The following is a 144,179-nucleotide window of genomic DNA, read 5'->3' as shown; positions in this document are numbered from 1 at the left end:
CTTGTATTATTAATTTAACATCATTGGCATTTTATGTGTTAAGAATGAAAACATCAGATATTCTTCAGAACATATAAATGTAAGACATTAGGAAACATAAGGAAGTCATAGAAGAGAATTAGTTATTACCATGCACCTAATCAAAAGAACAAGGAGCCACAGTCACGTCCTAGGGTCTAGGTGTTCACAATCACATTAGCATAGGAGAGAAAACTGCACTGATGTGCTTCAGTGACCAAACTCTTATGTGCAAACTCTCCAGCCCACAAAAGTTATTTTGTTCCATTTCAGATCATCCATGACAAAAGCAGCAATACTAGTAAAAGACTGTCCACTGAGAGGTTCACTGTCTACTACAGTATTATTCCATTATTGTTATAGTCAATTTAAATCAAATTATGCGCATAAATCTCATGATAAATTTCTTTATAGAAATATGTCTTCCGAAACAATAGAGCCTAAGAAAGAGAAGAGCAAAGTATAATCATAGTTTTCAAGTGGGTAGATATCAACTCAAAAAACAGGACTATTGTGTTTGAACTTTAAATTTTTAATCTGAAGAAACTGAAAACTTTGTGGGAAATATTGCTAATTAATCTTTTTAACTTTAGTAATCAGTTTGTGTCTATTCAAAACAGAAGAAGCTGCTTTTTTGGTGAAGCAAAACAGTCAAATTGATCATCTCCTAGTTGATTAAAAATAGATTTCATTTCATTATCCTAGAGATAGGATGTGGCTATATCTACTTGATGAAAACCATAGGTAAAAATTTTAAAAATAATCAGGCAATTGCCTACATTTTGGAAACACCTAAATTTCTGACAGAAACAATTTCTCCATAGTTCCAAATAATGATATTATCAAAAAAGTATAATAAAGATTCTATTCTTCCATAGTTAGAAATTAAAATGCTTAATCCACATTAAAGAAATTGGGGGAGGGGTAGGTACATTTTCTATTCTTTTGATGGCAACTGGATTTTTAAAAGTTTCTTTTCCCTTATTCTCCCTTATTGTAATGTATTAGATAGCATTTCAGATTCTTTAAGATTTTTTTGTTGGTTGAAGTAATCTCAAATTATCTTTAACTGAAACTTTTATTTTCATTTAATTTCACCTGTATTCTATACTTACACATTTTTCTCTATTTTCTAAGAATGTATTATACTCAGTACTATACTGTTGATAACAAGTTCAAAGAGAAGTATAAGTCAATTACAACTAGAATGTATATATTTAAAGTTCAATGCATGACTGTGAAAATATTCTATTTCTATCAAAATATAAATACATAGAATTGTTATAAATGATTGATCTAAATTGTGGAATTTAAATACATCTAACTTGCTGCGCTGCTTGTTGTTTTTCTTTTATTTTTGCTTTTGATTATTTTTGTTGTTATTGTTGATTAAGACTGTAAAGCTACTTTATATTTTTTGAAAAGAACCCTATTATAGGTTCTATTCATACATATCTCAGTGGAATTTTGATTAAAACTGGCAAAAAAAATTTTTTTTAACTTTCTGAATGTAGGTATATGAGCTACCATTCAATTCACAAATTCAGGGGAAAATATTTTATATATTTAATCAAGGTAATAATAATATAACTAATAATATTTTATTTATATTATTCTCAGCATTTTTTGGGTTGGGCCATATCTTGCAAATTAGTTTGTTATAGCAAAACGCTAAAATGGGTGTCCTTTCATGCCTGCCTTTCAACTTTTTCCTTGTCTTCTATCTTCAGCCTGCCATTGAGGTAAACACAAGGTATTCTTCTTAAATACTTATGTGAATGTTAGCAAAATGAAATAGGGCATTGCTCCAGAAAAAGGGGGAGGAGGGAGAAAGAAAAAGAAACTTCTCTATAATGCTGCTAGCAAGGCTTTATCTTTATGACACTAACGATAATCCCCTGTGTAATTAACTGTGGAGTGGTTATGCATGCAGCATGCAGCCCATGACAAGCCTCATAGAAAATACATCAGTATTAGCCACAGGTGAATTCGTTTAGAAAGATTAATGACTGCACCTGAATTTTAATGTCTGAAAAGGGATGGAACACTGAATCCTTAATTAAAAAGTTGAATGACTGGTATGGTTTGTTTAACATCACAAATTTCAACGGGAGGGTTTTGTATTCAAATGAAGTATGGAAAATGAAACTTTCCTTAGAAAGTGGTAAAGTAAGGGTGAAAAGCAAAAATGTTTTATGTGCTTTACTTTATGTAAATCGATACATGGATCAGTTGCTTTGATATGGATCAAATGTGGAGTAATTATGGCTCTTTTCTGTTTACAGAGAATGTGAAGCGAAGACATTTTAGAGAACAGGAGCCAGTATTACCCTGAAACCAAGAGAAGTTCGAGTAGGGGAGCAGTAAAACTGACGAGTGATCTTATTTTTTTCCTTAATGTGAAGCAGTTTCTTTTTCATTATTATTTTACAAAGTTTTTAATGAAGAGAAAGTAACCTTGAAAAACAACTCCCAGTAGAGTTTCAACTGCTTTGCAACTGCTTTTACTGAGTATGTTAAAGCTTGTCACAAACAGAAGATTTTCCAAGACAATTTTAGTCTCCTTTTTTAGGACCTAGAAGGGGGCAAAAGGAAAGATGACTTGGGCCTGCTTCTATCTGGAAGAGAAGGAAACAACTCAGCTTAAGTACTTATCCTTCCTTGTGGCTCAGCTGGCAAAGAATTCAACAGCCATACGGGAGACCTGGGTTCAATCCCTGGGTTGGGAAATCCCCTGGAGAAGGAAACGGTTAGTCACTCCAGTATTCTGGTCTGGAGAATTCCATGGACTGTATAGTGCATGGGGTTGCAAAGAGTTGGACACGACTGAGTGACTTTCACTTTCACTTGGTTAAAAAGAGCTAAAAGCAGAAGTCTTAAGCAAGAATGACCGAAAGTGTTATTTTGGTCATTGTGCTTACAACTTTTTAAAATTTCTTATTGTTTTTCAATTAAATAACAGAAACAGTTAATATATTCTGGAGCTTTAGCTAACTCTGATTTGGGAAAAAAAAATACCAAGAAAAGATAGGGAAAAAATGAAAAATAATAGAAAGGAGGAAAAATAGAAGAAAAAGGTATACAAGGGAAAAACTGGCATAATATCATTGACCTATCCAGAGCTGAAAATTTACATGTTTAATATAAATGCATAATTTTTTTCTAGAAACAAAGAAAATAACCAACAGTCTTTTATTGTCATGTGTCATGATGTAGGGTTTTTACAAAATGAAACCAAGATGTATTTGGTAGTTTTATACTAACATGGTTTATACAATTATCTGCATTTTCTTATTTGTTCTTTGCTTGAAATGGAAATTCCACTGGAATTTTAGTTTAGAAACTATCAAAGCACATGTAAAATTCCTTTGCCTTTTTATTTTCCAGGTCAGAATGCTGCTCACATCCATGGCAAAGTAGATTTTGATGCTCCTTAGCTTCACACATTGCCTGCTGTACCACTTTTTCTGCCAAGTAAAAGCATGGCTTTTAGTTCTGTCTGCTTTCCAAGGGAACACATTTTCAATGAAATGTTATTTAGGAGTATTTATTACTTCCTGTAAAAGGTTCTTTCATGGTTTTGTGTGTGTGTGTGAAGAAAAAAGAAATCAGCCTCTTAAAATGTTGTAACTGTCCCCAGTACTCAGAACACTGGGTGTGTATTGGGGGGTGGGGGCAGAAACTCCAGCTCTCACAGATGCATCATATGTTTTTAATAATGGATTTAAAAAGTGTGTGTTCCATGTACTGCTAGCACCTCTGAGATTATTTTAAAGCAAGTTTATCACTGCTGATCTCCGTTTCTAATGGTTACCTGTGTTGTAGTGTGAGACAACATTATCAGCACATGGACTAAAAATATTTTGCAGAGATTGGGTTTAGTTTTGAAGTAAACATTGACGTCTTAGCATAAAGCCAAAACTGAAATGTAAAGAAATGCTAATGCTTTGGCAGCTCTTGTCTGCTGAATTCAGTTAATCCTTTAGGAGTCAATCTGTGGGATAAGGTTTGAGGGGGCTTAAGGATTGGTATTGCTAATACCACTTAAAATAATTTGCAAACGTGTCCATTGAACCTGTCAACAAAGTGTTGGCGGACAAAAATAGGTTGGGTCTGGATTTGCCCGGGGTTGTTGTACAGCTAATATTGTACCTAAATTTTTTTCCAAACTTATTTAAATGCTCATCACTAAAAGTTAAGCGTAGTCTCAGTTGGTGCATAAGCATTGCTAGGAGAGTCCTTATAATTTTCTCAGACTCCAGGGGATCATGTTCACTCCTGAAAAAATTAAAGGAGAAAGAATAACCAAATTTCAAACGTAACAAAAATTAAAGGATTAAAACCAAAAGATATTTAAAGTTTTCTCTTAAGTACTTTATTGCTACTAATTTAAAATAATCATTCAAAGTGATTGCTAAAGGGGAAATTAAAGAAAAAATTATTTTTGCTAAAAAACTCTATTTGAATGAAAATATGAAATAGGACTAAAATGCATAGTCATAAATAAGCCTATATATAAAAGCCTGGAGAGATATATATATATAATATATATATATAATCCCCTAATTGTGTACTATCTTTTTATCCAAAGTAATAAATAATGATCTTGAAAGTGTCTGAAAATATATATATATAATTTATATATATAATTTCTTATCTTTAATATATATAATTTCTTCTAAAGATCTTGTCCTAAGTTAACTAGATTCTGATAACTCTAAAGGTAAAATATAATTCTCATGATTACATAGTAAAGTCTCACATCTGTGGTATCTTCCAGTGTTCATAAACCTGCCACATGTAGTGCCATGGTAAATAGAATTTGAATCACTTTCCTTGCTGAATGAAGGGATAAATAAAATGTTTCTGAGTCTTCCTTCTTATCTCTCCCCAAAGCACAATGCTAATTTATGACACTTAATATATGTACTACCTCAAACATAGTTTAGATTTCTTGTAATATTTATAGTCTAATTTGAAAGGATGTCTATATATTTTGATAAAATAATTAAACATATTTATATTTGTATTGATGCTTTTGAACTGTGGTGTTGGAGAAGACTCTTGAGAGTCCCTTGGACTGTAGGGAGATCCAACCAGTCCATTCTGAAGGAGATCAGCCCTGGGATTTCTTTGGAAGGAATGATGCTAAAGCTGAAACTCCAGTACTTTGGCCACTTCATGCGAAGAGTTGACTCATTGGAAAAGACTCTGATGCTGGGGGGGATTGGGGGCAGGAGGAGAAGGGGACGACAGAGGATGAGATGGCTGGATGGCATCACTGACTCGATGGACGTGAGTCTCAGTGAACTCCAGGAATTGGTAATAGACAGGGAGGCCTGGCATGCTGCGATTCATGGGGTCACAAAGAGTCGGACACGACTGAGCAACTGATCTGATCTGATCTGATATGACCCATATAGTTACTTATTTTTTAGAAATACAGTATAATTACAGCAAATGGCTGCTTTAATTCTCTATGAAAACAAGGAGAAAGCACTAGGAAGCAAAAACTATACAATATTGTTTATTGACTATTTATTGTGATACTATTGACTATATATGAGTCAGTCACTAGATTACAGGCTTTAAGTGTATCTCATTTTTGACCTGAAGATATCCTTGTGTTGGGTATTGTATTAAAAAATTTTGTAGATTAAAAAAAACAGATTTGATGACTATTTTAAACTTAAAGCACTAGCTATATTAAAAATACAAAGACTTTTTAAAAATTTGCCATTTCTGTGCTCACTATATTTAACTATCATTGGCTTTATTAAGAATGATGTCTTTACTCCAGAATTCTAGAATGTTTGTCTTGGAGTTTGTTTGGGGATCTGTTCTGCAATTTGTAGACAAACTTGTGGCAGCAAGTGCATACATAAGTAAGCTATTATAGAAAACTGGAACTCCTTTCTGGGCCTGATGGTGAGAGAATTGGATGTAAGGTTTGCAACACAGTACAAACCATCCTGTAAGACTGCACCTGTAAAATAACAGGGGTTGTTGGCACCGCTAATGGAAGCAAAGGCACTCAGGAAAGTAATCTGCTACCACCTATTTTAAATTTAACACACGTGAAGTTTTTCTGTTTCTTTGATTTTGGTTTGGGGTTTCTCTAAGTAGCCAGGACACACATTTCACTGTCAAGCTTTCAGTCTATTTCATTTCAAGCCTGTTTCTTACTCCTAGTCTGAAGTCCTCAGAGAACCTGGAAAAAAATATAAATGATAATTTTCTTCTTGTGGTAGGATTTCTTTTCATTACATACTTGGCATGCTAGTAAAATGAAAGTCACTTTAAGAAATAAGACACATGATTTTTCTTATGTGTGAAAAGTTTAAGATACAAGATAGTAAAACTTAATTGTAGAATCTAAGTAGTGGGTATTTGGGAATTTACAATATTTTTAACTTTTCTGTATGTTTGAAATTTTTCATATTAAAATGTTGGGTGGTGGATATACAATTAAGTTGATACATACCATTAAGTAGACTCTAGAAATTACACCTGGGTCTTCCTAGGTGGCTCAATGGTCAAGAATCCACCTGCCAATGCAGGATCTGCAGGTTCGTTCCTTGAGTCAGGAAGGTCTCCTGGAGTAGGAGATGGCAGCCCACTCCAGTATCCTTGCCTGGGAGAGCCCATGAACAGGGGAGCCTGGCAGGCTATAGCTCACTGGGTCACAAAAGACCTGACTTAGCGACTAAAGAACAACAAGAAATTACACACCAAACCACTACTAACAGTGGTTATTAGTGTGAAGAGTAGGAATTAATAAGACGCTTTACTTCCTCTAAATTATTTATACTTTGATCAAAAGCTTGAACTATCTATTAGGAAAAGTTATTTCCATCTGTATGTTAAAAAATTTGTAAAAATGTGATCAGTGAAACAAAAAATGGACTACTGTGCTGCTTTGAAATTCTTTATTCTTTTGATGCAGAGTGAAGAGAAAAAAGATGTTATTCATGTTAGAGAAGTTCTTCCATTCCATGGGTTGTGCCAGAAGAGTTACTTTTTAAATTTCAACCAAATCCAAATAATAGAAAATTCAAAGGACAATCACAAATAGGATATGTTGACACGCCATTAAATGCATTACATTTGTTGGAACCACACACACATGCATACACACACACTGTATATGTATATAAATTTTTCCATATGGTTTAGTTGGAGAGATAAAATTAGCATAATAAAAATAATTTAAAACTAAGCTCTCATTAAACAGAAATCCAGAGAAAGGGACTTGAACAGACTGATCAGGCAGAATTAATATATTTGAGGAAAATTACAAGGGAGAGTCCAGAGATTGAAAAATCCCCCCAAATATGTAAATTAATTATATATATATATAAATAGATATTTAATTACACATATACATGTATATAAGGATCACACTGCATAAGTGATTTTAACCTATATATATATATATATATATATATATATAATAACATGAGATCTTGAACATAACATTACTTATTCTTCAAGCTATGACTTTAATTGCTGCCTGGAATTCCATCATGAGTATATCTTATTTAATTTTATCAATCCTTCTTTTGCAGTGGTCATTTGGTTAACCTTTACTAGTTTTCTAAATAATTTTGAAGAATATCCCTATGTTGAATATATTGATATTTTTGTATAACCAAATACACCATTATTTTCCTTTAGTTTTGGTTCTTCCTCTACTTCTATCATTGGGGTCTGGAATGACCCATGATTTTTATATTATAAATGAGGTATAGCAACAGGTGCTCTGATTTAAAGAAAGCTCACATATGAAAATCAATTTCTACAAAAGATAAAACTGTGAAAATATTCTTCATTTTATATGAATGGCTTCGCAAAAGGTCTCTAAATACAAATGTGCTTAAAGTATAGTTATATTTATAATATTTTAACTTACATGCCTTAGCACATAAATTTCTGTTGATATATGCAATGGGTTTATTTCACTATACTTTAGATATTCTTTTAAAGATAAAATTCATTGATACAAATACATACATTTTATTTTATGTACTTTTAACCAGATTTTATTAAGGATAAACAACTTATTTTAATCATCATTACTCTGAAAATTATTTTTATACTGTCCACAAGCTAGGCTATTTGTATCAACCATATCAGTAATTCAGATACTAAGATTTTGGCAGGGGGGGATAAATGATTCTTATAAATGCAGTGCTTGAGTAAGTTTTTCCACAATGAATATGCTATATTGCCAGCATGCTTTCTGTGGTAATGTGTCTTTAGTTTCCTTTAAGGATTTAATATTTTTCCAAATGCAGCTGTGTGAAAAGCTAAAGTCCAGCACTTCCTATGAAACCATTTGTCACTGACCTTCATCTTCTGTGTTTACTATCCTCTGTGTATTGCTAAACTTCCCTTTTAACAGGAGAAAATAGGCCTTAAAGGGGAAGCAGTATTTTACTGCTGAGCAAGAAACTATTTATATTCCTTTTACAAAGCCTGCCCAGAAGCATGTAGAATGCCTCTTGACCAAAGGAGATGGGATGAATATTCATGTGTTTTATGCATCACAGAGTTGAGGCCGTGTGGTTTTCCCATTTATCAATTACTGGTTTAGGATTATCCAGCCGAAGAGTTGAACTGATTAACAACGCTCTTTTTGTTTGCTCTGTGTTGAGGTGAAACAGCCCAGTGACAACTGTGTTATTTCTTGCCTCTTCAGCTCCGCACTTGTGCAATAAGCTTAGCATCCTGTCAAGTTTTATCATGTAGCCTCTTTATTACCATGTTGTGAGAATTTGTATAGTTGTAAATCAGAATGACTTTTTAAAGTTTAATTTCTCATTGCAGTAAAGACCTCATGGTTACTATGGCTAACAAGCATAGCTAATCATGCCCATCATAAGAGAGCTCAGGTATGCTTGGCATCTGACTGGAAAATTAAAGTTTTAAAAGTTAATGCCACAAGCAGTTGAGAAAAACAGCTGCAGTGGTACAAACTGACTGTTAGAGAGAAGCTGGAATAATTCACACAAACTCACCTTGACTGACTAAGTTAGCATGTTTATTTTGGTTTTGTTTTACATTTGTTGTTGTTTTTTCATTTTCTTTTCCTCCAAACTTCTGCTTCAGTTCCTTTTTAAACTGTCACTAGGAGATTTCTTCTAGGGCTATTTTACTCTTATAAAAATTAGGAAAAACAAAACAGTGAATTCTTCAGTGGTTTGAGAACTCTGCTTTTTAGAAACTAAATTCAAAACTCTATTTGCAAAAGATGCTTGATCCTTCTTTCTTTCTCTCTCCTCTCTGTCACTCTCTCAATCCCCCAACTCCTCCTCCACCTCCTCTGTGTTTACTTTCATTAGTATGCAACCGCAGGTTTTACTGGCATGGTGTGAAAATAGCCAAAGCCTAAAGGGGCTTTCTTGAGTATATTCTCACTTTAAATGCTGAAGTAGCAATTTCTTTTTCAAGAGAACAATGAACCTGCTCATCCAGTGTTTAGCAGATTAGACTTAAATCCAAACTTTTCTTTTGGCATGGTTACATATTGATTCCCACTTTATCCCTTTTCCTGTTTCTTTGTGGCTGCCTTTGCTGTCTTTGACGAGGGTTGCCTATTTCAGTTTGTGTGTGTATCAACATCCCCATGCTTTGCTCTCTTCCCTCGTGATGGGCAGTCAGTTTCAAATCTATAGAAGACTATTTTTAATATCCATTTTGAATTATTTCTAACATTTCACTGTTATTGTGACTATGAAGGAAATCTGGCTGCCTCTACAATGTACTGAATATTCCAGTGTGGTCTGAATTAGCTGGCATTTAATCTCTCTTCATGTACACAACTTTTATTGCTAACCTACTTGAAAAGGAGCCAAGGACAAGAGAGAATTGCTCTGCACTTTAGTTGTGTGGAGCTAGTACCTTTGTCCTAGTGTGGGAGAATCTAATTTTCTCTGTGAATCCAGGGCTACACAAGAGGCAAGTTAGCACCTTGGAGCACTTAGGAATTCCTCAAACAGCTGTTGTTGACACAGTCTCTGAAGTGATTGAATCACCCTACAAAAACCAACCTGATGCATTAAAAAAAAAAAGCTCTATATATTTTACATGGATTAAAAGAAGTCTATCGTTTGGGAAAACAAATTAAACTTTTTTGGGGGGGCAGGTAGTGAATCCATTTGCATGTAGGACTCTACTACATCAAGACAGACTGTCAGTGCTGTTGAATTTCTTCCCTCAGATCCAAGCATATCACTCTATACAAAGTGCCAGGCTTTGGCTGTCTGGGATTCTGAAAATTCTGTTTGTGGAGGAATGAACAGTGTCAAATTCTTTGTTTGACATTCTGAACACCAAGTCTCACATTGTGAATTCTGTTTTTCTGGTTTCCCAACCCTGAGTGTTGCATGCAAAATACATATGGGATGGAGATTAGAAAGATTCTGGCTGTATGAGTTTTTACTCCTTTCAAAGCATATGCTTTATTTGGTGAGAGCAACTTAAGTATACCTGTGCTCCTTTTTTCTAATGAGTGAGTTACATTGCTTGATTTACATTTTATTAAATATGCTTTCAGCTTTATACACACTCTAAGGCTATAGCACTGCATTTTATTTCTGATTTAGATTTGGTGGCTGCTAAATCACTATATGGTAAAAAGAAAAGAGAGAGATTAGGTCATCACTAAGTAGTGAATAAAACATAAGATAGATTTATGAACATGTAAGAAAGAGAAAAATAACAGCTTTTGATGTTGAGTTTGTTTTTCAACAAAGTTGATCTCTCAGTTATTCGAGTGTCCTTCATCATACACTTTTCCACTCATTACTTTTCCATATTACAGTGAAGTGAAATGGAAGTCACTCAGTCATGTCAGACTCTTTGCCACCCCATGGACTATACAGTCCATGGAATTCTCCAGGCCAGAATACTGGAGTGGGTAGCTGTTCCCTTGTCCAGGGAATCTTCCCAACACAGGAATCGAACCCAGATCTCCCATATTGCAGACAGATTCTTCACCAGCTGAGCCACCAAGGAAACCCAAGAATACTGGAATAGGTAGCCTATCCCTTCTCCAGCATATCTCCCCAACCCAGGAATTGAACTGGTGTCTCCTGCATTGCAGGCAGATTCTTTACCAGCTGAGCCACCAAGGAAGCCCATCAAAAACAAGAATCTTATACCTCTACAATGCCATCTTTATAATTCAAAATCTTGCCTAAAACAGTCATTCATTCATTCAGCTGTTCAGGCCGAAGAACTATGTATAACATCCTTACAATGTTTGGCATGGTGATTACAACTCCAGAGAAAGCTGCATTCAGCAAACAACAATTGAAAACTTTGCCTTAAGGCTTTTAAATTTACTAATAAACTGCACCTTAAACAGTAAATAATAGCAAATATAAAATCAATCTGAAGCATGAAACCATAGCTTTAAAAAATATTAAATATGTTCCCTCCATTTATAGAAATGGAGTATTACTCCTCCTCACTTTTTAAATAGACTATTTTTAGAGCAGTTTTATTCTATTTAAAAAGTGGGGAGGAGTAATGCTCCATTTATATAAATGGAGGTTAGGGCTTCCCTGGTGGTTCAGATGGTAAAGGACCTGTCTGCAATTGGGAGACCTGGGTTCGATCTCTGGGCTGGAAAGATCCCCTGGAGGAGGGCAGGGCAACCCACTCCAGTATTCTTGCCTGGAGAATCCCCAGGGACACAGGAGCCTGGCGGGCTGCAGTCCATGGGGTGGCAAAGAGTCGGACATGACTGAGCGACTATGCACACAGAACAGTTTTAGGTTCACAACAAAATTGAGGAGAAAGGACAGAGAGTTCCTTTAGACCCCTACCCCCAAACACTCACAGCCTCCCCCAATGTCAACATTACACACCAGAATGGTACATTTCTTTCAATTAACTTTTTTGTTAGTGATTAGAGAGAACTGTCAAGTGTTGAATTCACTGAAACTCTGGGTTAATAAAAAAAAAAATCCTGTTTTTACTCAACTTCAAGCCTTGCTGAGGTGCATTATTCCAAGATATAAATAATGCTTTGAGTGCTACTACATTCATGATACTAAATGCATTAGAGGACATACTGTATACAGTGCATGACGCAGAAGGAAGAGGTGCTAAAAGTAACAACTTGGAGGTGTCAACAGAAGCACTAGTTGGTTTGTGGATATAAATTAACAAATGCCTCACCAGAGATTAACACTGAGGATGCAGTACAGCCCTCCATGAGACTTCACCTCCTTCTGCTATTTGCCGTTACTTCTACCTGTGGGAGGACAAAATTCCAGATGCAATCACTCAGCACCACAGCCCTGCTTCCTCAATCTACTTCTTAGTGGGACTATTAAAATTGAAGCTCTACCGAGAAATTAAAATAGCACTTGCCATAACATTTTAGGAATAAGTACACATTTAAGGCAATCAGACCCTAGTGTACAAGAGCGTGAAATCTAGAGAAAAAGACTTAAGATTGGCCTAAACAATATGAAAGAGTAGTGATTAGAAATCACACATACTTGAATAGCTGGGTTTTTTCAGGCTATTGCAATATTACAAACATGCTTTGTGAAGTCAAATGGTGGATCTTTCTAGTAGCAATTCTGGTCTGAAAACCATACCAATCCTGAGTGTTAAATATAAGCCTGTGATCAGTAAGATATCTATCTTTGGCCATACAGATTTTGAATATTAAATAGTAAAGTCTTAAAGTCCTTGGTTCTATCAGCTTTCATTATATTGGAGACAGATTTTTTTTTTTTTTTAATGAATCAGGACTATGAGTATTGATTCAATCAAAGAGTTCTGGGAACATGAACAGAAAAGAGATTCTCATGACACCATGTCCCCAACATAATGTGTGCATATAATCCATGTGGGCCATGTGTATTTTATAAAATTATTCATAAGAAAAGGGGATCCCTTTAAGTTCCTACTCTTTAAATGATGTTTCTTCACCATCTTCTTATCTTGTTGCTTTAAGACTTTTCTAAGTGCTTATTGGTTCATGTTTCTCATCAGTTTTTCCACCAGCTTTTCTCCTCTGCTTCAAAAATTGTCCTAAAGCTTGCCTTCAGTCCTTATCACAATGGCCCCTTATCAAATGACACATTTGCTTCTATATGCCTTCCCATCTTATCCTAGTTCCATAAACCATTTACAAATAATTATTGTTTAAGAATCAATTAAGCATTCACAGTGCTCCTGCTTTGCAGGAAAATTGGTAGTGAAATTAAAAAGCAGATGCCATCAACAAATTAGTATAACATTTATGAATGGAACTTTTAATTTCAAAGCAAATAACATGTAGTCAATTTTTTTCTCCTTTTTTACTTTATGAAATTACTTTGTCCCTGCTCAATATTGCAAACTAATGGTATTTAAGTCATTTCTTATAGCAATAACTTATTTCAATCCATTTTTATTTTAATGATTTTAAAAAAATTGGATAAAAGAATCTTTTTGTATCAACCCTGACTCACAAAATAAGCTCTACAGATATTTATTCTGTGAATGAATGAGAAAAAGATTGTCATTTGCCATTTGGTTTTTTTTTTCCCCACAAGTAAATTATTTAATGAAATAAGTATGGAGAAGCATTACCAAATCCACATGTATACATACCACAAAATACTTGGTCTTTTGTGGTATGTATAAATACTATTTCTTTAAGCATTAAAGGTGTTTCCCTTCTCCAGTGTTTATTAGACAATAGCAGGTCTTCTATATTGGAATAGTGTTTTCAAAGATAAAGTACTGTATATAAGAAAAGGGAGAGCTTCCCACATGGCTAAGTGGGTAAAGAATCCACCTGCAAAGCAGGTGACACAGGTCCGATCCTTTAGTCAGGAAGATTGCCTGGAGGAAGACATGGCAATCCACTCCAGTATTCTTGCCTGTAGAATTCTATGGACAGAGGAGCCTGATGACCTACAGTTCACAGAGTCACAAAAAGTTGGACACGACTCAAGTGACTGAGCATGCAGGTAATCAAAAAAGGAAGACTATTTTTCAGAGCTGTGCTCAAAAAGAAGAGATTGGTGGTTTCACTATGTGCTACATAGTTGAAGATAGGCAGTTACTTAGGGCTCATTACATGTGGTTTGAATTGCTAAGAATAGTTGTGTTCAAAGCATAGATAGTCATGTCTTAAAAGACACTCATGGGATAGACAACAGCTTCTTCTCAAGCCACTTAATATTTTCTGTCTCAAAATTATTATTTCATTATTTCCTTGGAGCACTTGACATGATGTTTGTGGTTTGAAAATATACAGAAACTACTATACAAACTAATATTAAACTGTCTTCAAAACTCATAGACAGAAGGTGCTACAACTAAATGCTTTTGCACATAGCTGAAGTAATTAACTCTTGTAGACAGATTTAATGCTATGATCATTTATTTTAAAGAAGGACAAAGGTAGAAAGGGGCAAGACAGGAGATGAAATGGATACAGTAAGAAAGTAAAAAAAAAAAAAATTAAATAAATGTCAGTGTTTCCCATCTAGGAACAGTGGCTCCCTGCTACTTTCTGAACTATCATGTTCAAAGCTGTTGATTTAGGCTCCTGCTGGTAAACATGCTTTTTTATAACCTCAACTCATCCATATTTCACACAAGGGACTTCATAAAAGAGACAGATTTATAATTTCCTGTCACTGAATTCAAGATTACCAATTATTTCTTTATTGAAATTTTTGCATCCTTTACTAGAATAGGTATTCATAGCTTTATAGACCTTTTCTTTTTTCTCAGTCACTCAATTTAGATTTATGAAGCCTGAGAGTTTTCTCCTGCAGCAACTCACAAAAACATTCTACTTCAAATTCACAGTGCCTCAATCAATGTAATTATTTCCAGGAACAAGCCACAAGTTTTAGAATTTATACGGTTTAGTAATTCTATATTTTTGGATTATGTAATGATTTTGCATGAATAGGAAGTAAGGAATTTTGAGGACAAAATATATGGCAATACTTAAAGATTCCTTTGTAGATTAATTGGACATTCATATTTTGAATTTTAACTTTCCTTTGTGTACAATCCAAGATTTTAAACTTTCCAAGTCATATCAATATCACACCTTCAGAGTTCTAATTATGTTGAAGTTTGCATAAATAGCAGAGAATTTCAACCTGAATATTTTACAGTGAGACTGCAAAAATACGGATAGGAAAGTTTCTGAAATGTGGGTTATCTTTTGAGCCTGAGAGCTGAAAGTCAGTGTCCATAAAATAATGAAGGATATGTCACCTCATCTACAGGTGTTGCGCTCTAGCCTGTTGACAGAGTTTGACTCTGGTGCAGTTCTTAGATGTGTGGAATCTGTGGAGATGTTAGAAAAATACAGTCAGGCAAATTTCCTATATTATCGTCTGAGAAATGTTTAGGACCCAGAGAAAAACTCTCTAAAATATGTCGTGAAGAATCTGGCATTTCTTACAGGGCCAAGAATCCTATTTCACTTGAAGGCAATGTGATGATCCCAAATAAAGATACATTGGGTTATCTCACACTTTGGCTTTGGAAGAATAAACAAAGGAACCCCTAGTTCCTAGCAGACACAGTACCTCCCTCCCTTCCCAGGGTATATGACCTGAGGAATAACAGAAAAGAGGCTGAATTTCATCCCTCTTGCCCCCAGGGACCTAGTATGGACATTGCACAGTCACTTTTTACATTCCATGATTAATTCCCAGGCAGTTCAACAACGACGAATGGCACAGAATGCAAGACCCGGGACCTCAACTGTCCAGACATTTCATCTGTAACCTTCCTTATGAACACCTCTACCATACCATTAATCACTCAGAATGAGAATTTTCAATACAAGTTTGCAGAATAGATAAATAAAACAGAAGTCAGTATCTATAAATGATGAGGAGTGATAGATTACGAAGAATGAAAATTTATTTGGATCTAATGCTCTATGTCTCGTTAAATACTGCTAACATAAACTATATATGCATTTTATAGTATATATAACCTTCTTTTGATCTTCTGTAAGATTAACAAATCTGTGAGATAGAGTCAAATATTTTTATCCATATTTTCACATTAAGGAATATTATTTCAGGGAGGTGAATTGGCTTGCCTAAAGCTACACAGCAAGTCAGGTAGCAACACAAGTAGAACTCATTTTCTGAGTGCAAAAAAGAGAGTAAGGACTATTTAGATTCACATGGAAGAAACAGAAGATTTGGGATTTTGAGAAGATTTTATCAAATGATTATTTACATCTTTCACTGAATATTGATGGTTAGGGGAGTCCATGGAAAATATGGTGAGATCTTCCACAGTTGTATTAGTAGTCTTTTTTCTAGCTTTATCTTTCAGGCATTTTGGGGTGGGGGGATCTTAGTTTGGGACCAGGGATTGAACCGTGCCCTCAGCAGTGAAAGTGCCAAGTCCTAATCACTGGACCACCAAGGAATTCCCAAGCATTTTTTAAATATACAATAACTCACATTAATTTTGATATTTCTCAGTTTCTTTTGTTTATGAATGTATGTGAGGGTATCTGTATAATTTGATATTAGATTCAAGAATAACTCTGACCCATTGAAGCAGGTCCAAAAGAGGATATGAAGATAAAAATTTTGTGAAAGATATTTTTGGTGAAAATTGCTAATACAGAGAATTTTAAAAAGTTTATAAATATTATAGCATCATCTTTGATTATTCTCACATATAGGTAAGTTTTCATAGGGTATTCTTCCAAAATCAAAAGAACAAGGGTATACCATGTAAATGACTCCTAGTTAAGTCATTTTGTTCTCTTGTCTTTGTCCAGAACTTTTAAATTTACACAAGAATTCCAAGTTAGGCTAGGTGGCCATTAAGCCAACATATTTTCTTAAGATGTCATGAAATTCAAATGTTAAAATTCTTGAGATTCTAGAGGTAGTATAAGAATTGTAAATATTGTTTTATGAGTGATATAAAAGTATGCTATATGTAATGTCAAACAAGTAACACTGCAAATAAGTTGAAATTGTGCAATTCTGAGTTTTTATTTATCCTCAATGGTATACTGTTTTTCTATTTTAAAAACATAAATATGACAAAGTACAGTACAGAGGCCCTTTATAGAGTCACACTTAGTGCTGTGAAGTCCAAGTTGCTATAATAATAATAATAAAAAACACAGTATAACTTGAAGATAAAAAAACAGAAAGTGAAGGCAAGGAAAAAATATGTATTTTATGTAAAATATATCAGCTTACAGTAGCCTAAATAGGCAGAAAATTGTTGAACTGTAACATTCACATATTATTTATGAACATACTAACTAACAGTAAGATCTGGGTTTCTCAAAAACCTGTCTTGCCTGTCTTGGTCTATTAACTTTTCATCAGTATTTTTGTTCTTTACTCTATCCTCTAAATAATACATTAAAAAGAGAAGTGTAATCAGTGAAATTTTCAAGATTCATTTTGATAGAAATAAAATCATATTTTCTAATGGTGAACCACACCATATTGTATCCTAGCTTTTTTTAATGCGTTGATTTTACCTTTTGTTGCTGTGACCCTTTATAAAAGGAAACCATTTTGCAAGTACTTTCAAAGTACAAAAATTTTATATCTCAATTTCCATCTGTTTTTGTGGTTTAAGAGAATGCAGCAATTTTTAAGTACTATTGAAATGAAATACATAATAACATAAAATGAACAATAAAAGAAATCTAAGTATAGTGAGTTTAAAATGTCAACAGATTCAAGAATGCCTTGGTTTTTACCAGTACATTTTCAGATTTCTTTTTGAGGAGAAATCTGCCTTTTCTTTCTTTCTTTTTTTTTTCATAAGATTTAAGAAATCCTCACAAGATTTTGCAAGCTCCTTTTGGGGGCTTTCCATAATGATGGTTATAGGCTGTGACTGTGAAATCTTTCTCATAGAAGTCAGTTGAAATTATACTTGTAGTAATCATGCTAAATATAGTGAGAATAGAGAGCAAACAGATAAATAAGTATAGGAACAATTTTTACATTCAATTAAACATTTTCATTTTACTCCAATAATTAATATGAGGATAAAAATGATCTTGGAGCACATTATGTATATTGATATAGCATGCATTACCCTACCAGGGTTAAAATATTATCATTATGCCTGTTATGCACATGTAAAAGTAGATCCTAGGAATGAAGCATTTATAGTAAACATCCATATGTTTTAGTAAACACAAGTGCACACTTTCCAGAATAAGCAAATGTGTGAATTCCTTAAATGGTACTGAAGCATTAAAATAGTCACTCTTTTTATACCCCTAAAAGAAAAAAACAAACAAACAACAACAAAAACAAACACTAAGTAGAAGTACACTAAGTATACATTGAGATTATAACAAAACAATAATGACAAAAATAGTAACAGGCATCTATTTGGCTCTATTATCCTCATACTTTGCAGAAGGCTGACCTTAGAGAGGTGTTTTAGTAATTTTCAAGTGATAACTAATCTAGTATAACTTAAGATCTACTGTTAGAAATTAGTCAATTATAATAGAGCTAACTCTTACATAGTATTTATTCATATGAAGCACTGGACAGTTTTTCTAAGTACTTTCCGTATATTGACTCATGTGCTGCTGCTCAGTTACTTCAGTCATGTCCAACTCTTTGCGACCTCATGGACTGCAGGGTTTTCCAGGCAAGAATACTCAAGTAAGTTGCCATGCCCTCCTCCAGGGGCTCTTCCCCCTCCAGGGATCGAACTCACATCTTCTGCATTGCATGTGGATTCTTTACCACTGAACCACCAGGGAAGCCCCATATTGATTCATATAATTACATTATTTGGTTGATTCAATTATGGTCTTCATTTCATTGATAAGCAAACTGAGTGATTAAATAACTTGCCAAAGGTCACATAACTAGTAAATTACAGCAGACATTTAAATATAAAGCTGTTTTAGCTCTTAGTCATGCTTTGGCTTAGATACAGTTTCATTAGCTTAAATTGTTCAAAACTGATCTGATTCTGATAATCCCCAAAGTGTTAATTTATAAATGTTTGAAAACATTAGATGTCACAGGCTCCTTTTGCTATATTTCCATCCCTATAGTAGTTCATTGGGATTTCCCATCCACAATAAGAAGGATGGCATCCCTCCCCTCTTTCATTGAGAGATTTCATTTTCATGAAACCCTCCACATTTTTAGGACTGAACGATCTCCTAATTTGGGGGAAAATGTTTGCCCTTCATTAAAAATTTACCTCTGGGGTAACTGCCTCTAAATAAGGGAATCACTTTTAGACTATCTGCTGGGTTGTCTCTTCAAGAGAGAAACCTTAGGAACCATATGGTATACTGTATACAAGAACATTACTATGAATAATGAAAGCATTTTCTATGAAAAGATCACAGGAAATAAACTTTGATTAAAGCTAGCAAAGGTCCTTCTAGACCTGTTGCACACCCTAAGCTAGGAATCAAAAGGATAAGAAATCAGGCAGAATTTCAGGAATGTACTGTTGGTTTTAGCTACAACCCTTGTCTACTCCACATGAACATCACCATCAGGATGCAGGGTGTTTTCTAACTCTTTGCCTGCTAAGGCTTAGGTTCATGGAGTGTCATGAAACCAATCTGAGCACTGCTCTGACCCATTTTCCTCAAATGTGACTACATTTCCCACAGCTGCAGAAACCAAATCTTCTCAATCTCTTACATGTTTTCTGATTCAAAGCAAAGGGTCAGAAGAAAGAAAATGTCTTTTTTACATTAGGGGCCATGTGTCTTAAACCTTACCATCAGAGCCCAATCTCTTTGTCCTTGGGCTAGGTTTCATCTACAACTTCCAGTTTATGATTTTTGGAATGCATTTTGTAACTAGCCTCGTTAAGTGTAGCCTTGGGTCTTGAGAGAATCATGTCTCAAAACCCCAAGACTACTCTTTTTCATTGAAATTTTATAATGCCTTGAGTGCCTTTTAGACTCATTAAAATAGAATATTAACTTTTTAATAGCTGTGCAATTTTCACCATCAAAGCATGATGTTTCACCAATACACAAGCCCTTATATAAGAACAGCACTATGCGGTATAGCAACAACTATTGACACAGGTGTATTCACTTGTGCACAGATTTGAGTTCACTCTGTGGATCGTATTAAAAACTTTGCCCATATTTTCAGCCTTTCTAGTTAGTACAATGACACTTAGTTATAACCACTTGTCTTTCCTATCACCATTCGAATACTATTTATAAACTGGCCTTAGTGACTAAGCCATTTGGGTGGGGCAGGGGTGGGAGTGGGGGAAGGGGAGACAGGTAGGGTGTCTGACAATCCAGGTCACAGAATAAGAGTAAATAATGTTAGGAAAAAAGCCATGGTTCAGGGACTTTCCTGGTGGTCCAGCAGCTAAGACTCTGAGCTCCCAATGCAGAGAGCCTGGGTTCAATTCCTGGTCAGGAACTAGATCCCACATGCTGCAAATAAGATCTGAAACAACCAAAAACATAAATATTTTTTTAAAAGTAATAGAGAAAGACATGGTCCAATTGCCTTTCTAAGAGTAATTAGTGGGGCTGTGAGGCTGGGAGAAAACTGTACCCAACAATGAGGGTCTAAGCCCTGACATGCTGTTTCCTTCTTTGACCTCTTCCTCATCTTTTCCTTCATGGTCCCAATTTAAAATTCATTGCTATGTTATAAGTACTTAATAACATATGAAAGTATATGCAAATGCTAATAGTCATCTTTTACATGAGGACTTGGTGGTGGTGGTGAAGTCACTAAGACATGTCTGACTCTTGAGACCCCATGGACTGTAGCCTGCCCAGCTCCTCTGTCCATAGTATTCTCCATGCAAGAATACTGGAATGGGTTGTCGTTTCCATCAGGGCTTTGGAGAAAACAATCTCCATTCTCATTTCTTTGTACGCGGGTTAGCAGACCAACCTCTACCTGGCCAGGAAATTCTTTCACCTAGGCCCTGTATTTCTTCACTGATCTGTTACTTACCTTCCTGAGTTGATCCCCAATAAGGCGCCTTCTTCCCACTGTCATTTATGCCAATAGAACAAGATAAAGTTTGGTTCAGAAGCAAAGGAGAGCTTCATTCTTTCATCAAAAAGGGAGAGGCGCAATCTCTGAAGTACACCCTTCCTTGACAGGCGGTGGGCAGGGCTGGTTTAACGGTTTCTCATCAGCGTGGCTTCCCTGGCGGCTCAGCGAGTAAAGCATCTGCCTGCAATGTGGGAAACCCAGGTTCGATCCCCAGGTTGGGAAGATCCCCTGGAGAAGGAAATGGCAAGCCACTCCAGTACTCTTGCTTGGAAAATTCCATGGATGGAGGAGCCTGGTAAGCTACAGTCATGGGATTACAGAGTCGCACACAACTGAGCTACTTCTCTTCATCAGTGGGGGAGGGGTGGAGTTCTCGTGGGTCTGGTGCAGGTAGGCTACCTGAGCTCCAGCCTGCTGTGCTGGGTGCAGGCGCAGAGTCGGTACATATGGTGTACCACCGCCATCTTGGATTGAGGTTTATTTAGTGATGCTTCTACACACAGCCCTCCAACCTGACGTGTGGCTGCAGCTGTTTCACACAAGGAACTCTGGTCTGAAGAGCCAAGTTCAAGGCCTCTGCATGAAATACCCTTTGTGACAGAGAAACTAAATACAAAGGAAAAATATGTTGGACTTTATTACCTAGATTCTCTATTTTTATTCCTCAGGAATAGTTTATGGGCTTTGCTGGAGACAGTCCTCTTATTGGAGTGAAAATTGGTTTTCAGATTATTGCCACAGACTCTTTAGCGGCCTGGTTTGGACTTCCCTTATGGCTCAGCTGGTAAAGAATCTGCCTGCAATGCAGGAGACCTGGGTTTGATCCCTGGGTTGGGAAGATCCCGTGGAGAAGGGAAAGACTACCCACTCCACGATTCTGGCCTAGAGAATTCCATGGACTGTACTGTTGAAGTCCTTTAATGGACTGGAACCCGGTCAGAGTCAACGATGAGAAAGTAAAGGAGAGAGAAAGAGGCTGATATTCCTTGGTTTAAGCAGAAAACCAATTAAGTCCCTGACACGGAACTTGCTCTGTTCATGAAGGCCTCAGTCACCCTCTTGATGGGGTGAAAGCACAGAGCGCCTTCTTGAGAGGGTCTTAGAAGCCGGGGCTGGAAAGTGAACCCAGAGGGCCTCTGCACTCCAGAGAATTCACCTGAAAAGGAGAGAGAGAGAAATAGAGGGAGAGAGCGAGAGAGAAGACACGGGGACCAAAGCTCTGATGGAGCAAAGGTGTTTTATTCAACATTGTGTGGGTATTTATACTGTCTTACAAGGCAGCTATTTTCAGCAGAGATAAAAATCAAAACTTACAAGTTATCAAGGAAACATGAGGCCATCCATATCTAAGAGAGAGGGTTGTAAATAATCACTTTTACCGTATGGTTCATAAAAAGGAAGAGGGTCATAAATAGTTACTTATAACCGTATGGAAATGCATGCATACTTCAGCCCCTGGGGGGCTGTTTGCTATTCCACTTAATTCCTGAATATTCAGGAATTAATAAGGGACAGAGGATTCATGATAGATCCAAAACAGCACACAGGAAGCCTCCTGTTAAATGCTTCCTGACACTGTATAGTCCATGGGATTGCAAAGAGTGGGACATGACTGAGCGACTTTCCCTTTCAGTTTCACTATTTTTCAGACAAGATTTCTGATAATCAAAATGTCTTGCTATTGGGTAGTTTAAAAAAAATAATCTAGCAGTTATTAGATAATTTCCAGATCTGTCAAAATTAATTTTAGTCTTTTTTGCTTAAATAAGGGGAAAAGAATCATTTGAGTCAATGTCCACCTAGGATATACTAACAGATTCATTCAACCATAACCATTTATAGCTCTAGGAGAGAATGGATTTTACTCCACTTAAACAGATATACTCTTGAGGCAAAGTTTCATCTTTAACCATAAGTACATTTTCTCATATGAAAAATCTCTGTACTTAGTTTATCCTATATAAAAGAAAGATACTACACAATGTGTTTTTCTACATCAGATGAATTCTCACTTATTCTTTACATCTAAAAGCCATGTTTTTTGATAACAAAGTCAAATATGTCAAACTCATAAAAATCACTCTATTAACATTTGACCAGAATGATTTTTAAAATCTTGTTCCAGTAATTACACTAAAATATTGGCTAATATTTTTATTACCATCTTCTTATTGCTATTTTTGAAATCACTTTAGTGCTTGACCTGTAGTAAAATTTATATATTCTATCTCACTGAATCCTCACAGTAGCCTAATAGACTAGAAAGTATAACCCCAGTTTGCAGGTGAAAAAACTGAGCTATAAAGTTAGATAGTTTGTCAGTGATCAAGCAACTAGTAATTAGTGCAGCCAGAATTTAATTGCAGACCTGTCTGACTCAAAATGAAGCACAGGAAAAATTCTACAAATTTTGAATGTCTTTTTACTTTTCCTTGTATATCTGAAAACTTGAGAAAAAAAATATATAAAAAAAGAGAAATTAGAAGAAACAAAGCTTTGTGGGTGTACCAAAAGGCATATTTGATCAACTGTCAACTAAAGTATTTGATCATAGCAAAGACTCCATAATTCACATACCCTACCTGATCAGTTCTTCCAGAGGAAAAATGAATTCAGTTGTAACAATGTGTCATTGCCTAAGCAAGTTAAGGGATGAAAGAGGGACATTATGTAGACATCTGTTTTAGCAACAGGGGGTATGGATGATTCATATTCAAATCACAGCACTTTGGGATTCAATGCTTTGGGGATATTACTATCTAAATATACTATTCGATCAAATACACATGACTAACCACTGCAAGCTCAATGAGACATCCCATAAGAAACTAAAATGGTAATGATTAAACTAACTGACAATTAATTTACAATTAAAAAAACACAGATAACAACAATTAAAATAATGGCCAAATCTAGACATTTCTGGTTCACTGATAACAAATTGTACTCCCTTACAACTGAGGCAATATTGTCAAGCATTGTCAGCACTTCTGAAAATAAAACTGACTTAGTCTACAGGAAGCTCTAGCAACTTGATATTTTTGGTATATAAATACTAAATGTTAATATCATAGGTTACTAGTTAAAAAAAAAAAAAAAAACCTCTTACTTGTAATTAAAGATAAGATTGGGCTTCCCTGACGGCTCAGTGACTAAAGAATCTGCCTGCTGTGCAGGAGACACTAGAGACATGAGTTCAATCCTTGAGTTGGGAAGATCCCCTAGAGGAGGAAATGGCAACCCACTCTAGTACTCTGGCCTGAAAAATCCCATGGACAGAGGAGCCTGGCGGGCTACAGTCCATGGAGTTGCCAAGAGTCAAATGAAACTGAAGAGCAACTGAGCACACAAAGGCAAGGTAGGTCTATGAAATAAAGCCTGATTTTTCATTGATGATGAAAAGGACCACCTGGACATTTGAGGCTCTTTGAGAGCTCCCTTAAAGACCACGAGTGGGCCTAGAGTATTCTCTGAGAATCACTGTGATAGAAAATATTTATGTTCATCTCAAAGAGAATAAAGATAAATATCTCATATCCTTTATTATCTCAAGTTATGTATATTCTTTTTTTAAACAATAGAAATTGTTTTGTTTTGTTTTATTTATCAGAAGTGTTTGTGTACTTTATGGAGAACATAAGAAATAAACATTTTCCTCACTTTAAAAAATGTTTCCTTGTACCCCAACTTCTCTCTCTACACTCCTTATTCAATAAGATATCACCGTTCATATGAAATCTCTTTTCTTTTTCTCTGTTACATGAGCAAACACTGTCACCTCTACCTACGAATGTATCTCGAATTAACTCTCTACTAAGGTAGTCCAGCGGAGAAGGCGATGGCACCCCACTCCAGCACTCTTGCCTGGAAAATTCCATGGACGGAGGAGCCTGGTAGGCTGCATTCCATGGGGTCACTGAGTCAGACACGACTGAGCGACTTCACTTTCACTTTTCACTTTCATGCATTGGAGAAGGAAATGGCAACCCACTCCAGTGTTCTTGCCTGGAGAATCCCAGGGACAGGGGAGCCTGGTGGGCTGCCATCTATGGGGTTGCACAGAGTCGGACATGACTGAAGCGACTTAGCAAGGTAGTCCAGGGCTTCCCAGGTGGCTCAGTGGTAAATAATTTGCCTGCCAATGCAGGAGATGCAGGTTCAATTACTGGGTCAGGAAGATTCCCTGAGAAAGAAATGACAGCACACTTCAGTATTCTTGCCTGGGAAATCCCATGGACACAGGAGCCTGGTGGGCTACAATCCCTGGCATTGCAAAAGAGTTGGACATGGCTTAGCAACTAAGCAACAAGTTAGTCCAAGCCCTGATCCTCCCTGGGTACCTGCAATAGCTGCCTGTTAGACCTTCTCTTTCTGCCTATGCTTCACCACTCTTCCTACTCAACAGAGTGATCGTTTCAAAATGAAAATCAGAGCATGATTTCAACCATCCAGGCTTCCCACGTCATGGAAACCCAACATTCTCCCCAATCAGCCTTGACTCCTACGTCTCCTTTCCTCTGTCCCTGAGGGTGGGGAATCATGTGGACTCCCTCCTAGATTAAACCAGAAATATTCCCACCTCACAGTCTTCACACTTGGAATTTTCTCTGCGTGGAATGCTTTATCCAGACACTGGTACACGACTTGCATGTTTGCTGCACTTGTGCGTCATTGTTACATCATTTCTTCAGAGATCTCTTCCCTAAAAAACCCATCCAAAATGCCCATTCTCTTACTCCTTTATCCTGTTTCTCACTCCTTTACCTGCTTCATGTTTTTCTACTTAGTCATTATCACAGTATAACATTTTATTACATATACATGTGCTTAAATGTAGTAGTGTCTCCCCTACTACAAAGTAAATTCTACTGAGGCAGAGACTCCATTTTATTTACCTCTGTCACGAGAGTTCCTAAAAGAGGTCCTCATATTTAGAGCATGTCAGTAAATATTTTTTAGGTGAACTGATATAACTTCGGTCATGATGGAGCTGAATTTAGATGCCTAATGTCACCTTCAGGTAGCAAATTACTGGAGAGTTTCTCTAAAATTCTTACTCATTTGCAGTATACTTGATGGTTCTGTAGGCTGCCTAAGACCCAGTGACTATATTCCAATGTAGGTTGAAAGAAGCAGGATGGCAGTGTTGATTTCAGTTTCTCACATTCACGGCTAGCTGGACATTCAGCATTCCAGATTTAATCTTTAAAAAAAAAAAAAAAAATAGCTATCTCCCTTGAATCTCCCCAGTCCCACTCTCAGTGATCTGAACCTCTATCCAAAGTGCCCTTATTCATAATTCTGAATGACAGCTATTGTAATCACACTCCTCCCCCTGATTTTTCTGCTCCTGGGAAAGAAAAAAAAAATACATGGTTAAGAGCCTAAAACTTTAACAAGCCTCTCCCTTTATTTCATGTGACACTTTGACTTGCCAGCTAAAAGGATTGCAAATTGAAACTGAATTATATTTTAAATGAGCTAAATATATTCCAAGAGGGGAAATATATTTAAAAGATATAGCCTAGCAATATCATGCAACTCTAATCCAATAAAAAATTCAACTTTTCAGAGTAGAAGATGTTAGATTTTTTAAGATTTATAACTATAGTTGCAATAATTTTACTGAAATTGTTGAGTAATTAACTTCAGAATATGATATCATAGTAATTGGAAACATGATGTATGAATAAAGATAGTTTATATTTTGTGTTAGTGATAATAACAAGAAAATAATAATAACTATAATACCATGTGACAGGCAATGTTACAAGCACTTTAGAACTCTCTTCAAACCTGATGCAAGCATCATCATCTCTCCTATGGATTACTGCAGTAGCTTCCAACCTTGCCTATCTGCTACTTGCCCTTGACCCCTACAACCTAATTTCAATATATATTACCCAGTGATGCTTTAAAGAATAAGTAGTACCATATCACTTTCTGCTCAAAACCCTGTGATGGCTTTCTCCCTCTCTTAGTGTAACACCCAAAGCCCTTAACCCTGTCCTACGAGGTCCTATATAAGGTGGCCCCCAGGAATTCCCTTTTATCATCTCCTCTTTGCCTACATTGCTTTCTGTGCTACTCCTTAAATTTTACAGGGATCTTTCTTCCCCAGGGCCTTGAACTTGATATTCCCTCTGCCTGAACACTTCCCCCAAATGTCTGCAAGACTGCTTACTTTTCCTCCTCCAAGTCTTTGCTCAAATGTCTTCAGGGTTACACTTCTCTGACCACACAATTTAAAGTTGTAGTCCCCACTGCCTATACTTATCACCATCCTCCATATTATATACATTTACTGACTATTTCATTTTGTTTCCAGCCTCTACCTACTAAAATACAAGCTCCATAGAAGGCTTTTTTGTCTTGTGCTATTCATTTCTTATAACCCCAGTCCTCAGGTATATAAAAGCTAACAAACACTTGTTAAAAAATAAGTAAAATTAACCAACAATGAGATGCTTTTACCTATAAAATAAAGGTATAAGATACTTATACCTTTTATCTATAAGAATGGAAAATATCTAAAACATTGACATGACAACAACAAATGCTGGCAAGGATGTGAAGCAACAGGAACTGCCATTCAGCACTGGTGGGAATGCAAAAAGGTACAGACACTTTGGAAGACAATTTGGCACTTTATTCCAAAGCTAAACATAATCTTACCATATGATCCAGCAATTGTGACTTTACTCAAATAACTTGAAAACACGTTCACACAAAAACCTGCACACAAATGTTTATAGCAGCTCTAGTCATCATAATTGAAAACTAGAAGCAACCAAAAGGTCCTTCAATAGGTGAATGAATAAACAAACTACCATACATCCATGCAAGGAAATATCATTCAGTGTTAAAAAGTGAGTTATCAAGTCATGAAAAGTCATGGAAAAATATTAAATTTACGTTGCTAAGTGAAAGAAGAAAGTCTGTAATGGCTACATAATGTATGATTCCAACTATGTGACCTTCTGGTAAAAGCATAATTATGGGAACAGTGGAAGGATCAGGGCATTTACGGGAGGGAAGGAAAGATAAATAGGGGAAGCACAGGGAATGTTTTAGAGCAGTAAAACTACTCTGTATGATACTCTATTGTTGAAAACATGACATTATATATTTGTCCCAAAACCCAGAGAACTGTATGACACAGAGAGAGTCCTGATGTATATAAACTATCAGATCAGATCAGTGGCTCAGTCGTGTCCAACTCTTTGCAACCCCATGAATCGCAGCAGGCCAGGCCTCCCTGTCCATCACCAACTCCCAGAGTTCACTGAGACTCACGTCCATCGAGTCAGTGATGCCATCCAGACATCTCATCCTCTGTCGTCCCCTTCTCCTCCTGCCCCCAATCCCTCCCAGCATCAGAGTCTTTTCCAATGAGTCAACTCTTCGCATGAGGTGGCCAAAGTACTGGAGTTTCAGCTTTCGCATCAGTCCTTCCAAAGAAATCCCAGGGCTGATCTCCTTCAGAATGGACTGGTTGGATCTCCTTGCAGTCCAAGGGACTCTCAAGAGTCTTCTCCAACACCGCAGTTTAAAAGCATCAATTCTTCGGCGCTCAGCCTTCTTCACAGTCCAACTCTCACATCCATACATGACCACAGGAAAAACCATAGCCTTGACTAGACGAACCTTTGTTGGCAAGGTAATGTCTCTGCTTTTGAATATGCTGTCTAGGTTGGTCATAACTTTCCTTCCAAGGAGTAAGCGTCTTTTAATTTCATGGCTGCAGTCACCATCTGTAGTGATTTTGGAGCCCAGAAAAATAAAGTCTGACACTGTTTCCACTGTTTCCCCATCTATTTCCCATGAAGTGATGGGACCAGATGGCATGATCTTAGTTTTCTGAATGTTGAGCTTTAAGCCAACTTTTTCACTCTCCACTTTCACTTTCATCAAGAGGCTTTTGAGTTCCTCTTCACTTTCTGCCATAAGGGTGGTGTCATCTGCATATCTAAGGTTATTGAGATTTCTCCCGGCAATCTTGATTCCAGCTTGTGTTTCTTCCAGTCCAGCGTTTCTCACGATGTACTCTGCATATAAGTTAAATAAACAGGGTGACAATATACAGCCTTGACGAACTCCTTTTCCTATTTTGAACCAGTCTGTTGTTCCATGTCCAGTTCTAACTGTTGCTTCCTGACCTGCATACAAATTTCTCAAGAGGCAGATCAGGTGGTCTGGTATTCCCACCTCTTGAAGAATTTTCCACAGTTTATTGTGATCCACACAGTCAAAGGCTTTGGCATAGTAAATAAAGCAGAAATAGATGTTTTTCTGGAACTCTCTTGCTTTTTCCATGATCCAGTGGATGTTGGTAATTAATTAATAATAGTGTATCAGCATTGATTTATCAATCATAAGGTATATACCACACTAATCTAAGATGTTAATAATCAGGGAATTTGGGGACAGAGAGTACATTTGCATTCTGTGTACTTCCTGAGAAATATTTCTGTAAACCTGAAAAGGTCCCCCACAATGGAGTTTATTAAGTTAAATAAACAGATACATGTAGTTAGTAACTTGGTAATAGATAAATATATGTACTTTTAAAATCTTTACAAAATCATTTGGGTGTAACTTCTATTATCTCCATCTTGAAGGTGGGGAAATTGACTGACATAGTTTATGTGATTCCTGTTGAAGTCAAACTAGCTCATACATCTAGTTCTTGGGAACTGCAATGGCAGAACCCAGAATGTATCATCTTCAGATGTAGCACTCTCAATTTACCCTCATCAAAGGTATTAAATATACAAAGGAAATACAGTGATGAAAGAACAGCTATAACAAGACAAGCAGGCCTAAGGAAATAAATTTCCTATCTTGTGCATTGTGGTCCAAGAGTGAAGGCATCTGGGACTTCCCTCGTGATCCAGTGGCCCAGACTCCATACTCCCAATGCAGAGGGCCTGGGTTCAATTTCTGGTTAAGGAACTAGATCCTGCATGCAGCACCTAAGATACGGCACAGGCAAATGAATAATCTTTTTTTCTTTTAATTTTTTTTAAAAAGAATGATTGTACCTGTTTGTTGTAGTTGTGCTGAGAAGTAAATTATCAGAAGCCTGATATTTTGAAGGGTTTGCTTGTGTTATTGTTTATTATCTTTTCTGTTGCCTTTGAAAACAATCTGAACACAGTTCATGTACATAGTCTTTTGGTGATACATCTGACTGTTTTCTATTCTTACTATAATAATCTCAGTATGAATAGATTCAGAGACACGTCTTCCCTATTTTGCTTTTCAATTCACTTGTGAGGCTAATATGTGATGTAGGCTAAAGGGGGACACTGGGTTGTCTAATTTTTGTAAAGGATTTTGAAATCATACCTAAGGTGGCATTTATATAAGATTAGAACTATGGCAGTACAAGTCATTGAGTGCAAAACAGGGAATTCCAGCCAACTGATGAGACCCCAGGCACATCATCTAGTGCTTTATGGTTTTATTCTTTAACGTAGTTTTTAGATATTCTGTTACGGTGACAATTCTTCTTAAAGTCTGGATCTTCAAAGTGACCTTTTCCTGCGCTGCCCAAAATAGAATTTTCACTCCATCTCTGCCTGTGGCAGTAATAAAACAACCCTAATATTCAGCCTCTTTCCAGATTGTACAGTCTATAATAGGATATCATCATAACTTATTTCCAGAGTATAATATTCATCCAATTAACCTTGAATATTTTTTAAGAAAGCTCACAATAGAAAAGATAATTGCATGGTTGTCAAAAATTATGAGTAACCAGGTACAATAGAGCCCCGTAAAATAATTCCTATCAAAAGATTAACATTTATCATGTTGGCCTAATGAAACATATTGTAAGAGATTTAAAAATGGATAACTGGAAAAATAGTAAATAGTTATCGCATGCAAAATATACAACCAAAATGAACTTTTAAAAGGTAAAAAAATATATTAAACACAACAAGTGCATTTTCTATGTTTAACATAAAACTATGTCCCACTGTAGGCCTTCCCTGGTGGCTCAGCTGGTAAAGAATCTGCCTGCAATGCGGGAGACCTGGGTTTGATCCCTGGGTTGAGAAGTTCCCCTGGAGAAGGGAAAGGCCACCCACTCCAGTATTCTGGCCTGGAGAATTCCATGGACTGTATAGTTCATGGAGTCACAAAGAGTCAGACATGACTGAGTGACTTTCACTTTCACTTTCATGTCCTATTGTAGAGGAATTATTCTTCCCAAATACTTGTTAGAGGAAGAACAGATGAACTACAGTGCATGTCCTGCCTCTTTGTGGTGTCATGATACTATTCTATGGACAAGTTTCTACTATATCCCCTTACTAAAACTCAAAGCCATTAAGATATGCTTCTTGGTAAAAAAAAAAAAAAAAAAAAAAAGCAGGGAAAGCCCTTCACACAAGTAGAAATGGAGAAAATTGCTAAAGAAAGGGGACAAAAGCCCCCTTGGCAGATAAGCAACAGCTCTGCTTACACTGTAATTTATGGTAATATCAGGAAGCTTTTGATAAAATTTCACACATACTGCAGGATAGGACATTGGAGAAGATAAAGGACTCTGAAGAAGAAATATGGACAAATTAAACCATTTATAAGAGGGGGAGTATTTTGTTAAAAAAAAACAAATGTGGCAATTCGTTTTGATAGTCATGTAATTTCTGTGTGCATTGGGCACTTGCTGTCTGAAAAAGTGGCAACCTAGCACTTCCCCCATTGCTACAGAAAGTCAATTTTGAGAACAAAAAATAGGGGAAGGTTTAAAAATATATATATATACAAATCTATTATAGCACATTCAAGTGTTTGTGAGCTAAATTTATACCATTTGACTAGTTTAAAGATTTTAAACTTTTATCTCTATTTTATTTGATAACAAATCAATTTTCCAATAAATAATTTGCCTTTGGGGTATTATAATGAAAAAGCAATTTAAAATATTTTTCTATAAATACTGAAAAATACTTTCATACTAGATATGCAGTAAATAAATGAAGAAATATTCACACAAGTTCCTACTGCCTTTCTTGTTATCTGAAAAATAATGAGTCTTTATTTACGTATTTCTTCATCAAGCCCTGAAACTGTTATTAAGGTCAAAACTTGAATATATCTATTATTCTACAGAATTTTATATTTCAAAATTCAAAGTACTATTTGATGCTCTAATTTCACCTTCTGTATTAAAAAATATAAACAGCTTAATGAAGAGGTTTTAAATGACTTTTTTTAAATATTCTTCAATGGCCATTTTTAATATAGTGGCTCTGCTATCCTCTGAACTTCAGTGGTATTTGAGCTGACATTGTCATTTTTACTTATTGATTGCTCAGCTCAGTTTTTGACTGCAACCACTATGGAGATCTTCACTTGAGGAAACAAAAAAAATCCTGTCATTCAAAAAGACCATATTATGAGAATTCTGTTACTTGTTTTTAAAGAATATTAACAGGAAAATTTGGAAGAAGAAATGCCAGTCTGTCTCTCCTCTCCCTAACAAATTTCTCCTGAGACAGAGCTTTAATGAGTAGTTCTGGAAACTTCTTAGACAATATATGTCACTGACCAAGATGGCTGACCCTTTCAAACTGGCTGATGCTATTCAGTAAAGATACTATCAGAATCTGAAGTAACTGGTTTGAGTTTCTATAGTATTTTGAGGAAATATTTTGTGAGAGTGGGAAGCATGTTTTAATGCCATTCACATGTTTCCCAGAGAATGAAAGCTGATCTGCAGGACCATTGAAAGCATTATAGCTAATATCATTGCAATTTCAAGGGCTGGGAGGGAGGTTGAGTGAACCAATAGTTGGGGTGGGGGCGTGGTTCAAGAACACTGAGGTGAACACTGTTGACTCATTGGAAAATCACAAAATGCTGGAACTCACTCTAGTAGGCTCATGTTTTGAGCCTTTAAAGCAGTTGTGTGGCTCTCTTGGAAATTTACACTGTTATTTTATTTATAGCAGATGTCTCTTAAAGCAAACATTTTTATTTTATACTACACAAATCTTACGGAAAATTGCAAACATAATGTAGAGTTTTGGTCATGCTGTAGAAATCTCTAGTTTTTCTATAATGGATTATGAGCGAGAGAAAAAAAAACTGATATTGATCTAAGGCTAAAGGATAAAGGGTAATCAAAACAAGGCTTCTGTGGATGCTTTTATGAAATTTGTTTTAAAAGAAAAAGGCAAAAGTTGAAACTGTGGATTAAACCAGTTAAATTAAATCAACTTGTATTCAAAATATAGTCTGACCATCAGAATGAAATGACCAGCAGCCAGCCAGAGGCTTAATCAAAACACTCGGTTGCTTGGACAATTATACTGTCTGGGTTATTAAAAAAAAAAAAAAATATATATATATATATATAGTTTTACTTGGATTTCCTTAAATGTAACTAGTATTTGTTTCTTATGTACATCCAGTGAAAAAGAAAGCCTAAGAAAACACTTTATTTATCTAGCTTGTTCTGAATAATCATTCTCTTATAAATACGTTTTGGTTATAGTAACTTAAATATATGTCTTGTAGCTGCTTAGCAGCTGCCTAACTGCCTGATAAAAAAGTAGCATCTGAAATTTAGCTCAAAATATAAAAATATAATATGCAATTAAAGAAGAAAGTAAATTCTGTCTGTAATGTTACACTAGCAAATATAAGTAGTAAGGAAACAAGAGATATTGCAGTTTTACAAAAGTGAATATCAGCAGCTTTAATTTTCCAAGGAATCCGTTCAGCTACAAATATTTACCATTCTGTTTATTTCTATAATTAGCAGAATTTAAAAATAGTTTCCCTTGTGGCTCAGCTGGTAAAGAATCCACCTGCAATGTGGGAGACTTAGGTTTGATCCCTGGATTGGGAAGATCCCCTGGAGAAGGGAAAGGCAAACCACTCCAGTATTCTGGCCTGGAGAATTCCATGGATTAAGTCCAAGGGGTCACATAGAGTCACACAAGACTGAGCAAATTTCACTCACTTAAAAATAGAGAATTATATAAATTTTGAAAATTGAAATCTAGAGAAGCAAAACCTACATTTCTGAGACTTTGCTGTTCATTATGCCTGTCTTGTTGGAGAAGGAAATGGCAACCCACTCCAATATTCAAGCCTAAAGAATCCTGTGGATGAAGGAGCCTGGTGGGCTGCTGTACATAAGGTCATACAGAGTTGGACACAACTGAAGCAACGTAGCATGCATGCATGCATTTGAGAAGGAACTGGCAACCCACTCCAGTATTCTTGCCTGGAGAATCCCAGGGACAGAGGAGCCTGGTGGGCTGCCATCTATGGGGTCACACAGAGGTGGACATGACTGAAGCAACTTAGCAGTAGCAGCAGTAGCATGCCTCTCTTGTTCAGGTCAGTCGCTCAGTCATGTCCAACTCTCTGTGACCCCATGAACCGCAGCACACCAGGCCTCCCTGTCCATCACCAACTCCCAGAATCCACCCAAACCAACTCTTTTGTACAACTCTGCTGTAAGGGTGGTGTCATCTGCATATCTGAGGTTATTGATATTTCTTCCGACTATCTTGATTCCAGCTTGTGTTTCTTCCAGTCCAGCGTTTCTCATGTTGTACTCTGCATGTAAGTTAAATAAGCAGCCTGTCTTGTAACAATACACATTTCAAAAAGGAAGTCATTAAAGTAATGTGGCTCTTATGCTTTCATAGGTCTTTGCGAGAAGTTAACCAATAAGACAGCATAATCTCTATGGAATTAAAAACACAAATTCAAGACAAGGACATGAGATTGATGGAATTTGTAATCATGCATTTTTTACTTGTGTAATAAATTTATCATTTCAAGGACATTATTTAATATGGCCCCACAGTGTGTATATCACAGCAAACTGGAAAATTCTTAAAGAGATGGGAATACCAGATCACCTGACCTGCCTCCGGAGATATCTGTATGCACGTCAAGAAGCAACAGTTAGAACTAGACATGGAACAACAGACTGGTTCCAAATCAGGAAAGGAGTATATCAAGGCTCTATATTGTCACCCTGCTTATTTAACTTATATGCAGAGTACATCATGCAAAATGCTGGGCGGGATGAAGCACAAGCTGGAATCAAGATTGCTGAGAGAAATATCAATAAACTCAGATACGCAGATGACACCACCCTTAAGGCAGAAAGTGAAGGAGAACTAAAGAGCCTCTTGATGAAAGTGAAAGAGAGTGAAAAAGTTGGCTTAAAACTCAACATTCAGAAAACTAAGATCATGGCATCTGGTCCCATCATTTCATGGCAAATAGATGGGGAAACAATGGAAACAGTGAAAGACTTTATTTTTCTGGGCTCCAAAATCACTGCAGATGGTGACTGCAGCCATGAAATTAAAAGACACTTAACTCCTTGAAAGGAAAGCTATGACCAACCTAGACAGCATATTAAAAAGCAGAGACATTACTTTACCAACAAAGGTCTGTCTAGTCAAAGCTATGATTTTTTCCAGTAGTCATGTATGGATGTGAGAATGGGACTATAACAAAAGCTGAGGGCCAAAGAAATGATGCTTTTGAGCTGTGGTGTTGGAGAAGACTCTTGAGAGTTTTTTGGACTGCAAGGAGATCCAGCCAGTCCATCTTAAAGGAGATCAGTCCTGGGTGTTTATTGGAAGGACTAATATTGAAGCTGAAACTCCAATACTTTGGCCACCTGATGTGAAGAACTGACTCATTTGAAAGTACCCTGATGCTGGGAAAGATTGAGAGCAGGAGGAGAAGGGCATGACAGAGGATGAAATGGTTGGATGGCATCACTGATGCAATGGACATGAGTTTGAGTAGGCTCAAGGAGTTGGTTATGGACAGGGAAGCCTTGTGTGTTGCAGTCCATGAGGTCCCAAAGAGTTGGACACGACTGAGTGACTGAACTGAACTGTGCTACAATGTGTAAATTCCTATGTAATTTTTCATTTACATCTGCAGAAACTTCCTAGATTCTTAACAATCTGTCATTGGAGTTTTAGTGGTTTAATTACTAATTTTTTCACAGATGAGAGCTAAAATATCTCTAACCTTTGCAAATGTACACTATGGCACCATTCGCATAGCTTTTATTGCAGATAAAATCTATGACAAATTTTCTATATGACAGAAGAACATATTTTCATATTAAATTCTGATGATAGAGACATATTTCTTTGCTTGTACTTTTGAAATGTTTTGTATATAGTAACAATGGACAACAGTTTCTCTTCAGTTACATCAATAAAATCTCAAAACCCACTTTATTTTTATGAGTCCAGAGCTTCAGTAAATATTTCTTAAACATAACTGGAAAACTGCAAAAAAATGTTCAGAATTCAGCTCACTTCTAAACTTGCTGATCAAAACAGACAAAACATTCAGCTGGTTAGGCATAATGAGAAGCAGAAAGAGGAATCCGCAAAAGAGCCTAGAAATTGAATGCTGCCATGAGGGTGAATAAGAGCTCCAGCAAAAGTTTCTCAAATATAAGTGTCAAGATAATGGTAGGTCCCTCTGACAGTCATTTAAAAGAAAGAATAAAGCCTATTATAGTAACTTTATGGAGTTATAAAAGCACTTGAGTTTTCAGAGAACCACAGACTTATAAAATGTTTCTGACATCCCATCAAAAATTGGTATTATGACATTGTCATAATACATAATCATATAGTCAAGGAGTGATTGGAAGTAAATCCATAATAGCAGATTTTTTTAAATAAATTTCACATTGAATTCCAGACATCTTTTTTCTCCCTTCTTCTCTTATTTAGATTTCAAGATTGGGAGAAAAAGTAGATAGAGAAATACATTGTTTCTTCTGATTCCTTTATAGACAGTCTCTTGGAAAATTTGAGAATTCTGGTTGGTTCGTATTTTTTTTCGGATTTTGGGTTGTGAAGAACCTCAAGAAAGCCCATATCTAATGATCTAAACTATCTAATATTTTACTGAACATCTGTCTAACGTTATCCACTTAGGAAAAATTATTGCTTTAAATTGCTAGGATGCCTCACAGCTACGTCAAAGACTCTATGTATTGTCTTTAAGATTCTTGAGGAACTGCTTAACTTGAGTCTCCTTCCATTGCCTTCTCTGCATGTCACTACAGACTGCCCTAGACTATTTAGGAAATAGGCCTTTAATCATAGGACTACCTGAAACCAGACCAAAGCTTAACATACAGAGTAGCCAGCCAGCAGTCACATAAACATGGCTTCCCATCCACCCTCCTACTTCAAAAAAGGTAACATATTGCTTTAATTTTTTTAATTTATTTATTCTTTCCATTTATTAAAAAAAAAAGAATACTTGCCATTGCCTAAGCCTTTGGGCACATGTACATAATAAAAAACATTGCTGAGCATAAATAATATATATGAACTCTATTAGGATTCTCAGAAAAAGTCGATCAAAATGACTTATTTTATAGTTTGAGGTCTCAATTCAAAATCTATTAGCAAAATATTTCTATTAAATTGTATGATATTTCTAATGTCAATTAATTACACTTATATCCAGCTCTATAGTGTAATGACTTTGTAATATTAATTTTGATTTTAATTTAGAGAACTTGTAAGTTTGCCCCAAGTTTTAGTGTTTAATGGTTTTTCCATATTTAGACTATGTTCACCGATCACAACTTTTTTCATTTTTCTAGTTGAATGGGCATTTTAAAACCTATCTTTCATGGTTTTTTCTGAGTTAACCAATTTGCTTTGGGGCAGGGAGGATAGTAAAGAAAATCAGTGAAAAAAGGGACAATTAAACTAAAAGCTACTAAAGAATAATGTTTCATTTTGGCCAAAAGACCAGTAACTTATTTTTACAAACATTGAAATTAAAATTTCCTATGGCTGAGGACAGAGAAATCTAACAGTCTGATTTTAAAATAGAATATGTCATACCTAACATTAGTTAGTAAAAGCAAGTGAAATGTCCATTCTGCATCAGCACTAAGTTGATTCTTTCCCCAAATCATTAAGCTTTACATCTGGTCATTTCGATCAAGAAAATAAACTGGCTCCAGATTACTTGGGTTTGGATTTCAGTTCCTTCATAGGCAAGGCATTAATTTCTCTATGACTCTTGTTTCTTTATTTATAAGAAAGACTGATGATGAAATGAGGTAGTAGATGTAAAGTGCTTAGAACAGAGTCTCAGGCAAGTAATCAATAAACATTTGCCACTGTTATTATTATTATTATTATAGCCTAATATTGTTATTCACATGTTTCACTTTCAACATGTTATGATTCTTACCTGAAATGATCTCCTCTTTCTTATATTTATAAGTTCGATATTTTTATTCATGACGCACCTGAGCACCAGTTTAAGGTGATCTCTTTTCCCAGAACTTGCTCTTTATCCCAAATCCCAGTTTAAAACGTGTGTTATTCTCTAAACATTTCTTATATCCACAAAATGAAAAAAGTACAAGTTATTTTAAGAAGGAGACACTCCCTGTATTTCTTGTGCCTAGTTTTGACAAATAATATACTCTCTACAAACATGTCACAATTAATGCTTCACAGACTCAAAGGAGTTAACTGGCCACTCTTTATAATGTCCTTTATTTTTCCTTGTCAAATCAGAGAATCATGTTCTTTCAAGACAAAGCTAGTTCATTTTCGTTTTGTTTTGTTTAAAATCAATAAGTCATGCTTCTTTAGTGGTGGCCCTTTATCTGCCTTTGGATTATAAGACACATTCTTGAACACTAAAATTATTTGGACTGAGTTCAACTAGACTCAGGATTATACCAAGTTTTCCCCTATAATGCAGTTTATAAAATGGACTCTATTACTTTATGCTGCATTACAGGATATAAATATAAATTCTTGGAAATCTGTCAGGCTCCTTCAGTTCGCTGAAGCTAAAACAAATATGTACACTATTTGACACAGTTAAGGGTTAAACTATTGAGCATATACCTGTATCTACCTGCAGTATATACGTATATATACCTGCAGTTTTAATTGTCAACAATGGAACTTTCAAGTATCTAAGATTTCTCTGTGAATTTCATTTGAGCTCATTAAGTAAATGGCTTAGATGAAGGGAAGGTAGTTATCTGAGTGCTCAGATACCTGGAAGATAATTTTTAATTTTCAATTATCTTATATACTAGTTTTAAAAAATCTGCTTGCATATTACAATGAAACCACCCCAAATCTGATTATACTGCTTATTTTGTTTTGTTACCTTCCTAAAAAACATTGACTTCACCTAGTTATCATTCTTTTCTTCTCATGATAAACCAGAGTTCTTTCATTCTTCCACTATGTCATAAAAGACTCAATAAATTCTGATTTGCATTTCAAATCCCATTCTCTTTTTTAGAAGGACATCAGATTCAATGACAATTTTATCACTAATCTCTTTAGCAGTGACAGCGGGAAGTCATGTTCAGACTCTTTCTGAGTGAAGTCCTAAGGAAGGTCATGCAATGTTCTTCTTTATCACTAATAGTAACATTTGATGTGTGTGAATTCTTCATTTCCTTTTTATTAATCAATATGTGCTCATTTAGTCATTTGCTTTAGTTAGCTGTTTCAGAGTACTTGTTTCCTTCTTCTTTGATTAAGAAATGTGTGTCATTATTTTGCTGCATAAAGAGTAATAGTTTGTGTTATTGTTTCTGTTAGTAACTTGTTTCTGTTAGTGATGTTCTTCTAGAAATTTTACATGAGAAAAATTTCTCCGGATAAAGTTACAACCATTTTGGAAAGACCTTTTTCCATTTTATTTTTGTCATTTTTTTTAAGCAATTGAAATAACAAAAATCATATGTATTCATATGAGTATGCGTAAATTTATAAACATTTTGATGCCTAGTGCTAGGGATAAGGAGAAATCTAGCTCTGAAATAAATGTTTGGTGAATCAATCTTTGCTGTTTTATTTTTCTATTTTTTAAAGATTTATTTTTTTACTTTTATTTTTGCCTGCACTGGATCATTGTTGATGCACACAGGCTCTGGTTACAGTGCTTAGACTTATTGCCCTAGCTTGTTAGTTGCCAAGAACAGGCCAGTTGCTAATTCATTTTGATATTTGGCAAAACTAATACAATTATGTAAAGTTTAAAAATAAAATAAAATTAAAAAAAAAAAAAGAATAGGCTGTAGGCACACAGGCTCAGTAGTTGGGGCTTTGGGCTGTAGCCTGCAGGCTCAATAGTAAGGGCTCATGAGCTTAGTTGCTCCGCAGCATGTGGGATCCTCCCTAACCAGAGATCAAACCCATGTTCCCTACATTAGCAGGTAAATTCTTAATACTAGACCACAGCGGAAGCTCCAATCTTTGTTATTTTAGATTCCATGTAATACTTTCTTCTACTTTCATAGACTTGTCATAGTTATATCCAATTACATTGCAGAAGCTATACATAGTTACAGAAGCTCTATTTCTAATAATTAATGATTTTTCTTGACTCTTTAAAAAACGAAAAATGCAAATTCACATAAAATTCATTATAATAATTTAGTATAGATTTTAATAAATATGAGCTATCATGGTATAAATACATGGGTGCCAAATAGAAAATAAAGAGGAAAAAGTAGTTAAAAGAAGTAATATAAATTCCCAGAGAAGGCAATGGCACCCCTCTCCAGTACTCTTGCCTGGAAAAGCCCATGGACGGAGGAGCCTGGTAGGCTGCAGTCCATCGGGTCGCGAAGAGTCGGACACGACTGAGCGACTTCACTTTCACTTTTTACTTTCATGCGTTGGAGAAGGAAATGGCAACCCACTCCAGTGTTCTTGCCTGGAGAATCCCAGGGACAGGGGAGCCTGCTGGGCTGCCGTCTATGGGGTCGTACAGAGTCGGACACGACTGAAGCGACTTAGCAGCAGTAACAGCAGCAATATAAATTCCCAAGCTATTTAGTCATGCTATATGCAAGCAAGATAAATTTCTTTTTGTAAAGAGTGGAAATTTTAATGTCTGAACTTTTCTGAATTTTAATTTATCAAATTATTTGAAATTCCAATTGTTTTATTAAATCACAATCTTAAGTATGTGAATTATCCATGTAAGAGCTATAAACTAATAATTTTTTTTAATATTCCATTCAAAAAATAAGAAGGGGAGGACAAATTGAGAGAGTAGCATTAAAACATATATATTACCATATGCAAAGTTGGATAGCCAGTGGAAATTTGCTGTATTACACTGGGAGCCCAAATCCGGTGCTCTGTGAGGACCTAAAGGGGTGGAATGGTGTGGGAGGTGGGAGGGAAGTTCAAGAGGGAGGGGACATGAGTGTACCTATGGCTGATTCATGTGTATATATGTCAAAAACCAATACAATATTGTAAAACAATTATCCTCCAATTAAAAATAAACATTTTTTTTAAAGAGGGAAGATTTCAAATCAGGATGTATAAAAATAAAGTTTATTGCTATATAATTTATTTAGGGACTGAAACTAGTATTAAATGTGCTTGTTCAACAATAAATAAATTCACACAAATTTTTTTTAAAAAGCATAAGGATAAAGTTGAGTTGAGAAGTACAACCATATCACAAAAACAAAATGTACAAATGCTATTTCCATATGTTTAAATCACTGTATCTGCTTTGACTGTGCTGGACCTTGTAATTAACCCAAATAACTATTATGTGCCCATATTGTTTTAAGTATAAAATGGATACTTAATAAACACTTGCTAATTAGATTAAGGGAAAAAAAGTCAATAAGTTATTTAGCTTATTGTGACCAAGAAATTCCATTATTATAGCAGATTAATCTGGTTAAATTAGCTTCTGGAATTTTTTGATGTGGTAATTATTTAAATTCTGTGTAATGGTGCATGTGGATACAAGTTTAGAAAATTTTAATAAACAGTATCAAAAGCAAATTCAAAAGAAAAACAAAATCAAAAGTGTGGTATGGAGATATTTTCATGTAAATTTAGGACAAAATGCCTGCTCTCATTAAGAATTGTGTAAATACTTAAGGAGTTATGAAAGAAGGAATGACATTTAAAATTGATTAAATCAATAAACAAATATTCATTTGACAAAAATAGTTGATACTAATGGTGAAATAAATAGTAACTTTTCTTGATAAGGGTTCTTATATTCACACGAATATAAGACTAGGTAAATGCTTTTTCTAAAAACAATCTCTCTCCCTTCCCGTATAATTCTTTATTTTACACTTTTTATGAAAGAATAGAAAAAAAAAGAATAGAAATGAATTTCTCAGTTACTATTTTGATATATTACTGCAGGATAAAATAAATTTCTGTGTTAGAACTAAATTCTTTGAGTTGTCTGTTAATTTACATATATATGTATGTATATATAAAGACCTATTGATTATGTGACATGTATAATTTAAATTAACCTGTGTGATGAACTGAAACTAACATTATTCTTAGAATAAGCCTGATTATAGAAAAAAATATCAGCAATGAGCTCACAATACATAAATTAGTCTCTAGGTATTAACAGCATCTGTAAAGTTGTGTCAGCTGAAACCAGACAACTTAAAAATATCTGTATCATTATTTAAGTAATACCTATTTATACAGATATTAAGAAACAAATCTTTAATATCTTCTAATTAAATCAATATCCAAATGTTAGGTGTTCTGTGAACCAAACAACTAAATGATTTGACTGAATTTTCCAGTAGGATGTTTCAGCATTATATAAACACAATCTGTGAGTTACTATACTCTTAAAGACCCCTGAGAGCTCAGTTGGTAAAGAATCCGCCTGGAATGCAGGAGACCTCAGTTCAATTCCTGGGTCAGGAAGATCTGCTGGAGAAGGGATAGGCTACCCACTCCAGTATTCTTGGGCTTCCCTTGTGTCTCAGCTGGTAAAGAATCCGCCTGCAATGTGGGAGGCCTGGGTTCAATCCCTGGGCTGGGAAGATCCCCTGGAGAAGGGAAAGGCTACTCACTCCAGTATTCTTGGGCTTCCCTTGTGTCTCAGCTGGTAAAGAATCTGCCCACAATGCGGGAGGCCTGGGTTCAATCCCTGGGTTGGGAAGATCCCCTGGAGAAGGGAAAGGCTACCCATTCCAGTATCCTGGCCTGGAGAATTCTATAGACTGTGTAGTCCGTGGGGTCACAAAGAGTCAGACACAACTAAGGAACTTCACTTTCACTTTCACTTTCAAAGACCTGGATGGGTTTTGAGAAGTTATTTATATGCAAAAAGACAATGCGGTTCTATATGACTTTATTACTACATGTAACATTATGTGAACAAATTTCAGTCTGAGGGAGATTAAAACTTTTCTAATTTTCAGGAAAAAATTTATAAATACCTTTTTGCTCAAAATTGTCTCCTTTCCTTTAATGTAGCCACTGAAAGAACTCAGAAAATGTCTCCTAGTGGAAAGATAGAGTTCTGTGAGGACATAGTTGGCAATCAATAGAAGAAATGGTTGAGAGAGTATAAACAGAAAAAAAATCCCAGAGGCAAAAAGTGTGTGGGAACAGCTAGTTATTGCTGAAGGAATATGTGGGGATTATACAAAAGTGGAGAAGACAGATTTGTACAGAAACCAGACTATACCCAGTTCCCAGATCTAAAATCTGCACATTCACTTGTCCTGGTATCCTATAATTTCAGTATTCTAGATATAGCTGTTAGCATTTGCTTTGAAAAAAAGCACAGATTGATATAGCAGAGTGTGAGTTTCATTCACTGAATTAATCAGAAGGTTTATGCCTAAAACACAACCATTACCAGTTGTTATTTAGTTATATATATATATATATATATATATATGTGTGTGTGTGTGTGTGTGTGTGTGTACATATATATATCATTGTGGATGCATATTCTTAGGTAGAGGCAAAATAAAAAAGTAAAGTTTTGGTTAAGATGCCACAAAGTCTAAAAACTCTTTTAATGTAACTCCAGCTAGTCACTTTGTAATTTTTACACACATGTAGATTTAGACAGAAAAATAAGCAACTAGAGAAGAGAAGCCCATCAGCTGTGACTTTAAGAGAATTTGTGAAATTAAACTCAGAAACAGATGTGTATAAACAGATTATCTTGGTAATTTTTTTCTCAAGGAAGAGTGTTGGATTTATATATGTCATTACCCACATCCTGTTTCACTTTCTAGAAAGAGTTGAGCACTAAAAGCCATCTTTTAAAAACCAGAGCTTCTGACATTTAAACCTGCCACCATCAGCTAACCACCAATCTGTCTTCCAAAAGTACTGCCACTGGTTTGTACTTACCAAAGTCTATTATATATCTCAAGGACAAGACCTTTATGTAAATAATAAAGAAATGCAGTGAAAATATGAAATGAAATACTATATGACAAAGTTCTATTTGGTTACCCATAACCCTTAGCAACTTTCTTTTAAAAAATGAGGCTTTTTCTCATTGTCTTAAATCTATATTTTTATACTTAAGACACCTAGGAAAATTAGAAGACAAATGAATGCCTTAAATAACCCAAAAAGCGGAAAATATCTGAGCTCTGTTCTAGAAAAATGCCAGAAAAAATTCTGATGTCTGGCTTATTACAATGGTCAACAGTATTAAAATAAATAAATCAGTTATAAAAATAATAATAATGCTGAACATGTTGAACTGATTTTAGTAGAACAGTTTCAAGTGATTTTAACTGGGAACTTCTCAGGCATTCAACGAAATTTCATAAATTTTACTTTGTTTTATTTGTCTTTCATACCTGAAGGTCAGTGCTTAAAATAACTCCAGATTCAGGTTCCCTATGTCATTTTCATCTGTGTTCTTTAGGACATTTCTTTTATCCCCTATTCTACCTACATCCCTTATCCAACAAAAGAACTACCCGTGTCATTCTCATTTGTACTACATTTTCATAATGTTATCCTTAAAATCCATTCTGTGGGACCATGTTCAAAGTGAAAATGTTATAATTAGATCCTTCTGGTTCATTTGGTAATAAACCCTTCTGGATTTGATCCAATGTGTACTGGTATTATACCAAATCTGACCTATTATGGTTAGAATTACACTAAGGATTCTTTCCACATTCTTTCTTAGGATTTTAAGCAGTAAACTATGAAAACTAGTTAACATAAAGATAATTTAGTTACTTAACAAACACATTATTAGATGTGACTTTCCTAGAGGAGAATTGAGGACAAAGACAAATAACCTGCTTTGGGGTCTCCTGCTAATTAGAATAGTAACTCTCAAACTATTTTGATGGGTTCTCATTTCAATGTGGCAAATGGTCCTGAAACTTACCTTGCCATTCATAATTCCCACTGGAACTCTTATTCCATGGTAGCAATGAAATGTTACTCTGTACAATTAAATTTTGGGGAAGAGATTAGGGGTAGGTGGTATGGATGGTTCATATATAATTTACAATACCTATCGTAGAGTCAAGTTGTAAGATTAGAGGACAAAGAATTAATAGTGATAAAATTGAGCCTTCCTTCCCACTCTAGAGTTAAATAAGCAATATACAGCCAAGTGGAGAATGATGAAGTTAAACTAGAAGGAACTTGTAAATAAAAGCTAAGAATAATAATTAAAAATCATTACCAGTCCAAGACAGCTTTCACAGTATTCATGCAAAGAACCTTCATAAGGATTATGAAAGTGTCACTCATCTCTAAAAACTTCTTAGAATCATCAAGCATTGTGTGTCAGAGATTATTTAGTAAAGAAAGAAATCTAGCAAATCTAAGGCTATGCAAATTTTGGCTGATAAACATCAATTTATGGAATCTTACATAGTATTTTGCATATAACAGGGCTTTGTACATTGAGATGAAATCCTATAGAATTGCTTGCCATTGATCCAAAAGAACAAAGGAAGACCCCTAACATCACTGTAACAGTTTACAGTCCATCAGTGGACCAAGGAACTTAATTTTAAAATAAGTGTTCTTGAGTCCTGAGCTCTTAAAGCTGTAGATGTATGTTTAGTGTGATAGACTAAAATTTTTACAATAATCATATTGTGGATCATCTGAATGATAGCTCTTTAAACCATAAACTATAACTCACTGTGGCTCTCATATACACACTTGTGTTCAGGACATTACTGGATCAAGCTGCACCCTTTTAATTGTCTCAGGCCAATAAGAAGTAAACTTAATAGATAAATGAAGGGTACCTGCTCAATAAAGGCCAACTAATGTCATTCATTTGAAATCCTGATAAAGATTTTTCTATTGTTTGAATATAGAAACTGGTGAGTGAATTAAGTCATAACAAGTGACAAGATAGTGCTGGTATTCCAAGCTTAAAAGAACCTGATTGCCATTTAGGTTGTGAGTAGCAATTTAATTTCCACAAAACAAATTCATCTGTCCATTAAATTAATGATATTAATTTAAATTTTATGAGTTTTATAGTTTTTATTGACTTGAACTTGTAAAAAGTTTTTCTTATACACGGTTGTATAAGGCCAGCAGGGCTTCCCTGGTGGTTCAGACAGTAAAGTGTCTGCCTGCAATGAGGGAGACCCAATTCGATCCCTGGGTCGGGAAGATCCCCTGGAGAAGGGAAATGGCAACCCACTCCAGTACTCTTGCCTGGAAAATTCCATGGATGGACGAGCCTAGTGGGCTACAGTCCATGGGGTCACAAAGAGTAGGACAAGACTGAGTGACTTCACTTTCTTATCTTTCTAAGAGGAGAGTAAAAAAGCTGGCTTAACATTCAATAACACTCATATAAGGCCAGTAAGCATACAGAGTTTATACCTGTTTTTATGTTTAAATATGTTTAAGTAATACTACAATGAGAATGATTAAGTCAAAGCTTAGGATCATTAAGAAATTGTGCTCTTAAAAGGGACCTATACAATAGCCATAGTTTGTGGTAAAAAGAAGCAGCTATTTGGCCTGGTCACAGTTTGCCCCAGCTAATCCCCAAAAGAATAAAAACATTGGATGAATGGAGCATGCTGAACCTAGGGAGAAAATGGGCACAGAGATTAGGAAACAGTTCTGTAGTCAGCTGGGAGGATTATAGTAGAGAAGTGCTGAACAAAAAGCTTCCACATGCTCTTTGAAGATTTTTAGAACATTATCTCCAGGGAAACCCAAGCAACTGGCTCCTCCTGGTTCTTCCAAAGAGTTCTATAAAGGCCTCAAAATGTCTTTCTCAAAATTCCAGAAATATTGCATTTTGCCATTTCTCATTTATATCAAATCAAATACCAAACTTGTTTGCCTTCACATTCTCTTGCATCAGAATTTTCCCCACCATTTCCCTTGTCACTGTGTGTGTGTGTGTGTGTGTGTGTGTGTGTTATTTAGTCATGTCTGACTCTTTGCAACCCCATGAACTGTAGCCTGCCAGGCTCCTTTGTCCATGGAATTCTCCAAGCAAGAATACTGGAGTGGGTTGCTGTTCCTTTCTCTGGGGAATCTTCTACCCCCAGGGGTTGAACCCAGGTCTCCTGCATTGCAGACAGATTCTTGACCATCTGAGCCACCAAGGAGTCCCTCCATTTTCACTACCATTGCCCCAAACAATGCTTTCTTCCTTAGGACACTGAAGGTAATTCATTGTATTGTTCTTCAGTGTGAACTCTTCTTCCATGTCAATGCTTTTTACACACTGTTTGATATTTCGATACCAAATTCTGATCATTCTCTGCTTTCTCTAAAATCTATGACTGTCCACACTGCCAATTAAATTAGGCTTTCAGACAAACATCCTGACATTCAGTATTTTATGATCTGACTTTATCCCTCTTCCCAAGGGTGTTTCCCAATACTCCCTAAATTTCAACAACATAAGTTAGTGTTCATACCTACTATTTTTTCACCTCTATTAATTTACACCAGCTGATTCCTTACAGGAAATATCCTCTCTTTATATGTTTTCTCCTGTCATGGACTCTCTAAGAAGCCGACTCTGTGAAATGCATCCACTGGGGTGTGCTCCCTGGAATGATACCTGAAAAGAGCAAGGAAACAGGCAGAGGTTGAAGTAGCTCTCACATCAGTGGATTCAACTGATCCTACTGAAAATTTGAAAATGGGGAAGGTCATTTAGAGAGATCCCCAGCCTAGGTAAAGCAGCCAGCCAGGCCTTTGTATCTCTGTATTTACCAGTCCCTGAACACAAGCTTCCCTGAAAATGGAACATAGCTTTTGGCAAGGCAGCTTTTCTCAACTTGGGGTAAGATAGAAGGATGTTAGTTCAATTCAATTCAGTTGCTCAGTCATGTCCAGTTCTTTGTGACCCTGTAAACTGCAGCATGCCAGGCTTCCCTGTCCATCACCAATTGCTGGATCTTGCTCAAACTCGGTCCATGGAGTTGGTGATGACAACCAACCATCTCATCCTCTGTCATCCCCTTCTCCTCCTGCCCTCAATCTTTCCCAGCATCAGGGTCTTTTCAAATGAGTCAGTTCTTCGCATCAGGTGGCCAAGTATTAGAGCTTTAGCTTTAGCATCAGTCCTTTGAATGAATATTCAGAGTTGATTTCCTTTAGGATTGACTGGATCTATCTCTTTGCAGTCCAAGGGACTCTCAAAAGTCTTCTCCAACACCACCATTCAAAAGCATCTGTTCTTCAGTGCTTGGCTTTCTTTATGGTCCAACTCTCACATCCATACATGACTACTGGAAAAATCATAGCTTTGAATAGACAGACTTTTGTTGGCAAAGTAATGTCACTGCTTTTTAATATGCTGTCTAGGTTTGCCATAGCTTTTCTTCCAAGGAGCAAGTGTCCTTTAACTTCATGGCTGCAGTCACGATCTACAGTGACTTTGGACCCCAAGAAAATAAAGTCTGTCACTGATTCTGTTGTTTCCCCATCTATTTGCCATGAAGTGATGGGACTGGATGCCATGATCTTGGTTTTTTGAATGTTGAGATTTAAGCCAGCTCTTTTACTCTCCTCTTTCACTTTCATCAAAAAGCTCTTTAGTTCCTCTTCGTTTTCTGTCATAAGGGTGGTGTCATCCACACATCTGAGGTTATTGATATTTCTCCTTGCAATCTTGATTCCAGCTTGTGCTTCATACAGCCCAGCATTTCACATAACTTACTCTGCATATAGTTTAAATAAGCAGGGTGACAATACAAAGCCTTGATGTACTCCTTTCCCAATTTGGAACCAGTCCGTTGTTCCATGTTGTTCTAACTGTTGCTTCTTGACCTGCATACATATTTGTCAAGAGGCAGGTAAGGTGGTCTGGTATTCCCATCTCTTTAAGAATTTTCCAAAGTTTTTTGTGATCCACACAGTCAAAGGCTTTGGCATAGTCAATAAAGCAGAACAAGGATGTAACTAGCTATAAATAGTCAGCTAAGATTCAAGCAGTTTATAAAAGCAAACCAGCACTCCACAACACATCCACTTTAGCAGATCCCTCATGTCACTCAAACCTATTTGCTTCATAGAACAGGTTCACTGTACCCAGGAAAAATTCCAGAATACTGGTTGGGCTCTCTTCCTGGGACAACTTAAGAAAGGAAGATGACCGTAACAAATCAGCCTGAAACTGCATTTGATACTCACTGTCCATCCTCTAATATTTGTTGTATATTACACTCCCCCAGTCCAGGACTTCTTTTGGTTTAGGTAAGTCACCATGTAAGTGAACTATATCCTAATATCTGAGGTTTCTGGTCCCCGGGTCACCATAAATTTATCAGACCATGGCTGCTCCCTTTTCTTTTTCCCACCAAGTTGTATGGTGGGAAAGTACTAAGAAATGCTTCAGCAATGAAAGTTGATTCATTCAGTGGATTATCTGGGTGCCTAATTTATTCTTCTTTGCTTCCAGTGTGTTAACAGCAGCCCTACTTCCTCCTGCTTTTAAGGATGAGTCAGCCCACAAAGGTCACTATTGCTGTCCTTGCTTTTTGGTCTCTTGGCAAAAATAATCAAATGTGACTAGGTAGGAGCCATCACATAAAGCTTAATGGAACTCATGTGACATCCCCTAGAGTAAATGATCCTCCTGTAAGAATTAGTATTTCTGGGCATACAGAGCCTAGTTATAGATGCAGATGCACAATGTTCCCAAGTAATTCATTGCAAGAGATGTTGATTAGCCACTTACATTTCTACCCCCTGCTTCCCAGACATGTTTTTCATCTTTGGGGGACATAGCACCATACAATGGTCATTTCTTTTACTGAATAGTATGGCCCATGGAATGATATTTATCAACTCCAGGTATTAGCACCACGTTGTATCTTCAAGAGACTATTCAAGCAGCAACCAGTGAATGGTGTAGTATATGGTAGAACCAGGGTACCCATGACTATGTGCCCACTGTCACACTTCCATTGCCATAAAGTAGGTTCATTGAGGAAAGAAATGTTAAGCAGGATTCTATGTTTGGATAAAACACTCTCAGATAGTTTTGCTGGCTAAGGCACAGATTCTGGAAGTGCAAACCCATACCAAGAGTATACCATGCCAACCAATATTCATCACAACCCTTCTAGAGTAAAAAGAATTCTGCAAAATTAGCTTGCCATTAACTTGGTGGTTGATCCCCTTGAGGGTTGGTGCCATATCAATGACTCATCATTGGTGTCTGTTGCCAACATATTAGAATCTAAATTACAGCAGTAGTTAGATTGGTCTTTGTAAGTAGGTGCACATAATCTGGAACTCTATCCTTTCCACCATGGCTACTCTGTTCATAAGTTCATTTTGGCAGCATTTGATTGGCTGATAAAAAAAAGACTTATTGAGGTCAACCAGTTGACTGCTTGATTTATTTTACTTGGTTGATTAGCAATTTTTCTGTATTAAATGCTCTCTGGTGGAAATTAACGTGCATTTCAAAGATTACCTCACTTTATGCCCATTCACATAGATCTCTTCACTTTTCTCTTCTGTAGACCTCCTTATTCTGACTTCTCTTTTCTTTCTCTTTTCAAACCACCTAACCAATGAGCTGGGTCATTTGACACTGCCCATAAGTCCGTATATATATTTAAACTGGAGTTCTTTCCACATAGAGTGCTAAATTTGGGGCACTGACCAAAGCTGTGATAAATGAGAAAATTTCCCCTTAACGCACATTTGGGATCATTCCTGAGTGGAGTTCTCCTGCACTTACACTCACATTCTAAGCCAACCTATCTGGTGAAACACAGTCAGTCACTTTTCTATCATCTGGTCATAAAGGACACTCCCTCATGTGGCCATAGGATAAGCCTATGAAAAGATGACAGTACAACTATAATAGATGACATGTGGTTCTGGGCAACCTCTTCAAGCTTCTTGTATGTACCCCATGGCTCTATTCATACTCCATCCCAAAACTGGGCCTGCCTGACCTTATAGGTCAAGGGTCTGCCAGGACAGTGGGCATCTCTGGCCACATGAACATTTGATGTTTCATAGTTCAATTCTCCATGTCTACCAGAAGTCCGTAGCACACAAGGAGTTGTTTATTTGAATAGTGTGTAATTCTATGCTGCAGATGGCATGACTGATGCCAGATCATTGCATGTCTATATAATGATTCTCTTTTGGAGATTTACCCACCAAGATACCTAATACCAGAGGGAAGGCCAGATTGTATAGCCCAAGTGGCAAGACTATTTGAAATGCAGCCTGGATTACACAGAGCATATTCCTTGTATGTGGCAGCCTTCCATGTCACTCAGTAAATGGATTGGAGCAATAATTCTAAATGTGGAATCTGTTTCCTCCAGAACTTGAAGAAGCCTACCACATACCATATTTATTTCTTAGTGGTAGGAATATGAGATGCAACCATTTGTCTTTACTTTGGAAAAGACGTTACTGGCATGCACTGGACCCCTAAAATGTTACTGATGAGTCAGTTTCCTGAATATTTGTAAGGTTTATTTTCAGTCCTTCAGAGTGTACATACTTACTAATGCCCTCAGTGTACCTGGCACTTTTTGCTCACCTCGCCTGATTAACATGATGTCATCAGCATCGTAGTCCAGTGTGATATTACATGGCATGTATATGTGCTCTAGATCTCTTCTGATTATATTTTGATAGAGAGCAAATAATATTAAATAAGATAAGGTAGTAAATAAGTACTCCCTTTCACTCTATGAGAATTCAATTTGCTTCTGATCCGTCTTGTTGATAGAGATAAAAAAGAGTGCATGCTCCAGTTCCCTGGTAATGTACCATGTGCCTAAGGCCATGTTAATCTTTCTAGCAAAGACAGCACATTTGGCATAACAGCTTCAATTGGTGTTGCTACTCTGTTGACTCTGAAGAAGTCTGTTGTCATCTTCTAGGCTCCATCTGTGTTTCCATAGAAACTAGACTGCAGAATTAAATGGAAGCTATCATGGGGACATGGAGAATTGAACTATGAAGCTATTGAACTAAGAAACATTAAATGTTCATGTGGCCATAGATACCCATTGTTCTGGTAGACAATTATCTCTACATCCTTGAAGTCTTAAAAATTTCAGTAGTATTTATTATTATTTCCAGATTGCAGTGTTATTTTGATTAACTATCTTAGGATACACTTTTAAGGGAGAGGTTTCAGAGACTTCTGCTTGGCCTTCCATATGATAGCTCTTACTCCATAAAATGAAGGAATCAATGCATCACTGGTTTTGCCAAATACCAAATATGTCTCCTCTTGGGCCTCATACTCCACTCTAAAAGTACCCTATATCAAGATTAACTGAGATCCTGTATCCAGTAGTCCTCAAAATATCTGACTAATCCTCTTTTCCCAGTGCATAAGGTCAGGAGTTATTTAGGTAAAGAATCAGGGTATTATATTTATTCACTCTAGCATTAGTATTAGAAGATCTTTCTTCCTGGAACCTTTTATTCAGTCAATGATGATTCTAGACCTGCAAACAGGCCCAATTATAGAAATTGAGCAAGATATATGATTTATTTATGGCTGTTGGCCTCATCCTTCTAGTTATGAATTCTTTTTTAAAACAACACTCTTGATAGCTGCCACTTACCTAGGGAAAAAAAACATATTCTACTAATCATCTCCATTGCTTTCAGCAAGTCAACATCTTCCCGCATCCTAGTTACCACTCCAACCTTATGTGCATCATAAATTCTCTTGCTTCTATTTTGATTATTATTTGGGAATCCTGCCATTCTCATTGTCACCAGTGTATAGTTCTTTTCCCCAATTAAGAGGCTCAGCATTTATCTGCTGGATTTATTATTGTGATTTGATATTATTTGTTGGTCTGGCACCAGGAGAGAAGGTAGCCTTTAACTGGGAGCAGTGGCCCACTTCTGTAGTCCCAGATAATTTAGAGAATCTAAAAATTCAAGAATTTTAGAGCATAAAACCGTAACCCATTTTTCACCTTGGCATAGCAAGTTTGCTAACATGGAGAATTCAACTTCCACTGGAGATTTGTAACTCTTATAATGAAACCCTAGTCTGACCTTCAGCTTCTTCTACCTTCAAACCACAAGAAATGAGAGTCTTTTTCACATTATCTAAGGGGGCCCCCGGCTTTCACATTTAGATTGAAATTGGTGATTACTCTCAGCCTTCCATTGGCTTTCTCCAATGTCTAGATTCTTTCAACAGAGCCATTGAAGCCATTACACCTATAATTCAATTTCCTTCAAATCTCTCAACACTTAAGATACTGCACCTGTTGGCACATTCTCTTCCACCAATAACCTATCCCACATCTAACTCACCACTACTGAAAAATAGAAAGTTTTAACGATTGTCCTCCTATGGCACATCAACAGCTATACATACTCCAATCACCAAGAGTGATGAAATCTTCATGGGCAGCTGCTCTGTCCAAATCCAAAAATTCCATTTTATAGTCTACTTCCTAGCACTATTCTCAGTGCCAACTGATACAAATTAGCTTTCCTGGAAACAAACACTGAAAATTGGAGATTTGTGTACAGAGGTTTATTGGGCAGTGCCATGAGAAAAATTGTGATGGAAGAGAAATGAAAGCAGCAGTGGGCAGAAGTGGGAAGTCGAAATGTGACACAACTGCAGGTGATGATATGTAAGCTGTGAAACTGAGATGATTCTTTGGAGTTTAGCTCAAACAAGGAAACAGCTCAGGTATTTGTGATGCCATGCTAATTTGTGGTTAAAGTCATCACCCCAAAAGAGGTATAAATTTGGGAGAAACATGTTCCTTTCTGTCAAAAAAAATACTGGAGAAGGACACAGCTCCTAGCTCTTAGCACCCAATAGTCACAGGATCTTTGGGAATGAGTATTTTGGTTATGAAGAGAGACCTGGGTAATACAACACAGTATTCACCATCACTTCAGTTCAGTTCAGTCGCTTGGTCATGTCTGACTCTTTGTGACCCCGTGGGCTACAAGCATGCCAGGCTTCTCTGTCCACCACCAGCTCCTGGAGTTTACTCAAACTTATGTCCATTGAGTTGGTGATGCCATACAAACATCTCATCATCTGTCATCCCCTTCTCCTGCCTTCAATCTTTCCCAGTATCAGGGCCTTTTCCAATGAGTCAATTCTTTGTATCAGGTGGCCAGAGTATTGGAGTTTCAGCTTCAGCATCAGTCCTTCCAATGAATATTCAGGACTGATTTCCTTTAGGATGGACAGATTGGATTTCCTTGCAGTCCAAGGGACTCTCAAGAGTAATCTCCAAGAAAAGGGAACCCTCTTACACTGTTGGTGGGAATGCAAACTAGTATAGCCACTATAAAGAACAGTGTGGAGATTCCTTAAAAGACTGGAAATAGACCTGCCTTATGATCCAGCAATCCCACTGCTGGGCATACACACTGAGGAAACCAGAAGGGAAAGAGACACGTGTACCCCAATGTTCATCGCAGCACTGTTTATAATAGCCAGGACATGGAAGCAACCTAGATGTCCATCAGCAGATGCATGGATAAGAAAGCAGTGGTACATATACACAATGGAGTATTACTCAGCCATTAAAAAGAATACATTTGAATCAGTTCTAATGAGGTGGATGAAACTGGAGCCTATTATACAGAGTGAAGTAAGCCAGAAAGAAAAACACCAATACAGTATACTAACGCATATATGTGGAATTTAGAAAGATGGTAACAATAACCCTGTGTACGAGACAGCAAAAGAGACACTGATGTATAGAACAGTCTTATGAACTCTGTGGGAGAGGGAGAGGGTCGGAAGATTTAGGAGAATGGCATTGAAACATGTATAATATCATGTATGAAATGAGTTGCCAGTCCGGGTTCAATGCACGATACTTGATGCTTGGGGCTAGTGCTCTGGGACGACCCAGAGGGATGGTATGGGGAGGGAGGAGGGAGGAGGGTTCAGGATGGGGAACACATGTATACCTGTGGCGGATTCATTTTGATATTTGGCAAAACTAATACAATTTTGTAAAGTTTAAAAATAAGATAAAATTTAAAATAAAAAAAAAAAGAGTACTCTCCAACACAACAGTTCAAAAACATCAATTCTTTGATACTCAGCTTTCCTTATAGTCCAAATCTCACATCCATACAAGACTACTGGAAAAACTATAGCTTTGACCAGATGGACATTTGTTGGCAAGTAATGTCGCTGCTTTTTAATAAGCTCTCTAGGTTGGTCATAGCTTTTCTTCCAAGGAGCAAGTGTCTTTCAATTTCATGGCTGCAATCACCATCTGCAGTGAGTTTGGAGCCCCCAAAAATAAAGTCTCTCACTGTTTCCCCATCTATTTGCCATGAAGTGATGGGACAAGATGGCATGATCTTAGTTTTCTGAATGTTGAGTTTTAAGCCAACTTTTTCACTCTCCTCTTTCATTTTCATCAAGAGGCTCTTTAGTTCCTCTTCACTTTCTGCCATAAGAAGTATGGCATCATCTGCGTATCTGAGGTTATTGACATTTCTCCCAGCAATCTTGATTCCAGCTTGTGCTTCATCCAGACCAGTATTTCTCATGATGCACTCTGCATATATGTTAAATAAACAGGATGACAATATACAGCCTTGACGTACTCCTTTCCCAATTTGGAACCAGTCTGTTGTTCCATGTCCAGTTCCAACAGTTGCTTCTTGATCTTCATACAGATTTCTCAAGAGGCATGTCAGCTGGTATTCCTATCTCTTTCAGAATTTTCCAGTCTATTGTGATCCACACAGTCAAAGGCTGACATAGTCAATAAAGCAGAAGTTGATGTGTTTCTGGAACTCTCTTGCTTTTGTGACAATCCAACAGATGTTGGCAATTTGATCTCTAGTCCCTCTGCCTTTCCTAAATCCAGCTTGAGCATCTAAAAGTTCATGGTTCAAGTACTGTTGAAGCCTGGCTTGGAGAATTTTGAGCATTACTTTCTTAGCATGTGAGATGAGTGCAATTGTGTGGTAGTTTGAACATCCTTTGACATTGCCTTTCTCTGGGACTGGAATGAAAACAGACCTTTTCCAGTCCTGTGGCCACTTCTGAGCTTCCCAAATTTGCTGGCATATTGAGTGAAGCACTTACACAGCATCTTGAAATAGCTCAATTGGAATTCCATCACCTCCACTAGTTTTGTTTGTAGTGATGCTTTCTAAGGCCCACTTGACTTCCCATTCCAGGATGTCAGGTTCTACGTGAGTGATCACACCATAGTGGTTATCTGGGTATGGAGAGCTTTTTTGTGTTGATGTTCTGTGTATTGTTGCCACCTCTTCTTACTATCTTCTGCTTCTGTTATGTGCATACCATTTCTGTCCTTTATTGTGCTCATCTTTGCATGAAATATTCCCTTGGTATCTCTAATTTTCTTGAAGAGATCTCTAGTTTCCCATTCTATTGTTTTCCTCTATTTCTTTGCACTGACCACTGAGGAAGGCTTTCTTATCTCTCTTTGCTGTTCTTTGGAACTCTGCATTCAAATTGGTGTATCTTTCCTTTTTCCCTTTGCCATTAGCTTCTCCGCTTTTCTCAGCCATTTGTAAGGCCTCCCCAGACAACCATTTTGCCTTTTTGCATTTCTTTTTCTTGGGGATTTTCTTGATCTCTGCTTCCTGTACAATGTCATGAACGTCCATCCATATTTCTTCAGGCACTCTGTTTATCAGAGCTAATCCCTTTAATCTACTTGTCACTTCCACTGTATACTCATAAGAGATTTTATTTAGTCATACCTGAATGGTCTAGTGGTTTCACCTACTTTCTTCAATTTGTCTGCATTTGGCAGTAGGAGTTAATGATATGAGCCTTAAGCTCCTGGTCTTGCTTTTGCTGACTGTATAGAGCTTCTCCATCTTTGGCTGCAAGAATATAGTCATCTGATTTTTGGTATTGACCATCTGGTGATGTTCATGTGTAGAGTCTTCTCTTGTTTTTTTTGGAAAAAGGTGCTTTCTATGACCAGTATGTTCTCATGGCAAAACTCTATTAGCCTTTAACCTGCTTCATTTTGTACTCCAAGGCCAAATTTACCTGTTACTCCAAGTATCCCTTGACTTCATACTTTTGCATTCCAGTCCCCTATAATGAAAATGAGATCTTTTTTGGGTATTAGTTCTAGAAGGTCTTGTAGGTCTTCATAGGACCATTCAGCTTCAGCTTCTTCAGCATTACTAGTCGGGGCATAGACTTGAATTACTGTGATAGTAAATGGTTTGTCTTGGAAATGAACAGAGATCATTTTGTCATTTTTGAGACTGCATCCAAGTACTGCATTTTGGACTCTTTTTTTTACTATGGTAGTTTTGCTTGCTACTCCATTTCTTCTAAGGGATTCTTGCCCACACTAGTAGATATAATGGTCATTTGAGTTAAATTAACCCATTCCAGTCCATTTCAGTTCTCTGATTCCTAAAATGTCAATGTTCACTCTTGCCATTTTCTGTTTGACCTCTTCCAATTTGCCTTGATTCGTAGACCTAACATTCCAGGTTCCTATGGAATATTGCTTTTTACAGCCTCAGATTTTACTTCAATCACTAGTCACATCCACAATGGGTATTGTTTTTGTTTGGCTCCATCTATTCATTCTTTCTTCATTCACCATACCATAATGGAAAGCCCATATCAAATTCTATCTTTTTCCTCCAATCTGGAAATACTTTCATATTTTCCTCTGAACCATCACTGAGTCTTGCTATATATTTCTTATAACACTTTCTCTTTTCTATTATATTTATAGATAAGACTCTTGAGAGTCCCTTGGACTGCAAGGAGATCCAACCAGTCCATTCTGAAGGAGATCAGCCCTGGGATTTCTTTGGAAGGAATGATGCGAAAGCTGAAACTCCAGTACTTTGGCCACCTCATGCGAAGAGTTGACTCATTGGAAAAGACTCTGATGCTGGGAGGGATTGGGGGCAAGAGGAGAAGGGGATGACAGAGGATGAGATGGTTGGATGGCATCACTGACTCGATGGACGTGAGTGTCAGTGAACTCTGGGAGTTGGTGATGAACAGGGAGGCCTGGCGTGCTGCAATTCATGGGGTCACAAAGAGTTGGACATGCCTGAGCGACTGATCTGATCTATCTTAATCTTAGTTTTATATTTGAAATTCCTTGGGCTCAGAAATTGGGTCTGATTTACCTTTGAGTTCTTTACTAAGTCTATTTCTGTACTTTTTTATTGTGTAATCAATATTTGTTTTACCTTGCAAACTTCTGTGCATCTTCAGATTTCAGCTAACAATCATTTCTTCAAGAAATCTTTCCTAATACCCCAGACTCAGGAAGGATATTGGTGTTTTAACATTGCATTAATTACAATTATACATAATTTGTTACAGAAGACTTGCTGGTAGAAAATAAAACATGAAGGCTAGATCTAGATCTCCTTTGTCTATCATTTTTCTACAAAAAAATTAACACAACACCTGGTACATGACTGGTTGTTAAATAGTTATTGAGTGAATAAGAGGATAAAAGATTAACTAATGAGTAAAGAGAAGAATCCCCTTTCAGAATGAAAGTCACCTGGTAAAAAATGGAAATTAACAGTCATTTCTAAATTGGTCCATGACCTTGCTTTCTTCCTAAGATTTTGCCAGGATCAACAGAACAAGAAGGGTGAAGAAATGATGTGGAAATTAAAGGTTCAAGTATTTCAAGCATTTTGATTGCAAAGCGGAGTGAAAGACTCCTGAGATATTCAGTTCAGTTCAGTTCAGTTCAGTCGCTCAGTTGTGTCCGACTCTATGAGACCCCATGAACTGCAGCACACCAGGCCTCTCTGTCTATCACCAACTCCCAGAGCCTACCCAAACTCATGGTCATTGAGTCAGTGATGCCATCGAACCATATCCTCCTCTGCTGTCCCCTTCTCCTCCTGCCCTCAATCTTTCCTAGCATCAGGGTCTTTTCAAATGAGTCAGCTCTTCACCTCAGCTGGCCAAAGAATTGGAGTTTCAGCTACAACATCCATCCTTCCATGAACACCCAGGACTGTTCTCCTTTAGGATGGACTTGTTGGATGTCCTTGCAGTCCAAGGAACTCTCAAGAGTCTTCCCCAACACCACAGTTCAAAAGCATCAATTCTTGGCACTCAGCTTTCTTTAGAGTCTGACTCTCACATCCATACATGACCGCTGGAAAAATCATAGCCTTGACTAGATGGACCTTTGTTGGCAAAGTAATGTCTCTGCTTTTTAGCATGCTGTCTAGGTTGGTCATAGCTTTCCTTCCAAGGAATAAGCATCTTTTAATTTCATGGCTGCAATCACAATCTGCAGTGATTTTGGAGCCCCAAAAAATAAAGTCAGCCACTGTTTCCACTGTTTCCCCATCTATTTGCCATGAAGTGATGGGACCGGTTACCATGATCTTAGTTTTTTCAATGTTAAGCTTTAAGCCAACTTTTTCACTCTCCTCTTTCACTTTCATCAAGAGGCTCTTTAATTCTTCTTCACTTTCTTCCCTAAGGGTGGTGTCATCTGCATATCTAAGGTGACTGATATTTCTCCCAGCAATCTTGATTCCAGCTTGTGCTTCTTCCAGCCTAGCATTTCTCATGATGTAATCTGCATATAAGTTAAATAAGCAGGGTGACAATATACAGCCTTTTCCTATTTGAAACCAGTCTGTTGTCCATGTCCAGTTCTAACTGTTGCTTCCTGACCTGCATACAGGTTTCTCAAGAGGCAGATCAGGTGGTCTGGTATTCTGATCTCTTGAAGAATTTTCCACAGTTTATTGTGATCCACACTTCAAAAGCTTTGGCATAGTCAATAAAGCAGAAATAGATGTTTTTCTGGAACTCTCTTGCTTTTTCCATGATCCAGTGGATGTTGGCAATTTGATCTCTGGTTACTCTGCCTTTTCTAAATCCTGCTTGAACATCTGGAAATTCATGATTCACATATTGCTGAAGCCTGGCTTGGAGAATTTTGAGCATTACTTTACTAGCGTGTGAAATGAGTGCAGTTGTGTGGTACTTTGAGCATTCTTTTGCATTTCCTTTTTTGGGGATTGGAATGAAAACAGACCTTCTCCAGTCCTGTGGCCACTGCTGAGCTTCCAAATTTGCTGACATATTGAGGGAAGCACTTTCACAGAATCATCTTTCAGGATTTGAAATAGCGCAACTGGAATTCCATCACCTCCACTAGCTTTGTTCGTAGTGATGCTTCCTAAGGCCCACTTGACTGCTCACTCCAGGATGTCTGCCTCTAGGTGAGTGATCACACCACTGTGATAAACTGATCATGAAGATCTTTTTTTGTACAGTTCTTCTGTATGTTCTTGCCATCTCTTCCTAATATCTTCTGCTTCTGTCAGGTCCATATATTTTCTGTCCTTTATTGAGCCCATCATTGCATTAAGTGTTCCCTTGGTATCTCTAATTTTCTTGAAGAGATCTCTAGTCTTTCCCATTGTATTGTTTTCCTCTATTTCTTTGCATTGATCACTGAGGAAGGCTTTTTTATCTCTCCTTGCTCTTCTTTGGAACTCTGCATTCAAATGGGTATATTGTTCCTTTTCTCCTTTGCTTTTCACTTCTCTTCTTTTCTCAGCTCTTTGTAAGGCCTCGTCAGACAGCTATTTGCTTTTTTGCATTTCTCTTTCTTGGGGATAGTCTTGATTCCTGTCTCCTGTACAATGTCACGAACCTCTGTCCATAGTTCATCAGGCACTCTGTCTATGAGATCTAGTCCCTTAAATCTATTTCTCATAAAGATCAGTCATCTGGGAAAAAAACCAAGGACCTTGAGGCTCTGAGTTCTAGATATGATAAAAAGGCAGGAATGAGGAATATAGGGAGTCAGATTATATATTTAAAGCCAAACTTTATCTAGTTTGTTATTTGACCACAGTTCAGTTCAATTCAGTCACTGAGTCGTGTCCGACCTTTGCGACCTCATGGACTGCAACACGCCAGGTCTCCCTGTCCATCACCAACTCCCAGAGTTTACTCAAACTCATGTCCATTGAGTCGGTGATGCCATCCAACCATCTCATCCTCTGTCGTCCCCTTCTCTTCTTGCCTTCAATTTTTCCCAGCTTCAGGGTCTTTTCCAATGAGTCAGCTCTTCATATCAGGTGGCCAAAGTACTGGAGCTTCAGCTTCAACATCAGTCCTTCCAATGAACATTCAGTACAGATTTCCTTTAGGATGGACTGGTTAGATCTCCTTGCAGTCCAAGGGACTCTCAAGAGTCTTTTCCAACACCAAAGTTCAAAAGTATCAATTCTTCAGCACTCAGCTTTCTTTATAGTCCAACTATATTTGACCACATCCCTCTTCCTATGAGGGCTACGTGGGTAGCTAAGCTGGTAAAAAATTTGCTTACAGTGTGGGAGACCTGGGTTTGATTATAGGGTTGGGAAGATCTCCTGGAGAAGGGAATGGCTACTCACTCCAGAAGAAGAGCAAGGAGACATAAGAAAGACTTCCTCAGAATCAATGCAAAGAAATAGAGGAAAATAATAGAATGGGAAAGACTAGAAATCTCTTCAAGAAAATTAGAGATACCAAGGGAACATTTCATGCAAAGATGAGCACAATAAAGGGCAGAAATGGTAGGGACCTAACAGAAGCAAAAGATAGGAAGAAGAAGTGGAAAGAATACACAGAAGAATTATAGAAAAAAGATCTTCATGACCCAGATAATACAATGCTGTGATCATTCACCTAGAGGCAGACATCCTGGAATGCGAAGTCAAGTGGGCCTTAGGAAGTATCACTATGAACAAAGTTACTGGAGGTGATGGAATTCCAGTTGAGCTATTTCAAATCCTGAAAGATGATGCTGTGAAAGTGCTGCACTCAATATCCCAGCAAATTTGGAAAGCTCAGAAGTGGCCACAGGATGGGAAAAGGTCAGTTTTCATTCCAATCCCAGAGAAAGGCAATGCCAAAGAATGTTCAAACTACCACACAATTGCACTCATCTCACATGCTAAGAAAGTAATGCTCAAAATTCTCCAAGCCAGGTTCAACAGTACATGAACCCTGACCTTCCAGATGTTCAAGTTGGATTTAGAAAAGTCAGAGTAATCAGAGAACAAATTGTCAACATCCTCTAGATCATTGAAAAAGCAAGACAGTTCCAGAAAAACATCTACTTCTACCTTATTAACTATACCGAAGCCTTTGACTGTTTGGATCTCTACAAACTGTGGAAAACTCTTCAAGAGATGGGAATACCAGATCACCTGACCTGCCTCAGAAGCAACAGTTAGAACTGAACATGGAATACTAGACTGGTTCCAAATCAGGGAAGGAGTATATTAAGGCTGTATATTGTCACCCTGCTTGCTTAACTCATATGCAAAGCACATCATGAGAAATGCTGGGCTGGATGAAGCACAACCTGGAATCAAGATTGACAGGAGAACTATCACTAACCTCAGCTATTCAGATGAACCACACTTATGGCAGAAAATAAAGAAGAACTAAAGAGCCTCTTGATGAAAGTGAAAGAGGAGAGTAAAAAAGTTGACTTACAACTCAACATTAAAAAAACTAAGATCATGCCATCTGGTCCCATCACTTCATGGCAAATAGATGGGAAACAATGGAAACAGGGAAAGACTTTATTTTGGGGGGCTCCAAAACTGTAGATGGTTAATGTAGTCATGAAATTAAAAAATGTTTGTTCCTTGGAAGAAAAGCTATGACCAACCTAGACAGCATATTAAAAACAGAGACACTACTTTGCCAACAAAGATGCATCTAGTCAAAGCTATGGTTTATCCAGTAGTCATATATGGATGTGAGAGTTGGACTCTAAAGAAAGCTCAGCACCGAAGAATTGATGCTTTTGAACTGTGGTGTTGGAGAAGACTCTTGAGAGTCCCTTGGACTGCAAGGAGATCCAACCAGTCCGTCCTAAAGGAGATCAGTCCTGGGTATTCATTGGAAGGACTAATGTTGAAGCTGAAGCTCCAATACTTTGGCCACCTGATGTGAAGAGCTGACTCATTGGAAAAGACCCTGATGCTGGGAAAGATTGAAGGTGAGAAGAGAAGGGGACGACAGAGGATGAGTTGATTGGATGGCATCACCAACTCGAAAGACATGAGATTGAGTAAACTCCAGGAGCCAGTGTTGAACAGGGAAGCCTGGCGTGTTGCAGTCCATGGGGTCTCAAAGAGTCTGACACATCTAAATGACTGAACTGGACTGGACTGAACCCACTCCAGTGCTCTGGCCTGGAGAATTCCATGAACTGTATAGTCCATGGGGTCACAAAGAATCAGACGAAACTGAGCAACTTTCACTCCACCAATGAGGAATGCATTTGGGCTGTCTCAGAACTCTTATACATAAACCACCATGGTTTACTTTCAGAAAACAAGACCAATGGTTGTAATGGCCCTGTAGACGTTTTTCCCTCAAGTTCCTTGACAGCACTGGGGGCAGTGAAGAACACAGGAACTCTCCTTTCTAACCTCATCATGATCAGGCTTAATTCACAGTATGTGTGTGCTTGTGTGTGTGTGTGTGTGTACACCTGGTTTTTTGTTGATTCGTCTAGTCAAGGCTATGGTTTTTCCAGTGGTCATGTATGGATGTGAGAGTTGGACTGTGAAGAAGGCTGAGTGCCGAAGAATTGACGCTTTTGAACTGTGGTGTTGGAGAAGACTCCTGAGAGTCCCTTGGACTGCAAGGAGATCCAACCAGTCCATTCTGAAGGAGATCAGCCCTGGGATTTCTTTGGAAGAAATGATGCTAAAGCTGAAACTCCAGTACTTTGGCCACCTCATGCGAAGAGTTAACTCATTGGAAAAGACTCTGATGCTGGGAGGGACTGGGGGCAGGAGGAGAAGGGGACGACAGAGGATGAGATGTCTGGATGGCATCACTGACTCGATGGACGTGAATCTCAGTGAACTCTGGGGGTTGGTGATGGACAGGGAGGCCTGGCATGCTGTGATTCATGGGGTCGCAAAGAGTCAGACATGACTGAGTGACTGATCTGATCTGATCTGATCTGAAACATGTATTCCATTTGCCAGGTGGCAATATGTGTTTTTTCATATTAGTATTTTTTAACATTCAAAGAGGGTGAAATTTGACATCAGAATATCTAAGTTCAAGTCCTGTGTAAACCACTTATAAAGTTACCTGTTGAAAACTCAGTTGGTCCCAGTTTTATCATCTCCAAAGCTAAAGATAGTAGAAAAGACTGCCTCAGAGCTATTGTAAGAAGCAAATTAGAAAGTCAGTCCAAAAGCACTTTGTAGGTGGTAAGTCAAAACCCCTATGATTAGCTGTGTTCATTGTGACAGGCCATGCTCAGTAAAGAACTTTGTTAAGGAAGTTATTGATAAGGCTATGGGCTTTTACTTGTCAATACTTTATCTGAAGCAGGTTAAAAAAAAAATCTCCATCATTATCTAAATAATTGATTTTAGTAGTAAAAGTGATTTAGAAGAAAGCATCTAGTATTAGAAGGGTACTAAATACAGGTACTCACTCAAAGATTTGTTGAGTTTCAAGAATGTTAGGTCAGAAATCTGGGGAACATCCTCAATTGTTGTGAAGTCAGGTCATCACCAGATGTACTTAGAGTGCCTCCTTTTTACATGGTGTATTGAAATTTAGGAAAATAATTGGCTTACTTTTCCAGGTCAAACTATATATTCATACATAGTCTTAGCTTTCTCATAGCTGAATATAATCTTTATTTTTTATGTCACTTATGAAGAAATCCTTAAGGCCCACAGGTCCAGTTAAGTTTCTGCTAAAGGAATCTTCAAAGTAGTTTGAAGCACAGGGAGCACTTTGCCATCTCATCAAACACTGTGAGTGCAAAGCACAGGCCAGGCATCATCAGTGCTCTTTTCTAGTTCAAGCTCTTCCAAGTGAACATACCACTTAGCTAGTGTCTGCGTCCTCATCTATAAAATGAGGAATTTGTTTCAACTAGCATTTACTGAGCACCCACTACAAGGAATTGAGCAAGGGGACAGATGATGGTTCCAGGATGTATTTGATGGTAGACCACATCTTAAAACCAGTGTTGTGCTTTGGGAATCTTGAAGATGATTTCTTCTACTCTCAACCCATTTTCCGCATGTTTTTTCTCCTTCTATTCTTTCTTTTGTTTAATACAGGATATGTTACACATATAGGTACCCTAGGTCCCACTTCAGAGTATCTACAATGGCATTTCCTGGGCCTAGAAATTTGTTTCCATAGATAGTTCTGTCACTTGAACGCTTGATACATTCGAATTTCAATTCAACTGTCACCTCCTCACAAGTTCACTTACCTAGATGTGCTATCTGAAGTAACAGCCCCCTTTATTCTTTAATCATTTATCTAGCCTATTTCTCTTCATAATTCTTCTCTCTATCCAACATAAAGATAACTGTGAAATTCATCAAAATCAAGGAATATCTGAAAAATTGTCACAACCAAGAGATGCCTAAGAGACATGTAATGTGGTATTTTGGATGGTATCTTGAAGCTTTAGGTAAAAAATAAGCAACTCTGAATAAATTATGAATTTGGTAAATAATTTTATACTACTAATTGATGTTAAAAATAGAGAAAACGGTGTGAGGAAGCTCTCTGTACTATCCTTATATTTATTCTATAAATCTAAAACTAAAATAAAAAGTTTATTTTAACAATGTTTGTGTGTGGCTTCCCAGGTGTCACTAGTGGTAAAGAACACACCTGTCAATGCAGGAGTCATGAGACGTGGATTTGATCCCTGGGTCGGGAAGATTCCCTGGAAGAGGGCAAGGCAACCCACTCCAGAATTCTTGCTTGAGAATTTCCTGGAGGAGTCTGGTAGGCTATAATCCACAGGGTTGCAAAGAGTCAGACATGATTGAAGAGACTTGGCATACATTCCACTTCCCTTGAAACTCTTGTTCACTAGTTTATTACCAGTCTTAAGACAATGCCTGGCATACAATGGACATTTATAAATATTTGTCTAATCAATCAATCATTTGTGTCATTTATACTTCATGCAAATCCTGTGTTGAGTTCTAAGATCTTGAATAACATTTGCTAGATTACACAAAGAGCAACAGAGAAGGCAATGGCACCCCACTCCAGTACTCTTGCCTGGAAAATCCCATGGACGGAGGAGCCTGGTGGGCTGCAGTCCATGGGGTCATAAAGAGTCAGACATGACTGTGCAACTTCACTTTCACTTTTCACTTTCATGCATTGGAGAAGGAAATGGCAACCCACTCCAGTGTTCTTGCCTGGAGAATCCCAGGGATAGGGGAGCCTCGTGGGCTGCCATCTCTGGGGTTGCACAGAGTTGGACACGACTGAAGCAACTTAGCAGCAGCAGCACAAACAGCAAGATTTCGAACTAGGATTAAAACTCAGTTCAATCCAATTCCAGAGTTTGTGTATTTAATCAGTACTTAGGACTAAAAAAGGAATTTGTATTGTAGGTGCAATAAGGAATTATGGAAGGTTTTGAGCAGAGATAATAGAAAAGTGGATCTTTAACATGAAGAATGGACTAAGAAGGGCAGAGCCAGTGATGGCCAGGCCAATCTGAAGTTTATGACAGCGATACAAATGAAAAGAAATGAGATCTAAACTAGACTGCTTTAGGAATAAAAAAAAAAAAGAGGCATATAGGAGATATTTTGATGTAGGACCATCAAGTAATTCATCAGTGTAGGACATACAAGTAATTCAAGGTAGTGAGCAAGAAGAAAAAAATGGAGGTTAGATTGAAGTTATGGATCTGAAGGACTAGAAGAATGTTAATATCATCAATTAGAATGGGGAATGGGCTTCCCTGGTAGCTCAGCTGGTAAAGAATCCGTATGCATTGTGGTACACATGTCTCTTTCACTTCTGGTTTCCTCAGTGTGTATGCCCAGCAGTGGGATTGATGGGTCGTATGGCAGTTCTATTTCCAGTTTTTTAAGGAATCTCCACACTGTTCTCCATAGTGGCTGTACTAGTTTGCATTCCCACCAACAGTGTAAGAGGGTTCCCTTTTCTCCACACCCTCTCCAGCATTTATTGCTTGTAGACTTTTGAATCGCAGCCATTCTGACTGGCCTGAAATGGTACCTCATTGTGGTTTTGATTTGCATTTCTCTGATAATGAGTGATGTTGAGCATTTTTTCATGTTCATCGCAGCACTGTTTATAATAGCCAGGACATGGAAGCAACCTAGATGTCCAACAGCAGATGAATGGATAAGAAAGCTGTGGTATATATACACAATGGAATATTACTCAGCCATTAAAAAGAATAGATTTGAATCAGTTCTAATGAGGTGGATGAAACTGGAGCCTATTATACAGAGTGAAGTAAGCCAGAAAGAAAAACACCAATACAATATACTAATGCATATATATGGAATTTAGAAAGATGGTAATGACAACCCTGTATGCAAGACAGCAAAAGAGACACAGATGTATAGAACAGTCTTTTGGACTCTGTGGGAGAGGGATGGGGTGGATGATTTGGGAGAATGGCATTAAAACATGTATAATATCATATAAGAAATGAATCGCCAGTCCAGGTTTGATGCAGGATACAGGAAGCTTGGGGCTGGTGCACTGGGATGACCCAGAGGGATGGTACGGGGAGGGATGTGGGAGGGGGGTTCAGGATGGGGAACACATGTACACCCGTAGCGGATGCATGTTGATATATGGCAAAACCAATACAATATTGTAAAGTTAAAAAAAAAAAATCCGTCTGCAATACACGAGACCCCAGTTTGATTCCTGGGTGGGGAAGGTCACCTTGAAAAGGGATAGGCTACCCACTCCAGTATTCTTGGGCTTCCCAGGAGGCTCAGCTGGTAAAGAATCCACTTGTAATGCAAGAGATCTTGGTTTGACCCCTGGGTTGGGAAGATCCTCTGGAGGAGGACACGGCAACCCACTCCAGCATTCTTGCCTAGAGAATCCCCATGGACAGAGGAGCCTAGTGGGATACAGTTCATGGAGTCACAGAGTCAGACAAGACTGAACGACTAGCCACAGCACAGAATGGAGAATAGTAATTTCTCTCTGACCTTCCTATATATGCACGTTTCATTTGGGTATCATAAGCAGTAAATAAATTACAAATATAGAAAATAGGATATTTTTGAACAGTTGAAAATGTTAAGTAAAATACAAATTACTTTCACAGGGATTTTTTATTTATAAGATTTCTAGGTGAAAAAGCAAAAGAATATATTGTTTAGTATATGCTTTGCTTTATCTGACAGAGCATTATAAAAGATTTTAATTTTTCCGTGTCTTAGTTATAAAACTTTGGTAATCAAAAAATAAAAATCCCTATAGATAGCATATTGAGACCTTTGCTCTTCACATCAGTGTTATAGTTACTAAACAATAATTATTACTGTTACTTAAAATCTACCTGAGACTAACATACTTACAACCTACAGAACAAATGCAAGATGTTGCCCTGGAGAAAGATAATTTTTTTTTATAATCAATAGTCTATCATTAGCATAATGTTTATTTTATGCATCTGCAGACATTTTATCACTTGAATTGTGGTTAATAAATATTAACCTATTGATCTTTGGGCTCTTCTTTCCACCATAATTTCTGATAAACATCATCACTTCTTTATTTGCATGTAAAGGACAAAACAATAAAGCAAATCTCTAGGTATCTGATGACTAGATATGATTAGAGAGGGTTCAGAATCCAAGGATGTCTAACTATATAAATTCCTTAAGCTTTCTTAAATCCTTATATTTCAGCTTATCCATAAAATCCAAGCTGATAATATGCGGTTTTAAATAAAAATGTAGAATGAGTACAATAACATATATACTTTACCTAGCATTATGACTTGTGAATTACATATGCTTTGTAAATTATCAAATGACAGGCTGAAAATGTACTTGGCTTGTTTCAGAAACATCTACTGCCATTTATTTTCTTTTACATTTACTTTTTCAAGATTTAGCAGCAATTTGTTAAGCAAGATTTCCTGAATTCTTTCCTGGAAACATGTCTTTTCATTCTTTGTGAAATTTATTACTCTAGATATCAGTCTGATTTCATTTAGGTAGCAAAAAATCAATCTTTGAATGACCAAAATAATATATCCTTAAAAATAATTTTAAAAATCCATTTAGAAGAATCCAAGAAATCCACTATCTTTCCAAAAAATATATTTTTTTATTCAGTTTGTGTGGATTTCCTGATAAAACACTTTACTTGGTCCATTATTTCTCTAATTTATTTTGCTAAAGTAAACCTGACACAAGATTGAAGTCTGAGACTAGCATTTGAGTTATATTTAATGAAAATTTAGAGCACAAAAGCACTTCAATTATTCATATTTCCTAATTTATACTGAAAATGGGGGTACATATGTGTGTTCCTTTGATAGGGTTCAAATTAGCAGCGAGCTTTTGAAAATTGGTCCTTAGTATCTTCAACAAATGTCTTTTAACCAGCTTATCTGGAGCAAAACAGAGACTTTTAAATCAAACTTCTGTTTCATCTATTTCTTTTTTTATTACAGAAATGAATAAAGTAATTTTGTATGGAAACTTAAATGCTTATCAAAATTGGGAAGTAATAAGTACAACAATAAAACCATTTGTTAGAAACTCCATATATTATTATATTATTATGACTGGAGTGATACATTTGTCTTCTCATAGGGAATTACATGGATTTCTAAAACTGTGAACCCAGATATGCCAGGTCTGTGCAAGGCAAAGGACCACAAATTATGTCTAGTTGAACTTACTGAAATTTGTTTATACAAAGGGACTTTAGAACTGGGAACCACAGCCGCCATTTCAGCACTTGCAACATAGAAAAGACTCAGTAACAGGTTTGACAAATCCACATTCCGTTCCATGTGGTCATTTATCCTCCCTATGTCTTTGAAAGTAAAATACTATGAAGGCAGCATTTGAGGTTTTGGTGACAAATTACTTTTCTCAATGGAATCAAAGGCTGTGGCCATCTGCAATGAGATAGATGAGCCACAGCTGGCTTTCATAATAATCAATCCTGATTACAGCAGGACTGTAGCACTTCTGGATTGATTCTGAGGACCTGCTGTGACAAACAATGCTGACCAACTCAGTCACACTGACAACAAGTTATTTCAATACATACACTGCCTCATGTCATCAGAAGGAAAGGAAGAGCTGGAAACCATCCGATACACTTGGTCAATAGTGGAAACATGAAACTTATGAAAATCCAAAATCAGAGACCTAAACAATCAATAGATGATATGCCAAAACTGAGAGAACATCTGTGTTATATCAGTTAAATGGGGGATCATAGTTTACCAGGGACGTTTACCATTTCTGCCTCAACCTGCATGTGCATCCTAAAGGAACGGCTTACCTACAACAACTCCTGCTGTATGAACAGTAAACCCCTGGATTCCATATTTTCTCTTTTATCTCCTGGATATAGCTGATCAATTGTGGGTGGAAACCAATGGAAAGGTAGACATTTCATAACAATGGTTGTGACTTTGTGGCCTAAGCCAATCAAATTCCTCTGTTGGGATTTCATAATGAAGCATCTAAGACACTGAATTAGTTAGATGTGGAGAATTAAGCTTAAAGTTATGTAATCTCTAAGGTTGTATAAACTGTTATAGCCAAAATTAGTGGCAGAAAAGGAAAAATAGTAACAGTTAACAAATGTTGAATATTTACTCTACATTAGAACCTCTGCTAAATGTTTATCATCCACTATCTTTTTAAAAAAAATTTATTGAAGTGTAGTTGCTTTACAATGTTGTGTTTCTACTATACAACAAAGTAAATCAGCCATACTTACATATATGTCCCCTCTTTTTTGAATTTACTTCCCTTTTAGTTCACCACAGAGAACTGAGGTAGGGTTCCCTAACCACTATCTATTTTCAACCTCATATCAGTATTAAACCTGTTGGTAGATGTTATCATCTTTGTATGATTGATGAAAAATTTGAAGTGACTAAATTCCTTGTATCCCTATGTGTAAAATGAAGAAAAATCCAAAGTTTAATTCTGTTGAACTCTTCTGGGAATCTACAGGGAGTGGAGAGGTGGAGAAAGAAAGAGAGAAAGAGAAAGCAGATAGAAGCAGAAATGACCTCACTCTGGAGTCCTGAGATTGTGGCCTTCTTTCCGTATAGCTTCTGAGCTGCAGTTCCCAAGTTTGTCGTTGGGTTCTCATGAACATATGCTGTGTCTCTGGATGGATTTGCGGTATACAATACTTTGGTTAGAGCTATTGAGAGAAGTAACATAAACGTAGTAACATAAATGTAACACTACATAGAAATTATTCATCTCAATGTTTGATAATCACTTTGCTATCAGAAATCTGTTTCTTTGACTATACAGTATCTTGTAATTTCAATTAAATGTGAAGCTTTGATTTTTTTTTCAGCAATTTTCTACCTTTCAGTTTACAAGGAACACCCAAGATCAAATAGGAAAGGCTTTATTTACCTATTATTAATAATCTATATGATATGTGATTATACACATGTTTTTTCTTCCCTCTAGAATTACTTTCATATTGTGAGATTTTAAATTGTGCTCCAACTGAGCAGGTCTCTGATGACTTCAGTCCTCTGTAATATATCAGTATTTTAAACAAAATCCCAATCTGCAGATAGCAGAGCTGGTCCCTTTCCTCACTTTAGCAACTAAATAAACTGTTACTCTAAAGATGAGAAATTGGAGAAGGTATACCCAAACTTCTCAAGGCCTGAATAAAGCTGCAAAAGAAGAAAGCCAGAATAAAATTCAGATAGTCTGAAATTTCTGAAGAATTCTGTTTTCTTATATAGTATTGACTTCCAAAGGAGAACAAAACTTCTGTATTATCTTACAGCTTATATTATTTGTGCATTTCAGCATTTGCGATTTTATTATCCTATACTTTGTTTGAGGGGGGAAGTTTTAACTCCACTGTCAAGTTAGACAAATTCAAGTTTTACTGCTAAAAGGCAAGATTCTCCAAGGGCTCCATCACTAGTTGTGTGTCTGTCTGGGCAGGGCCTCCATACTGATTGGTAGTCTGTCAACAATCCGAGTTTCTTTTCCAGAGGCACTACTGCTATGTTTGGCAGTAGTTAACTGTTTAAGCACATCTAGGATACTAGACGGAGAAGGCAATGGCACCCCACTCCAGTACTCTTGCCTGGAAAATCCCATGGGTGGAGGAGCCTGGTAGGCTGCAGTCCATGGGGTCGCTAAGAGTCGGACATGACTGAGCGACTTCACTTTCACTTTTCACTGTCATGCATTGGAGAAGGAAATGGCAACCAACCCCAGTGTTCTTGCCTGGAGAATCCCAGGGATGGGGGAGCCTGGTGGGCTGCCATCTATGGGGTTGCACAGAGTCGGACACGACTGAAGCAACTTAGCAGCAGCAGCAGCAGGATACTAGAAAAGCAATTTAAGATGTATAATGAGACACAGAAATTGTTCTTTAGCATTTTCTATTGTTTACATAATGCTTCACCATCATTCTCTCTAAAATTGTTTATCTTTAAAGAGGATGAGAGGGTGGAAGAAAAGGTTATTTATTGCAAAAATGTAAAGACCTTCTTTATTATCTTTGATATTGTTCCCAAACTCTGTGTCATTATAGACAAATTGTTGAGAAGATTTGTAGATTTCATTGCACTTTTTCCTTAGAATAATGCCCCCCACTATAACGAAATTTTAAGCATATTAACAGACCCTGCCATTGATCTTTCTTGATGTTAAAAAAACTATTTAATCTATATGCTGTATTTAAAAATATAAACATCATTTAAATATGCATACATGTATTAATATATTTTGCATTATTCTATTCATTTAATAGCATATTTTTAAGGATCAATGACCATTTTGCATTTCTTTGAGTTGTAGGTCTTTTGCTACAACTCCCACAAAATGCCTACCTTTTTAACATGATTCAAATATATTACATAAATTATACATTGAATATATGTGTAGTGGAATATCAAGTACAGCATTTTCTTTTTTCTTAGAGTTTTGTACATGGTTCCAAAGCTAAGATCCACAGATGCTAGAACATCTGTGTAGAATGTGTCAAAAGGCCGTGAAACTGATTTAGCAACTGTACGTTGAAGGTATATAAAACTAAGTCAGGAGACTGAGAGAAAAGCGTTTTTTTTAAGGTAGTTGTAGGTGGGATCAAATGAAAGAACTTCTTGACAGCTATGCAAAATGCCTTACATATGTCTCCTGGAGTTTGAGAGCAGGCACAGGGAGAAATCCCAAGAAAGAGATTAGCCAAGCACAGCAAGGAGAAGAGCTGTGCCTTCAGAAGGAGATATGCTCTACCACCAAAGAAGGTGGGGGAGTAGTAGTGAAGGGCAAAAATAAAGGCATTTTTCTTTGGATCAAGAAAACTCACAGAGGGTAGCTAGTCTTGAGTCAGTTTGAGAATGATCTAAGGAGAAATGGAGTTGTGTCTCTGAAAGCAAAGCTGATGGATGATTTAGCCATGCACTAAGAACTAAGGAATAGTCCAGCAGGAGACCTTCAAGAGGAGGGTTTCTGAAGAACCCATAAAACTTCCCCCTAAATGAAATAGTCAATACTTGGGTATTCTCCACATCCAGAAAGCACCTGCTCTAGTTTGCACTGGCATCTTCAAATATCACCTCTGTCACTTCTTACCTCACTCCAAGAGAAGAGGTATACAATAGTAAAACAGAAGAGTGAGGAAGTCAGCCATGACCCTCTTCCTCAGTGTGATTTGGTCAGCTGAGTCAGGCCCAAACTGCTGCTTCTGCCTTTTAAAAAAAAATTGTTTTTAATTGAAGGATAATTGCTTTAAAGTATTGTGTTGGTTTCTGTCATACACAAACAAAAATCAGCCATAAGTATACTTATGTCCCTCCCTATTGAACCTCTCTCCGACCTCCTACCCCATCCCACCCCTACAGCTTGTCACAGAGCCCCTGGTTGAGATCCTTAAGTCATATGGCAAATTCCCACTGTCTATCTGTTTTACATGTGGTAGTGTATACGTTTCTGTGCTACTCTCTCCATTCTTCCCACCCACTCCTTCCTCCCCACCCCCACCCCTCCCCAGTGCATAAGTCTGTTCTCTATGTCTGCATCACCATTGCTGCCCTGAAAATAGCTTCATCAGTACTGTCTTTCTAGATTCTATACATATGCATTAATATATGACTTTTGTTTTTCTCTTTCTCACTGACTTAACTCTTGCATAATAGGCTCTAGGTCATCCACTTCATTAGAACTGACTCAGATGCATTTCCTTTTTATGGCTGAGTAATATTCCATTGTATATATGTACCACAGCTTCTCTATCCATTCATCTGTCAATGAACATCTAGGTTGCTTTTGTGTCCTAGCTATTGTGAATAGTGCTGCAGTGAACATTGGAGTGTGTGTGTCTTTTTCAATTATGGTTTTCTGAGGTATATGTCCAGTCGTGGGATTGTTGGGTCATATGGTAGTTTTATTCCTAGTTTTTTTTTTTAAGGAATCTCCATACTGTCTTCCATAGTGGCTGTTAAAATGCTTCTGCATTTTTAAATGAGAGCAGAGAATGAGACTGAATTTGATTTTGTAATCTGGAGCAAGATTATGAGTTATCTAAAAAGTGATGTGAAATGTGTAGTTATAAGCCCATGAGTTTATATTTGAGACAGGCAGAACAATTAGAGTACGTTGAAAGAGAAATTGAGGAAAAGAAGAAAATTGTGTGTTCCACTTACCCTACAAAGTCTAACTCCTTGAGTATACACATACTTTTGAAATATCTATGCAGGTTTAAACTAAAATAAGCTGGTTAAAAATAACAATGATAATAAATATACACAAATTGTACTGAAGTAATATTGCATATTCACTTTAAATGTTTTCAGAAAGAGTAAAGTGTCTCCTTGTGAAAAATACTGTAAAGATAAGGCAGAAGAAGAGGGCTAGAGAGTGATGGAGGCAGAGTGCTCTCCTACTTTCAGGGATGGCAGCTATAACAAGGTGCCATTTGAGTAGAGACCTGACAGGCTGCTCGAGTGCCTGCTCAGTTAAGGGAAGCTCATTTCAGGCACAGGTTGCAGCATGCATAAAGGCCTGAGACTTGGACATGCTAATTGTGTTTAAGGACCAGTGAGGTGGCCCAGGCGATGGGATGGCTAGAAACAGAAGCAGGAGGTAAAACATATGGTCAGGGAGACAACAGGTCAAGAAGAGCCTCACAGGCAATAGAACTTTGCATTCTACTCTGGTAGAATGCTATTGGAGGGGTAAAGCAAAGGAGTGATGTGGTCTTGTGTACATCTGTAAAGGCTCACTGTCTCGTGTTTTGCTGTTTTATAATTACTATGTATGCTGTAGGGTCATAGAGGGCATGCACTGTCCAACTGACTGTTTTCTACACTTGCTCTATTGTCTAACATCAGCCCTGCTTCACTCATTCACTTTACCTTTTTGGCCTATGACAGTACTTGAATTTGTGACCCTTATTCCAGGCTCTTACAATTTGTGCCTTTTAGTACACAATAAGAAACCACTCTTCAGACTCAAGCTGCTGCTCTCATGTTTCATTTTTTATTTCAATGCACCAGGTTTCCCCAGATATAATTGTGTTCACATTCTCAATTATAAAGCAGTTCTAAAACTTCCTCATCTTCTGGGACTTTTTATGGTATACAGAATAGTTTAGGAGAAGCAACAGCTAGAACTGGATATAGAACAACAGACTGGTTCCAAATTGGGAAAGGAGTACGTTAAGGCTGTGTATTGTCACTTTGCCTATTTAACCTATATGCAGAGTACATTATGAGAAATGCAGGGCTGGATGAAGCACAAGCTGGAATCAAGATTGCAAGGAGAAATATCAATAACCTCAGATATGTGGATGACACCACCCTTATGGCAGAAAGCTAAGAGGAACTAAAGAGTCTCTTGATGAAAGTGAAGGAGGAGAGTAAAAAAGCTGGCTTAAAATTCAACATTCAAAAAACTAAGATCATGGAATCCATTCCCATCACTTCATGCAAATAGATGGGGAAACAATGTAAACAGTGACAGACTTTATTTTCCTGGGCTCCAAAATCACTGCAGATGATGACTGCAGCCATGAATTTAAAAGACACTTGCTCCTTAGAAGAAAGGCTATGACAAACTTAGCATATAAAGCAGAGACATTAGTTTACCAATTAGTTTAACAATGGTCCATCTAGTCAAAGCTATAGTTTTCTCCAGTAGTCATGTATGGATATGAGAGTTGGACTATAAAGAAAGCTGAGCACTGAAGATTGATGCTTTTGAACGACGGTATTGGAGAAGAGTCCCTTGGACTGCAAAGAGATCAAACCAGTCAATCCTAAAGAAAATCAGTCTTGAATACTCATTGGAAGGACTGATGCTGAAGCTCCAATACTCTGGCCACCTGACAGGAAGAACTGACTCATTAGAGAAGACCCTGGTGCTGGGAAACATTGAAGGCAGGAGGAGTAGGGGACAACAGAGGATAAGAAGGTTGGATGGCATCACTGACTCAATGGACATGAGTTTGAGCCAGCTCCGGGATTTGGCGATGGACAAGGAAGCCTGGCGTGCCACAGTCCATAGGGTTGCAAAGAGTCAGATATGCCTGAGCAACTAAACTGAAACGAAGAAATCAGATACTCCAGAAGTCTTGATCTTGTTGCCAACTGGAGACCAGGTTGGTTCTAGAGATCACTGTAAGTTCTCTTGAAGAAGAATCAGACAGACCTGGAACAAGACTTATGCCTAGATAAGTCCATCTGTAGGGAATGAGGACATCATAAAATGAACATCATAAAATGCACTCCCTGACTCTGAGGTGTGTGTTCATAGAAATGAAATCAATTCAAAGTTCACTTCCAAGGCAGAATTGAGGTGGGAAAAAGTTCTCCAAAGAACAACCTAAATATGTGTAGAAGTGGGGAGAAGGTGGCCCCCATTTTTTCTGGTAATGGCATGTGTATATGTCAAGTCAGGGGAGAGAGAAAGAACCTTGGGCTTCTTTTTCTTACAACATTCCCTCCCTTCTGCTTTCTCTTTGGTATCAAGCATGGTGTAAGTATCACTTCTGGAAGTATCCAGAAGTGTCATTATTTAGCAAAGCACAAATTAGATACTCCAACAAATTAGATACTCCAACTAAACACTGAACAGAAGATCAAACTTGTCATATTTTGTCATTTAGTTCACCCTCTTATAGAATTCTCAGCAGTATCTTAGCAGTACTCCAGAACTGAGCTCATAGAGTCTATAAAATTCTCCAAGCAAATTCAACTCTTATTTTCTCTGTTTAATATACATTAGCAGATAGATTTGTTAAGCATACACCATGTTTCAAGCACTCTGGGCTCTGGATATTAGGCCTTGGATATAACAAGGTTAATAAGGACTATTTTGTCCTTGATGAATGTTCTACTAGAGTACACAGAAGCATAAATAGATAAGTGGAGATGTCATCTAGTAAGTGTTATTGTTTTGTTCAGTTGCTGTTGTGTCTGACCATTTGCAACCCCATGGACTGCAGCACACCAGGCTCCTCTGTTCTCAACTTTCTCCCAGAGATTTTTCAAATTCATGTCCATTGAGTTGGTGATGCTGTCTACCCATCTCATTCTCTGTTTTCCCATTCTCTTTTTGCCTTCAATCTTTCCCAGCATCCGGGTCTTTTTCAATGAGTCAGCTCTTTGCATCAAGTGGCTAAAGTATTGGAGCTTCAGCATCAGTCCTTCCAATGAATATTCAGGATTGATTTCCCTTAGGGTTGACTGGTTTGATCTCTTTGCAATCCAAGGGACTCTCAACAGTTATACATTGAAGTCTCCTGCATAGCAGGTGGATTCCTTACCGACTGAGCCACCAGGGAAGTAATAAAGAAGTATGTGTGAAAGTGAAAATGTTAGTCGCTCAGTCTTGTCCAACTCTTTGTGACTCTATGGACTGTAGCCCATCAGTTTCTGTCCTTGGGATTCTCCAAGCAAAAATACAGGAGTGAGTAGTCATACCCTTCTCCAGGGGATATTCCCGACCCAGGGATTGAACCCAAGTCTCCTGCATTGCAGGCAGATTCTTTACTATTTGAGGCACCAGGGAAGCCCCAAGAGTTATTGAGGTAAAAAGATGAATTCATGAGGGATACAGCTTTACTGAAAGGAGATCACATGCAGAATTGAGCACCTAACTTTTTCCTTGTCAGTTTGCATTTTAACTCATACTGCTGCTGCTGCTGCTGCTGCTAAGTCACTTCAGTCGTGTCTGACTCTGTGTGACCCCATAGATGGCAGCCCACCAGGCTCCCCTGTCCCTGGGATTCTCCAGGCAAGAACACTGGAGTGGGTTGCCATTTCCTTCTCCAATGCATGAAAGTGAAAAGTGAAAGAGAAGTCTCTCAGTCGTGTCTGACTCTTCGCGACCCGATGGACTGAAGCCTACCAGGCTCCTCCGTCCATGGGATTTTCCAGGCAAGAGTACTGGAGTTGGGTGCCATCGCCTTCTCCGTTAACTCATACTAGAATCCAGGAACAAATAATTTCATATATCACAAAGACTATAAAGCTGTAAAGGTAAGAGAGTAGACGGGCTTCAATAACATCTTAAAGACAATAAACTGTAGCATGCTATAGCAATGAGAATCCAATGATGGGGGTTACTACATTCCTCGTTTAAATCCCTGGAACAGGCCTCTCCTCTGAGCACATTATACACATACCCAACAGCCTAGATTCTTTCCACCTCCAATTGGAGGTGTCACGAGTCTCACATACATGGCATGTTCAGATTCTTCATTTCCTTCTAATATAGTCCATCCCTTAATTTTTGCCATCTCTTAATCTTTCCCTTTGGAGAAGGCAATGGCACCCCACTCCAGTACTTTTGCCTGGAAAATCCCATGGACAGAGGAGCCTGGTAAGCTGCAGTCCATGGGGTCACTAGAGTCGGACACGACTGAGTGACTTCACTTTCACTTTCACTTTCATGCATTGGAGAAGGAAATGGCAAGCCACTCCAGTGTTCTTGCCTGGAGAATCCCAGGGACAGGGAAGCCTGGTGGGCTGCCATCTATGGGGTCGCACAGAGTCGGACACAACTGAAGCGACTTAGCAAAAATCTTTCCCTTAATATTTGCCATCTTTGACAGTGAGTCGCATGACCATCTACCTACCACTAAAGTCAGACACTTTGAATCCATTACACTGGAACCTCCATGGGGTCTATTTTGTCTGTATCCTCAAAATTGTGGCTCAGCTGTAAAGAATCTGCCTGCAATGCAGGAGACCTAGGTTCAATCCCCAGTTTGGGAAAATACCCTGGAGAAGGGAAAGGCTACCCTTCCAGTATTCTGGTCTGGAGAATTCTATGAACTGTATAGTACATGGGATCTCAAAGAGTAAGACACAACTGAGCGACTTTCACTTTCATCCTCAACGTCAAGTACTCAATAAATTGTTATTAAATACATAAAATATATTTTTGTCTTTTTCATTACTTTTCATTGAGTTTATGTAACTAATGTGCATATATTTCTGAATTATTTTATTTAGATATATAAAACCTCCCTTCCCAACAGCATTCTAGTAGGTACAAAATGAATAGAAAACATCCATTCAGCTAGTACAAAGCACTAAGGAATTTTTCAGGATATTTTTTAATGCTAAAATGCATTTTAAAACTCTTATTGACCACCAAATTTCTTATATTTCCTATATTATTTGTTTCTAGATGTACTGTAATTTTCATTTGAATGCTTATCCATTTATTATCTTCTGTCATCAAAATGAAGCAAATAGCTAAGTCTGCTTCTGTATTCTTGTGTCTTGAGAAGAATTTCGTTAAAAATCCATTCAAATTTTGTTTTAATATAAGCAGTGTTATAGGTAACTATGTAAGTACACATAAACATTTCTCATGTTATTTCACTCCGAGCTTCTAGCCAAAAACATTTGAAAAAGAATACTATTCTTGCAATCCTTGCAGAATTTCAAGCCTTAGTCAAAGAAGAAAGACCTAAAAATCTTTTCAGAAATCCTGTTTGGGCTCTATTCCCAGCCTAATTTTGCAGACCAAGATGTTTGGGCGGTCTTGGTATGCTAGGGATAAGCAGTTGAGGATTTCTATCTGAATTAAACCCAAAATCCAACCCTAATTAACATACCATGACATTGTTAACTCCTTGACTATGTTTAGACATTAGTTTAGTTCAACTAATTCCGCCTCTGGAATACAGCCTCTCAGTTATGTTCTTGCTGATTGCTTATAGTTTCATTCCAGCTCTCCCATTGCTTTTCAAAGGATGGAAGTATTATCCCACTTTTTGTTGCTAGGCAAATGTATTTGGAGTTGCACAAAGAAGGCAAAATTACTAAAGTCAGATAGCATAGATATGGTGACAGGAACTTCTAGAACTTTCTATTTTATCCATTTTTTTCCTCTCTGATGACTAAGGACAGTGTAAAAGATGTCTTGTGACACATCCCTATTTATATTGCTCCATACAGTTGGAGAAAGGAATACTTATACACACATGTGCATATATATATACCTGTGTGTGTATACACATTTGCCTATATAGAGTTGACTCATTGGAAAAGACTCTGATGCTGGGAGGGATTGGGGGCAGGAGGAGAAGGGGACAACAGGGGATGACATGGCTGGATGGCATCACTGACCCAATGGACATGAGTCGGGGTGAACTCCGGGAGTTGGTGATGGACAGGGAGGCCTGGCGTGCTGCGATTCATGGGGTCGCAAAGAGTCAGACACGACTGAGCGACTGAACTGAACAGATATTGGCAAATGCATTTAATGTTGGCATTTAAGTTCATGTTCCTCTATGTAGGAAGCATGAACTGGCAAGATTAATGCAAACTCTGTCTTATGTGTTTATATGACTGAGTATGTATGTATTTGATGCTTAGAAGCTATCAGTCTATAAGAATATGCCCTAGATTCTTTGAAATCCCATCAAAGAAAATCAGCAAAGGACACACATTCTCTGTCCCTCATCCCTCATCCCTCATCCCAAGACCACTTTACATGTGTATCCCCCTTTTGATCCTGTTGCCTTCAAGCCTTCTTTAAATCCCTAAATTTCAACTTTCCTTACCTGTTGCTAGCACTGCTGCTATTTCCTCATTACTATTTCACTCAGAGTTCCAGAGCCTACTATGAAGTCAAATGTAAAGTGACAAGTGAAAACCAAGGGGCTTCAAACTACAAATTGTATATGATATTCTTGCCATAACAGAATAGTGTCATTGTCCTATTAAATTAGAGCATCTACGCTCTTCTACTCCAGAGAATTGGCAGCATGAATCCTACTCAACAACCAATCTGGAGAGATTTGGAAACATTTCTCAGAAGTAGCAGAAACAAGGAGTTCTTAGAGTCACCATTTAAATACTTTCCTCAGATCTTAAACATACCATTTATGTAACTGAACAATTATTTACTGGCCATCTCTCCTAAATGCTGGGCATAAGGCAACAAGGAAAAGTTAAAAAAAAAAAAATCTCTCTCTCTCATGGAGTTTACATTATGGTTGGGAAGACAGTTGACCAATAAATTGATAAGTACAATGTACATTAGTTCAGAGGATGGTAAGTGCTGTAGAGAAAAGTCAGAAAAGGAGAACAGGACTCAGCTGGGGATGGGGGATGTTGAGCAGTGGATGGAATTTTCATGGTGATCAGAGAAGTCTTCATTAACCTACATGAAAGACATTTTGGAAAAAATGTGAAAGTCACACAAACAGAATATTTAAGGGAAGGGCATGCAAGGCAGTGGAAAGGATGAACACTAATGCCCTGAGGAGGTGCATGCCTTTTGTCCTGAAGGAACAGTTTCTCTCTAGAAAAACTAGAGAGGTTCAAGTGGAGAGGGTAAGGGAGTATATGTAGAATATGATGTCAGAGGGGTCAGGAGTAGGGGGAAGGAAGTCCAGGTAGGGCCTTGTAGGTCCATGCAAGAGCTTTGGCATTACGCTTTATTCTGAATGAGACAAGAAGATATTGGAGGTTTATTAGATCCTAGGACTGAGCGTCTTTACTTTCACTTTTCACTTTCATGCATTGGAGAAGGAAATGGCAACCCACTCCAGTGTTCTTGCCTGGAGAATCCCAGGGACAGGGGAGCCTGGTGGGCTGCCATCTATGGGGTCACACAGAGTTGGACACAACTGAAGCGACTTAGCAGCAGCAGCAGCAGCAGGACTGTCTTAACAAATTACCACAAACTGCATGGCTTAATAGATGTTTATTCTCCCTTAGTTCTGGAGGCCAAAAATCCAAAATAAAGGTATTTGCAGGGCCCTGCTTCCTCCAAAAATATAAGGGAAGTCTTTCATTGCCTCTTCCTGCTTTCTGTGGCCCTGTGTATGCCTTAACTTTGGGTAACATCACTCTAGTCTCTGCTGCCTGTTCACATGGTCTTCTCCTCTGTATCTCTGTCTTCTCCTCTTCTCTCTTTAATAAGGACACTGGTTTGTGCATTTAGAGTCCATCTCCATAATCCAGGAGGATCTCACCTTGCAATCTTGAACTTAATTACCCAATGAAGACTCTTTTTTTTTTAATTTTTTTTTTTTAATGAAGTCACTTCCACCGTTTTAGGAGGTAAACATGTATACATATCTTTTTGTGGGCACTATTAGTCAATCTATTACACAGAGTTTTGAGTAGAGGAGCAGTAAGATCTGACATTTTTTACCAGTTTTACTTCCTGTGGTGAAAATAGACCATAAGAAAGACTGCACAGAAGAGTTTAAGAGACAATGGGATCCAGAGCAATAATTCAGATGAGTATGTGGTCTGTACTTAAACAGTAAAAATGGAAGTGATAACAAGTGTTGGATTCAAGAGATGTTTTAAAGATGGAAATGACATATTTCGGTGTATATGGTAGGAACGTCTCCTTTCCTATACAGCTTTTTCAAAAATATTTATTTGCTTATTTGTTTTTGGCTGCACTGGGTCTTCATTGCTGTGTGCAGGATTTCTCTAGCTGGGGAGAGTGGGGTGGTTACTCTTTAGTTGTGCTGCTCAGGCTTTTCTTTGCAGTGGCTTCTCTTATTGTAGACCACAGGCTCTAGGCACGTGCACTCAGTACTTTTGACTTGAGGGCTCCAGAGCGTAGGCTCAGTTGTTGCACATGGGCTTAGTTGCCCCAGAGCATGTGGAATCTTCCCCGACAAGGGATCGAGCTGGTGTCCCCTACTTTGAGAGGCAGATTCTTAACCACTGGACCACCAGGAAAGCCCCTCTTAAAAACCTTTTATACTGTTGGAGCATGGTCATTAGATAGCTGTTACTTCTCATTCATCAGGTCTCAAGTTAGATGTCATTTCTTTATGGAAGCCTTCCTCAACTTCAATAGATTGGATTAGTATGTCTCTATGCTATGTATCTTAAGTTTAGCTCTTTGATAGTTTTGTGTTGTTGTTGTTTTTGGTCATTCGTCTTTTGTAAACCACCCCAAAAGTTAGTGATATAAAACTAAAAAGCATGCATTTAGCTCATGGTTTTGCAGAATAACAACTGGCTGTTGGTCTAGACTATGGACAATATATCTTGTCATTATCTAATGCAGTAGTGGCTGGTTGGTGCCTAATAGCCTCAGGTGAGATGGATGAGATAACTGGGGTCTCTCTCCATGGGGTCTCTCATCTCCACAGTCTGTCTGAGATTGTTTACATAGCAGTCAAAAGGTTCCAAGACTGTGAGAGGAGACGCTTACAAGGTCTCTTTAAGCCTAGGTTCAAAACTGGTAAAAATTCATTTTCATCAAATTCTATTGGTCAAAACAAGTCGGACATGACTGAACGATAACACTTCTCTTCCTTGCTAGCTACCCTACAATCAGGGAACCATGTCTCTCTCTATTCACCGTTAATCCAAAAGTCAACTTTGAATGTGCTGTGCTTAGTCATTCAGTTGTGTCCAATTCTTTGTGACCCCATGGACTCTAGGCTGCTGGGTTCTTCTGTCCATGGGGATTCTCCAGGCAAGAATTCTGGAATGGGTGGCCATGCCCTCCTCTAAGGGATCTTCCCAACCTAGGGATTGAACTAAGGTCTCCCACATTGCAAGAAGATTCTTTACCATCTGAGCAACCAGGGAAGTCCAGACTTTGAATACATACTTTCAAAAAATAAATGAATGAAAGAATGAATGAGAGAATCAATTGGAAGACAAACTAAACTGCAACTGTCGCTAAGAGTCGGACACGACTGAGCGACTTCACTTTCACCTTTCACTTTCGTGCATTGGAGAAGGAAATGGCAACCCACTCCAGTGTTCTTGCCTGGAGAATCCCAGGGACGGGGCAGCCTGGTGGGCTGCCATCTATGGGGTCACACAGAGTCAGACACGACTGAGGTGACTTAGCAGCAGCAGCATAGATGTCATGATCCCTTGGCCTACTCCATTCTCCTGAATCTACCTCAGAATCTCCATACACAGGATATCTATAACCTGCATTTTAAGGTGGGGTAAATTACTGCTTCTAATTAAATATCTGAATTAATGTGGGCTTATACATGAAATGGGTTTCCCAGGTGGCTCTAGTGATAAAGTACCTGACTGCCAAAGCAGGAGAAGTGAGATGTAGGTTCAATTCCTGGGTAGTGAAGATCCCCTGGAAGAAAGCATGGCAGTCCACTCCAGTATTCTTGCCTGGAGAATCCCAAGGACAGAGGAACCAGGCGGGCTACAATCCATGGGGTCACAATGAGTCAGACATGACTGAAGAAACCTAGTAGGAACATACATGAAATGGTCATGATAAAGCATTATTTCCAAAGTAAACATTATAACTACTTGAAATACTTTTTAAGGCATTAGATACTCATCTGCTTTATATAAACCTTCAGTTCAGTTCAGTCACTCAGTCGTGTCTGACTCTTTGCAACCCCATGAATTGCAGCACACCAGGCCTCCCTGTGCATCATCAACTCCCGGAGTTCACTCAAACTCACGTCCATCGAGTCGGTGATGCCATCCAGCCATCTCATCCTCTGTCGTCCCGTTCTCCTCCTGCCCCCAATCCCTCCCAGCATCACAGTCTTTTCCAATGGGTCAAATGTTCGCATGAGGTGGCCAAAGTACTGGAGTTTCAGCTTTAGCATCATTCCATCCAAAGAAACCCCAGGGCTGACCTCCTTCAGAATGGACTGGTTGGATCTCCTTGCAGTCCAAGGGACTCTCAAGAGTCTTCTCCAATACCACAATTCAAAAGCATCAATTCTTCAGTGTTCAGCTTTCTTCACAGTCCAACTCTCACATCCATACATGACCACTGGAAAAAACATAGCCTTGACTAGACCTATAAATCTTAAACAATGAACTATTTTAAGGTTATTTTTTTGACTAGTTACGTTTGTATATACAAGTAAACAATATATTTACTCCTCAGTTATACCAGAGTCTTCCCTTGTGGCTCAGCTGGTAAAGAATCCGCCTGCAATGTGGGAGACCTGGTTTCAATCCCTGGGTTGGGAAGATCCCCTGAAGAAGGGAAAGGCTACCCACTCTAGTATTCTGGCCTGGAGAATTCCATGGACTGTATAGTCCATGGAGTCACAAAGAGTCAGATATGACTGACTGACTTTCATTTAGTTATACCAGATGGTATATTGACTCATTTTTCTTTAAGGTTCAGAGTTCAGGTAAGCTTCTTTGAATAAGTCACATGAATTTCTTTAGGAATACCTTACAGAAACCAAAGCTTTTCAAAGGGATTCTTTTCTTCCTTACTGATTTTTATCTTAGAATCTAAAATGCAAAGGATTCATTAATGGTGATATGCCTCTTCTTTTAAACAACGCCATTGGGAGACTCCCAGTGTTTTATAAATGGGAACAGCAGCAAGTTTTTATCCCTTTTGCAGTGAAAACATATAAGTACCTTGGTGATAAAGATAAGAATTGAATTTAAAATCCTGATCATTTTCACTAATGACTTCATTTCTAAAGCCCCATTCATTTCTAAAGCCCCATTCATTTTTCTCTGTTATTCCATATACCACAAATTTACACTATCTACCAACAAGTTCCTTTCTTACTCTCTTACATCCTTCAAACTTTCTTTAATGTGAACCTCCTTCAGTTCGGCACTGAACCTGAACGTCTTCCAGAGCCTTATTGATCTAAGTACATCAACATGTTGTTTGTGCTGCTTGTCTCCTCTTGCAGTTAGTCTAATAAGTCTATTGGACTACTCAATTCTGTGTTTGGTAATGTGCCTATGTTTTCAGTACAACAGAGGTGTGGAAACAAAGTAGTAATTTGAGAAGTGATTCAGTGAAAGCAACTCCTGGAGAAAGTTGGCTCTCCAAAGAACATTTTCCTGTTCCAAGAACAAGAATTTCTGGAAAGTAGAAACATAGCAGAAACATATCTATGAGTTCTATGAATATAGGAAGAGTGAGAGTTCAGTTCTTTGGAAATTGAAAGAGAAAGAAATTTGGTTCCGAATCAAGTATTGTTGACTGTTAGAAACTTGTGTCTGATAAATTTTATCTATGAATTTTATCAGGGACCTAGGCTTATGATGGGCTTCCCAGGTGAACTTCCAAGATGATTCAGCAGGTAAAGAGTCTGACTACAATGTAGGAGACACAGGAGATGAGGATTTGATCCCTGGGTCAGGAAGAGCCCCTGGAGAAGGAAATGGCAACCAATTCTAGTATTTCTTGCCTGAAAAATCCCATGGACAGAGTAGCCTGGTGGGCTGCAGTCCATGGAGTCGCAGAGAGTTGGACATGACTGAGTGACTAAGTGCACAATACTACAAAAATAGAAAAAAGCCTGATAGTCAAAGGATGAAGGAGGCTGAGTTGGTCAGGGAAAGCCTCAAAGAAGTCCTGGACTGGAAAGAAATGGAAAAGTCTTAAGAGCTCCATTATGCCTATTTATGATCTAAGGGCTGTCTGAGGAGGGGAATAGTGAAAGCGCTAATAGCTGGAGGCTGTCAGTTAACTTTACACCTTGCTACAGAACCACAGAATTTTTCTTGAAGAGAGATCTAAGTGACATATCTCCTTGACCACAGAACTTTAAGTACTTTTAAAATATTTGAAGAAGAGCTGAATGTTGAACTAAACTGCGCTCTTTCTACCTCCATAGAGGTCGGAGGAAGGCACTGCTATTGAAAAATAATTTAAAAGAGTCCTGATATATTCGGTCATTCTTTTAATCAGCATAATTTTTTAATCATTTGTGGTTTGGGTACCCTTTTTAGAGGTTTTACTTGTCATCATGTTTATGGGAAATTGACAGTTATTAATTGTTTTTAGGCTTGAACCAGTCCTTATTAGAATTCAAATATATTTCCCACTACTGGGTCCCAAATCTGTGTAATCATTTATCTTACAATGAATTTTACTGTAAGTGTAATATTTACAAAAAGCAATTTGTCATTCTTGGGTTAAGTATAGAAATTTCAATATTTTCTGGATAAATATGTCAAAATAGCTAAGATTCAAGCAATAGAAGAAAATGGAAGGTTATAATACAGCATTTTATATTAAAGTTGGGAGCTTTGCTATCTGATTTGACTCTGTTATTGTTATAGTTTCATAAATATAATTTTCCAATTATTAACCATCATAAGTATTGGGACAATCCCTTTGAGAAAAAATGGCAACCCGCTCCAGTATTCTTGCCTGAATAATCCCAAGGACAGCAATGTCTGGTGGGCTACAGTCCGTGGGGTCGCAAAGAATCAGACACGACTGAGTCACTTCACTTTCACTGTTCACTTTCAGTATTAATGGTGTTAATGCTGGTAATCTTTCTCACTAAGATTTTCTGTATTTTTTATATCCTAAATGAGTTCCAGGGCTCCAGCAGTGATTTCCACCCTGATTTGCTTCATCCCAAAGTCTCTAAGCACAATTAATTTTAATTCATATATGAATATTCCATATAGCACTATAGGTTAGGGAAGAGAGTGGCTGACTCTTGAAAATAATTCTGGAATATTTCAAGTCCCCAAAGACTTTAGTCTCTAATCTAATTGGCAATACACCCCGCTTTACTCACCGAGAACAGCTCTCCTTGTCATTTAAATATTTGCTTATGTGTGTGCTCCCAGGCTGGGGAGCCCAGAATCGTGCAGGTGCCAGGTGTACAGAGTAAGAGGAGGGATGAAGGTACAAATGCCCTGAGGTGCTTGTGCCCACGCCTCCTTTCTGAGACCTGCTCCTCAGTTCTTTCCTCACATTTCAGTCCCATCCTTCCACTCTGCTCTGAGCAGGTTGTTCCGGCTGGTTGTCTCTTTCCCACCACCCTGCTGCTGTACCATGTTCACTGAACCTGGAATAAACCTGCAACCTCTCCTTCATCTCTTACTTCCCTAAACAGCTCCCACTGTGTCTTCAAGTGTCAGATCAAGCATTGCCCACTTCCTAAAGGCCTTCTTAATTATTCCCAACGGTGCTTTTCCTCTGTGTTCTTTTCCTTTGTACAGATATCCAATATTAGGATTAACCTGTTCCCATACCTGTGTCCATCATCTCCACTAGAAGTGAGAATAAGGCTTCCATCTATGGGTCGCACAGAGTCGGACATGACTGAAGTGACTTAGCAACAGCAGCAGTGTTTTGTTAACAAAAACCTAGTCCAGGTTTTTGCTACAAAACACTCCCTCCACTTTTTTGAATGAATGAGTGAGTCCTTGTTCCCCATTCCAGTGCCCCAGAGGCCAGAACCTCCACGTTACTCTCTGTGCCGGCTGCAGGATCTCTCACATACGGGCAGATCCAATCACAGCAGCACAACCGCCACCCGTGTTAGGATTCCATCCCCACACATTCCTATCTACCAAATGGGCTTTCTATGCATTTTCATTGAAATCTGACTTTTCCTTGACATTGCTGATCTTCAGCAAGATAGTAGAAGAAAGCATCTCTCATAGAATAATTAAAACCACTATGAATTCATGTGTCACTCTAAGCGTAAATTTATTAATGTGTTAATTCTGCCAGTAGTTTGTACACTGAAATTCGAGAATGGGAAGCCAATAAAACATAGAAATGAACCTCTAATGGTGGCATTTCAGGAAATAAGAAAGGACAGATGGGAAGATATTTCTGGACTGGGAGCTTCTGGGTGCCCTTCACATTGTACCACACAAGCCATTTCCTATTCCTGTACAGAAGGTTGGATCTGCTGCTACGACAGTCTCTAGCTCTCCTGAGAATAATATTTCTATTTCTGTCTTTTATAAAAAGGTAGAAGCACCAGCCCTTCTAGTTGTCAGGGACCAAGAAGAAGCCCTCCTCATACAATGGCCAGAAAAAGTCAAGAACAAAGAAGTCTACCTTTTCTACATCCAATAGACACTGCAATAACACTTCCCAGTTCAGAAAGAGGCAATCAAGTTCAATGGAAACAGATTTATAATAATTGTAACAATAGGTTACACTGATTAAGTGTTTACCCAGGTGCTATGCTAAGCCTATTCCTTTATTCCTTACACTAACCACATAATAAATGTTGTTTTATTATCCCCATTTTACAAACAAGTAATTTGCCCACAGTCACAAAGCTGATAATTGTCTTAGTCAGCACTGGTGCTCAGAAAATTGTTAGTCAAATCCTAAACATACCTTTTTACCTTCTGGAAGGTACCCCCTGGTATCATGAAGAAGGTCCCTAATTAAGCTCACATGTCAATATACAATCCAGCACTGCTGCTATAATTATTATGATCTTATACATGACAAGGCATTTAAATTAATTTCATTCCTTTTATTTCATGTGATTACAAGAGATTATAATTTCTGAATCTAATTTTTACAGAAAACAACCACTATAGAGAATATAAGTGCTTTACCATTATTTCTAATATATTTTCTACAGACATTTAGAAATATCTGAAATATATAAAGCACACTTTCAAAATGTTTGAGGAACTAGTTTAAAGGATGGTACATGATCCCTGACTCCAGAGGGTTTACAACCTGAAAAGTACCATTGAGACCTCAATAACATTCCAACTCTGACATGTGTCCAAACTGTGTCCAAACTGATATTAAAAAAAAAAAAAAAAAAAAAAAAAACCTGAGCACTCACCATCCACTCAGACAGCAACAGACTACTGGATGTCAGAATCATAAAATAACTATTGTCTTCATCCTTTTACTTTTAAGCAATTGTTTCCTAAACACAGTTATAGTCACTAAGTCTGCACACTTCAGAAATTCCAGATATTCACTAAATCTCACAGAAACATATGATGGCATATTCCTGGAGATCTCTTTTAAAGTATCACTTCCATCCATCAAATCAAAGTTCCTGTAAGTATCCTATGTTTAAATTTTTATCGACAGGAAAAATATGGGATCTCAACAGCAAGCAAACATCTTACTGGCCTCGTTACTACTTTCTGCAAATATGACTCACATGTGTTTGCTAAGTTTTAATGTAATTTTTAGAATACATTTAACCCATGTCATTTGGTTCCCACCAAGCTTCCCCACGGCTATGATCAATTCAGTCAACCAGCTGGTTTGACTGATTTTTCCTTTGAATTTGACCTAATTGCCTCACTGTTTGGGTATCCACAGATATCTTTACACAAAGAGAAAGCAGGCTTCACGTTCGTTAACTTGCTAAATGAGGGTTATTCTTTTCTTCTGAGATCTGCCACAGATTTATTGAGTTACAAGTGACAAGAGTTACAATCATATGCCCCTTCTCCTCTCTCTCTTTTCAAAATGAAAATATGAATATATAAAACTCTGCAAATGCTAAATGAGAAATCAAGTAGCAATTGTGTATTTTAAGATACATCTGTATTATATCGAAAAAGGGATTTCTTCTGTTCTGAAATGCCATCAAGAGACATTATGAAGGAAAAAAAATAGCACCACAAGAAATTTTAAAAATCCCCTTTTTAGTTGTACATATGGATCCTTTCAGATAATTAATCTTTAATAAATATTTAAATATCATTTTATTTTTATATTGCAGTATATACTACTAGTTCTTTAAAAGTTAACAAGGATTAATTTTCTTTCAAAATAAATATTCTGTTTAACAAATCTAGGTTTCTTTACTGACATTTTTTCAGTCAAGTCAAAGCTTTGATCTTATTCAAAACTCAGAGTTTTATCCAAATTTGTTTACCTGTCTACTAATCAAAAGATTTTCAGTATCTAAAATCCTGATGATAAAAGAGAAAGAGTCATAAAGTGTTCATAGAAATCGGATCAGATGGAGCGTCAGGTAATCTGAGTAAATTTTTCCCTATGATTAACCAGCTCTTAATGACAACATTTCTTATCTTACAACTGTGACATGAAGAGGGAGCTGTAGCTCTTCTGAGACACAGTTCTGCAAGAACCAGCTTATCCACGCTCTCCGATCTCGTGTCTGTTTCTCTTTCTCTCTCCCTCTCTTGCGCTGCCCCTCATTCATTCACTCTTCCATCTTTTTGCCATTGTGCCAGCTCAATTTAAATGTATCTGCTCTGTATCTGTTCAAGTGGAGATAATCCATGCAAATCAGGAACAGTGGTTTTCAATGCCTGGTTCACAGAGAGGACTCAGCTTGAGGAGGTCACTCGTTCACAGCCGCTTCTCCCATTATATTTTTCCCCTTATTGCAGAACTGCTGTATGTATACAGTGACTGAAAGGACTCAATTTACTGCAACTGCTGCCTGGCTTTACTTACAACTTTTTTTTATAAAGGAACTTACCTCCATCTGTCTTTTCAAGGTAGGAAGTCTGATTCTTCTAAAGACGTGTGTAATGCCTCCACTGTCTGCTCATTATCAAATGTCACTTGAATGCTTTATATTGTTGCTGGCATTAGGCACAAATGCTGTGATTCCAGGTGCCTCACGCTTTTGTTACTTAACTGTATAGGTACAATTGTTTAAGTGCCGAGTAATTGTAATGTTTATTTTCCCTGCAGCCAGATTCAGTTTTACAATGCAATAAAGAGGATAGTGTCCACTCTCTAATATAGAAATACAAATCTCTATCAAGTTCCCCCTCTTAAAAAATAATATCTTTAGTATGTTTTAACTTATCATGTATTCTGGCCAATAATAGCCAAGGGTACAATTCAACCGTGCTATTTTTTTTTTTAACCTGGAACATTCCTGCAGCATTTTCTGTGGAAAAGAACTAACTGTTGAAATGTTTTTAACAAGAGCAAGAAAAGGATGGATTTTACTTCATTCTGCTGCAAAGCAGGAAACTGAAGGCCTTATAGCTAACAGGCCTGTCAAATAGATTTATTTTTCACAATTTATAAATTGTTACTAGGCTATGCAGAAGTATTACAATTAGTTAGGATTCATTACTGTCATTATACATGCTATTATTTATTGTTTTGAGATTGAAATTGCATTATAAAAAAGTTTGATGTAACAAGGCTAAAAATAAGCTTACATTTGTATAGCACTGTTTGATATCAATTTTTAAGACTGATTTCAATAGCCAAATGGTTATGTTTGGATTAAAAATGCATGTAAGAGGCTAACAAGACTTGACGATATACATGCTGATTTATGAATGCAATTCCTGGGCTTATATTACTTCATATGTGTTCCCTTGAAGTTGCTTGTAATGATATTTTAATCATTTCTTAGTCATTTCAATTTTAAAACATACTAAATTTCTTTGTAGAAATCTCTTTCTGATTAGTACAAATCTAATATTCCAGTTATAATTTAGATTTCGATAAACCCAATAAGTCTTTGAAAGCAGGCCTTATTAATATTATTTTACATTTATTACCTTATTTTTCTGGCAAGGTATGACATGTGGCTATGACAAGACTATTTAATCTCTTGTATAGTATAGAATTGAACATAAATAGTAAACAAAGTTGACAGTCCTGAAAAGAAGAAAAAATGATCCTCTGGTACACTGAATAGTTCTGATGACATAAATCTTAGTTTTCATCTTCTAGGTAGGTGCCTGTAGTTAGTGGAGTTCGAGGGAAAAAATTTATTATCCACATAAAATATCTCAGTGCCAAAAATGTGCAGTTCTTTTTTTCTTTTTGGTACAGAGTCTTCTATTTTAAAAATGCATTCTGATTTTTGAGTACAGTACAAGGCATGAAGCCTTGTCATTGTTAGCATAAAGAAGACATCTACACAAGTATTACTGTGCAGAGGGCAATCTTTCTGTCTTTGGCATTTGTTAGGTTACTGTACATAGAATTTAACAGATAAATACGTTCTGCTTTGTGGCATTTTAGTGATCCTATTGGTATGCAGGTTACTCTGCTAAGATAGCAACAGGAAGAAAAAGATATATGTTTTATAGCAGTGGGTAATAAAAGCCCTCCACAGTGAGAAAAGAGGAATATGACTTATTTCTTACACAGTAATTAGAATTTCTTTAAAACTCTTTGAAATACAGAATGATAAAATAAACTGAGGCTTCCCAAGAAGGACTAATTGAATTTATCTATTCAAATCATGTTGTTCCCCATGAATATCGTCTTCCCAGACGCTGTCACTGGAGGATTCCATTCACATCTTCAATATTACCAGGGAGGAAAGAAAGGCTCTGCGACTAACGGTAGAGGGTGATTCTTTCATATTTACAGTGACTTTGAGAGAAGCAACCGACACTTGAAAACCTTAACAGATGGAAAGGTGTGTGGGATTGCCTGGTTGTTTGAACTTGAAACTAGTGTGAAACTGAAGGATGCCCTTTCAGAACAAAGGAACGCCATGTAATACTCTTCAGCAGTCAAGCTGAGGATAGACATAAAAAGTGGTCAGGGAGATCTTTTGGGGACAGAGAAAATGCAAACAAGGCGTTCTCTTTTCAACTAAATTACTAGTATTTGATAGGTATGACGGCATTCCCCCCATGGAGTTTCAAACCATCATTTCACAGAGTTATTTCAAAAGCATGTATTTTAGAGACTTTCATATTTGTTTGCAAACCTCCTAGGAAACTCTCCAAAGACCTAACATGTATGCCTTAAGTTAGGTTTTACTGTGCATCCTAAATAAAATGGTCACAGCTTTCAATTCCCCTGGGTTTCTTTTGCTTCATCCGTAAACTTGCCATTCCTCTAGTAACTCATTCAAGCAACTGTTCAAGATAAGTTACATTTTATTCCATTTTAGTATGCCTTGCAGCAGAATGTATAGAACTAGTAAGCCTTGTAGCTGTATATAACACCATGTTGTTATTCCCACCTGGCTCTTTTCTGCTGGTTTTACTGAGTACAGTTAAAAAGATAAATTATCATCTTAAAAGGATGCTATAGTGGGTGTTAATAAGTTCTCTGTAACTTCAGAAGTGTTTAGTGGGGCCAAAGAAACTTGCAACCCTGCCTGAGGGAAACGATGTGTTTCATCAGCAGACATTTAACACTTATATCATCTGTAGACATGAAAAATTTTCTCAGAAACTATTGTATCATACCGTATTTATTTTCTAAATCATGAAACTCATTGCTGTGTATGAATTAAATGTAATATTAAGTGAAAACTCAGCAGATGCTAATTATCTCTTCTGTCTTAATCTGTACAACACTAAGAGGTCAATGGAACCATCATACCCATTTCCTAGATAGAAACATTGAGGTTTAGAGAAGTTAAATAACTTAGCCAAGGCCACAAAGTTGTAATAGAACTGAGCTTTGAACCCATTTACTTTGATACCAGTGTTGAAACATCACACAATAAGACCTTCCTGACTAATTAGCTCAGATAACTAAATACAATAAGAACACCCTTCCAACTCATAGCAAAAACATTACTATCTGTCCATTTGTAGTCTTGGTTCAAGTATCTGATTCCGATTTTTCAACTCGTCACATCACTTCACTCCTGTCTGTATTATCATTATAACAGAGATATGTTTTTTTTAAGTATTTTCATTTAATACATGACAGAAATTGTTACTCTTGCAGAACATTAGTCCTTTACCCCAAGGAGTTAAGAACTAAAACAGATCTATAACTGACTGAATTGTCTACTGACAGCCTTTGAAGCACTATCCCCACCCCCTCCCCCAACACCTGTTTTGTCCTCCCTGTCTAAAGAACAAGATTGACATCTCTTTATATGTTTGGAATTTTTCACTGGTGTAAAGTGCTTGGTAATGATGGAAATTAACCTGAGGCTTTACCTAACTACCTTTTCTTGCAACTCCATTGAAGTTCTGGTAACAATTAAAGTTTTCATACAAACAACTGTACCCTTCAGAAAAAATATCTTCCTCTATCTTGTCATCTTTATTCAGAATCTCTTCGGTAGTGAAAAGAAGCCCTTTTCCTTGTCTTTCTTTCCATGGGCACATATGAATGAAAATTTCCCCGGTTGAAATACACCAGTGCATTCCAAAAGCAGATAAAGATCACAAATGAAGTGAAAATCCATCTTTAAATGATGAGACTCTGTCTGTCCTTGAGTCAGAAAGTATTGTTTCCTTCGGGAGAAATGAGCAAGAACAGGTCCGTACCAGGAAGCGTTTGTGGCTTTAGCTTTCTCCATTTATTCCAAATAGCTTGAATACTCTCCTGCTATTCCTAACCCCACCCCTCCCATGAAAGAAGATGAACTATTATGCATGGAACTCATAGAAACCTAATTTAAAGACTGTGCTTATTTTACCTTTGAATATCAAATATGTAATGTAAACAAAAATTTGAACAAGATTACCACTTAACCAAGTGGCAGAAATGTGGAGAAATGGAGTCAGTAGCTACTAAGCCAGTTATACGTTTCTCTAGTAACAAATGAAAAAAAAAAAAAAAAAAAAACTGATGCCATTCCATGATACCAGCATACTTTTAAAATCTTATTTGAAGTATCAAGCAGATGGACTGTCCTATATAACCAGAACCCCTATCTGCTGGCAGGCAGAAAGTCTGAGAACCTATCTTTGAAGTTATTTTAAAATATCAATTTTGCCTGGATTAGCTAAGTGAGACATAGACCATTGGTACAGGAAAGGTTGAGAATTAATTTAAATTTGAGCTTACCCTTCCATCATCTCTTGCTGAGCAAGTTCTTAGCCTGTGAGACATTTCTTTCAGATTTTATTTCTCTATTTCTTGGTTGATATTCTTACCTTAAAAAAAAAAAAAGGAGGTGGCAGGAAGAGAACAGGGTATGGTGGTTATGGGCTATGTTTTGATGTAAACATTCAGAGGAGTTAAAAGTGACCTAAAACCATTTGAAGGCTATGTCTCTCACTGCTAAATTTGTCAGCTGCATAACTGAATTTTCTGTCTGAAAGGTGTTAATTTCCTAAAATAAAAAGTAAAATCAAAAGATCGTCCTCATTCTGGAATGTTTGTGAGAAAGGCAAAAAATATTCAGATAACTTATTTCTTAAATATATTAGTAATAGATTTGGACTGAAGAGTTATCAACATATCCAGGCTCAAAAATAAAACCTCTCCTAGCTTTTAAGAGCCAAATTTAAAAAGCAAAGCCAAAATTTGTAAAAAGTCTTAAACCAGGGTTGGAAAGTCTGGTATGTTTGCTTATAGATGTTGTCATATATGTTATTTTCCTATCAATCCTCTCCCAGAAATATTAATCAAGTGGCCTTCCCACAGTCACTGAGAAATTTTCCTTATGTATTCCCAGAACCTACAGGTTACACGATATAAATCAGCTTCTGTACTGTTTTCTTATATTCCCCTGGTTGTTTTTTGGGTCATATTCTTGTATTTCAAGTAGCTTATAAACTATTTAAGGATAAAAATTATCCTTAATCTTTGTCCTTAACACACCTGACTCAGTGTGAAAATCAAAAGGTATTCTTGATTAATACTTGAATGGCTCAGTGATTTAAAAAAAAAAATCTAGTTATCTTAGTTGATATATATGCTGCTGTTGCTGCTAAGTCACTTCAGTCGTGTCCGACTCTGTGCAACCCCATAGACGGCAGCCCACCAGGCTCCTCTGTCCCTGGGATTCTCCAGGCAAGAATACTGGAGTGGGTTGCCATTTCCTTCTCCAATGCAAGCATGCATGCTAAGTCGCTTCAGTCATGTCTGACTCTGTGCGACCCTATGGACAGCAGCCCACCAGGCTCCTCTGTCCACAGGATTCTCTAGGCAAGAATACTGGAGTGAGTAGGTTGCCATTTCCTTCTCCAAGTTTATATATATATATATATATATATATATATATATATATATATACACATACACACATAAATATATATTTAAATATATATATTTAAAATAAATATATATAAAATAAATATAAATATATTTATAATATATATATATTTAAAAATTTGTTTCAAGGGCAAAGAGAGGGACATCCATCCATTCAAAACATTTCTTAAGACCTAGCTATATTCTGGACACTGGGCCTCAGACAGCATATAAAAGTTTACCCATGCTCACTTTTAAAAATAGCAACAGAAAAAGAGATAATTTCAATAGATAAGATTACATGTACACATATATATAGAATTTCTCATTTTCAGAAGTTAGAGAAGCAACTAGTGAAAGAACTAAGGTGAAAAATCTGGGCAGGAAGAGAATGAAAAAGGGAAAATAAGGCAACACAGAAGGCAGGTAGTAGAGGAATGGAGAAGGGAGAGGGAACTTGTGACATGAGGAGAGAGGGGTGTAGAAGATGTTCAAGAATTCAAACCTTGGCATTTCTCATTAACCACAGTTTACAGCTTTTTAACTTCTGTCATTAAATCTTCATACACTATAACTGGAATAGAAATTGTAATTAATCTCAAAGAGAAGTTATTCTTTGGCCTAAAGCTTTGGCTTCCTGGGAATGAACGTACTAAGTGGGGTTGGGGTCCTAAGTAAGGATGAAAGCAAAGAGGATATAAGGCAGCGTTTAATGCCACCTCTAAAGTAGTCAGCCTGGTAAGAAATCCCACAAAGGAAGCTTACAACCTTGAATCAAATTCTAAAGAAGTACGCCAAATCCAGTCTTACCCAGCAGACATTGACACCTAAGCAGGGTAGAGATGGAGCCTATCGAGGAATGGGTTTCAAGACACCTTGAAAAGTGTGATTGTCAGCCCGTGCACTTCTGAAAAAAGGCTGGGATGCATGGAATTGGACACCAGCTTCAGAAAGCATTGTTAGCAGAAATAAAACAGGAAAAGCAGTTTGGGGTTCACCACCTGAGTAAGAAGCAGGACTCCCTTCTGGGTGTGAGGATCCAAGGAAGATAAAAATCTATTTCCTCAGAAGATTTAAAGTAAAGACACTGAAATCATGGCTGTCGCTCCAGCTGGGGTACTCTGGCCTCTTGCTAGAGGCATTTTCTTGTGTCAGCTCATAGTCACTTCATTTTTTGGTCCTTAGCCATGGAGATGTTAAAAATGATTTGCGAAATTCTTCTGATTAGCATGTGAAAGTCATTGCATTCTGGCTAGGGAGATTTTGTTGGATTCAGAGAGGGATAGAGCCATCTGCAGATGACTGTGGAAGCATTATTTCTAACGGAGGCAAGAGATATAGGACTGTGGTTTAAAGTCTACATCCTTTACCGGAAGACAAAAATCAAAGGCACTTAAAAATCATGTGAATTGAGTTTACAGAGGAAGCAGAAACAGAAAGATCACAGGCTTCAGACAGGTAGAACTGGGTTGGGATCCCAGCTAATGGGAATATTATTTAGTTTCTCTGAGTTTCAGCTTCCTCATCTATAAACTGGAAATAAAAATATGCACTTCTCAGATTTGCAGTGAAAATGGAAAGGATATCTCCTGTATGTCTCAAGCAATGCTGACCTTATGGAAGACATTTAACAGTACTTCCTCATGTACATTTTGTTTTCTGTCCAAAACCATCAAATTTCCATTACTCTGGATTCCACTCAGAGACACATGTATTTAAACCCTTCATGGCTTAGTTTTAATTTGTAGCTAAGAAAAGAGATTCATGGGGCAACAGAGCACTGATCCGGTTATTGACACAGTATCTGAGGACAGTCAGACTTAAAATTCTCATCTGAGGCTGATTATAGCCATGAATAGCAAATTCTTAAGTAAAGACGCTACCTATGCAAGGGATTATATTTATACTTCTGATTAAAATTAATATTTCACCTACCTCTGCTGACCCAGGTCCTGATTTAATATCCTTAAGGCTTGATGCCTAATGGCCAGCATGTGTTAATTTCTACAGCTCTTAAAATGGCACGTGTGTTAGAACTCAGTCATGCTAATGATAGTAGCTAACTACAGAGCTCGCTGAATTTCCTTTTGAGTAAGATCTGTGAAGGCCACTCTGCGAGTTCCCAGTATCCAAGTTCAAAATTGACAACTTTTGGAAGTGTTGACTATGAATTAGTCAAATATAAAATCCATTCAAGAGGATTTTAAGTTCTTTTTTTTTTTTACTTCTGTGTGTGAAGTGAGGACAGAACACATATCAGAAGAAAAGAAGCAAGAGAACATGGAAAAAACTCAAGAGGGTATTTCACAGCTTTGTAAGGTTTTTCTGATTTCTTTGGAAACTATGTAAATGAATTCCTTAAACACAGACTATCATTGATTTTTTCCAATATTCATTGATTCCCTCGTCATTGCTTCATGTATGTGTTCTCCCAAAACATCTAGTATCGACATTTCTCTCCATCAACTCCGTCCCCAATTCATTATAAGTATATCATTAAACCCTGTTTAATTTCCTATGAAAGATTATATTAAGTGCACTTTAAGTGTAATTATGTCAATGGTGGAAGATAAACATGTATTAGGCAGTGCAAAATGCTGATTATCTGTCAGGGTAAATCTGTTTATTTCAGATATAGCAATCGGACAACCTCCTGGTGTTAATCAAGAAGGCACATCCTTGTGCCAGGTAGTGTTTGGTGGGGTTCTGACAGCAAAATGCTATCAAAGGCCCCCGCTGTGGCATAATCCTCATCATATATAAACTTACATACATGTGTATCTATGTAATAAAATGCAGACATGTGGATCATGAGTTTTAGACACATGTGCCTCAACACTTTTACTTTGGTGTTTTTGCACACATCGAAAATGATATGTAATTTGAGAAGCACCAACATCCAGTTTGCATTAACATGAATGGCTTGAAAAAGGGCAGAGTGGATTTCAGGATTAGGCTGTGTTTTAGTTTGTGCATAGGGCAGCCTTTGCCCTCAGTAATGTCAGCTCAGTACTATTTTTATTAATCCACAGAAAAAGGAAAGAGGTGGTACAAAGGAGGGGAATCGGGAAAGGGAGGTTGGTATAGGATGTTCAACTGATTCTCAAAGCAAGCATGCTTCTTTTATTCTTTTTTCCTTAAGATAGTACTTTCTAAATATATCCTAGAAACACTGCTGACTGCCAGCTGCTATTGGGCACAAATTTCCCTTTAATGAGATAAAACATCATCAGGAAGTCAACATACCACACGTGCCATGGCTGAATTTTACCAGGTTTTCATGCAGCAGAAAATGAATCGAAATGAAAATGAATTGAATATTCAGGCACCGTTTGCGAAGCCCTCTGAAAAATAATTTTGTCTGACTTTATTACATTGTGATCATTTCCTGAATGCCATAAAATGCTGAGTAGAATAATAAAAATTGATATGTATATTGACATTTCAGTTTTTCTAAATAGAAGCTGAGAAAATATAAACAGCATTTGGTCTTTGCAACTCTCTCGACTAACTATTCGTATGCTGACTAATTCACTTACTCTCAGATACCTCATTCAGCCTTAATATAAATGTCTTCTGAAATAATTTCTCCCCAGTAGATTATGCTCATCTACAGTTTGATTCAGAATTTACATGTGTAGTTTGCATATTTTTGCATCAGAGTGTCTGCTTTAAATTAGATAAAGGTCACTGTCATTCATAATCAAGAAGAAGGTGGATTAAAGGTCACAATTCAATAAAAAAATATGATTAGATGTAGAGGTTTGTTCATGTGATTCAATATCATTGGATAAGTGGAAATCATGAGCCAACAAATTAACCTCAATGTAATGGGTGACTTGCTTCACTGGTATCAAAAATATTCACAGACGTTTTTTTCCCCCCGTGTATAACTTATTTGTCTCTATGAAGCAAAGACAGTCAATTCTGTTAATATTTTTACCAGGAAGTGTCTTTCATAATGTTATTTGGTTTTAGGAGTGACATAAATGACAAATTTATCTGCAAAATAAAGTAGTAAGTTATAATGAATTAATAATAGACAGATGTGGATTAGAAAGTCTCTGGGGACCCATGGTTGCTTCTACCATTTTTTCCCTGAGGTGGTTCTTACTGACTGACTTACTCTTTTTAAAGAATGGAGCTGCCACAGCACATTCCTTCTTTTACATACTATTTTATTCCTCACATGGACACTTAAGAGCCTCGTTAAACCCTTCCAAATCTTGACATCTATCTACGCAGCATTTCTATCTGTGATTAGAACGCATTAAGGATAAAGTAAATGTAGTCAGTGGCAGACAGTTAGACTTTTTCAACTTGTACTTTTTAGGGTATACTTGACAATGACTCGAAGAAAGGGGAAGAAACTGAAAACAAACATGCTGAGCTGCAGTGTTTATTTTGTCCATAGATCAATCTGAATATTGAAGGAATAATTGATGAATAATTTGTCTTTAGAGGCTTGATTTAAGTACTGAGGTATTAGTATCAATATTGACTGTAACAGAAATCACTATTAATACCAAAAAGTAGAATCTGATTTCTTCAGCATATAACATTTCTCTTCTTTTTCAAATATCCACTTGACTTAAGGGAAACTCTTATTTTTTTCCTTAATTGCTTATCCACTCTATTCGCTATATTGACATCCTAGAATAGAATAACTGACCAAAGGAAAAAACAAAAAAGAAACAGAAAGGTATATGAAGAGGTACCTCATTTTTAAAACACATTGTTTATTTTTCCAAAGAAAATCAAACTTTTTTGTGTGGGAACTATAAAGGTTAAATGGTTAAAGCAGATTATAATTAGTTAATTTTGTTAAACATATACTGGATCAATTTTACATTATTTTAATTACCTTTTGGAATAAATGGTTTGGTGAACAAATTCACTTGATGTTCAGGATCAAACAAAATTACCTTTCCTCTGGGTAGGCTTAAGTTTCACAAAATGATTTGGAAACGACCTCCTTTGCTTTCATCTAAAAATATCTTTGGATTTAGAAAATGATTAAAGTTGGATATATTGTATTTTAAGCCAATCATATTTTACCATTTTCATAGCTTATTCTTTCTTTAAAGAGAAATATAATGAAGCTTCACTAAACAGATATTCCCCCTTTGAGGAGACTCTTGGAATTCATGCAATATCATAGTATTTGTAAGGCTGATTCAACTCACTTCAGCCACAAGACATGTATTTTATTCTGGTAAGTTCATGATGTTTTGCTGACAGGATACAGGAATGAAAGCTGGATAACCATTAAATGTCACGATCATGGCCAAATCAAAGATATTCTGATTATGTCTCTGCAATGTGTGTGCACGTGTGTGCGTGAGTATACCTATACTCACATCTATAATATAAATAGGCAATCCCTGAATAGTAAATACTAGATCCCAAATATTTGAGTAGTACATAAGAAATCCACATAACTATCTTTTATCTACCCCAATTTAGGGTATCCCTGGAGCAACTTGAGAGAATGGAAATATAATTTGCGCCGTATTTTGTCAACATAAAGTTAGCAAATTAATCTAGTACACAGATATAGTTCTCTCTCTCTCTGTCTCTCTCTCTCTGCTTACAGAAATTGTTCTCAGAGGTGATTTTGCTTCCCTGAGGATATTAGCAATATCTGGAGACATTTTTTGGTTTGGGTTCGATCCCTGAGTTGGGAAGATCATCTGGAGCAGGGCATCGCAACCCACTTCAGTACTCTAGCTCGGAGAATCTCATGGACAGAGGACCCTGGCAGGCTACCATCCATATGATCACATAGAATTGAACATGACTGAAGCGACTTAGCATGCATCACTTATCATTCAGTGCACAGATGTATTTTCATGTTGTTGTTTAGTCTCTAAGTTGTATCTGACTCCTTTGTGACCTCATGGACTGCAGTCCATCAGGCTCCTCTGTCCATGGGATTTCCCAGACAAGAATACTGGAATGGCTTGCTGTTTCTTCCTCCAGAGGATCTTCCTGACCCAGGGGTTGAACCCATGTCTCTTGCGTTGGCATGTGAGCCACCAGGGAGGCCCCAGAAATGCCAGGCTGGATGAAGCACAAGCTGGAATCAAAATTGCTGGGAGAAATATCAATAACTTCAGATACGCAGATGACACCACCCTTATGGCAGAAAGCTAAGAGGAACTAAAGAGCCCCTTAATGAAAGTGAAAGAGGAGAGTGAAAAAGCTGGCTTAAAACTCAACATTCAAAAAACTAAGATCATGGCATCTGGTCCCATCACTTCATGGCAAATAGATGGAGATACAATGGAAAAAGTGACAGACTTCATTTTGGGGGCTCCAAAATCACCGCAGATGGTGACTACAGCCATGAAATTAAAAGACGCTTACTCTTTGAAAGTAAAGCTATGACCAACCTAGATTGCATACTAAAAAGCAGAGACGTTACTTTGCCAACAAAGGTCCGTCTAGCTAAAGCTATGGATTTTCCAGTAGTCATGTATGGATATGAGATTTGAACCACAGAGAAAGCTGAGTACAAAAGAAGAATTAATGCTTTTGAACCATGGTGTTGGAGAAGACTCTTGAGAGTCCTTTGGACTGCAAGGAGATCAAAGCAGTCAGTCCTAAAGGAAATCAGTCCTGAATATTCATTGGAAGGACTGATGTTGAAGCTGAAACCAATGCTTTGGTCATCTGATGCAAATAACTGACTCATTGGAAAAGACCCTGGTGCTGAGAAAGATTGAAGGCAGGAGGAGAAGGGGATGACAGAAGATGAGATGGTTGGATGGCATCACTGGCTTGATGGACATGAGTTTGAGCAAGCACCAGGAATTGGTGATGGACACGGAAGCCTGGTGTGCTGCAACCATGGAGTCGCAAACAGTGGGACATAGCTGAGCAACTAAACTCAATCGAACTGTCCTATTAAAACTTGTTATTAAATAAAAGTAAGCTTACCTCCAGAAATACCATTAAGGGTGTTTGGGTTTAGCTTAAATAACACTTAGGATACTACTTCAGGCATTGTGGGTTAAATATATAAATTGTAGTTACTGACTTAAAAGCATAACTGTTTAAAAAAAATTGAGTTATAATCATTTGTAAGTAGGGGGTCTGTTTGCATATTTATTTATATCTGCATAGCTAGCTGTATTTAAAACATAATCATATGTTTATGAAACATGGCATGATTGCATGTACATATATATTTTTAATAAGGTATACATTTTAATGAAGACATTCTAAGATAGTATCATGAATATACACATGTACCTAAATGAAGAACATTTTCACATTTACATCATTAAATTTTCCAGACTCTAAAGACTGTTTATAGTTAATTTGCAAAATATTGTATTTGTAATGAAATAAGGGAAGTCCTTTCTACCTCTAAAGAATATAGATTCCTAATGAAATACTGTTATTTTTATGTTTTCTTGATATCTGTGTTTTGGGTTATGAATATGGTCAATAGCAGTATCAAATTATGAAAATACGTGGGGCCTCCCTGGTGGCTCACCTACCAACGCAGGGGACCCAGGTTCAATCCCCAGGTCAGGAAGATCCTCTGGAGAAGGAAATGGCAACCACTTCCTTATTCTTGCCTGGGAAATCTCATGGACAGAAGAACCTGGCGGATTGCAGAACATGGGGTTAGAAAAGAGTCAGACATGGCTTAGTGACTAAACAATATGAAAATACATCTGTACATTCAATAATAAGTGAAGCTTGCTAAGTTACTTCAGTCGTGTTTGTCTCTGTGTGACCCTATGAACTGTAGCATGCCAGGGTCCTCTGTCTATGAGATTCTCCAAGCAAGAATACTGGAGTGGGTTGCCATGCCCTCATCCAGGGTATCTTCCCTCCCACATCTCTTATGTCTCCTACGTTGGCAGGTGGGTTCTTTGCCTCTAGCACCATCTGGAAAGCCCAGTAAGTGACAAATTAACTTTTTCATTGATATTAATCAATGAGAGTGAAAAACTATCTTTTACATTAGTTGTTACACATTTCAACAGTAATATTGATTACTCTGCATCTTGGCAATGACAATTTATTATTCCTTGAAGAGAAAGAGTGCAAAAAAAATCTGACAAATCTGATTAATAAACATTATTGTTAAGTGGCTAATTTGGGTAAATAATGTTTACTTCAATAGAGCTTAAAAATTAAGAATACATCTTTAGAACAAGAAAAATTTACATTCCATTTCTGACTCTACCACTTATAAGATGTGAGACTTTAAACAATTTCTTTAACCTCTAAGCCAAATGTTCATCTGTAAAATGGGTATAACACTGATATTTATTAATACCTACTTCATATGGTTTTTCTTTAAAGAGAAATGAAATTATATAAAAAAGAATTTTTATGTGTCCATAGACACATAAGTTAGTTCAATAAATGGTGTCTCTTCTACAATAGTAGTAGATGCAGAGGTGACCATCTTAGTAATGATAGCAGTGGTTCAGTTCAGTCGCTCAGTCGTGTCCGACTCTTTGTGACCCCATGAATCACAGCACTCCAGGCCTCCCTGTGCATCACCATCTCCTGGAGTTCACTCAGACTCATGTCCATCAAGTCAATGATCCCATCCAGCCATCTCATCCTCCACCGTCCCCTTCTCCTCCTGCCCCCAATCCCTCCCAGCATCACAGTCTTTTTCAATGAGTCAACTCTTCACATGAGGTGGCCAAAGTACTGCAGTTTCAGCTTTAGCATCATTCCTTCCAAAGAAATTCCAGGGCTGATCTCCTTCAGAATGGACTGGTTGGATCGGATGCAGTCCAAGGGACTCTCAAGAGTCTTCTCCAACACCACAGTTCAAAAGCATCAATTCTTCGTCAGTCAGCCTTCTTCACAGTCCAACTCTCACATCCATACATGACCACTGGAAAAATCATAGCCTTGACTAGACGAACCTTTGTTGGCAAAGTAATGTCTCTGCTTTTGAATATGCTATCTAGGTTGGTCATAACTCTCCTTCCAAGGAGTAAGCCTCTTTTAATTTCATGGCTGCAATAACCATCTGCAGTGATTTTGGAGCTCAAAAAAATAAAGTCTGACCGTGTTTCCCCATCTATTTGCCATGAAGTGATTTGACCGGATGCCATGATCTTAGTTTTCTGAACATTGAGCTATAAGCCAACTTTTTGACTCTCCCCTTTCACTTTCATCAAGAGGCTCTTTAGTTCCTCTTCACTTTCTGCCACATAAGGGTGGTGTCATCTGCATATCTGAGGTTATTGATATTTCTCCCGGCAATCTTGATTTCAGCTTCTGCTTCCTCCAGCCCAGCATTTCTCATGATGTACTCTGCATATAAGTTAAATAAGCAGGGTGACAATATACAGCCTTGATGTACTCCTTTCCAAATTTGGAACCAGCCTGTTGTTCCATGTCAGTTCTAACTGTTGCTTCCTGACTTACATACAGGTATCTTAAGAGGCAGGTCTGGTGGTCTGGAATTCCCATCTCTTTCACAATTTTCCACAGTTTATTGTGATGCACACAGTCAAAGACTTTGGCATAGTCAATAAAGCAGAAATAGATGTTTTTCTGGAACTCTCTTGCTTTTTCCATGATCCAGCGGATGTTGGCAATTTGATCTCTGGTTCCTCTGCCTTTTCTAAAATCAGCTTGAACATCTGGAAGTTCATTGTTCATGTATTGCTAACGCCTGGCTTGGAGAATTTTAAGCATCACTTTACTAGCATGTGAGATGAGTGCACTTGTGTGATAGTTTGAGGATTCTTTGACATTGCCTTTCTTTGGGATTGGAATGAAAACTGACCTTTTCCAGTCCTGTGGCCACTGCTGAGTTTGCCAAATTTGCTGGCATATTGAGTGCAGCACTTTCACAGCATCATCTTTCAGGATTTGAAATAGCTCAACTGGAATTCCATCACCTCCACTAGCTTTGTTCGTAGTGATGCTTTCTAAGGCCCACTTGACTTTACATTCCAGGATGTCTGGCTCTAGGTGAGTGATCACACCATTGTGATTAACTGGGTCATGAAGATCTTTTTGTACAGTTCTTCTGTGTATTCTTGCCATCTTTTCTTTCACAACAAATCTTTGTTGTGACGAGACAAAGAACCGAGCAACATACACTCACATGACATCTGTGGTGCCCTGACTCGGATTTAACCTGGCTGAAACAACCTCTGCATAGAAGAGGCCAAGCACAGCAGGAGCCCAACTCAATGAAGCTCCCATGCTACAAGCGGAAGGCAAAGAAACCCAGCGCAGCGGAAGGCCCATTGTGCTGGAAACCGGGACAGCAAAAAACGAACTCAGCAGAAAGCTCACACAGCCCAGTCTCAGATTACAAAAGACCTCCGGTTAAGGTAAGAAGTCCTCGCTCCTATGGCTGGAGGGACCTTTACAATCTCTCGTTTCTTGTTTCCTCCAACCTCCCGTGAAGAGGAGGGTGGCAGGAGGCACAGTTGAGGGACTCTGGAGAGGCTACTCTTCAGCACATCCGAAAGGCGGTATCTGCTGAGCCCCAGATAGCTGGCCCGTGTTACCCAAGCCGGTGGGGGTTCTTCTGTCCTTTCTCTTCTCTGCCAAGGATCAGACCAATAAAACTGTGAGCACCGGTGAGATATTTAGCAAATTCTCTGGTGGGCTATGAAAGAGATTCCTTGGCACATTTTTCCCACTGCTTTTTCCTCCTGTCCTTCAGCTCTCTCCCAGGATTCAAGCCCGGCCAAAACTAATGAAACTCAGGCTCTGATGTCTCATTGCAAAAATTCATTGAGAGACAAAGCCATAAGAGGTGGATTTGTTAGGATCCAGAGAGAAGCCACTCTTCAGGGTGTGAACCGTTGCCGAGGGCAAGGGCTGGTGCCATGGTATTAGGCCTGGCTAGGTTTTGTGAGGGGGTGGAATTCATATGCTAATGAGTGAGAGGATCATCCCAGCCATTGGGGAACCACCCACTCCTCCCTCTTTTGACCATGCCTTGGAGCTGTCCTACCAACTCTGGGTGTTATGTTGGCTTATAAATTGGGGATTAAGGTTTACTTGAATCATCTTCATTGAGTTAGGCACAGCCTTGTCTAACTCAATGAGTTAGACACAGCCTTGTCTAACTCAATGAGTTAGACACAGCCTTGTCTAACTCAATGAGTTAGACACAGCCTTGTCTAACTCAATGAAACTAAGCCATGCCCGTGGGGCAACCCAAGACGGGCGGGTCACGGTGGAGAGATCTGACAGGATATGGTCCCCTGTTGAAGGGAATGGCAAACCACTTCAGTATTCTTGCCTTGAGAACCCCATGAACAGTATGAAAAGGCAAAATGATAGGATACTGAAAGAGAAACTCCCCAAGTCAGTAGGTGCCCAATATGCTACTGGAGATCAGAGGAGAAATAACTCCAGAAAGAATGAAGGGATGGAGCCAAAGCAAAAACAATACCCAGCTGTGGATGTGACTGGTGATAGAAGCAAGGTCCGATGCCGTAAAGAGCAATATTGCATAGGAACCTGGAATGTCAGGTCCATGAATCAAGGCAAATTGGAAGTGGTCAAACAAGAAATGGCAAGAGTGAATGTCGACATTCTAGGAATCAGCGAACTGAAATGGACTGGAATGGGTGAATTTAACTCAGATGACCATTATATGTACTACTGCGGGCAGGAATCCCTCAGAAGAAATGGAGTGGCCATCATGGTCAACAAAAGAGTCCAAAATGCAGTACTTGGATGCAATCTCAAAAACGACAGAATGATCTCTGTTCGTTTCCAAGGCAAACCATTCAATATCACAGTAATCCAAGTCTGTGCCCCAACCAGTAACGCTGAAGAAGCTGAAGTTGAACGGTTCTATGAAGACCTACAAGACCTTTTAGAACTAACACCCAAAAAAGATGTCCTTTTCATTATAGGGGACTGGAATGCAAAAGTAGGAAGTCAAGAAACACCTGGAGTAACAGGCAAATTTGGCCTTGGAATACGGAATGAAGCAGGGCAAAGACTAATAGAGTTTTGCCAAGGAAATGCACTGGTCATAACAAACACCCTCTTCTAACAACACAAGAGAAGACTCTAGACATGGACATCACCAGATGGTCAACACCAAAATCAGATTGACTATATTCTTTGCAGCCAAAGATGGAGAAGCTCTATACAGTCAGCAAAAACAAGACCAGGAGCAGACTGTGGCTCAGACCATGAACTCCTTATTGCCAAATTCAGACTTAAATTGAAGAAAGTAGGGAAAACCACTAGACCATTCAGGTATGACCTAAATCAAATCCCTTATGATTATACAGTGGAAGTGAGAAATAGATTTAAGGGCCTAGACAGATAGATAGAGTGCCTCATGAACTATGGAATGAGGTTCGTGACATTGTACAGGAGACAGGGATCAAGACCATTCCCATAGAAAAGAAATGCAAAAAAGCAAAATGGCTGTCTGGGGAGGCCTTACAATTAGCTGTGAAAACAAGAGAAGCGAAAAGCAAAGGACAAAAGGAAATATATAAACATCTGAATGCAGAATTCCAAAGAATAGCAAGAAGAGATAAGAAAGCCTTCTTCAGCGATCAATGCAAAGAAATAGAGGAAAACAATACAGTGGGAAAGACTAGAGATCTCTTCAAGAAAATTAGAGATACCAAGGGAACACTTAATGCAATGATGGGCTCAATAAAGGACAGAAAATATATGGACCAGCAGAAGATATTAGGAAGAGATGGCAAGAACATACAGAAGAACTGTACAAAAAAAGATCTTCATGATCAGTTTATCACAGTGGTGTGATCACTCACCTAGAGGCAGACATCCTGGAGTGAGAAGTCAAGTGGGCCTTAGGAAGCATCACTACGAACAAAGCTAGTGGAGGTGATGGAATTCCAGTTGAACTATTTCAAATCCTGAAAGATGATTCTGTGAAAGTGCTTCCCTCAATATGTCAGCAAATTTGGAAGCTCAGCAGTGGCCACAGGACTGGAGAAGGTCTGTTTTCATTCCAATCCCCAAAAAAGGAAATGCAAAAGAATGCTCAAAGTACCACACAACTGCACTCATTTCACACGCTAGTAAAGTAATGCTCAAAATTCTCCAAGCCAGGCTTCAGCAATACATGAACCGTGAACTTCCTGATGTTCAAGCTGGTTTTAGAAAAGGCAGAGGAACCAGAGATCAAATTGCCAACATCCGCTGGATCATGGAAAAAGCAAGAGAGTTCCAGAAAAACATCTATTTCTGCTTTATTGACTATGCCAAAGCCTTTGACTGTGTGGATCACAATAACCTGTGGAAAATTCTGAAAGAGATGGGAATACCAGAACACCTGATCTGCCTCTTGAGAAATTTGTATGCAGGTCAGGAAGCAACAGTTAGAAATGGACATGGAACAACAGACTGGTTTCAAATAGGAAAAGGAGTTCGTCAAGGCTGTATATTGTCACCATTTATTTAACTTATATGCAGAGTACATCATGAGAAACGCCGGACTGGAAGAAACACAAGCTGGAATCAAGATTGCGGGGAGAAATCTCAATAACCTCAGATATGCAGATGACACCACCCTTATGGCAGAAAGTGAAGAGGAACTCAAAAGCCTCTTGATGAAAGTGAAAATGGAGAGTGAAAAAGTTGGCTTAAAGCTCAACATTCAAAAAACGAAGATCATGGCATCCAGTCCCACCACTTCATGGGAAATAGATGGGGAAACAGTGGAAACAGTGTCAGACTTTATTTTTCTGGGCTCCAAAATCACTACAGATGGTGACTGCAGCCATGAAATTAAAAGACATTTACTCCTTGGAAGGAGAGTTATGACCAACCTAGATAGCATATTCAAAAGCAGAAACATTACTTTGCCAACAAAGGTCCATCTAGTCAAGGCTATGGTTTTTCCTGTGGTCATGTATGGATGTGAGAGGTGGACTGTGAAGAAGGCTGACTGCCAAAGAATTGATGCTTTTGAACTGTGGTGTTGGAGAAGACTCTTGAGAGTCCCTTGGACTGCAAGGAGATCCAACCAGTCCATTCTGAAGGAGATCAGCCCTGGGATTTCTTTGGAAGGAATGATGCTAAAGCTGAAACTCTAGTACTTTGGCCACCTCATGCGAAGAGTTGACTCATTGGAAAAGACTCTGATGCTGGGAGGGATTGGGGGCAGGAGGAGAAGCGGACGACAGAGGATGAGGTGGCTGGATGGCATCACTGACTCAATGGACATGAATCTGAGTGAACTCCGGGAGTTGGTGATAGACAGGGAGGCCTGGCGTGCTGCGATTCATGGGGTCGCAAAGAGTTGGACACGACTGATCGACTGATCTTCTCTGAATTGAATCATCTTGGACCCAATTGATTTTAATTGGTTTACATTATACCCTTGGGCTATGTTATTCTTTCAAAGGTTGTGCTCTGCTCCCTTCCCTCCTGTTTCATGCTCTTTTCCTGAGCCCCATCCGGACCCACAAGGTTGCCTCTATGATCTTCTGGAGAGACAACCAGAAAATAGCTGGCCTTGGGAGGGAAATACTCTATAATATCCAACCTCCTAATCCTACCCAATTGGAGAAGGCAATGGCACCCCACTCCAGTACTCCTGCTTGGAAAATCCCATGGACAGAGGAGCCTATTAGGCTGCAATCCATGGGGTCGCTAAGAGTCGGACACGACTGATTGACTTCACTTTCACTTTTTACTTTCATGCATTGGAGAAGGAAATGGCAGCCCACTCCAGTGTTCTTGCCTGGAGAATCCCAGGGACGGGGGAGCCTGGTGGGCTGCCGTCTATAGGGTCACACAGAGTCGGACATGACTGTAGTGACTTAGCATCTGTGTATTCTTTCCATCTTTTCTTAATATCTTCTGCTTCTGCTTGGTCCATACCATTTCTGTCCTTTTTTGAGCACATTTTTGTATGAAATATTCCCTTGGTATCTCTAATCTTCTTGAAGAGATCTCTATTCTTTCCCATTCTATTGTTTTCCTCTATTTCTTTGCACTGAATGCTGAGGAAGGCTTTCTTATCTCTCCTTGCTATTCTTTGAAACTCTGCATTCAAATGGGTATATCTTTCCTTTTCTCCTTTGCTTTTCTCTTCTCTTCTTTTCTCAGCTATTTGCAAGGCCTCCTCAGATAGCCATTTTGCTTTTTTGCATTTCTTTTTCTTGGGGATGGTCTTGATTTCTGTCTCCTGTACAATATCCCTTACCTCCGTCCATAGTTCATCAGGCACTCTACCAGATCTACACTAGTCTGGCTCCACTTTCTTCTAACACTGTTATTTCTAATTTATTTATGTGCTCTAATCACCTGTTCCTCAGTTTTTAATTTTATTAAACTCTTTTTCACCTTAGGCACCTTGATTATGAGACTTTGCAATAAATAATGATAAGAAAGGATAGAAAATACTACAATAAAAAATAAACTGATTTGATATAATTGGAATGGAATATACTGTCAAGGGATGCTTTCAGAAAAATGAGCACTTAAATCAAATAAAGGGGGAGGGCAGGCTTTATTCCAAGCTTTGATAATGGCAAATGCAAAGCCTCATACTCAACATCCCTAAGCTGAAAAAGAGTTTAATAAAAGTTAAAAACTGAGGAACAGGTGATTAGGGCACATAAATAAATCAGAAATAATTTATTAGAAGTTAGAAGAAAGTGAAGCCAGACTATTGTAGCCCCTTTGGAGTAACTTTATGGCTTCTATCCTAAGTTCCAGGAGAAGCTACAGAAGAATTTAAGCACAGAGTAAGGCAAGGAGATTTGCTTTTTACAAAGATCTCTCTGACTTTGTTTGGGTCATATACTGGAAAGGAGTTAGATGTGGTGGTGGATCGACTTCAGAGGCAATTGCAGTAGAAGAGGCAAAAGACAGGGCTTCCCAGGTGGTGCTAGTTGTAAAGAACCCTCCTGCCACTGCGGGAGTCTCAAGAGATGTGGGCTGGATCCCTGGATTAGGAAGATCCCCTGGAAGAGGGCATGGCAACCCACTCCAGTACTCTTGCCTGGAGAATCAATGGAAAGAAGAGCTGGAAAGACTGCAGAAAATGTTGCAAATACTGTTGCAAATTGTCAGACATAACAGAAGCAACTTAGCATGCACACCTGCAGGCAAGAAATAAAGGTTATTTGACCTCATGTGGAGAAGGTAGAGACTGAATAAAAGAGAGGTTCAAAGGCATTTGGGAGGAAATATCAAGAGAATTTGATGATGGATTGAATGCGCTTTTGGAAAATGAATTATGGTGCCAAGCAAGACCCCCATTTTCTGGTATAACTAGATGAATTATTGAGAATGAGTTGGAGAAACTTTAAAGCAAAAGTTCAAATGCCTTGTTTTGGCCACAAAAATTTGAGAGGTAGAATCAATTGTTTAAATAATAGTAAAAACTACAAAAACTGTAAAGAGAATTTTTATATCATTTGGGTGAATATGTGGTGAATTTCCGATGGACGTGAACACAGATTTGTTTTGTTTTCTTCAAAAGAATCGATCCATAACCACAATGTCAAATTTACCAGAAGGTCAATTTCAGCTCAGTCCACAAAAGAACTCTTCTGCAGGAACTAGACTATCAAAAAAAAAAGAAAGAAAAAGAGAAAGATTGCCTTGCTGCTGCTGCTAAGTCAATTCAGTCGTGTCTGACTCTGTGCGACCCCATAGACGGCAGCCCACCAGGCTCCCCCGTCCCTGGGATTCTCCAGGCAAGAACACTGGAGTGGGTTGCCATTTCCTTCTCCAATGCATGAAAGTGAAAAGTGAAAATGAAGTTGCTCAGTGGTGTCTGACCCTCAGCGATCCCATGGACTGCAGCCCACCAGGCCCCTCCATCCATGGGATTTTCCAGGCAAGAGTACTGGTTGCCATTGCCTTCTCCAGAAGATTGCCTTAGAAGGGGATAAGTAGTGATATTAGCAGAGATCAAAGTCTGAGAAGATATTTATGATATATTTTTTTAAAGATTTCTGCACTTTGTGGAAGACTGGACTTCAGTCTTTTTCAATACTATTGTGTTTAATTCCAGATATCAAGTTTTAATCCTTGAGAAGAAATCAAAGAAGATTTTCACTTAGGTCACCACATGTGTTTGGTAAACCATTTAATTGCTAGGTCACATTGCACCTCTGTACCAGGATGTCTATTGATCACATCAAGCAACTATTGGTTGCACACTGAAATGTTTGCTTCCCCTCTTGAGTTAGCAGAGGTCAACATCATACCAGAATTGGGTTGCAGAGGTTAGAAGCTGAGAGTTCTCTTCCATCATACCTAAACTCTCCTTTTACAAATGTCACTAATTCATTATGGCTTTCTTTCTTGCTGTGCTTAAACTTAGCTTCAAGCATCCTTCTCCGCCCAGCACTTCCAGACAATCAATACTCGCAGATTGGCATTGTCATTTAAGATGATATTCAACCCAGTTGTCATGAGTGCTCAACCCCATGACTCACAGCTCTTAAGGGTGTCTATCCTCACAGACTCCACAGGGAATAGAAAGCTGTGATGATTTCTTCTAAGCACACACAGAGCATCTTGCTGAGAATTAATACCACTTGCCAGCCAAAACAATCTTTTTTTCTTCCCCTTGATAGTGATTCTTTTTTTTTTTTTTAACCCTGCAAAGCTTTGTGTATTAGAGATTTTGCAGCGTGGTCTATATAAATATATGTAGTGGGGAGGAACACTATGTCTTTAAATTTGTCATGATATCTTGGTGTGTGATCCCACCTTAAATGGAGAGTGGGGAAAATATTGGCCACATAGCCAGGAATTTCATGGTAGGCCTGTATGTAATAAGAGCCAAAGATTTGAGTCCTTAGAGGGGACAAAAAGTTTGTTTTTCTTTTTCGTAGATTTTAGTCTTCCGTAATAATTGTGAGCTTTGTGATTCTGGTTCAGGGATAGTATCTATCACATTAGAGTTCAATTTTAATAAGACAGTCTGTTAAAACTAGGGCACTGACTCATTAATAACTTGGTTCAAGTAGACTCATTCGGTCTCAGGAATAAGTGCTCTGTCTAGTTGATAAATTTCCACACTAAACACAAACATTGTTATTTGTCATATACTAACTGTTTTAATGGGCCATTCTTCATGATCTTTAACAACTATCAATTGATCTCTAGGACTCATGTTGCACTGCAATCCAACTATGTTCAAAGAATCTAAGTTTAAGTAAACAACAATACAAAATAATTTTAAAAATTACTTTTCTCTAGGGACAGAAATATATTAAGCAAATAACAAAGATGTGAACAAAAAGCAGTGAATAAGGGCTGCTATTTTTCTCCACAGCAGAAATATAGTAATCAATCCAGACAGTTATATCTTCAGATCCTCAGGTTTTAATAAAGGTAAGTCTAAGAATTCTATTTAGACTTTCAGACCATTGCATCCTGAACCATCAGAAATAATCAGATATGCTTTAAATCAGCTGGGAGATAAACTGATCGATTCCATTCTTGTAAAACATAAACTCTATGGGTAGCTTAATTTTCACATTCATCATTTGTGATTATTTTTCCAGTTTCTTCTTGCCTAAAAAACTACATCAGACTCAGATTTCCCTTCAGCACACTGGCAGGCCTCGGCTACTCAATACAAATAAAACCCAAAATGCTTAGAAAGGAAATAAGTTGTTTTTTAAAGAGGTTCAGGACAAACACTTATGTCCTAAGAGTACAAAGGAATATGCTTACTTTTTATCAGATAGTCTCTGGTGGCAGCATTAGCACATCGATGTTTTATGCATTTCATACATAATGCTCCATGTGATTATAAAATCCAGACTGTAGAGCTGAATTAAGTTTGCTGAGAATGGAATGGGATGGGAGGATGAACATGTGCTATTGAGAAAAATCATCCTATTCCTTTATCTTCTAGGAGATCTGTGGAAGCCTTTCTTTAGGAAAGTGCTCAAAGACAGATCAAATGTGATAATAAAGGTTCACTATCTGAACAGGTCTGCCCTAGAAATAGTGCTTTGGAAATTTGAGGTGGGAAAGAAAGGCAGTCTGTGCCAGAAACTGATTAAATTTCAGTCATCTATCCAAAGAAGTCCCTGGTTGCTTGTAAAATGCTCCATATAATTACAGTAACTACGGATTTTAAAGGAATTTACACATTAGCCTTTATCACGGGACTTTCTTTGTGGGTGCATTTCTACTTTAAAATCAATATCCCTAAAATAAACTTTAATAAGATTTATTAATTTTATCTGTGTGGACCTTTTAAAAGTCAATATCAAATATCTTTCTCCAGATTCTTCTTGGCATTTGAAGAAGCTTAGATATAATCAAATGTCATGCCCTCTGTATGTTAAATGATCATTGTTCTATGACTTTGCTCATGTATACAACTTAGCCCAGTTTTAAACTTTGAAAGAGTTGTGAATCGATACAAAGACTGTTTAAAATGTATGGGTCATCCTGATACATGCGTTCAGTACTGCGGACAAGGGCCATTAGTTGCCTCTTGAGCTATTATCTTGCTCAGTGTTAGATTTGAATAACCCAGGGAAGCAGTTTGACAGCCCCCAGCTGACCCTGTACCATAGTGGCTAAAATTACTTTTTGAAAACAATCTACAGGCTCTATAAAACACACACACACACACACACACACAAACAAAGATTTGATAAAGTTGTGTCCCAAAGAAGAACAAGACTACTACTTTTCACTGAAAGTAGAGTAAGGAGCATTTATAGGAAACCACAGATTTCCAACCTTTTCCTTTTCAGAAGAGACTCAGCACCAACATATCCTCACAGTAAAATTTAGAGTGGAAGACCCTCTAATGTAGTCACACAATGACTACGTTAGGTGGCTATAATTTTAATCCAAAAAAAAGGTAGATTGAAATTTTTCACTGGAAGGGAGCCTAAACTCAAATGTTAAGATCTTCCTTGATGCCAGAAAAATTCTACCAGTAAAGCACAAAGGAATTATCAAATTTTGTTATCCCCTGAAAATGAAACCTGTTTTAATCTTAAATTTGGGGCCTTTGTAAACATAAAAGTCAAATCAACCTCTAATCCCCAGGGAAAGGTAAAAATTAATCTGCATAACTAGATTGGAAGCTTACTGAAAGCAATTAGTAAGTCTCCCTTTTTCCTGTCTCTACTTCCTCCTCATAGTGTCTTTGTTGTTGTTATTGTTCAGTTGCTAGGTTGTGTCCAACAACTTGAGACCCCATGAACTGCAGCACGCAAGGCTCCCCTGCCCTTCACTCTCTCCTGGAGTTTACTCAAACTCATTTCCATTGAGTCAGTGATGCCATTCAACCATCTCTCATGTGTCTTCCCCTTCTCCTCTTCATAATGTATAGTTTCCTAAACTGTAATTTCTATGTAAAAATGTTTCTATACTATCCTGGAAAACCTATTGTAAAATGAATTCATAATATTGAAAATGTGCTGGTTAGGCATACATTAAAAATATAATTTAGTAGTTAGTAAAGGTAAGCATTGTATCTTTCCACTTGGATAAAGTTGAGGGAACAATATTTTAATACTTTAACATGGCTGACTACCCAGGAGTAAGAATCACCTCTAATCCAATATCTGTATCCACCTAGTATAACGTCCCTCACACACCCACACTATTAAACACTGCATTGACTCAAATTATCAAAAAGCCTAGATGTACTTAATTATCATTTTCCATTTCTTCCCCTTACCTGCACTAATTAAATAAAGCTTAAATTTTCTTTGGTATTTGTTAGTAAAGAATATTTTATATGATATAGAGAATCTATATTAGGATAGGATTTGGTTGCTTATAGTGTAAAACCAGCAGCAGCAGCATAAAACCCAGTTAGCAATGACTTAAACTAGTTAATATCTTTTTTCATGCAAAAGAAGTCTACAAGTCGTCTGCCCTGGAATAGAATGGCAGCAGCAGAGTCAGTCATCCATGGGATCCTGCTGTCTTTTTGCTCTGCCACCTGAATGTTGGCATCTCTTCTTTAAGTTTGCCTTATGTTTTCAAGATAGCACAAATGCATTCTTTTTCTAAGTACTAGAGAAGGAAAGAAAAGGGCTTGTAGAATCATCCTATTGTTTTCTTCCCAGAACACCGCCGCCACCGCCACCACCATTCACCAAAAGATTCATATTTGTATCTCCTGTTTTGAAGAGGCTGATAGATAATTTGTAGACAGACATATCACTCTTCCCCATAAGGTAGGGATTATGTTACTTAGGAAGAGGAGGAGACTGTATATTAGATAGGCAGTTAATAGTCTCTGTTATACAATCTTTGAATTTGCTCCTTAAATATGCTTCCAAGGTGCTTTATTCGGAGGACCTCTACCCTCAAATTTAATGCAAAATACTTCTCCAAATGTAGATGGAGATTCTGTTAGTAGAGATTGTTTAGCCTCATATGCCTCCTTGAGCACCATCATATTTTAGAAGTGAAAGTTCTAAATATAAGCTGCAGCTTTAAAATAATTTGATTTAATGAAACCTGTCCAAACCACCTACTGTTTTTTAGGTGCCAATTTATTTTTCACTTGGAAACTTGGAGGTGATAGGTGTTTGTGGTTTAAGCAATTGTTATTTTCCAAGCTTAAGAGAATCAAAGAGAAAAATTGTTAGTTTCACACTATAAAATATTCCTATTCTCTTTTGCCTGCGACATTGTAGTTACCAGCACATTATTATATTGCTCTAAAAATGGTGATCTTTACAGGTGAATTGTTATCTGACAACTGTGCCAGTGCAAATTCTCTTCTTTTGCTTTTCATGTTCCTGATTATCAGTTTCTCATTTGAGTTGAAGTAAAATAGAAAATTGTCATTATGATTAAATTGCTCTTAAATAGATGACTGTTTTTCCTCATCCAAGAAGCTTTTTAGTTCCTAGCTAGCATTTGCCATAAGCTAATAAACTAGAAAATCACAAGATTAAAGAGTATTAAGATATGAATTTTTCTGACCATGTTTAGCATCTCATCATCATGATGAGGATGACCAAAGATATCTGAAATATCCTGATGCTTTACAGAAAAATAGGGTCAGAAGATAATCTCAAATACTGACCCCAGAGGGATTAATTCAAACAGATTTCACAAACTGTCACATGTCACTGAATAAAACACATGTGATACACTGCCTGGTTCATGACATCTATAGGTCAGTGTGGAAAAAAAGAGAGGTCATATTTTTATTTTAACAAGTATGCAGTTTTCCTTGGAAAATATTCTACTGCAGGGGAACAGAAACTTCAACCCTAATTTATTTAATTTCAATACAAAAATATTTAAAGCATTTTCCTTGATCAGAGTTAAAGTACATTTCAGGAGTCAGTTATCTAGAGAATTTAGATATCCTTAAATCAGAAACTATTATTTCAAACTGGAATATCTTTAAAATTTAGTCAAATTAATGAATCTTTCCTATTTTACCATGCTATTATCATCTAAACACATAAGTGCTGTTAACACTTGGCATACCTGATCATCATCACTACCGGCTCCCCACAGATGTATCAGTCAACAGCAAATGTATTCTAAGCATGTCCTGGAAAGAGCTCTTTCACACTTTTGGAGGGTGACATCTGCACATTGAAGAAGCGCAAAATAGTGCTTAGGGTCTGCATTATTGGTACCTGCTATGTGCATTCAAGAAGACATATAAAGTTACTCAGGTGATGGTTTTGCGGAATTCAGAACACATATTACTAATTGTTGATACTAACATTTTAAAGTGTAACAACAGATTAATTTGGTTGATGAGTATACACATTACAGACTCATAAATTTCATGAGTGCTGGAACCATGTCTTAAACTTTTTTTCAACTACCATAGCACCTGGCACAATGCCTGGTAACTTGTATGCTCTCAATGAATATGTGATTATAAATGAGTATTTTACTTTACATCTGAATCAAGGGATTCCCTTGAAAAAGGGAGGATTTTTGACATTTAGATCTCTTTACTTTCTATATATTCATACCTCATATAATTTCTTTAAAAAAAACAGCAAGTAATTTGGAACTGCCTTGAATAATAAAAATATGCAGGAATGATAAAGACAATAGACCTTAAAGAGATAATTCACATTTGCAAGTAAAATGGATGGTTCTGGAATTAATTCATGCTACTAGTTAGGCTCTGAAATAATGATTAGGTAAATTTTGACACTTAAAAAAAATATTTTGGACCATGATATCCATACAGAAGAAATATGGACAGTAATATATCTACTCACAGGCATGATAGCACAATGAATAAGTGCTCGTCTTTTCACCCTTCATGTTATATTTATTTTCCCCAAATAATTATTAGCTTTATATAAATAATATACTTTATTCCCTTGCTAGAGGAAAATGATGTCTGACATTAAGGAAAGGTCAGGTATCATGAATGGGAAGCCACAATGTGCATTGCCTTTAAGGATTATTGAATTAAGAGGTACATATATTTGACAAAGTATAGAAATCAAATAGCTGCCATGTTAGCAGTGCCCTTTTACATGCCATAGATTTATTGACATTTACTAAATACAAAAAAAATTGAAATTGTGAGTGCTTAGTATGCATTATGATGAAAAACTTAATATCACTTCCCTAAAAATTATATGAGAACATTTGAACTAAGGTAAACTCATCAATTGATGGGACATCAGATTGGAATATAAGTTAATCAGGGTATTTAACTTTAAAAAATATACACAAAAAATAGTTAAGTTACTTATGTCGGTTAAATTATATCTGTTTACCTAGTACAAGTTAAATCCACAGGACACCCACATGCACAGAGCAACACATACTTGCCATGGGCCCACGTCCTACTTGGTATTTTGGAGCAATAAATGAATTCTTCAGTTCACAAGGGTGCTTATTGCTATGGGCTTCCCTGGTGGCTCAGCTGATAAAGAATCTGCCTGCAATGCAGGAGACCTGGATTTAATCCCTGGCTTGGGAAGATCCCCTGGAGAAGGGAAAGGCTACCCACTCTAGTAATCAGCTTACTTCTATAAACGTCATGGTAATATGTTGCCAGCTGAAATGAGAAGAAAATAATTGTCCAACTTCACACCTTTCATTTGTGCAAAATCACAATGAACATTTTTATATTTAGAACTAAGCTAACAGAAGTCAAAATCAATATATGGGTTCAAGGTTCTAGAATACTTGCTTTTAAACTTGATTTTTTTTTTTTTTCCTGTTAGACAACACAATTTCTGCCCTCAATTCTAGAGTCTCCCATTTTATTATCAGTATATTTATTATCAGTATATTTAAACAGTAAAAGAAATACTTTTTGCAGAGACTGGGGTTGGGGGGTGAATATAACAATCTTTATAGAGGCTTCATAGTCTTTCATATGCCAATCAAGTTGAGTATCTTATACTGTCAAATCAATTTTTATTCATTTGATTTAGTGATATCCACGTTCTAAGAGTTAAAGAAATGTTCAATTCAAAGCTCCTCACGGAAAGAAAATTTATTCCCAAATAAGGTTTTTATTTTCCATCACTTAAATGATGAATATGAGGCTTCTTTGAGAAAATATATGTTTAAATGTATATATATTTAAATGATAATACTCAATGGCACCCCACTCCAGTACTCTTGCCTGGAGAATCCCATGGACGGAGGAGCCTGGTAGACTACAGTCCATGGGGTCGCTAAGAGTCAGACACGACTGAGTGACTTCACTTTCACTTTTCACTTTCATGTATTGGAGAAGGAAATGGCAACCCACTCCAGTGTTCTTGCCTGGAGAATCCCAGGTATGGGGGAGCCTGTTGGGCTGCCGTCTATGGGGTTGCACAGAGTCAGACACAACTGACGCGACTTAGCAGTAGCAGCAACTTTATATGAAATCAAAGCAAATATCCCTAACATAATTGTCTTTTGCCTTATTTTCCTTAGTAATAGATCAAAGGAAGAAAGTTGGTTTTGAAAGAGGTAGAGAGGTGGATTTTTATGTGAAATTTGAGTTTAAGAGTTTTGTTTTAATCTGTAAATTTTTAAAGCCATAGGTTTGTCTCTAGTTTTGTTTTGATTTTTCTTTTCTCAGAGAAATATGAATCATTATAGGATTGTAATATTTCACAATGATGTGATTTCAGAGTTCATACACTGGAAAAAATAGTTGCCTAAGAATTAAGAAACTAGTTTCTGAAATGAACTCTACCATCATCCCACTGTATAGCTTTGGGCAAGACACAAAACCCCTCTAGACCTCATAGTCATTGCCACTTGATGTTGTAAATGGAGGATATTGGAATATATCATTTAAAGGCATTTATTATGTTAGAGCTTTGCTTGGCATCTACTAACGACAGAGAGAACTCAAAGAGAAGTAACCTAAATACAGTTTTATTTACTGATCAGGTCTCCTATCCTGAATCTGCTCTTCTACTTACAGAAAGTAGATTGAAAAAATGGAGAAATACCAAGAAGTTTGTTTTTTGTTTGCTTCATTCTTGCAGCCTAAACCAGCATCAGGCCAAAGGACCCCACTCTTTAGCTGCCTTTACTCTGGGGACCTCTCTCACCGTCTCAGCCTTCAGATATAAGATGTCACCTCCCACAGCCCCCCTCTCCCCCCCAAAAGGTGTCATTTTCCATCCTAATGGAAAGTGATAGACAAGATACTGTTCTGTGGTAGTCCATCCCTTTGGGACGTTTTGACTCTGAAACCTATCAGGAATTTTTTCTGTCTACTCTGTTTCCCAGAGCCCTATTTGTGTAATTTAAGCTCAGATAAGAATTTTTCAAAGGTATATTTGAGCATTACAAAATTAGAGCAGAATTATTAAATACAGATTTAGAATCAGCCTGTGTCCTTGTTTCCATTTATCGCCTGTGCAACTGAGCAAGTTAGTTGATTTCACTAAGCCTCACATTGCCCACTTGTGAACTGCCATTCCCAGGAGGACCTTCCTCACAGGATCTTTTGTAGCATCTCTGGGCTTTAACCCCATGCTGCATTGACTCCATAATTCATGCTCTTTAACATTACGCTGCTTGCTACTGTACCCACCCACTGTGGCACCCTTCCTCCCAATTTCAATAAAATTATTATCTCTTTGACTTATTTGATACTTCCTAGAGCAGCACACAGGGAGCATGTGAAATAGAACATTTTTCTTTAAACAGATGAAAATATAATCTAGGTTTGGCATATATGTGGTACCAAAAAAAAGTATTAAGTAATTTTCATGCCTTCCAGACCACCCAGCATAGCACCATGCCCAATGTAGACATGTAATATATGTGTGGCCAGGGAATAAAGTCTTTACTTGTTGCCTTGCAAGTCACATGCCAAGGGGGCCTAATTACTGGCCTTAACTTCTTTCTTAACCACAACTACTTGCAAGGATCACTGTGATGTGAGGTAAATTGGCTAGTCATGAGGTCAGGAATGCAAGAAGGTAGACTTGGAAAAGATATGGCTTTCCAGTGTTCATTTATCTCTCATTCCTTTATTCATGTAATAAGTATCTACTGTGATCTTATTACAGGACAGTGAATGATACTTTGCTCTTATACACATTCATGTTAGGGAAGACATTCAATAAACAAGGAAACGAATGAGCCTGTTAATACTGGATAGTAAGTGCTTGGAAAACAGTTTCTAAAGGGTAGTATGATAGGTAGGGACCAGGTGGGGGCTACCTCGGGTGACCAGGAGGTTCTCTATGTGGAGGTAACTTCAAACTGAAGTCTCAGTGACAAAGACAAACAGACACAGGGTGATCTCAGGTAAGAACATACTATTCAGAGGAACAGCAGCAGGAAAAAACATTTAGAAAACAGATGATCCACATGGCTGGGGCTCACTGATCCAGGGAGGGCATGTGATCCAGATGAGGTCAGAGAATTGGGCAGGGTCAGACCTGTTCAACAGAGGAGTAAATGAGAGAAAAGAGGAGTAATCAGTCTGACAAAGTGGCCAAAGCCATATTTGAGCATATATGGTTTCAAATCTCTGCTGTGTACCTTGCTACGTACCTTGAGCTTTTCCATTTATCTCCTGTACAACTGAGCAAGTTAATTGATTTGACTTGAGACCTTGTACAAGTCACTAAACTTCTCTGAACTTCAGTTCTGGTCAGAAGAATGCAAGTAAGAATAACTGCTTCTCACAAGTCTGGTGAGTGTTGAATGAAAAAGTGAATGTAAAGATCCTAACTCAGCACCTCTCATAAATTAAAGCCAACAATTATATTACTATATCATTGTAATTCTCAGTGTGATGATGTAGAAATGGTGTCACAGTTTGGAGAGCAGTAGCAGTTACCTTAAATTGTCTCTTTTTCAGTCTAAGATACCTTGTACTGAAGTAAAGTAAAATTTATATGACAATCAAACTACAGCATGATTTCACTGTCCCTACATGCACAAAAACATGAAAAATAAATCCTTTATACTGGATTCCGGTCACTAGAAGGATACTTGATATATTATTAGTAACCCCCATCCAATTTGGCCTAGAAATGAGTTTGCTTATTATTCCAGTCTTCAGATCCAATTTTCATGATAGGATTGAAGGAGCAGCAGGTATGATATCTTCCCCAATATTCACAGAACAACATATGGTTAATAGCACAGCCTCTGAAGCCAGCCATTCTGGGTTTGGATCCGGCCCCACCACTTGTCAGCATGAGCCTGTGCAAGTTGTTCACCCTCCCTGTGTCTTGATTTCCTCATCTCTACAAACAATAAGATCTTAGCAATCTCATAGATGTTAATTAGATAATGCACATAAGCTACTTATTACAATTTTTAACATAAAGTAAATTCTCAAAATAGTTAGGTATTATTAACTATTGTTTTGACCAACTAGCCTGTCTTTCTAAAATATAAGTTTTAGTCTTTTTAAATACTTTTCTAATTTTAGAATGAAAGGTTAGAAAATCATTGTTCCAACTTCCCCAAATATAACACAAATACTATTTCAGTTGCATCAAAGAAATACCAATTTTAAATTATGATCTTCTGGTCAATAAATTACATAAGTATATTTGTTCTCCAAAGGCCTTAATAAATAAAACAAACACAAAATACAAAAGTAGTTTGTTAATATTTAAATGGGGCTGTCAAATGATATTAGGATTTCAGGTGATTTTTTACAGTATTCTTTTTTTTTTTTATGGCCTATTAACACATTTATTTCCCCAGAATTGGCACTTGTAAAAAATGGTTGCTCACCTCTGCCTGAAGTCATTATCACACATTGATTATCAGTCAGCACCTTAGAGGGATTGGTTGCCAGTCAGACAGTAAGAATTCTCATAGGATAGATGTGTGGAAGACAGTGGAAGCTGAGGGGCAGGGGAAAGTGTTTAAGGAAAAAGGAAAAGAAAGACGTCTATGGTGATGATTAAACGAAGTGAGGTATGTCAAGGGCTTAACATATTCCTTGGCTCACGGTGCATTCTGTTGCCCCTGATGAGCCTTCCTCACCTGAGACTAACCATCACAAATTCATCATTTTAGAAATGAAGAGATTAAATCATTTGCCCAAGGTTGCAATACAGAAGAGTCAAAACATGAAACCAAGTTGATTTGAATCCAAAGTCTGATGACTACAGTGATAACAATAAGATACGTTTTCATAAGCATTTACATATGCTTTTGCTTTTCTAAAAACAACTTTTCCTCCTCTGGAAAGAGTTCACAGACATCACATGTGTCATTCTAGCACTCTGATATCTCTCACAGGATACCACTTACTTTAAACTGGAGGAGACTAAGTTATCCTTGTGTTTCTATAGCTGCTAATCTTCATTCATCACCAAGTTATTCCACTGTCCAGATCTACTTTTTTTTAAGATCTCTGTTAGTCTACAGGATATGGTAGAAAACAAATAAAAGTTTGCTAGCAAGAGTTACCATATATTTTCTACTCTAGAGATTTCTTTTGTTCAAAGTGATTCTTAGGACATTCAGTTCAGTTCAGTTGCTCAGTTGTATCCAACTCTGCGACCCCATGAACCACAGCACGTCAGACTGTATCAAATGGTCAGTCTGTCATCTGAGATTCCATTATGTATATTATGAATCGTGTGAGTCTGCTAAAGTTTTCAGTCACATAATTTATAAATGGATATCCAAATAGGGCCAGAGTTCCTAGGTGTGTGAAATGCTAATTTCAAATTTCAGTTCTTGTTTCCAATATACTTCTTTAAATAGAAAAAATAATGTCCACATTTATTGATATGATTATTTTAGAAATTGTCTACTCTGGAAGTGATTTTGAGTTACTACAATTAACATTCCTCTTAGCATAATGTTTTCCTGGTGTCTAGTCTGGACCAGGCACTAGCATATTAACTGATAATAAAGGATCAAGGCTAACTATGAGTTCACAGTGATTAAAAATTAAATAACTAAAAAAGGGCAAAGAATGCTCAGGGACCCAAGAAGCTCCTTCACAGCTCAGATGTTACTTTAGGCTAACTCTACCAGAAACCTGGAAATTTAATAAAAATAGCAATTTCATAGTATTTACTATGTCAGATAATGTCCTATGTAATTCTTCAGTCTATCTATTGCAAATATTGGTATCTCTCTTATACAAATGGAAAAACTGAGGCACAGAGGGATTATGTCACTTGACTAAATTAAAATCATCTCTAAAAGGCAGAACAAAAAACTCAACCCTAAGAGTCTGACTCCAGTGCCCAACAAGCATATGGTACAACTCTGTTTCTGACCTCTGGGTATTAAAATACCCTCTACTTCCCCTTATTTTGAGAGTGTTACTCTTTTCTTATTCTCCCATCTCAGTTTACTATTCTAATGCATGGAATGTTTTTTTCCCCATGTTCTTTGTGGCACTAATTCCTACTCATCCTACAAAACTCAGTTCCTTGAAACTTTTTTTTGATAATTTTATTTATTTATTTATGTTTGGCTGTGCTGAGTCTTCATTGCTGTGTGGAATTTTCTCTAGTTGTGGCAAGCAGGGGCTACTCTCTGGTTGCTGTGAATGTGCTTCTCATTGCAGTGCCTTCTTTTGTTGTGGAGCACATGCACAGAGGGCGTGCAGGCTTTAGTAGTTCGGGCATGTGGGCTCAAGTAGATGCGGCTCTCAGGTGTTAGAGCATAAACTCAATAGTTGTGGCTCATAGGCGTAGTTGCTCCATGGCATATGGGATCTTCCCATACCAGAGTTTGAACCTGTGTCTCCTGTATTAGCAGGAGGATTCTTTACCACAGAGTCACCAAGGAAGTTCCCCTCCTTGAATCTTTAGTCTAACTTGGATGCACTCTCTTCAGTGTTTCCGATTTCTGTAGTGTATATGTGTGTGTATATAATAACTAATATTTATTGATCATTAATGTATGCCAACCATTAATGCCTTTTGATGGATTATTTTGTTCCATCTTTGCAGAAACACTATAGATAAGCATTCTATTTCACAGAAAGAATACTGCAGCATAAGTCAGCAGAAGACCCAACTGCCCCTCCAACTCTGAGCTCATCCTCTGCAGATTTGGCTCTGCTCAGAACAGGGAAGATGTTGACTGGCTTCAAGCACAGTTGACCAAGCAGCAAACATTCCTAATAGCAATAATTAAGGACTTCAAGACTGAAATGAATTAATTAGTGGTAACTGAGAAAGCCAAGATTCAAACTCAGCCAATCTGATTCCAAATACCTTGCTCTTCGGCACCATATCCAAATACTATTGTATTATAATCATAATACTTGTATTTTTCTCTCATCTTTACTACAAGAAACTTAAGACTCAGAGCCTCAGTTTCTACTGCAGTGACTAGCAAATAAATAGCTTGAAATTTTAATTTATGGTTTTCCTTATTTGTTCTCTCCTTTTTTTCCCTTTAGTCCTTCACCTAATACTTATTTCATGATGTTTCCCAGACACCATGGTATTTATTTTATTGTGTTTCTCAAACAATTTCTAGTCTTCCAACTCCAGGTGAGATCCACTGCTATGGCTTTAGCTCCCACCTGTATATTCTCTGTTTCATAGTACAAAGTACCAGCAATGATATCTCCTGAAATTTGCTTTCTCCTTATCTTTGTAGACACTGATCTTTCTGTCTGAAATGCCTGTCTTTCCTTTCTCTGATTTTCAAAGTCCAAGTAATGCTTCTGATTCAACATTGGGTTCATGTATTCTTTCCTCTGAATTGTTTTATCCATGTCTATATGAGAGCAAGACATGATTTGCATCATGTTACAATTACGCTTACCTTTATCTTCCCCCCCAGCAGACTATCAGAGAAAGCTACAGTATATTCATTTCAGTATCCCAATGCTGGTAAGCGTGTATCACAATAAATTGCTCCAAAAATCATTTAGCAAATGAATAAATGAGAAACCTAAAGAAAACATTTTGAATAATACTATATTTACAAGAAGATGCTATTTATTGAGAAATTATGTGTTAGTGTTATGTCATGTCATAATAAAAAGTAATTTGAAGTCATTTTCACAAATATTATTAACTCTTTTCAAAGTATAGATCTAATATAAGAAGCTTGATATTTTATTCTGCCTTTTTCATGCTTTTTCAATGTATTATAATTACTAATAGAAGGATGCATTAGCCTTATCACTAATATCTAAGTTTCTGCCTTTTTGAATCCTTTACCCAACTTGTGCTTGCCCGGGGTCGAGTCCACATCAATGCTTCTGGTACAGAAGTAATTTTTTTTCTCTCTACCAGGGTAGCAGGGTCATCTGATTGGACTTTCCATGGTCCTGGCTGAATAGGAAGGGAATTAAATTGCAGTGTCAAAGGAAATTACTCATTCTAAGAAGCATTCACATATTATCTATGGCCAAAACCATCTCTGACACTCATTTATGATTAAAATTGAAAGTAAGAAAGAAGAAGCAGTTTGGCAGTACTTCTATGACAATAAAAATGTGAGAACCAAATTAAATTGATGGTGAAAGTCTGTGGCATGCCAGATAAGAAAATGGTTTGCTCAGTAGTGTTTTAGAGTTTAGAGGCCTATCTAGGGAGACAAGGAGAGGTTGTGTGTGCTCTACTGTGAGATGGTCTATACCAACTTCATTCTAGAACAAATCTTATTTAAGTTGATGCCTGATAAATTCAAGTCACCCAGGCATCTCTCATGGGAAGTTTTTTTTTTTTTTTTTTTAAGAGCAAAGATTTTTTCAAATGAAACCATAAAGGTCTTAAAGTAGATATCTTTTCTAAAATAAGCTCAGTCTTCATATTGTCCATAGCATATACCATTTTGCTTAATTTTATTTTTACAATCATTTCAATCATCTGTTTGAAATATGTTTGCATTTTCTAAAGTAATGGGTGGCTACAATGTGTGGAGGAAAATATAATAAGTTCTTGATAATGCATCCTTTAAATAACATGGAATTGAGGTAAAATGTAATTTTTAAGACATTTCAAAATTATACAGCCTGGCTTAAAACTGTGCCGAATCTTATGCCTAAAGAAGAAATCAAATTAAACTGTTAGATTTAAAACGAAACTCAAATTGATTGTTAGGAGGAAAAATGTTTTTTTGAAAGGCCATGAAACTATTTTAGTTTCTGGAATAAATATAGCAGCAAAGATAGTTTAAATGAGAAAAGCGTCCAGATTTATTTAAGAGATGTGTCATCTCTTCAGCCTCTTCACACAGGGCAGACAGAACAAAAGTGATTTATCAGCTGGGCTATTTGCCTTGTAGAAAACTGTGATTTGTTTCTTACATAGGCCTATTTTTATGTTTTTATTTTATCTTCTGGCTTTTAAATACTTAAGAGTCAGTTTCTCAACCTCGTGAACTTTTATTTTCTCATTTAAAAGCAGCTTCTTTTCAAATTTGAAGTAACAGTTTACTATCTACTTTATTCGGGTTTTTAAGCCTTTAATGGAAGTAATACTTAATGTTACCTTCATATTGTAACACTATTAGATGGTTTTTCATTTCCATAAGAATATGTTGGTATAGCTCACTGAAGTTATATGCGTTCATGTGTCCGTTATGTACCTAAAGCCTATCAACACAGAGAACTAGTACTAATAACTCTAATAAACGTTAGTAACTATATCTATTTTGGATCAACATTTGAAGTAAAATAAATTCAAGTTTCAAGTTTGTTTTTTTTTTCTTTCAGTTCAGTTCAGTTCAGTTCAATTCAGTCGTTCAGTCATGTCCGACTCTTTGCGACCCATGAATTGCAGCACACCAGGCCTCCCTGTACATCACCAACTCCCGGAGTTCACTCAAGCTCGCGTTCCCTTCTCCTCCTGCCCCCAATCCCTCCCAGCATCAGAGTCTTTTCCAATGAGTCAACTCTACGCATGAGGTGGCCAAAGTACTGGACTTTCAGCTTTAGCATCATTCCTTCCAAAGAAATTCCAGGGCTGATCTCCTTCAGAATGGACTGCTTGGATCTCCTTGCAGTCCAAGGGACTCTCAAGAGTCTTCTCCAACACCACAGTTCAAAAGCATCAATTCTTCGGCGCTCAGCCTTCTTCACAGTCCAACTCTCACATCCATACATGACCACAGGAAAAACCATAGCCTTGACTAGATGGACCTTTGTTGGCAAAGTAATGTTTCTGCTTTTGAATATGCTATCTAGGTTGGTCATAACTTTCCTTCCAAGGAGTAAACGTCTTTTAATTTCATGGCTGCAGTCACCATCTGTAGTGATTTTGGAGCCCAGAAAAATAAAGTCTGACATTGTTTCCACTGTTTCCCCATCTATTTCCCATGAAGAGATGGGATCAGATGCCATGATCTTCATTTTCTGAATGTTGAGCTTTAAGCCAACTTTTTCACTCTCCTCTTTCATTTTCATCAAGAGGCTTTTTAGTTCTTCTTCACTTTCTGACATAAGGGTGGTGTCATCTGCGTATCTGAGGTTATTGAGATTTCTCCCCACAATCTTGATTCCATCTTGTGCTTCTTCCAGCCCAGCGTTTCTCATGATGTACTCTGCATATAAGTTAAATAAACAGGGTGACAATATACAGTCTTGATGTACTCCTTTGCCTATTTGGAACCAGTCTATTGTTCCATGTCCAGTTCTAACTGTTGCTTCCTGACCTGCATATAGGTTTCTCAACAGGCAGGTCAGGTGGTCTGGTATTTCCATCTCTTTCAGAATTTTCCACAGTTTATTGTGATTCACACAGTCAAAGGCTTTGGCATAGTCAATAAAGCAGAAATAGATGTTTTTCTGGAACTCTCTTGCTTTTTCCATGATCCAGCAGATGTTGGCAATTTGATCTCTGCTTCCTCTGCCTTTTCTAAAACCAGCTTGAACATCTGGAAGTTCACAGTTCACGTATTGCTGAAGCCTGGCTTGTAGAATTTTGAGCATTACTTTACTAGCATGTGAGATGAGTGCAATTGTGTAAAAGAATTGTGAGATGAGTGCAATTGTGTAAAAGTGTAAATCTCATGAAAACTAGTTATTTCCTGAAAAAAGAATAGGAGATGAGTAGTGGTGAATGTTGTTCAGGCAAATGTGTTCAACTCAAGGACAGACCTTTCTGAATTAGCAACAGGTCAAGCTTACAGAACAAAGCTTGTTTTGGATCTAGCTATAGGGCTAGGGATTAGAATATATTGAGTATAGGTATTTAGGAATAGACAATAATTTAATAACAGCCAAAATTTTCTGCAGGAATTTTTCCCTTTAGTAAAATCCTTATTATAAATACTCTAGTTAATCTATTTTAAAATATTACTTAAATGAGCACATGTTTTAGATTGTATGTTGAGAACCCGTAATAATTACAACAAATATTGAAAAAGTAGTTACACTGGGATTGATCAAAGTAAATAAGATCTGCATTCCAATTTTATCACATGGCCCTTTATAACAATTTTATGTTTGTTTTATGATTATATTGGAAGAAATTGATTGGGCTTTTCTGAATTTGGCTATGCCACTAAATGATATCAAGCTATACCGTCACTGTGGTTCATAGATCACTTCACCATTTTACAACCACCGATAGCTGGAAAAAGTTTCCATATGGCAATTTGGATATAATTTTAATTCATTGATGTCAATGGAATTCAAAATACTCGGGTCAACCACTTGAGTAGGGAAAGTAATAATAATAATCTAGCAAATTTTAACTCTCTATTTAGTAGCTTTAAAAAAAAAACTGAGTTCTCAGTACATGCATTAAGTTCTTTACATTTAGCATATTATTTTATAACAGCCTAATGAGGCCGAAGTGAAGAGGTACTAAAAAAACCTCTTGATGAAAGTGAAAGAGGAGAGTGAAAAAGTTGGCTTAAAATTCAACATTCAGAAAACGAAGATCATGGCATCTGGTCCCATCACTTCATGGGAAATAGATGGGAAAACAGTGTCAGACTTTATTTTTTGGGCTCCAAAATCACTGCAGATGGTGACTGCAGCCATGAAATTAAAAGACGTTTACTCCCTGGAAGGAAAGTTATGACCAACCTAGATAACATATTCAAAAGCAGAGACATTATTTTGCCAACAAAGGTCCGTCTAGTCAAGGCTATGGTTTTTCCCGTAGTCATGTATGGATGTGAGAGTTGGACTGTGAAGAAAGCTGAGCACCAAATAATTGATGCTTTTGAACTGTGGTGTTGGAGAAGACTCTTGAGAGTCCCTTGGACTGCAAGGAGATCCAACCAGTCCATTCTGAAGGAGATCAGCCCTGGAATTTCTTTGGAAGGAATGATGTTAAAGCTGAAAGTCCAGTACTTTGGCCACCTCATGTGAAGAGTTGACTCATTGGAAAAGACTCTAATTCTGGGAGGGATTGGGGGCAGGAGGAGAAGGGGACGACAGAGGATGAGATGGCTGGATGGCATCACCAACTCGATGGACATGAGTTTGAGTGAACTCTGGGAGTTGGTGATGGACAGGGAGGACTGGCATGCTGCGATTCATGGGGTCGCAAAGAGTCGGACATGACTGAGCAACTGAACTGAACTGAACTGAATGAAGCCAGTATTGTCCCCCACCTTTAAATGAAAAATCAAGGCTCACAAATGTTAGCCAGCTTTTCTTCTGACAGACAGCTAGTAAGTTATGGAAGTTTAATTTGTGCTCAGCTTCTGTTTGCAAACTCCAGGTATTGCATCAGAGTTTTCCAAATTGTGCTCTATATTTTTATAGAGATGTTAATAGATATTTTAGTAAACTAAAAATCAAGTGATCTTTTTTATTGAAATTTTTAATGTACATGTTCAGAAAATAGTAAGTGCACTTATATAATAATTATATTTATATAACAATCTTCCTTTAAAATCAATTATTTGTCATATTTATAGATGTGTATAATAAAATATTTTTAAAAGCCAGTTAAGATTAACATAAAATTCAAAACTAGAGTTTCCTTATGTTTTAGCCAGCTCAGGCTGCTATAGCAAAATAGAATAGACTATGTAACTTAAGCAACAGAATTTTATTTCTTACAGCTCTGGAGGTTGGAAAGTCAAAGATGAAGGGGCTGGCAGTTTTGGTTCTTGGTAAGGGCCCTCTTCTTGGCTGCTACGTGTCTACCTTGTCATGTATCTTCAAGTGTGGAGAGAGTACTCTCCAGTATCTCTTTCTCTCCTTGTTAAGAACTAATCCCACTGTAGAGGCTCCATTCTCATGACCTCACTTACACCTAATTAGCTCTTAAAGGCCTCACTTCCTAATACCTGCACACTGGAATTTAGGGCTTCACCATATGAATTTTGAGGGTTTGAATGAACAAAAATTCAGTCCATAACAACTCAGGTAGGAAATAATTATGTGATGGCATAGGGGACTAAAGCACAAGGAAATATAAATTGTTAATAACCTAGTTGTGGTGTAGATGTTTGGTGGTAGATTGACATGGATAGGGTCATTACAAAGAAAAATTTTTAAATAAATGAGGGTCATAGGTGAATTAACAATGAGGATAAGTCAAGAGTTACAATTTGTGATTTATGATTGGTCCAATTTTGGGTTCTAAAGATGCGGAAGTTTATAGGAAAAAAAGAAAGAAAGAAACTTTGTCACATTGAGAAACCCAAATATTCAAATGAGGCACCATCTGATTCTCAAAAGGATGTTGTCCCATCCTCACATTTAAGCTTTGGAAGCATTTACCAAGTAATTTCCACATTAATTTCTGGACTATATTACATGTTTTGTCTTATAACTTTAGTTAGTAGTTTTGATTACTAATTTTTAGCCTATATTAATTACACAACATAAATTTTTTCCCATGAATTTGTGATTGCTAGAACATTTTAAGCAAAAAAGTTTTGTATATAAATCAAATAAGCAAAATCAGGACATTTCAAAATAAAAATCAGCAAACTTAGTCTTTAGTCCTCAAAAATCATAAAGCAATTGTTATACATGAAACAGCTATTTTTTAGCATCCTAATTCACTGTGTAGATCATATAATTAGTGATTTTCTTTCCCTTAACACTGTGTACTCATATCAAACAGCTATATGATGTTTGTAATCATTTCACCATTTTTCCTTGCATATAAAATTTTCTCCAAAATGTGAAATTATCTTTTATTTTATCCTATAAGATCTGTTGTTTTATTTTTAAGAAATAAAATGATTTAGCTTTTCACATTTTACTGAGATTTGGGGACTAATATAAAGTTTGTATGTTTATTAACCATTTATTTTCTGCATAATAAATTATCTCCAAACTCAGTGGCTTAAAACCAAAAAACATTTTTATCTCTCACAGTGTTTATGGGTCAGGTATCCAATAGTGGCTTAGCTAGATGGTTCTGATTCAGCGTCATCTCTCATGAGGTTACAGTCAAGGTATCAGTAGGGTCAGCAGCATTGGTGAGCTGGAGCTGCCTCAAATGTCTGACAGAGAGGATTCTTAAATTTTCTGGAATATTACAAAAGAAAGGGAAAGAAAGAAAGTGAAGTCACTCAGTCATTTCCGACTCTTTGCGACCCCATGGACACCAGGCTCCTCGGTCCATGGGATTTTCTAGGCAAGAGTATTGGAGTGGGTTGCCATTTCCTTCTCCAGGGAATCTTCCCAACCCAGGGATTGAACCCAGGTCTCCCACATTGTAGACAGACGCTTTACCATCTGAGCCACCAGGGAAGTCCTAAAAGTAAAAGTCGTGTCCAACTCTTTGCAACCCCATGGGCTATACACTCCATGGAATTCCCCAGGCCAGAATATTGGAGTGGGTAGCCTTCCCCTTTGCCAGGGGATCTTCCCAACCCGGGGATCAAACCCAGGTCCCCCACATTGCAGGCAGATTCTTTGCCAGCTGAGCCACAAGAAGCTAGCTGTTAAATAAAAGCATTATTAAACTGCAATTATATAAACATTATAGCAAATTATTATATAAATTATACATATATCATATTAAAATCAAAGATAACACTGAAGACTCATCACTTTCAGTAATTTTACTTTTACTATAATCAATGCTTTTGAAGTTATTTACTTCTATTTTTTGTCTGTGTAGTGTAAACACTCAAGAACTATGTGCTACTGTGTGCTATCTCTCTTCCCAACTCCACATCCTGTGACCTAAATTTGTAGGTTGAAATTGGTCATGGTGTGAGGATTTATACAATAGACCTGGGCAAACATTGTAAATCTTGGCTTAGTTACTATTTTGTTAATTGCCTAGACTTAAGCAAGTAATACAGAAAATATTAATAATGTGAAATACATTTTAAAGTGTATTATGACCATATCTATCACATTGTCAACAGCATAAAATATTGAGAGGATATACTTCCAGTATTTGGAAGCATTTTTCAGTTTGTTAGAGAAGTTATTCATGCTGTTGATGAACAAGCAAAGTTGCAGTTAGTTTTTCCACTTTTATTGTACTTGTTAATGTAAACAAAAATATCAAACAGTACTTATCTCTCAAAACTACACTTGTACATCAATAATATGAGTGAATCCTTTGCTGAATTAACCAGTAACAAGGATTCATTAAAAATGTGACTTTGTGACATTATTTTTTGGTGATAAATTACAAAAACTGGTAATAAATTTTGCAAGAAATAGGATGTCATATTGAAGGACAGGTATATGGAATTTATAAAGACTACTATATATTTTATTATTATTGACAAATTTTATGCTTCACATTTTTTGTAATAAGCTAATGCATGTGTTCTCTGTGTGCGTATATAGCTAGATATAGAGAAACACATTCTTTTTTAGAGAAAAGAAAAATATTTGCCAACATTACTATTGAGCTGATTGAACTTCCAAAGTGACTCACTCACATGGCCGGAAAGTTGGCGCCAGTTGTTGACAAGAAGTCTCAGTTCCTGATGAGGCAGGCATCTCCACGGAGCTGCTCAACATGACATCTGGCTTCCTCTAGAGAAAGCAAATCCAGGGAGGAAGAACTAGATGGAAATTATACCTTTTTCATACCTAGCCTTGGAACTCATAAAGCATCTTCTCTCTATTGAAATAAATCTAAATCTAGGATTGTTCTCAGAAAATGGTTAGTTAGATGTAGGTCATTGCTATTGATTGAATGTTTGCCGTCAGCCTCAAATTCGTATGTTGAAACTTTACTCCCCAGTGTGAAGGTATTAGGAGGTGAGGCATTTGGAATTGCTTAGGTCAAGAGAGTGGGGTCTTATAAAAAGTATAGAGACTGAGAAAAGAAGTTCCCTTACCACTTCCACCATGTGAGGTCACATTGAGAAGGTAGCATCTATGAACCAGGAAACTCTGCCTCATTAGACACTGAATTACCCTGTGCTTTGATCTTGGACATCTCAAATTTCAGAAATGTGAGAGAAGAATTTCTGTTGTTTACAAGCCATCTGTGGGGCATTCCCAGGTGGCTTAGTGGTAAAAAATCTACCAATCCAGGAGACAAAGACAATACGGGTTTGATCCCTGGGTTGGGAAGATATCCTGGAGGAGGAAATGGCAACCCACTCCAGTATTCTTGCTGGAGAATTCCATGGACAGAGGAGCCTGGCAGGCAGCAATCCACGGGGTCTCTTGAGCATGCATGTGTATGCACAAACAACCCAGTCTACAGTGTTTTTGTTGTAATAGTTCAGACTAAGTCGGTGACTGAGCTCAGGCTCAGGCCACAGCCAAGGAAAAGAGACATCTCTCTCTCTCTCCTCCTCTTATCCATGGTGATATATTTCATCTCAAAAACATGTGCCAGTATTCTATTGATAGTTTTAAAAGAACCACACTGGCCAAATATGTTTTGAAAGCCATGCATCCTACTACATAGTCCCATCTATTCCTATTGCCACAAAATGACTTCCTGGAAGTAATCAGAAGATTAATAGTAAGTTTTCTAATATATTAGAAAGAGAAGTGATAACCAAGTTATCTGTTAATGCCAGAATGTATGAATGAAATATACATATAGAGGATAATTTTCACTTTATAAATAGTAATGCCACAGAATCTACATAGCAACTAGAAAATTTAGGTAAGCTACTTTTGCCTTACTGACCATAAGTATTCTAGATTTAAAACTACTTAATGAAAGGGTGAGAGAGAAAGAGAGGGGAAAGGGCAGAAAGGAAGATAGAAAGGAAGAAAATCTATATAAAATGATTTAAAGTGAAATAGTTAGGAAAATGTTTTAATAAAAATCTAGATATTCAACTGAGATTATGAAGTTTGGAATATTCATTATATATTCTATGCACTTACCTAAGTACTATTTCAAAAGATTTAAGCTTTTGTTGGATCTGTTCTTAGATTCAGAATTTTATGAATTTTTGTTATATTTCTAGCCTCTATTGTTTCACATTTGATTTTCTGTGACAAAATATAATACAGAACAGTTATAGTTTGCTTTTTTTCCATAACAGTTTCTGCAGCAAATGTATAAAAGTATTGTCTGTTAACCCAAAGCTAAATTGCAAGCTGAGAAATATGACAGATATTTGGGGTGGGGGAGGGAAGTAAAAGGGAATGGAGTGGGGAATACTCACCTGGGAATACAATGCTTCCTACACAGACTTGCAAAATGTTTGCAAAATGAAAGTTATCCATCATACTTACATAGAAATAGGTCACAGTCACACTTTTTTTGTGATTGTTAGAATCCTTTTGACTAGTGTAAACACCCACTCCTCATTTGTGACATTATAGTCTCATAGTCAGAAGAAACAATTTGGCAAACGATCTTTACTCAAACTCTACCTACTCCACAATTCCAGATTAATTACAATTACAGGAGCATCAGAGGCTACTATGGACTGAATTTTGCTCTCCTAAATTTATATGTTGAAGTCCTGATCCACAATGTGAATACATATGGAGATGATACAGATTGAATGAGGTTCTAATCCAGTAAAACTGTGGCCAATAATAAGAGGAAGCAATATCTCTGTGTCTGTGTTGTTTATAGTGTGTGTATGTGTCTCGGTCTCTGTGTGTCTCTCTCTCATTCACCATTTGTGAGCACACAGGGAGAAGGCAGTCATCTATAAACCAGAAAAAGAGATCTCACCAGAAATCAAACTGGCTAGTACCTTGATTTTCCATTCTGTAGAATTCCGAGAAATTTCTGTTGTTTAAGCCACCCAGTTTGTGGTATTTTGCTTTTGCAGCCTGAACTGACAAAGATAAATGTTGATATGAGAAACAATGTGCTGTTTTAACATATACCTAAAAACGTGGAAATGGTATTGGAAGAAGCTGGTAGGTAGATATTGGAAGAGTTTTAAGGTGCATGCCAGTAAAAAGTTGAAAGAGCTATGAAGGAACTGTTGGCAGAAATATGGACAATAAATGTGATTGTGATGAGGACTCAAAAGGAAATGATGAGAGCAGGAGAGAAAGCTCCCATTTTCTTAGAGAATACACACAAAATAATGAACAAAATTGTGGTAGAAGAAGGGACACTAAGGATCATTCTGATGAAATCTCAGATGGAAATGAGAAATAGTTTTGGAAATTAGATTATTGATTGTTAGGAAGCTGAGCTTTGCTATTAAGAACCAAAGAAATTAATTAAATTGAGAATGTTACTGTTCTATGGAAGGTAGAACTTGAGAATGATAAAATTAATATTTAGTGGAGGACATTTCTAAGCAAAGTACTGAGGATAGTCTCTGGAATCCTCCTCACTGCTTATAGTAAAATTAAAGAGAAAAAATGTTGATTTAAAGAAGATCTCATTAAAAAGAAAGGAGCCAGAACTTGGGAGATTTAGAAAATTCTCAGCTTATCCATATTGCAAAAAATTAAAAAGCATTTCCCTTTTTCCTCACTTTTCTCATTTGTTCTCACATTCTCACTTAGTGTTGAAGAGAACATTAAGTGTGTTACTGAACAACCATTTGATAAAGAGATCATGGGTGAAGCTTATGTACTTAGCCATCTCAGCAGAAGCCAGGAACAGAGATTATATCAGCAGAGCCACAGCCAGTTTGAGACAAAAGGGACAGAGAAAGCAGGACAGAGGGAAGGGAAACGGTGGGACTTTTTTCTTGAAGCACATAGTTCTAGACCATATAACTATTCAGCTGCAAACATGTGCTATTTTTTTAAGAAAAGGGAGAAAATGCCCCCAAAACATTCAGAGATCACCCAGGCTACTACCCCTATCCTAGAGCCTAAGAGGTGAGTTTGCCTTGCAGAGCCATGGAAGTGAAAGTGCCCCCTACTATGGGTCTGGAGAAGAGAGCACAGAACCAGAGGATTGTAGTCTTAAGATCTAATGGATCTTAGCTTCTCCTGTAGCTAAGATTTGAAAACACACTCACCACCACTACAAATACACACATCACTAATCTAATTCAGCCACTCCTGATGTTTTAAAATAGCATCATGACAGAAGCATCCCCTGGGGTTGCAGTGTTTCTTAGTGCCATGCAGAATCCAACTTCTTAAAAGTCACCCTGCTTTTTCACATCTGTTCCATTTTGTTGGCCGTAAAAGGTACAGTTAGAATGTTAGATCTACAGGCAAGGTGGGGATGAGAGGGAAATAAAGACAGTTTTATTGAAAACTCAAGATGATTTCCGTGAACCTGACTCAAAGAAACATAAACTGAAATGTACATTTCTGAGTTTGAGACCAGATTTTAGAGATGTCAAAGGAAAAAAGAATACCCAAGGAAAGGACAAAGACAAAATTTGACCCTGTACTGCTTTCAAAGACAACTCTTCTTGCTGTTATTAAGAAAACAAACAAACAAAAAAAAGTTTTTCAATACAAAAAGACAACCCTGAGAAAGGGAGAAAATATTTGCAAACAAAGCAACTGACAAGGGACGAACCTCCAAAATATACAAATAGCTCATGAAGCTCAATATCATTAAAAACAAATAACCCAATCAAAAAATGGTAGAACACCTAAACAGACATTTCTCTAAGGAAGAGATACAGATGGCCAACAAACACATGAAAAGATGCTCAACATCACTAGTATTTTAAAAATGCATTCAAAACTACAATGAGGCATTATCTCACACTGGTCAGAATGGCCATCGTCAAAAAATTCACAAACAATAAATGCTAGAGAGAGTATGGAGAAAAGACAATCATCTTATACTTTCCGTGGGAATGTAAGTTGATACAGCCACTATTGGTTCAGTTCAGTCACCCACTCGTGCCTGACTCTTTGCAACCCCATGGACTATAGCACACCAGACTTCTCTGTCCATCACTAACCCTCAGAGTTTGCTCAAACTCATGTTCATCAAGTCAGTGATGCCATCCAACCATCTCATCCTCTGTCATCCCCTTCTCCTCCTGCCTTCAGTCTTTCCCAGCATCAGGGTCTTTTCCAATGAGTCAGTTCTTTGCATCAGGTGGTCAAAGTGTTGGAGTTTCAGCCTCAGCATCAGTGAATATTCAGGACTGATTTCCTTTAGGATTGACTGGATAGATCTCCTTGCAGTCCAAAGGACTCTCAAGAGTCTTCTCCAACACCACAGTTCAAAAACATCTATGCTTCTTCAGTGCTCAGCTTTCTTTGTGGTGCAGCTCTCACATCATACTTGACTACTGGTAAAAACATAGCTTTGACTAGATGGACCATTGTTGGCAAAGTAATATCTCTGCTTTTTAATATAGTGTTTAGTTGGTCACACCATTTCTTCCAAGGAACAAGCATCTTTTGATTTCATGGCTGCAGTCACCATCTATAGTGATCTTGGAGCCCCCAAAAATAAAGTCTGTCACTGTTTCCATTGTTTCTCCATCTATTTGCCTGGAGTGATGGGACTGAATGCCATGATCTTAGTTTTTTGAATGGTGAATTTTAAGCCACCTTTTTCATTATGCTCTTTCACTTTCATCTAAATGCTCTTTAGTTCCTCTGCGCTTTCTGCCATAAAGGTGGTGTCATCTGAATATGTGAGGTTATTGATATTTCTCTGGGCAATCTTGATTCCATCTAGTGCTTCATCCAGCCCAGCATTTCTCATGATGTACTCTGCATAAGTTAAATAAGCATGGTGACATGTACAATCTTGATGTAGACCCTTCACGATTTGGAACCAGTCTGTTTCATGTCCGGTTTAACTTGACCATGACCTGCATACAGATTTCTCAGGAGGCAGGTGAGGATGATATTCCCATATCTTAAGAATTTTCCACAGTTTGTGGTGATCCACACAGTCAAAGGCTTTGGCAGAGTCAATAAAAGAGAAGTAGATGTTTTTTCTGGAACTCTCTTGCTTTTTCTATGATCCAATGGATGTTGACAATTTGATCTCTAGTTCCTCTGCCTTTTCTAAATCCAGCTTGAACATCTGGAAGTTCACAGTTCATGTACTGTTGAAGCCTGGCTTGGAGAATTTTGAGCAATACTTTGTTAGCGTGTGAGACGAGTGCAATTGTGCAGTAGTTTGAGCATTCTTTGGCATTGCCTTTCTTTGGGATTGGAATGAAAACTGACCTTTTCCAGTCCTGTGGCCACTGCTGGGTTTTACAAATTTGAGGGCATATTGAGTTCAGCACTTCCACAGCATCATCTTTTAGAACTTGAAATAGCTCAGCTGGAATTCCATCATCGTCACAAGCTTTGTTCATAGTGATGCTTCTTAAAGCCCACAGAACTTCGCATTCTAGGATGTCTGGCTCTAGGTGAGTGATCACACCATCATGGTTATCTGGGTCATTAAGATCTTTTTCTACAGCCACTGTGGAGAACAGTATCAAGGTTCCTTAAAAAATTAAAACTAGAACTACCATAAAACAGTATAACTGCATACCAACAATCCATCTTCAAGGCATATACCCAGAGAAAATCATAATTCAAAAAGATATATGCACCCCAATGGGACTATTTAAAATAGCCATGATATGGCAGCAGCCTATATGTCCATCAACAGAAGAATAGATAAAGAATATTTAATACATGTATACAATGAAATATTAGTGTCATAATAAGGAATGAAACTTATAGTTGTTGATGTGACCCATGATGGAAGTCTGAGGCTGTAAAGACAAATATTCTGAAGGAACCTGACAGGATGTTTGCATGGACCTAATAGGATGTTAGGTCCATCCATGAATCAAGGCAAATTAGACCTGGTCAAACAGGAGATGGCAAGAGTGAACATTGACATTTTAGGAACCAGTTAACTAAAATGGACTGGAATGGGAGATTTCAATTCAGATGACCATTATATCTACTACCATGGGCAAGAATCCCTTAGAGGAAATGGAGTAGCCATTATAGTCAACAAAAGAGTCTGAAATGCACTACGTGAGAGCAATCTCAAAAACGACAGAATAATCTCTGTTCATTTCCAAGGCAAACCATTCAATATAACAGTAATCCAAGTCTATGTCCCAACCGTAGTGCTGAAAAAGCTGAAACTGAATGGTTCTATGAAGACCCACAAGACTTTCTAGAACTAACACCCCAAAAAGATGTCATTTTCATCATAGGGGACTGGAATGCAAAAATAGGAAGTAAAGAGATACCTGGAGTAACAGGCAAATTTGGCCTTGGAGTACAAAATAAAGCAGGGCAAAGGCTAATATAGTTTTGCCAAGAGAACACACTGGTCATAGCAAATACCCTCTTTCAACAACACAAAAGACTCTACACATGGACATCACCAGATGGTCAATACCAAAATCATATTGATTATATTCTTTGCAGCTGAAGATGGAGAAGCTCTATACAGTCAGCAAAAATAAGACCAGGAGCTGACTGTGGCTCAGATGATGAACTCTTTATTGCCAAATTCAGACTTAAATTGAAGAAAGTAGGGAAAACCACTAGACCATTCAGGTATGACCTAACTCAAATCCCTTATGATTATACAGTGGAAGTGGCAAATATATTCAAGGGCCTAGATCTGATAGACAGAGTGCCTGAAGAACTATGGACAGAGGTTCGTGACACTGCATAGGAGGCAGTGATCAAGACCATCCCCAGGAAAAAGAAACACAAAATGTCAAAATGGTTGTCTGAGGAGGCCTTACAAATAGCTGAGAAAAGAAGAGAAGCTAAAGGCAAAGGAGCAAAAGAAGTGAAGTGAAGTCACTCAGTTATGTCCGACTGTTTGCGTCCCCGTGAACTGTAGCCTACCAGGCTCCTCCATCCATGGGATTTTCCAGGAAAGAATACTGGAGTGGGTTGTCATTTCCTTCTCCAGGAGATCTTCCCCAAGCAGGGATTGAACCCAGTTTTGGATGTAGAGTTCCAAAGAATAGCAAGGAGAGATAAGAAAGCCTTCCTCAGTGGTCAGTGCAAAGAAATAGAGGAAACCAACAGAATGGGAAAGACTAGAGATCTCTTAAGGAAAATTAGAGACAACAAGGGAATATTTTATGCAAAGATGGGCACGATAAAGGACAGAAATGGTATGGACCTAACAAAAGCAGAAGATATTAAGAAGAGGTGGCAAGAATACACAGAACTATACAACGAGATCTTCATGAC

This window comes from Bubalus bubalis, chromosome 6 (genome assembly GCF_019923935.1).
Source record: "Bubalus bubalis isolate 160015118507 breed Murrah chromosome 6, NDDB_SH_1, whole genome shotgun sequence".
Classification (NCBI taxonomy): domain Eukaryota; kingdom Metazoa; phylum Chordata; class Mammalia; order Artiodactyla; family Bovidae; genus Bubalus; species Bubalus bubalis.
Note: the sequence above shows the minus strand (reverse complement) of the source record.